The sequence below is a fragment of the Elephas maximus genome, chromosome 9 (genome assembly GCF_024166365.1).
Source record: "Elephas maximus indicus isolate mEleMax1 chromosome 9, mEleMax1 primary haplotype, whole genome shotgun sequence".
Lineage (NCBI taxonomy): Eukaryota > Metazoa > Chordata > Mammalia > Proboscidea > Elephantidae > Elephas > Elephas maximus.
Window position 1 is genome coordinate 61644066 of NC_064827.1, and position 144179 is coordinate 61788244.

The 144179-nt window shown below is 39.0% G+C and overlaps 3 protein-coding genes across 8 annotated transcripts in view; 2 read left to right on the forward strand and 1 right to left on the reverse strand.

The window, feature by feature from the left end:
• Positions 1–7753: 7753 nt before the first annotated feature.
• On the forward strand, positions 7754–76123 carry HSDL2 (hydroxysteroid dehydrogenase like 2). 3 transcript variants are annotated; one of them, XM_049895643.1, is made up of 11 exons: positions 7924–8036; positions 9815–9978; positions 11176–11274; positions 12713–12827; positions 17452–17555; positions 18682–18780; positions 36881–37075; positions 39354–39425; positions 50236–50385; positions 62752–62880; positions 75540–76120. In XM_049895643.1, exons 1-11 carry the CDS (start codon positions 8020–8022, stop codon positions 75650–75652), a joined length of 1257 nt encoding a protein of 418 aa, XP_049751600.1. In that variant the 5' UTR covers positions 7924–8019; the 3' UTR covers positions 75653–76120. The 3 variants fall into 3 exon arrangements, with proteins under 3 accessions (XP_049751599.1, XP_049751600.1, XP_049751601.1); XM_049895642.1 differs by lacking the exon at positions 9815–9978 and having other exon boundaries at positions 7754–8036; positions 75540–76123; XM_049895644.1 differs by lacking the exon at positions 7924–8036 and having other exon boundaries at positions 9819–9982; positions 75540–76122.
• A 20634-nt stretch (positions 76124–96757) lies between these two features.
• Positions 96758–144179, forward strand: part of KIAA1958 (KIAA1958 ortholog) — a 164143-nt gene continuing 116721 nt past the window's right edge. For all 4 annotated transcript variants that reach the window (XM_049895619.1, XM_049895622.1, XM_049895618.1 and 1 more), the window contains exon 1: positions 96758–96997. The gene's annotated coding sequence lies outside the window, so the exon portion shown is untranslated. The remainder of the gene's footprint in view (positions 96998–144179) is intronic.
• Positions 126644–127184, reverse strand: LOC126082754 (ubiquitin-conjugating enzyme E2 C-like). The gene has a single exon (XM_049895652.1). The coding sequence runs from the start codon at positions 127181–127183 to the stop codon at positions 126644–126646; it is 540 nt and encodes a 179-aa protein (XP_049751609.1). The 5' UTR covers position 127184.

The following is a 144179-nucleotide window of genomic DNA, read 5'->3' on the forward strand; positions in this document are numbered from 1 at the left end:
CTCAGATATCTGCTCCTACTAATCTCTAACTCATTAGACTAGTTTAGGAAGGTGAGGATATTCATAAAGGTAGATTTCCTGGTTTCAAACTTCACCTGAATATAGAGATATGAAGAGTAGAAGATGTTGTTCCAGACATGGATTCAATAACATCTTTGGACCATCCAATACCCTGTCTGTATTCCAAGGACTCAGGGGTGTGATCATTAAGGTTTTGTGTCAGCTTGGCTGCACTATGATTCTCAGTAGTTTGGCAGTTATGATGTAGTTTGGCAGTCATATGATTATGTGATCACTGTCATGATGAGATTTGATATAATATGATCGCCTCCATGATGGGATCTACTGTGAGTAGCCAATCAGTTGAAAGGGAGTTTCCCTAGGGGTATGGACTGCATCGAGTATAAGTGGACTTCCCGGCAAGGCTCGTGAACTTCTGCTGGCTCTGGATCCTGCAGCTGGCTCCTGTTCATCTGACTTCTGGTTCTTGGGACCTGAGGCGACAGCTTACCTGCGGTCTTGCTTGCCGATGTTGTGATTTGTTGGTCTTCACAGCCTGTGAGCCAGAGCCCTGCTGTATGACTTGCCAATCTTGGGTTTGCTAGCCCTTGTGGCTATATGAATCAGGAGAAGTCTTCAGCCTGACCCATGGACTTGGGATGTTCCAGCCTCTACAACCATGTGGGTCATTCCCTTGTGGTGTAGTTGTAAGTGCTACAGCTGGTAACCAAAAAGTTACCAGTTCAAATCTACCACTTCCTCCTTGGAAACTCTATGGGGCAGCTCTACTCTGTCCTATAGGGTCACTATGAGTTGGAATCCACTCAACAGTAATGGGTTTCATATATATATATATATATATATATATATATATATATATATACACGTTTTACTGGTTTTGTTCCTCTAGAGAACCCAGCCTAAGACAAGTGGCCAGAGTTAGAGGCTAGGCTTAAAATTATGCCATGACGATCTTAGTTTATTACCAGCCTAGCACTAAATCATTTATATAAAGGTAGGTGCATCTTGAAGAGCTTCCTGCATTAGCCACATTCTGTTGAAAATTAGTCTTCCTCCATGGTTTCTTAGGCCTTTGTATCAGCCCCAAGTATCAGCCTATATTCCCCTTATCTTCAACGCAATTTTAATTCAGGGGCTTGTTACTCTTTTTTGTCACTGGGCATTGGCCAGAGCCTCCCCACAGATCCTTCCAATGTCAAATCTCAGGGAGAAGGCAGTTAGACATTGATAGCTTTTCTCTCAGTTCCCTGGGTTTCTTATGCAAATAGGTACTCAACCTGTCTAGAGCTCTATATACCAAGAAGGGAAGCCTTAATCAAGCCTTATAAAAGAAAAAGTTCTATGACCCCTTTCTACCTCAAATTATGGATGCCAATTTACTTGTTCTACATTTATACAACTTAGATGACCTCTTAAATGACCTGTGGTAGTACAAATTGGAGTGGCAATGTTTCACTACTTCCCCATTATTTATATCCACCTATGCCCCGAGAGCCAAAATATGACCTTGAGTATATCCCACCTGAATTTAGAGGCCATCTCAAGAATAGAGTTGACGCATTGAACACTAGTGACCGCAGACCAGATGAGCTGTGGAATGACATCAAGGACATCATCCATGAAGAAAGCAAGAGGTCACTGAAAAGACAGGAAAGAAAGAAAATACCAAGATGGATGTCAGGGGAGGCTCTGAAACTTGCTCTTGAGCGTTGAGCAGCTAAAGCAAAACGAAGAATTGAAGTAAACAGAAGATTTCAAAGGGCCTCTCGAGAAGACAATGTATTATAATGACATGTGCAAAGAGCTGGAGATGGAAAACCAAAAGGGAAGAACATGTTCGGCGTTTCTCAAGCTGAAAGAACTGAAGAAAAAATTCAAACCTCGAGTTGCAATAGTGAAGGATTCCATGGAGAAAATACTAAACGATGCAGGAAGCATCAAAAGAAGATGGAAGGAATACACAGAGTCATTATACCAAAAAGAATTAGTCGATATTCAACCATTTCAAGAGATGGCATATGATCAGGAACCGATGGTACTGAAGGAAGAAGTCCAAGCTGCTCTGAAGGCATTGGCAAAAAACAAGGCTCCAGGAATTGATGGAATATCAATTGAGGTGTTTCAACAAACAGGTGCAGCGCTGGAGGTGCTCACTCATCTATGCCAAGAAATATGGAAGACAGCTTCCTGGCCAACTGACTGGAAGAGACCCATATTTATGCTTATTCCCAAGAAAGGTGATCCAATCGAATGTGGAAATTATAGAACAATATCATTAATATCACACACAAGCAAAATTTTGCAGAAGATCATTCAAAAAACGGCTGCAGCAGTATATCGACAGGGAATGGCCAGAAATTCAGGCTGGTTTCAGAAGAGGACATGGAACCAGGGATATCATTGCTGATGTCAGATGGATCCTGGCTGAAAGCAGAGAATACCAGAAGGATGTTTTCCTGTGTTTTATTGACTATGCAAAGGCATTCGACTGTGTGGTTCATAACAAACTATGGATAACACTGCAAAGAATGGGAATTCCCGAACACTTAATTGTGCTCATGAGGAACCTTTCCATAGATCAAGAGGCAGCTGTTCAGACAGAACAAGGGAATACTGATTGGTTTAAAGTCAGGAAAGGTGTGCATCAGTGTTGTATTCTTTCACCATACCTCTTTAATCTGTATGCTGAACAAATAATCCGAGAAGCTGGACTATATGAAGAAGAACGGGGCATCAGGATTGGAGGAAGATTCATCAACAACCTGCGTTATGCAGATGACACAATCTTGCTTGCTGAAAGTGAAGAGGACTTGGAAGTACTTACTAATGGAAATCAAAGACCACAGCCTTCAGTATGGATTGCACCTCAACATAAAACAAAAACCCTCACAACTGGACCAATGACCAACATCATGATAAACGGAGAAAAGATTGAAGTTGTCAAGTTACTTGGATCCACAATCAACAGCCATGGAAGTAGCAGCCAAGAAATCAAAAGATGCATTGCATTGGGCAAATCTGCTGCAAAGGACCTCTTCAAAGTGTTGAAGAACAAAGATGTCACCCTGAAGACTAAGGTGCGCCTGACCCAAGCCATGGTATTTTCAATTGCATCATATACATGTGAAAGCTGGAGAGTGAATAAGGAAGACCGAAGAAGAGTTGACGTCTTTCAATTGTGGTGTTGGCGAAGAATATCGAATATACCATGGACTGCCAAAAGAACGAACAAATCTGTCTTGGACGAAGTGCGGCCAGAATGCTTCGTAGAGGCAAGGGTGGCGAGACTGTGTCTTACATACTTTGGACGTGTTGTCAGGAGGGATCAGTCCCTGGAGAAGGACATCATGCTTGGCAGAGTACAGGGGCAGCGGAAAAGAGGAAGACCCTCTACAAGGTGGATTGACACAGTGGCTGCAACAATGAGCTCAAGCATAACAACGATTGTAAGGATGGCGCAGGACTGGGCAGTGTTTCGTTCTGTTGTGCATAGGGTCGCTATGAGTTGGAACCGACTCGACGGCACCTAACAACACAACAACAGCATGTCCCTGGGCATGGTTGACTAACTTGAAGATTGAAACATTTTACCAGAGTGTCTGTTATTGGTTTAATTGTGTCCCCCAAATATATGTGTTATAACTCCTAATGTAGAACGAAATTCAAACTCACAAAAAAGACCAGACTTACTGGTCTGACGGAGACTGGAGAAACCGTGAGAGTATGGGCCCTGAACACCCTTTTAACTCAGTACTGATTCATTCCTGAGGTTCATCCTTCAGCCAAAGATTAGACAGGCCTATCAATAAACTATGATACACGTAGCTCAACCACGCATAGAAGACTAAATGGGCACACCAACTCAGGGGCAAGGATGACAAGGCTGGAGGGGACAGGAAAGCTGAACAAATGGAAATGAGGAACCCAAGGTCAAGAATGGGAAAGTGTTGACACATCATGGGGCTGGCAACCAATGTCACAAAACAATGTATATTGTTTAATGAGAAACTAATTTTCTCTGTAAATTCAGCTAAAGCACAATAAAAACAAATAAATAAAAAAGTCCTAAGATCACTTTCTACCCCAAATTATGGTTGCCAATTTACTTGCTCTACATTTATACAACTTAGATGACCTCTTAAATGACCTGTGGTAGATACAATTTGAAGTGGCAATGTTTCACTACTTCCCCATCATTTATGTCCACCTATGTCCCTGGGCATTGTTGACTGACTTGAGGATTGAAACACTTCACCAGAGCATCTGTTATGGATTGAATTGTGTCCCACAAATATATGTGTTGTAAATCCTAACCCCTATACCTGTGGTTATAATCCTATTTGGGAATGGATTTGTCCTTGATATGTTAAGGAGACTATGAATGTAGGGTGCATCTTGAGTAAATCTCTTTTGAGATATAAAAGGAGCAGATTAAGGAAAGCAGAGATAGGGGAAGATAATTGCACCAGGGAACCAAGGAACAAGGACCTTCCCCCAGAGCCAAAAGAGAAAGAGAGCCTTCCTGTAGAGCTGTTGCCCTGAATTTAGACTTCTAGCCTCCTAAACTGTGAGAAAATAAATTTGTTTGTTAAAGCCAGCCATTTGTGGTATTTCTGTTATAGCAGCACTAGATAACTAAGACAGTGTCTCTCTTAGGATCTGAAACTTGAACAGATACACAGAGAAGACAGGTGGTCACTATATGACAGCACTTCAGAAAGGATGCTGCTGCTGAGATCTCTGGAACCACCCTGGTTCCCATCATTAAGTTCAGTTGTCGAACTCTTCCTTAAATTATATAAACTATCCCCAAATTCTTTCAATAGATCCCTCCTGCTCCCCCTGCCCCACTTTTTTGCTCAAATTAGGCAGATTAGGCTTCTGTTGCATATAACCAAAATTTAAGGTAGAAAAATTGGTATGAGAGAATGTGCCATGGAAATATGTGGTATTCTGAGCTGGTTACATCAAAATGAGACAGGGTGAAAGCAGTGAAACTTATCTGGCTTTCATGACACCTACCTCTTGAACTATTTCTTCTCATCTCTTCATTGGGTGCTCCTGTTCTTTTTTTTAATTTTTTACCACTTGCTTTTCAATCAGTTCCCCAGATTTTTGGCTTTGATCTTCTTCCCATTTCATACTATACAGTATACCTTGGCGTAGTAAGATGAATAATGACCCCCAAAGGTATCAGGTCCTAATCCCTGGAACCTGTAAATGTCACCTTATTTAGAAAAAAAGGTCTTTGTAGTTGTGATTAAGGATCTTGAAATGGGAAGATTATCCTGGATTATCTAGTGGGCCCTAAATGCAATCACATGTATCCTTATAAGAGGAAGGCAAAGAGAGATTTGACACACAGAGAAGGCAATGTTAAGTTGGAGCACAAAGAGAACTGACAATGCTGGCCTTACAGACTGGGGTGATGTGGCCAAAGCCAAGAAACGTTGGCAGTCACCAGAAGCTGGAAGAGGCATGAAACATTCTCCTCTAGAGCTCCCAGAGGGGGCATGGGCCTACCAACACCTTGAGTTCAGCTTAATGATGCTGATTTCAGACTTCTAGCCTCCAGAACTGTGAGAATAAATTTCTATTGTTTTAAGTGACCAAGTTTTTGGTAATTTGTTACAGCTGCCACAGAAAACTAACACATTGGGCAATCTCATCTAGATGTCTTCAAAACCCATATGCTAAAGCCTACCAAGTTATTTCCATCTTTGATATGTACTTGCTCCACAACTATCTTGTCGACATCTTCATTTGGATGTCCCATAGCAATTTTGAATACGTTGAATTTAAGATGTCTATCTTCCCCTATAATGAGCTTGTGCTAATGAAGTGATAGGCCAAGATGCTGTAAAAAGAAGCGAAAATATATAGGCCTTCAAAAAAGGCATGTTTATTTCTTTTTCATGTAACAGTGTAACAGTCTGGAGTCACATATGTGGTCCAGGGTGAAAATGAAACTCTGTCTTTTGAGATCATTCAGAGGCCCAAGTTCCTTTCATCTTGTTTCTGCATCATACCTAAAGCAGTGGTTCTCAAAGTGTGGTTTCTGGACTAGCAGCATTATCAAATTCTCAGTCCTAACCCGACCTATAAAATCAAACTCTAAGGGTAGAACTCAGGAAAGTGTGTTTTAACAAGCTCGCCGGGTAATTCTGATGTATACTAAAGTTTGAGAACTATTGTTCTAACGAATTGTCTTCATTTGCATGGTCAAGATCAACTCAAGTCCATATCCATGTTCCAACCCACAGGAAGGAGTGAAGAGAGAAAGAAAGTGAAAGCAAGCAATAGACTTCTAATTAAGTATTGCAGAAGGTGCCCAACTCACTTCTGCTGACATTTCATTGTTGTTAGCTGCCAACAAGTGGGTTCTGACACGTAGGGCCCTACAACAGAACACTGCCCGGTACCGTGCTATCCTCACAATCATTGTTATGTTTGAGCCCACTGTTGCAGCCACTGTGTCAACCCATCTTGTAGAGGATCTTCCCCTTTTTCTCCGACTCTCTACCAAGCATAATGTCCTCCTCCAGGGACTGGTCCCTCCTGATAACGTGTCCAAAGTCCATGAGATGAAGCCTTGTCCGTGTTTCTAAGAAGAATTCTGGCTATACTTCTTCCAAGACAGATTCGTTCATTCTTTTGGCAGTCCATGGAATATACAATATTCTTCGACAACATCATAATTCAAAGGTATCAATTCTTCTGTCTTCTTATTCCTTGCCCAGGTTTTACATGCATATGAGGCAACTGAAAATACCACGGCTTAGGTCAGGTGCACCTTAGTCCTCAAAGTGACATCTTTGCTTTTAAACACTTTAAAGAGGTCTTTGGCAGCAGATCTGCCCAATGCAATAAGTCCTTTGATTTCTGCTGTTTCCATGGGTGTTGACTGTGGATCCAAGCAAAATTAAATCCGTGACAACTTCAACATTTTCCCTGTTTATCATGATGTTTATTGGCCCAGTTGTGGGAATTTTTGTTTTATGTCGAGGTGTAATCCATACTGAAGGCTACTGTCTTTGATATTCATCAGGAAGTGCTTCAAGTCCTCTTCACTTTCAGCAAATAAGGTTGTGTCATCTACATATCACAGGCTGTTAATGAGCCTTCCTACGATCGTGATGCTGCGTTCTCCTTCATGGAGTCCGGCTTCATTTAGGGACTGCAATAAATTCATATAATCCAGTTATTTAGGGACTACAATAAATCGGAGAATGCATACTCCATCTCCGGACTACTTTAACTAGTCCTCCTACGACAAGCTCCTCAGCGTCCTGTTGTAATCCCTCAAAACACAAAGCAATTTCTTGATGTCTCCTTTCAAATGTGCCAGTCTTCACTGAATTAAAGTAGTTAAGGTATGCCCAAGATATACTTCCAGAAGCTATACCGAATCCCAGAATTTACCCCATTCCAGCAATGGATGTGGGAGTAAAAACTTCCTTCTCGGCTTCTGTTGCTCAGATGTCAGTAAGGAACAGAAAAAAGAGTTTATTTTGAGACTGCATTCTTCGGCGCGACTTTTGCAAAGAGCTCTGCTCCAAAAGCAGGCTCCTCACCACAGGACAGCATTTACAGACGCGGCGACGTCTGGCCGGCTTTAGTCCAGGTTCGGGGTGACAGTCCCGAAACGCGACACCGGCCGCGCTCAGCGTGTCAGACGGTGGGCGGAGACCGACCTTAACCCCCAGTGCCCTATGAGAGGGGTGGGGCCGAGTTGCTTCCAAAGCACATGCGCAGAGAGCCTGTTTCCAGGCGCCTAGCTGGGAAGGGGCGCAGCCCGCGCCGAGGCCTGGGAGACCTACTGCGTACGCAGGCGCACTCAGCGATCTTCCGCTTCTTTGAGCCCTCCGCCCCCGCAGGCCCGGGGTGGGATGTGGAGGGGAGTGGTGCGGTGTTAGGAGTGAGCGTAAATGTAGCGAGAAGGTGTGCGTCTCGCAAGCCCTTCACAGCCGTAGCCGTCGTCTCTGATCCGCAAGAGTCATGCTATCCAACACCGGGTAAGGGGATGGAGCGCCACGGGGAGACAGAGACCTGGGCAGGCGGAGCGCGTGGCTTGGTGGGTGGCGGAGCGGAGTGCCCGGGTGGGCCCGGCTCGGGAGGTGGGAGGGTAAATGAAGCCATTGCAGAGTCGTGCGGCGCTCGGGAACTCTGGTCCACGTCGGGCACAGTGTGCCTGCAGTCTGCGGTAACGGGCGAAAAGTAACCCAAAGTTGTGTACTGCATGGTAACCCCCCCACCCCGCCCAAACCCGTTGCGGTCGAGTTGATTCCGACTCATAGCGACCCTATAGGACAGGGTAGAACTGCCCCCCAAGGAGTTCCAAGGAGCGGCTGGCGGGTTCGAACTGCTGACGTTTTGGTTAGTGGCCTGAGCTTTTAACCAGTGCACTACCAGGGCTGCTACTGCAGGGAAACATGTCGTTATTTTTTTATTCCAGAGTTGTACGTGCGGAAAAAGTGGAGAATCATTAAGGTTCTTGAGCTTTTCCCCATGACATTTCACCTAGAACCTGCATGCTGTCAGCCGCGTAGTTCCCAGGCCGGAATGTTTGCGTTCAGGTGAAAGCGTGCAAGTTCTACGTGAAAGGTTGTGGGTAACGTTCAGCTTGGCATGGGATGTTTTAAAAGTGATTTTCAAATTAGTAAAATAAATTGAAGTAATCATAAAGTGAGTGTATCTTGGAGCTGAGTGACATGTCCATTCTGTCATTTGCGTGAAACATACAGGCACGCGGTCAAAAGACTTAATTTAAAAGGGAGCGGTAAAAAGTGAGTCTCCCAGACCCTCCAGTTACTTTGTTAGGTTTCCAGATATTCCACACATTTATACATTTCGTACACACCCTAAGCACACACATCACCGTGAAAAATAGTAGTAGCACATTGCCTTCCGTAATTCCAGCTGTGCTCTGTAGGTAAAAAATGTTCGTTCCCACTGAAAAAATTAATTATAGATCAAATGTTTTCAGCTGGTAGAATATATTAGGATGAAAGGTCAAAAAAAAAAAAAAAAACGGTGATGTTTCATGAAGCATAAGGCTAGTAAATGACCTTCAGGTTGTACCTTTTACCCAGCTGACATAAAGAGCACTCAGCCTTGGCTGTCAGGTTATGAAGACAAGTAGGCCTTAATTATTTAAACACTTGTAAACGTTTTTGTCCCATAATGAAATTTTTCTTCAGAGTACCCAATAACGTGTCTCATATCGATGATGAGCCCCACCAAAACCTAACACATGAACAATTGTTTGTTTTTGGATAATTTCTTTTAAGTGCTAGTATTCATTGTAGAAAATTTGAAAAATACTGAAGAGCATAAAGAATATGATAAAAATTATTCACAATGCTGCCACTCAAAAGTCAGCCTTGTTAACACTTTTTCTGTGGAAAAGTGTATGTGTAGTTTATTTTATTAATTCCTCATTTCTCTTTAAGATTTATTTTGTGTTTGAGCAGATTTTGTTTACCAAATCATGCATGGCTGGCCAACTGCAGTTGTAATAAATAATTTTTAAATCATTGTGCAATGGGAGTGTAATGGAGTTATTAGCTACCAGATGGGTGGGAGTGGGGTTCAAGTAACATTTCACCAAGGAGGAAATACATATATTGTGAAAACATGCATAATTTCCTGATAAAAAACCAAACCCATTGGTCATTGAGTCAATTCCAACTCACGTGATAAAAAAAAAACCCAGTGCCATCGAGTCGATTTCATACTGGTTAGTAAATTAAGCTTTGAGATTTCTAATAAGGTCACATTTGTTCTGTTGTAGGAAGCTAGCAGGATGTACCCTTTTCATCACAGGTGCCAGTCGTGGCATTGGTAAAGCTATTGCATTAAAAGCAGCAAAGGATGGAGCGAATATTGTCATTGCCGCGAAGACTGCCCAAGCACACCCCAAGCTTCCAGGCACAATCTATACTGCTGCTGAAGAAAGTGAGTGAGTGTGACAATGCCATTTCCTAAAATGTACTCCCACCGGTTTCAATACGTAGAGAATTTGCTAGAGAATTGTTTTAGCCATATGAAAGCTACCTTGAAAATAATTTTATGATTAAGGAGGTAAGCAGGTATTCTTTCTCACTTGAGAGCTGTGGTTTTGAACCTTTTTCTCCTTCAGCACATTTGAGTGATAACAAGAGAATTCCCTTAAAAATCCTGTCTTCGGTGGCGTAGTGGTTAAGTGCTACAGCTGCTAACCAAAGGGTCGGCAGTTTGAATCCACCAGGCGCTCCTTGGAAACTCTGTAGGGCAGTTCTGCTCTGTCCTATAGGGTCGCTATGAGTCGGAACCGACTCAACGGCACTGGGTTTTTTTGGGGGGGTTTTCTAGGGCAGTGGTTCTTGGATGGGAGTGGGGGGTGAAAATGAAGTGGAGAGGATAGAACCTGGGGGTGGATAGTGTAAACACTCTGAAAAAGCTTTTCATGTTATTTATTCTCTGAACAATTTGTAAGTCCTTATTTTAATACTTTAAGCTCCTCAACATTTATCGCATGCTTATATTCAAGGCATCGTGCTAGGCATCATGCCAGAAGAGAAGGCCCCAAGAGAATGATTTTATGGTTTAAAAATTCAACTTCAGCTAATCTTGCTAGTTTTGTTAGTTATGATAATAGCGTTGTGGTTATATTAGGGAAATGCATATGAAGTATTTATGAGTGAAACGATTCCTGGGATTTGTTTTAAAGTACACCAGAAAAAAGCAAAAAAGGGAGGGAGAGAGAAATTAAACAAGTTAAACAACTGGCAGAGTATTAGTAATCATTTAAGATAGGAGATGGCTTCATGGTCCTGTTCAATATACTATTCTTTATGGTTTTCTATATTTTTTGAAATTCATAGTAAAAAGTTTTTTTTTTTTTAATTACATTACCCTCCTTTTTTTGCTTTTTAATAGAATTTTTAAAAAAGTTAATGTATCTCTTTTTGTTTTTTTATGGAGTTGTCCTGGCCAGTCTGAAGCTGGATGAGCTAGCCAATCTGTCCTACTTTAAGGGTAGAGTCACTTGTGGTTGTAAGACAGTTGTTTCTGTGAAAGTAGGATACTTTTTTCCCCTTTAACCGTTGTATCAGAATGAAAGATGTAACATTTGAATGCTAGAATGCCTTTTTGTTTGTTTATCCTTTGTAGTTGAAGCAGCTGGAGGAAAGGCCTTGCCATGTGTTGTTGATGTGAGAGATGAACAGCAAATCGAGGACGCCGTGGAGAAAGCAGTGGAGAAATTTGGAGGTAGTGCCTTAAAACAGACATAATTATTGAATATCGGGTAAAATATAAGTGTGAGTATAACTAGGTTTTAATTAAAAAAGTGGTTTTATTTTTTCAATTTTTTCAACTTTCTGAGTCTTTAGAATACAGCCGGAGCTGAGTATTTGCTCACACAGAAGGATCATATCATACCACCTGATGACTTTTCTTTTTAACTGTTAGAAATTATTTTGAATGCTATAACAAGTCCGTCTCCCAAAATAAAGTTACCCACTTTTAGGACCTTGAAAATAACATACACCCAACCAAGTGGTTCCCTAGGTCCCGTCCGCTTAAACCAAAAAACCAAACTTACTGCTGTCGAGTCAATTTTGACTCATAGCGACCGTGTAGGACTGAGTAGAACCACCCCGTAGGTTTTCCAAAGCTCTAAGGCTTTATGGAGATAAACTGCCACATCTTTCTCAAGTGGAGCTAGTGGATTTGAACCATCAATCTTTTGGTTAGCTGCTGAGCACTTTAGCTATTGTGCCACCAGGGCTCCTTCCTATCTGCTTACCTCTTCCCAATTGAGGTAACCATCATCTGATGACTTTTTGATATCTAACGGGAAAAGGGAAACCCTGCTGGCGTAGTGGTTAAGTGCTACGGCTGCTAACCAAAAGGTCGGCAGTTTGAATCTGCCAGGTGCTCCTTGGAAACCCTCTGGGGCAGTTCTACTCTGAGTAGAACTATGAGTTGGAATTGACTCAACGGCACTGGGTTATACAAAGAATAGCTATCAAGACCATGCAGAAACACAGGGAAATGTTTGACATACTTTTGTATTTTACTATTTTTATTTAACATTATTTCGCTGAGCATATAACTATAAGCAAAGTATATCGTATATGGGTAGAGACTGAATACAATAGATAGAAATGATACTTACGGGTCACCAAAACAAACTTGATCTCCTCTGATGATTTACCAGGGATTGAAACCCTAGGTCTCTTCTCTTTTCCCAGTTCCTAAGACCAGAAAAGAGCCCCTTCCTTTAAGTGAGGGGCCTTGGTGTTCTTGGAAGGAGGGCAGGTATTAGAAAGATGCTAGAGAAAAGGGAAGACTTTAAGGAAGTTGACCTAAGGTTCTTGAAGACAGGGAGGGAAGACTAGGAGGTAAGAGTAGAGCAGATATAGAGAAGCTATAAACCTTAAGGACTAAACCTCCTTACAGTTTCACAGGGTGCTCTCGTGATTGGCTGTCTCCACTGAGACAGTGAAAATCATTTGGGTGCTGTTGTAACATAGCTACCGAGTTTTACATTGACATATTGGTCGGTCATATTATCGAAAAGTATTTGTGCATCAAGCAATTGAAGCAAATAAAATGAGGGTTCAACTATATAGAGTAAATGTTTTTGTTTCCTTTTGTGATAAAGTAAATTATAACAAAATGAAGTTGAGTATTTTGAAAACAGGAATTGATATTTTGGTGAATAATGCCAGTGCTATTACCTTGAGCAACACGTTGGATACGCCTACAAAGAAAGTGGATTTGATGATGAGCGTCAACACCAGAGGCACCTACCTTACGTGAGTTAGAAATAAGAGTTGTGGGGGGAATGTTGCAATGTTTTCTCAGAGAACTTGTTGGTAAACAGAGTTGAACCAGGTTAACAGTACAGTTTAAAACCTGATCAATCCCTATAAAGGCCTCAAAGTGCTCCAAGTCAGTAGATAGTGTTTTAAATAAGTAGTTGTATTTAGAGCGCCTTTTCTCTGTGAATATAATAAAGACTAACATGTAGCTTGAGCATTTTCAAATATTTTGCATGAATACATATATGGATGCCCTGTCTTTTATTATCTTCTGATTGCTCAAGCCAGCAAGCCTTGCCTTTTTCTGATAAGAGTTTGAGGTATGTAAATAACAGTAAGCTTATATGACTCACACTTTAATACAACTGACAAAAAGTCTAATGCCATCTTGGGCAATATCAGGGGAAATGTAGAATATAGAATTAGAGAATATAGTTCTGGTTTTTCTGGATTAGACAGTCCACTTTTTCATTTATTTGTCCATTTATTTACCCACAGTTTCTGTTATTTTTCATGTGGTTGTGAGGCCAGACAGCACCACTCCCATCTCCTGTAACTTTCTAGCTTGTGACCTTTGGCAAGTAACTTAACCTCTTGCAGACTGCTAAAAAGGGGATAATAAAGTAGTCATTGGGTTGATCATGAAGATTAAGTGTGTTATGTTTGTTCTGCAAAACTTGACACTGACAATGTTAAAAAATTTTTCGTTAGTTACTTACATTCAAATTTTATTAGTTGTCTACATTTAAAACATCAAGAGATTTATATAAAAATCCAGATTTCTGACTTTTCTTGAAATACTGGGAAATCTGGTCACATATAGACAACATTCCCATGTGGCAATAGTCAGCTCCTATAGCCTAATGGCTGAGTATCAGCTGCCTTCTTAACTGGGCCCTGAGCTCCACTGTTTTTTGGAAGCTGAGGTCAGGCCAAAAAATGACCATTTATCATTGTGCTTGCATTGTTGTTTTCCTTATAAGACAAATACTTCTCATACCCACGCCTCTATCCAAAGTGGGAAAATCAAGCATATGCCAAGAGAGCCATATGTTCAAGTAAAATGGGAGTGCTTCTTTGTAGATGTGAGGCATACTTCTACAAACTTAATATGCGAAGGATCTCTTTTGAATGGAAACCGTAGTGATTCAAACCATAGTAGGAGCTATGGCAGGCATATAGAAAAGATTGTGATGAAAAACAATACATTCAAAACATTACTTACATTCCAGTAGGTTTTTTTTTTTTTTTTTAATCTTCAAATAAAACAAGCACTCCTGCTATGTGATGCAGTTACATGTTTCATGAAAAAATTATCTGGACATCAATCTTTTACAGCTGGCAAGTTTATCAAAGAATTTTGATTGAATGTAACATTTATTTAAACAGTCTTTAAAAATATCAACCAGCAATACTATTGCTCAGCATGTTGAATTAAGGCTTCAAAGGGCACCTTGTGTAAAAAAGTAAAATTATTTGTGGCGGTTTCTATTGCAGAAGATGAAGGCACAGATATAAATATGCCATCTACTTAGTTATATTTCTGTACGATGTCAGGAGATTTTGATGTGATTAAAAAGTTTTTAGACTCAGTACCCATGACATGAACAACATCAAGATGACTTACTGTTAGGCAAGCAGAAAAGTTTTGGAAGGTGTAAAGTACCTTTGTCAAAATTGGTAATCATAACTATAGACAGTATTACTGATATGGTCAGCATTACCTTTGGACTTGTTAAAATCTAATGTGGAAATGTTTTGTAAGGGTGCAAAAATTAAGTTTGTTCCTTATATTCTTTACTTAGCAGTTGCTTCTTGCTAAAAAGTTAAACACGGACTATATTGTTAGTACTGAGCACTAAATATACTTCCATGGTTTGAACTACAGACAGTTGAGTGCTTTACTTGTACTGAATACAAACATGATCACCTGCTCTGTGACAAGGTGGGGTGGCCATAGCTTATTATTGAAGAGATTTTGTTTTATAATTTGAAATAAATCAACTCTTTTTGCCACTCAAGAGAAAATTCCTCACTCAGTTCCCAACCAGCCAAGCAAAGATTGGATCAAGAACTTGACCTTTTTAGTTGACATTTGACTTATGTAAACACAAATGTGTGATTCTCTTTGCTCATTCCTTGTGAAGTTGTGTCTTTGAAATATCTATTTGGCAAGCACAACCTGGCTCACTTTCCTATACTGAGGTCATTTTCCAGAAATGAAAGTGATGGCCTAAGCCCCATTCCTACAATTGTAGATTTGAAGGTTCAATTCAAAACAAAACAAAACATACTGATTCTAGACTATAGGAAAATGAACTAACTTGTTCAGTGAGTGCTATTAGTATGGTTGAAGAACTACAAATGGAAGTTATGAGTAGGGCACTAAAGTATTAAAAACTATGAGTATGTTGGAATAACAGATCTACAAATATTTTAGGAAGAGATATCCTTAATACTAAAAACGCTTGTGCAAAAGATTCTATTCATTTTTGAAGGTTCCTACATTTATGAACAGCTATTTTTTTTTATAAATACAACTAAATATTGCTCCCAATAAAAGTCATGTTATAGTTCCAAACGAAAGACCTAACATTGCTTTTTGGGGCCAAACAAAAAAGGTGTCAGGTTTTTGACCTTCTGTGAAAGATATAAGCTATGAAAGAAAATTTCATAATGAAATATTTCCATTGTAATTTGTTTTTTTATTTTTAATTTAATATATAATATCCAGTATTATATGTCTGTGTCATGTTACGTGCTTTTAAGAGTTCAGTAATGAAGTTTGATTGTATTTCTGAATAGTTGATTTTTCTCACACCCAGCCCACTTTATTTCTGTATTCCAATGCCCTTTAGGCCTTTAAGTTTGCAACCCATGGTTAAGCCACATAGTTCATATAAAAGTAATAAGTACAATGCCTCGTACATAGTAAGCTTTCAATAAACTTAATTATTTTATTAAGCTGAGGGTATTAGTATCTAAGCATGGTGCTAAGAAATGTTCAGTGTGATTTCTAAGACAAGGCATGTTGCTGGGAAAAATGCACCTGATGTAGGATTACTAACACTGAGGACCAGGTAGGCAGTCTGCAGGTGGAAAGGTTTTGTCTAGTAGATCAAAGGAGAAGCTCATATTTATAATGTAAATGAAATGAGCTCTTTCTTTTGAGTTTAAAATATGGTCTTACTGCCTGGAATAGATGTAGTTTGTTTCCTGTTGATGCTTTGAAATGCCATTTCTCTGTTGTAGTGAAAATCAGCTATAATATTGTTTACCCTCCCCCTGCGTCACTCCCATAAAAATGAGGCACCTTTGGAAATGAAAAACAATATGTACAAAAAACCTTCTAGTGATATTGATTGTATTTGGTTTTTAAGCTTGAAAAGATGTAACAACAGTGTTGCACATTTGGTAATAAAAAAACTGATTTGAAAAAAGAATGGACTAGTTCAAAGTCCAGGGAGTCACTGATTATAACATAAAGCTATAATATAATTGAGCTATACTATTGTTTTAGCTTAACATTTAAAATTTTGAAAGTACTGGACTTGATTCTTTTGTAAAATAAATTGCCTCCCTCTTGTTAGCAAATTAAATTTGGGAATGTCCTGGGAGTTATGTTACTAAATTCTAGCTCCATTGTAGTAGGACTACTGCACCTACTAAGATGAGAGAAATCCGCACATGTAATACTAATAATAAACCAACCAATTGCCGTTGAGTCAATGCTGACTCGTAGTGACCCTATAAGACAGAGTAGAACTGCCCCGTAGGGTTTCAAAGGAGCCTCCAGTGGATTTGAACTGTCAGCCTTTATGGTTAGCAGCCATAGCTCTTAATCACGATGCCACCAGGAATAGTAAGAATAGCCATTGTTTATTTCATGCTTAGTATATGCATTGTTAGAAGTACCTCATGTATATCATGGCATTTTAACCCTCTGGACAGTAGTCTATGGTTGCTGGTATTGCCAACATTGCAAATGAAAAAAACTGAGGATTAGATTGCTATATAATTTGCCCTTGGTCCAGCAATTAAGAGGGCAGGATCAGGATTTGAACCCAAGTCTGTGTGACTTGGACACTTACGTTCTTTACCACAATGCTGACTGACAAGTACAGTAACTGTTACCGAAAACTTTGTGTATATCTTGGGGAGGGGAGTGTTTGAGAAGGTTGTGGTTGAGGATAACCTCAGTTCGGCTTTAGGTAATATGTCATGGATTTGATTATTTTCACCAACTAGAGCATCTTGTCTGGCCAGCAAGCGGAGATTCAAGAGATGTAGATTAGTTGCATTTTCTATCTTCATTCTAGGATAGTAAAAACAAACAAACATACCCTACAGATTATAGAACAAGTTCAGTTTCCCCAAAAACCCACTGCCTTCGAGTCGATTCCCACTCATAGCGACCCTATAGAACAGATTAGAACTGCACCATAGAGTTTCCAAGGAGCGCCTGGCAGATTTGAACTGCCGACCTCTTTGGTAGCAGCCGTAGCACTTAACCACTACACCACCAGGGTTTCTGAAATAGGAGTGGTTTAAATACAGCTTTAAAAAAGTGAGATGTTAGAAAGGTATTAACTTGATTTATGTTTTCTTTTGCTTTCAGATCTAAAGCATGTATTCCTCATTTGAAAAAGAGTAAAATTGCTCATATCCTCAACCTCAGCCCTCCGCTGAACCTAAATCCATTGTGGTTCAAACAGCACTGTGGTAGGTGGTAGGGGAGGGGATGGTGTGTTTGGTTAATTTATTTTTAATTAAATCAGCATATCGATGATATAATAAAATCTGTACATAGCATTCAACATTGAATGTTCTATGCAAAATCAGTAGTATTTTGGAAAGTAATTTTTATCTATAATTTAAAAAATTGAGATATATTTTGCATTCAATACAACACATAGGTCTTAATGGTACAGTTTGATAAATGTCAAAACTTGTATAACCAACACCCAAATCAGGAGAATGGATTTCCATCACCTCAGAAAACTCCCTCATGTCCCTTTCCAGTCAATAAAATGGATGCATTTTGTTGTGTGTAATTTATGCCTCAATAAAGTTGGTTAAAAACTATTCATGCAATATCTTACCATTCAAACAAAGTAATGATTTAAGGTGAGTCATCTAAGGAGGCTTGGTTGCACAATGGTTAAGCACTTGGCTGCTAACCAAAAGGTTGGCAGTTTGAGCCTACCAGCTCCTCCTGGCAATTTGCTCCTATAAAGATTTCAGCCTAGGATACCCCATGGGGCAGTTCTGCTCTGTCCTAAAGGGTTGGTATGGGTCAGAATCAGCTTGATGGCACACAACAACAACAAGCTAAGTAACAAGATTTATGTGTAGATGCCCACTTAAAAATAGCTGTGTCAGACATGGCAGGGCATATTTCAACAAGATTTTGAAAGACACGTAGCATAGGAACCAATAAAACAGAACTAAAAAAAGGTCTGTTTTAACTGACTAGGTTCAAATTTGCAACTGTTTTACTGGTAGTAGTTTTCCTGTAAATGATCACTTTCATTCTTTAAAAAGAAAAGAAAAAGCAGGTTAAGAAACAATAATGTATCTTATCCGCATAATATTAAGAAAAGTCAAAGTTTATTACTGTCTTTTTTCTTAGAATGGAAGTATGTAAGAGTAGTTCGTTCTTATGCAGCTACTTCCATATAGATATTCTTTTAGAAAGAGTACATTTTAAAAATTATATCTTACGTATTTTACGTTATTGAAGAGAATTCTGAAAAAATACATCAGGAAGGAACTAGTAAGAAAGAATTTGTTATTTATACTCACAAATTAACGTGTTTTAAAATTGTTTCTTTGTGGTTTCATTTAGCTTATACCATTGCTAAGTATGGTATGTCTATGTGTGTACTTGGAATGGCAGAAGAATTTAAAGGCGAAATTGCAGTCAATGCATTATGGCCTAAAACAGGTATGTTCTTTAAAAATTTGTTTATTGGATTCTCCCTTATTGTTCTTGACACTCTTGAGGTGCATCTTGGGTGGCATGGGGTGGGGGTGAGTAGACTGTCAACAGTAACCTCAATCTGTGTGTCAGGAAAGAAGTCAAACTTCTTATTATCCAGCATAAGACCTTTTTGTCTTCTGTTTTAGTCTTAGTTCTATAATTAAACGTTTATGGGTAGTACTGATAGCGTAGGTTATGTGTGATTTTATATGTGTTCCTTGTTGATCTTACGGCATTGTGTGTGTGTTTTTAGAAGAATTATGTGGAGAGATTTAGATTTAGGTAGCCATGATTCTAGGTCCTGCAAGGTAAGAGGCCGGGGAAATGAAGGGCTGTCAGTGAAGATTCATGGGGCACCAAGTTAGGAGAACTTGGTTGTTGCAGCCAGGTCTTCAGTCACCATCTTTCTTTTCTTCTAAGGACTCTAGGAGTCAGTTTTCTTAAATTCTTTTCTTCTGCACTTTGACCAAGACATTTTCCTCCCTTGCCCACTGTGGGATCAGAACCGTGTTTTATGTTTTCTCTTCTGCTTCTGTAGCAGACACAATTCTTTTAAGATTTTCTGAAGATTGATATTCTTTACAAAAGGAAAGATATGCACCCAGTGGGAAAAAAAATGCATCTACAGTGTTTTTCATACTACATGTCAGGACTCATTGGTGAGGCATGAAATCAATTTAGTATAGGGAGGGATTGATATAGTGGGTAGCAGTCAGAGTTGTGTTTTTTTCTAATAGAGTAGAATAGAAAATATCAGTGCAGTGCATATAGTAAGGATCAATATTGTTTCATAAGCCCTTATACGTGTGTGTATATATGTATATATGTTCGTATGCGGCTGTACTTATACTTGTCACTTGCCATTTTTTGTTTTTCTCCAAACATTCATTGAGACTCTATATGCCAGGCACAGTTCTTTGCACTATTCATTCATTTATAAATCATTTTATTCATTTAGCAGATAATTTACGAAGTGTCTACTGTGTGCAAGGCATTAGGGCTACTAAGATGAATGTGATGTAGTCCTTTCACTCAAAGAGTTTACCATTTAGTGTGAGGTATGAAGGAGTTTCTTACAACCATTTGCCCTTATTCCTTCTCTTCTTTCCCCCACTCTCCCCTAAAGTATAGGTCTTTAAGATCCTGGGGGTAACAAAGTTAAAAAAAAAAAAAAAAAAACCTAGTCTACCTCTAAGAATTTTAGATTTTATTCATACAGTGAAGATTTATTAGCTACTATTATCTGCCCAAATTCTGTTCTAGTTATTTAAGATACATCAGGGAACTTAACAGACAAATCCCTGCCCTTTTGGAACCTATAGTCTAATTTGGAGAGATATAATAAATAATACATAATGAATAATAAAGTATATAGTATGCTAGAAGGTGATGAGTGCTATAGAAGAGATAGAACAGGATAAAGAGATGGGAGTCTCAGGTGTTAGGGAGGGTGGGTTACAATTTTTCAGTAGGGTGAAAAGACTTGGCCTTTTTGAGAAGATATCATTTGAGTATATGCTTGAAGAACATGAGGGAGTTAGCCATGCAGATATGATAGCCACGGGGTACAAGAGGGAAACACATTGAAGACAGAGAACTAGCCAGTACAAAGGTCTTATGGTGCAACCTGCCTGGCATCATCAAAGAACAGAGAGAAGTCCAGTGTGGCTGGAGCAGAGTGGAGAGGGGGAGAGTAGTAGGAAATGATGAGATGATGTCCAAGGGGAAATGGGGGTCAGATGTCATGGGGCCTTGTCAAGACTTGAGCTTTTACTCTGCATGAAATGGGGCACTATTGCAGGGTTTTGAGCAGAAGAGGGACTTGATCAAACTTAAAAGTTCAAAGGATCTCTCTGGCTGCTTGTTGAGAATAGATTTTCATGGGGCAAAGGCAGAAACGGAAACAGGTTGAAAGCTATTGCAGTAGTCTTGGCACAATATATTGGTGGCTTTCATTGGGTGATGGCAGTAAGTATGGGAGGAGTAGTTGGATTCTGATATGTTTTGAAGGTAGAACAGAATCTGCTGATGCATAGGGTGTGGGCTTGTTGGATATGGGATGTAGGAGAAAAAGAAGAGTTAAGGATGACTTCAAGGTTTTTGGCTTGAGTAACTGGAACAGTGGAGTTGCCATCCCCTGAGAGGGGGCGAGCTGCATATGGAGCAGGCTGGGGAGCACGGTTAGGCCTTCACTTTGGGGCATTGAGTTTGAGCATCCAAGTGGAGATGGTCAGTCTGGAGGTCAGGAGAGAGGTCCAGGCTAGACTTAGAAATTTTGGGGTTATCAGAAATAGATGGTATTTAAAGCCACAAGACTAGATGATATCACCTAGTGTGTGAATAAAGGAACAGAAAAAACTATTAAGAGATTGGGAAGTCAAGTAAAAAAAGTGTTTCAAGGAGGAGGGAACATGATCAATTGCACCCAATGCTGCGGTTAGTTTATATGAGATAGGGAGTGACCGTCCAGTTTAGCAGTTTTTACTTCTCCGTCACATCATTTATGACATTTGTAATTAAATAATTACTTTTATAATTATTGTTTAATGTTTATCTCCCTTGCTGGAATGAATACTTCTTGAGGATAAGGACTGTGTTTGTTCATTTTATTGTACCTATTTGATAAATAGTTGATGAATGAGTGAATGGATAAATGTGCAGTATGATTAACTTCTGACTAGTTCCAAACTAGATGTTCTGAATAAAGCTCATATAAGAAAGAGGGAGAACATTGTGTGACAGGGAACGTGGAGGACAGTGTTAGGATACCCAGGTGATATCAGCTGTCAAGATCTTTGCCTTGAGACATTCATGTGGCTAACAGATATAGGAGGAAATGCTGGTGATCAGTAGCCATTAGAGAAGTGCAAATCAAAACCACAATGAGATCCCATCTCACACCCGCCCCCCCATTACTAGCATTAATCAAAAAACCAGAAAATAACAAATGCTGGAAAGGCTGCTGGGAGATTGAAACTCTTAAACACTGCTGATGGGAATGCAAAATGGTACAACTTTTTAGAAATCAACATAGCACTTCCTTAAAAAGCTAGAAATAGAACTACCATATGATCCAGCAGTCCCACTCCTTGCAATATATCCTAGAGAAATAAGAGCCATTACATGAATAGACATATGCACACCCATGTTCACTGCAGTATTATTCACAGTAGCAAAAAGATGGAAACAACCTAAGTGCCCATCTGCAGATGAATGGATAAACGAACTATGGTACATACACACAATGGAATATTACACAGCAGAAAGAACAATGATGAATCTGCAAAGCATCTCACAACATGGATGAATCTGGAGGGCATTAAAAAACCCCTTTGCCATTGAGTTGATTCCAACTCAGCGATCCTATAGTGACTCTATAGGGCAGAGTAGAACTGCCCCATGCAGTTTCCAAGGAGTACCTGGTAGATTTGAACTGCTGACCTTTTGGTTAGCAGCCACAGCTCTTAACCGCTATGCCATGGGGGAGGGCATTATGCTGAGTGAAATAAGTCAATTATAAAAGGACAAATACTGTGTGAGACTACTACTGTTGAAACTCATGACAAGGAGGCAGGGCCAAGATGACGGAGTAGCCAGATGCGTCCGGTGATCCCTCTTACAACATAGACCCAAAAAAACAAGTGAAATGATTATATTTATGACAAGGTTATAAATCAAAGGCAAAGTTAGAAAACACACTGAGTGGCAGGGAAAGGGAGAGACAGTTCAGAAGCAGAGTTTCTGGACTTGAATCGCCGGGACACCCCAGGCACCATTCCCGGGAGCAACTGCAGCAGGCTAGTAGTAGCGTTCAGCCACAGTTTCCTCAGAAACAGCCAGCTGCACAGTCTACTCACACCTCCGGAACCAGAGAATAACGGTGCTCTGGATAAAACCTAAGTACTTATGTATATTTTACCACGCCCCATCCCCCAAAGCTGGCTTCAGTGACTGTTGATTTCCCTGGGCTTGAGATAGGTTCTGCTGAGTGCCCTGAGCCATTCTCCTGGCCTTGGAGAAGAAATAAATTCACAATTGGGGGAAAAGATAATTTGCCAGCTCCACTAACCTGGGGAGCTCAGGACAGAAGCAGCTCCTGTCCAGGCATAAATGGTCTGTGTACTTTGAATACCTTTCCCTGCTGCATGGACCTGTGTGGGCCTATTTCAGGAGAATAGGCCCTTGTTGGCAGACTGCAACTGTTTCAGCTGTGCAGTGGAGAGGTGGGTGTTTGATGTTTGACACTGCTTTCCTATTAAACAGAGTCTTCACCTACACACATCAGGGGCCTAAAGACTGGTGGCTCCGCTCAGGTCACCCAGCCACCCACGACTGGGGTCCAAGGATAATTGGTACCTCCCAGTCCTTACAGCCAAAAGAATTGGTTGCCTGTGGTCTCTCTGCAGAACCCAGCCACCTGTGCACTCTAGGGAACAGGGACGTGCTTTCCTCACAGACACTTGGGACGGTTGTCAGCCCCCTGCCTTATTCAGAGCATGACCCCGTGCTGCAACCAGGTAATGGTACCTACACCAATCACCCCTGCCCCTCTAAGACTGAAGGACAGAGCCTGTACCACACACTTGATGACCAGCTACCTGGACACCTGAGCTGAATCCATTCAAGAAAAGTGATTGGACTCCTAGGCTGATATGCCTGATAACAGCTGTAGCCATCTGGTGACAGAACATCAGAACTTGAAAGGCAAAAATAATCAAGCTAGCTCACTCAAGTGACCCATTTGGGCATATCAAAACAAAACAAAGCAAGAAGCTAGGATATAGTAAGCAAACAAAGTAAATTAATACAATAACTTATAGATGGCTCAGAGGCAACCGTCAATATCAAATCACATAAAGAAGCAGAGCATGATCACTTCAACAAGCTCTCAAAACAAAGAATTAGGGGATTTTCTGGATGAAGGTGCCTTCCTGGAATTGCCGGATGCGGAATACAAAAGATTAGCATACAGAACTCTTCAAGACGTCAGGAACGAGATTAGGAAGGAGATCAGGCAATACGCAGAACAAGCCAAGGAACGCACAGATAAAGCAGTTGAAGAAATTAAAAAGCTTATTCAAGAACTTAATGAAAAATTTAATAAGCTGCAAAAATCCATAGGGAGACAGCAATCAGAAATTCAGAAGATTAACAATAAAATTACAGAATGAGACAACTCAGTAGAGCAGCAGAATTGAGCAAGTGGAAGGGAGAATTGGTGAGATTGAAGATAAAGCACTTGGCACCAATATATTTGAAGAAAAATCAGGTAAAAGAATTAAAAAAAAAAATGAAGCCGTAAGAATCATGTGGGACTCTTATCAACAGAAATAACCTATGAGCCATTGGAGTACCAAAACAGGGAGGGATAACAAAAAATACAAAGAGAATTGTCGAAGATTTGTTGGCAGAAAATTTAACTGATATCGCAAAAGATGAGAAGGTATCTATCCGCGATGCTTATCGAACTCCACATAAGGTATATCTTAAAAGAAAGTCACCAAGACATATTAAAATCAAACTTGCCAAAACCAAAGAATTTTAACAGCAGCTAGGGATAAACAAAAAGTCACCTATAAAGAGAGCCAGTGAGAATAAGCTCGGACTACTTGGCAGAAACCATGCAGGCAAGAAGGCAATGGGATGACTTATATAAAGCATTGAAGGAAAAAAATTGCCAGCCAAGAGTCATATGTCTAGCAAAACTGTCTTTCAAATATGAAGGTCAAATTAGGACGTTTCCAGGTAAACAGAAGTTTAGAGAATTTGTAAAAACCAAACCAAAACTACAGGAAATACTAAAGGGAGTTCTTTGGTTAGAAAATCAATAATAGCAGGTATCAACCCAAGAGTAGGATACTGGATAGAGCAATCAGATGTCAGTCTAGATAGGGAAATCTGAAAATGAGTCAAGATTAAAAAAATGCTCAAAACAGGGAAACAGCGAGATTATTATGTAAAAGAAGACAACATTAAAACAATAAAGAGGGACTAAGAAATGTAGTCATAGATCATTCAGATGGAGAGGAAGACAAGGTGATATAAAGAAATAAAAGTTAGGTTTAAACTTAGAAAAATAGGAGTAAATACTAAGGTAACCACAAAGGAAACTAACAGTCCTACTCATCAAAATAAAATACAAGAAAAAAATAGAGACTCAGCAGAAACAAAATCAGTAATAACGAATAAGAGGAAAAGACTATATAACGATAACCTACTCAGCACAAAAAATTAAGTGGGAAAAAAACTGTCAACAACACACAAAAAAAGACATCAAAATGACAGCACTAAACTCATACCTATCCATAACTACGCTGAATGTAAATAGTCTAAATGCACCAATAAAGAGACAGAGACTGGCAGAATGGATAAAAAAACATGATCCATCTATATGCTACCTACAAGAGACACACCTTAGACTTAGAGACACAAACTAAAACTCAAAAGGATGGAAAAAAATATATCAAGCAAACAACAATCAAAAGAGAGCAGGAATGGCAGTATTAATCCCTGACAAAATAGACTTTAAAGTTAAATCCACAAAGAATAAAGAAGGACACAATATAATGATTAAAGGGACAATATACCAGGAGGATGTAACCATATTAAACATTTGTGCACCCAATAACAGCACTGCAAGATCCACAAAACAAACTCTAACAGCATTGAAAAGTGAGATAGCTTCACAACTATAGTAGGAGACTCCAACACACCCACTTTCGGTGAAGGACAGAACATCCAGAAGGAAGCTCAATAAAGACACGGAAGATCTAAATGCTACAGTCAACCAACTTGACCTCATAGACATATACAGAACACTCCACCCAACAGCAGCCAAGTATACTTTCTTTTCTACTGCACATGAAACATTTTCTAGAATAGACCACATATTAGGTCATAAAGCAAGCCTTAGCAGAAACCAAAACATCGAAATATTATAAAGCATCTTCTCTGACCATAAAAGTAGAAATCAATAACAGAAAAAAGCAGGGAAGAAAAATCAAACACTTCGAAATTGAACAATACCCTGCTCAAAAACGACTGGGTTATAGAAAACATGAAGGATGGGATAAAGAAATTCATAGAATCCAATTAGAATGAAAACACTTCCTATCAGAACCTTTGGGACACAGCTAAAGCAGTGCTCAGAGGTCAATTTATATCAATAATACACACATACAAAAAGGAGAAAGGGCCAAAATCAAAGAATTATTCCTATAACTTGAACAAATAGAGAGGAACAACAACAACAACAAAAAACCTTGGGCACCAGAAGAAAGCAAATAATAAAAATTAGAGCAGAATTAAACGAAATAGAAAACAGAAAAACAATTGAAAGTGTTAACAAGACCAAAAGCTGATTCTTTGAAAAACTTAACAAGATTGATAAGCCATTGGCCAAACTGACAAAAGAAAAACAGGAGAGGAAGCAAATAACCCAAATAAGAAATGAGATGGGTGATATTACTACAGACCCAACCGAAATTAAAACAATCATATCAGATTACTACAAAAAATTGTCCTCTAACAAATTTGAAAACCTAGAAGAAATGGCTGAATTCCTAGAAACACACTACCTACCTAAACTAACACAAACAGAGGTAGAACAACTAAATAGACCCATAACAAAAGAGATTGAAAAGGTAGTCAAAAACTCCTAAGAAAAAAAGCTGTGGCCTGGACTGCTTCACTGGAAAGTTCTACCAAACTTTCAGAGTAAGAGTTACCACCACTATTACTAAAGGTATTTCAGAGCATACAAAAAGATAGAATACTCCCAAACTCATTCTATGAAGCCAGCATATCCCTATACAAAAACCAGGTAAAGACACCACACAAAAAAAAATGCAGACCTATATCCCTTATGAACCTAAATGTAAAAATCCTCAGCAAGATTCTAGCCAATAGAATTCAACAACACACACAAAAAAATAATTCACCATGACCAAGTGGGATTCATACCAGGTGTACAGGAATGGTTCAATGTTAGAAAAACAAAACGTAATCCATCACATAAGTAAAACAAAAGACAAGAACCACATTATCAATTGATGTAGAAAAGCATTTGACAAAGTTCAACACCCATTCATGATAAAAGCTCTCAGCAAAATAGGAATAGAAGGAAAATTCCTCAATGTAATAAAAGGCATTTATACAAAGCCAACAGCCAACATCATCCTAAATGGACAGAGTCCAAAAGCATTCCGCTTGAGATCAGGAACCAGACAGGGATGCCCTTTATCACCACTTTTATTTAACATTGTGCTGGAGGTCTTAGCCAGAGCAATTAGGCTAGATAAAGAAATAAATGGCATTCAGATTGGTAAGGAAGAAGTCAAAGTATCTCTATTTGCGATGACAGGATCTTATACACAGAAAACCCTAAAGAATCCTCAAGAAAACTACTGAAACCGATAGAAGAGTTCAGCAGTGTATCAGGATACAAGATAAACATACGAAAATCGGATTCCTCTACACCAACAGAAAGAACATCAAAGAGGAAATCACCAAATCGATACCATTTACAGTAGCCCCCAAGAAGATAAAATACTTAGGAATAAATCTTTACCAGAGACGTAAAACACCTATACAAAGAAAACTAGAAGATGCTACTACAAGAAACCAAAAGAGACCTACATAAATGGAAAAACATACCTTGCTCATGGATGTGAAGACTTAACGTTGTAAAAATGCCTGTTCTACCAAAAACAATCTATAGATACAATTCCGACCTGAATTCCAGCAACATATTTTTTAATAAGATGGAGAAACAAATCACCAACTTCATATGGAAGGGGAAGAGGCCCCGGATAAGTAAAGCATTACTGAAAAAGAAGAACAAAGTGGGAGGCCTCACTCTACCTGATTTTAGAACCTATTATACTGCCACAGTAGTCAGAACAGCCTGGTACTGGTACAACAGATACATAGACCAATGGAACAGGATTGAGAATCCAGGCATAAACCCACCCACATATGAGCAGCTGATATTTGACAAATACCCAAAGTCAGTGAAATGGGGAAAGACAGTCTCTTTAACAAATGCTGCTGGCATAACTGGATATCCATCTGCAAAAAATGAAACAAGACCCATACCTCACACTATGCACAAAAACGATCTCAAAATGGATCAAAGACCTGAATATAAAATCTAAAATGATAAAGATCATGGAAGAAAAAATAGGGACAACACTAGGAGCCCTAATACACGGCATAAACGGTATATAAAACATTACGACAATGCAGAAGAGAAACTAGACAAGTGGGAGCTCCTACAAATCAAACATCTATGCTTATCCAAAGACTTCACCAAAAGAGTAAAAAGATTACCTACAGACTGGGAAAAAGTTTTTAGCTATGACATTTCCAGTCAGCATCTGATTTCTAAAATGTACGTGATCTTGCAAAAAGTCAACTACAGAAAGGCAAATAACCCAATTAAAAAATGGGCAAAGGATAGGAACAGACACTTCACTAAGAAGACATTTAGGTAGCTAACAGATACATGAGGAAATGCTCAGGATCATTAGTCGTGAGAGAAAAGCAAATCAAAACCGCAATGACATTCCATCTCACTCCAACAAGGCTGGCATTAATCAAAAAAACACAAAATAATAAAGAGATTTTGTGGAGAGACTGGAACTTACGCACTGCTGGTGGGAAAGTGAAATGGTACAACCACTTTGGAAATTGATTTGGTGCTTTAAAAAGAAAAAAAGAAAAAATTAGAGCTGTCATACTGTCCAGCAGTCCTACTCCTTGGAATATATCCTAGAGAAATAAAAGTCTTTACACAAACAGATATATGCACACCCATGTTCATTGCAGCACCGTTTACAACAGCAAAAAGATGGAAGCAACCAAGATGCCCATCAACAGATGAATGGATAAATAAATTATGGTATATTCACACAATGGAATACTACACATTGATAGAGAACAATGATGAATCCGTGAAACATTTCATAACATGGAGGAATCTGGAAGGCGTTATGCTGAGTGAAATAAGTCAGTTGTGAAAGGACAAATATTGTATAAGACCACTATTATAAGAACTCGAGAAATAGTTTAAACAGAGAAGAAAATATTCTTCCATGGTTACAAGAGTGGGGAGGGAGGGAGGGAGGGAGGGGGTATTCACTAATGAGATGTTAGACAACAACTATTTGAGGGGAAGGGAAAGACAACACACAATACAGGAGAGGTCAGCACAACTGGACTAAACCAAAAGCAAAGATGTCTCCTGAATAAACTGAATGCTTCGAAGACCAGCGTAGCAGGGGCGGGGGTTTGGGGACCATGGTTTCGGGGACATCTAACTCAACTGGCATAATAAAATCTGTTAAGAAAACATTGTGCATCCCACTTTGTTGAGTGGCATCTCCGGTCTTAAATACTAGCATCAGCTAAGCTAAGATGCATCAACTGGTCTCAACCCACCTGGAGCAAAGGAGAATGAAGAGCACCAAAGACACAAGGTAATTATGAGCCCAAGAGATGGAAAGAGCCACGTAAACAAGAGACTACATCGGCCTGAGACCAGAAGAACTAAATGGTGCCCGGCTATAACCGGTGACTGCCCTGACAGGGAACACAACAGAGAACCCCTGAGGGAGCAGGAGAGCAGTGGGGTGCAGACCCCAAATTCTCATAAAAACACCAGACTTAATGGTCTGACTGAGACTAGAAAACCCTGGTAGCCATGATCCCCAGACCTTATGTTAGCCCAAGACAGGAACCATTTTCAAAGCCAACTCTTTTGACAGGTATTGGACTGGACAATGGGATAGAAAATGATACTGGTGAAGAGTGAGCTTCTTTGATCACGTAGACACATGAGACTATGTGGGCAGCTCCTGTCTGGAGGAGAGACGAGAGGGCCAAGGTGGTCAGAAGCTGTCTGAATAGACACGAAAAGAGAGAGCAGAGGGAAGGAGTGTGCTGTCTCATTAAGGCGAGAGCAGCTAGGAGTATATAGCAAGGTTTATATAAATTTTTGTGTGAGAGACTGACTGGATTTGTAAACTTTCACTTAAAGCACAATAAAAATAAGTAAAAAAAAAAATCATGAAAAGGTTTGCACACAAAAATAAACAATCTTTGTTGGTTATAAGGAAGGGGAGGAGTGGGAGGGAAAAACACTAAATAGACGATAGGTAAGTGGTAACTTTGATGAAGGGTAAGACAGTATACAATACTGGGGAAGCCAGCACAGCTTGTCCTAGTCAATGTCATGGAAGCGCCGTACACATGTCCAAACTCCCTGAGGGACCAAATTCCTGGGCTGAAGGCTCTAGGGACCATGATCTGGGGAAACATCTAGCTCATTTGGCATAACATAGTTTACAAACAAAATTTTCTACATTCTACTTTGGCGAGTAGCGTCTGGGGTCTTAAAGGGCGTGAGCGGCCACCTAAGATACTCCAATGATCTCATCCTGTCTGTAGCAAGGGAGAAAGAAGACAACCAAAGACATAAGGGAAAGATTAGGCCAAAGGACTAATGGACCACAACTACCAAAACCTCCACCAGTCTGAGTCCAGCACAACAAGGTGGTGCTTGGCGACTACCACCGACAGCTCTGACAAGGATTACAATAGAGGGTCCTGGACAGAGCTGGAGAGAAATGTAGAATAAAATTCTAACTCACAAAACAAACAAACAAACTTATGGTGTGACAGAGAGTGGAGAAAACCCAAGAGTATAGACTTCTGGACGCTGTTATAGCTCAGGAATGAAGTCACTTCTGAGGTTTCACCCTTCAGCCAGAGATTAGACAGGCCCATGAAACTAAATGGGCAGGCCAGCCCAGGAGCAGGGACCAGATGGCAAGGGGGGATAGGAAAGCCGCTACCCGAGGTCTAGAATGGGAGAGTGTTGACATGTAGTCATTGACAACCAGTGTCATAAAACAGTGTATGTATTAACCATTTAATGAGAAACTTGTTTGCTGTGTAAACCTTCATCTAAAGTACGATAAAAAAAAAAAAATCTTTGCCTTAGCTTTGAGATGTTCCTTTTAAAAGGTTTAGTAGGCATCTTAGAACCAGTGGTATCAATTGGGTCCTAGACTTCATGACATAGTAAATCTGTTTACAATCTGATATTCCTTGAGACACATGGCATGCTGAATTTTGTGCAGGATACTTTTGAAACATAACAGGAGGGTTACGCAACTCAGATGAAAAGGTCAGGGAAGGAGGCTTTGTAATGAAGGTAAACAATTGAAATAAGACCTGAAGGGGATGTTGGAGTTAGCATGAAGGAGAATTGGGCAGGGTATTCCTGGCAGAGGGACTAGCATATGCAGAGTCTCTAATATGGGAAGATACACTGAGTTTGTTGGAAGTACAAGGAGTTTAGTATGATGTATGTATGATAGGGTATGGACTTGTTATTCCCACTGAATTTGAGCAAGTGCAAGTAGTTCAGGTTGACTGACTGGAATGTTGGGTGAGTGTGAGGTTGTGAGAGATGGATGCATTAAGCCCCGCATCTTGTTTGCCAAACGTAAAAGCTTGAATTTTAACCAAAATTCAGTGAAGAGCCATTGAAGAATTGTTATAGCAGGAGAGCAATAATAAGCACAGGGAATAGGAGCAGTGAAATGATAAGGTTGGAAACGAGGTTTAAGAAATTTAATCTGGCAGTTGAATACAGACTAGTTTGTAAGATTGGAGAAAGGAGGCAGGAAAGCTAGCTAGAATATTGCACTATTTGTGAGTGAGTCAGTGAAAGTGGATTTGAGGAGGATATTCAGGTGCTTGGCTATTTGAGGGGCCTTTATTTAAAAAACACCCATTCCCTCTTCCTAGACTATGTAGAATGGCTCTCTCTTTATGCCTCCTGGAACCACAGGTAATCTCCCAACATTATTGCCTTTCAAAGGATGAGAAGATTTATAGTGTAACATAATCTACAACCAAAGCAGTATGCTGGCCCACTGCTTGTCCCCTCTGGGTGCTCCTTCTCCACACTGACTGTGTTGCTCTTCCTGAGTGTAGAATGTTCACCCTGCTGAAACACAACCAGAAAAGGGATCAGAGGGCAGATGTCTAGTAGTTTCACAGCATGAGGATCTCAGCCCCCCAACCAGCTCACCCCGAGGAATGTAATTTTTTGTAAGACCAGTTTCATGGTTCCTGCCAAAATGGAGGGAAGGGAAGACGGTTGAGGGTTGCTATTCAGAATACCTGCTGCCTCTTACTTCATTGATCTGAAAGTGTGGTAGAAGCAGGAGAGTCCACTTTTGGATGGCTCTCAGGTATGCTGGGGTGAGGAGTCTGGGAATGGCAGCTGCTGATCTTGGTAATGGCAGCAGAGAGAAAGATTACAAAAGGAGAGCAGTGGGATGCAGACCTCAGATTCTTGTAAAAAAAAATCCAGACTTAATGGTCTGACTGAGACTAGGATGACTCCGGGGGTCATGGTGCCCAGACCTTCTGTTACCCTAAGATTGGAAACATTCCCAAAGCCAACTCTTCAGACAGGAATTGGAATGGACTATAAAACAGAAAATGATACTGGTGAGGAGTGAGCTTCTTGGCTCAAGTACACATGAGACTGTGGGCAGCTCTTGTCTGGAGGGGAGATGAAAAGGCAGAAGGGGACAGAAGCTGACTGAATGGACACAGGGAATACAGGGTGGATAGGAGTATGCTGTCTTATTAGGGGGAGAGCACCTAGGAGTACATAGCAAGGTGTATATTAATTTTTGTATGAAGACTGACTTGATTTGTAAACTATCACTTAAAGTACAATAAAAAAAAAAAAAAAAAAAGATCACAAAAGTACCTCAGAACAGCTACACCGCTCTGTCGGCTGGACCATGTTTCAAATAGACATGGGAACTCAGGTAGCCAGGGAGGCCAGGGAGACAAGGTGGTAGCTGGCCTCTTCCTCTCGCTGGTGCTAGTTTCCATGTTTTGCAGGGGACTTAATAACTTTTTTTTTTTTTTTTAATAACTAGATTTAAACAGCAGTTTATTCCACAGTTCATTGATTCTGAGGTACCTGTTTTTTCATATCTCTAAAAGCAGGATGTCTCTTATAATTGGCTGCTTTTTTCTTTCTTGGTACATAAAATAATGATGCACTTCATAATTGTTGATAACCTTAGATTCAATGAAGCATGGTTTGAGTATTTGTATGTCTTTGGTAGGGGCTGGCAGGTGTTAAAGACGTGAGACAGGCTCTCTCTCCAGAGAAGAAGGAGTGAAAGGTAGCTGATGTTTAAGCCTGGATGTGAACTCCACATGTTTATGTGAAAGGAAATCTTAGATTGATTTCAGGACTCTTATTTTCTGTTTTGAACAGGCTATAGTCGGGAGAAATAATGTTCTCCAATTATTTCTTCATGAGACTTAAATTTTTGGGTCACTTTTTATGATTCTTGTGATCCAAGGCATATCTGATTTCATTTCAAATCCTGCTTATTTTTTTCCCCAGAAATTATCAGTAAATTTCATTTTTCTTGACCTTTTATAACCTGTTTGGTTAGCCTGTTAGCAGTGCAAAATCTTTGTATAGAATAATGCTGTGGCTCAGTTCCTGATTTTATTTTGAGTGTCTGTTTTTGCCTTGGAAAACCCTGGTGGCATAGTGGTTAAGAGCTATGGCTGCTAACCAAAAGATCGGCATTTCAAATCCACCAGGCGCTCCTTGGAAACCTTATGGGGTCAGTTCTACTCTGTCCTATAGGGTCGCTATGAGTCGGAACTGACTTGATGGCAACAGGGTTTTTTTTTTTGCCTACTTTTTATCTTCCCTAGAAATATTTTTAAAGTAGTGACAGGATATTTGTGAGAACCATTTCTTCTTGTGTCATGTACATGACATGTTCTTATTGGATTCTAGTATAGAATTTTTAAGAATTCTCATGTGATTCATACAGTCTGTATTAAGGTTATATATGTGTATATGTATGCTCGATTCGATGGCACTGGGTCTGGGTGGGTATTTATGCACATAGTCTCAATGTAGACTATATTGAAATATTTACAGAAAAATTTTGTAGTTATGGGGGAGATATAATAACTGATTAAACTCCAGAACTTTGGCTAACAAAGTATGACCTGTTTGTTGCATGGTGGCTAAGAGTCTAGCTTTAAGTCAGGCTTCTGGTATTTGAATTCTAGCTTCTTTGCCCTTGGACAACTTTTTTTTTTTTTTTTATTGTGCTTTAAGTGAAAGTTTACAAATCAAGTCAGTCTCTCATACAAAAATTTATATAAAAAAAAATTTTATATACACCTTGCTATATACCCCTAATTGCTCTCTGCCTAATGAGACAGCACACTTCTTCCCTCCACTCTCTTTTAGTGTCCATTCGGGCCAGCTTCTAATCTCCTCTGCCTTCTCATTTCCCCTCCAGATGGGAGATGCCAACATAGCCTCATGTGTCTACTTGATCCAAGAAGCTTATTCTTCACCAGTATCATTTTCTATCCCATTGTCCAGTCCAGTCCCCGTCTGAAGAGTTGGCTTTGGGAATGGTTCCTGTCTTGGGCTAACAGACGGTCTGGAGACCATGACCTCCAGGGTCCTTCTAGTTTCAGACAGACCATTTAGTCTGGTCTTTTTATGAGAATCTGGGGTCTGCATCCCACTGCTCTCCTGCTCCCTCAGGGGTTCTCTGTTGTGTTCCCTGGCAGGGCAGTCATCGATCATAGCCGGGCACCATCTAGTTCTTCTGGTCTCAAGCTGATGTAGTCTCTGGTTTGTGTGGCCCTTTCTGTCTCTTGAGCTTATAATTACCTTGTATCTTTGGTGTTCTTCATTCTCCTTTGCTCCAGGTGGGTTGAGACCAATTGATGCATCTTAGATGGCTGCTTGCTAGCATTTAAGACCCCAGGTGCCACTCTCCAAAGTGTGATGCAGAATGATTTCTTAACAGATTTTATTATGCCAGTTGACTTAGATGTCCCCTGAAACCATGGTCCCCAAACCCCCGCCCCTGCTACGCTGGCCTTCGAAGCATTCAGTTTATTCAGGAAACTTCTTTGCTGACCTCTCCTGTATTGTGTGTTGTATTTCCCTTCAACTAAAATACTTCTTATCTAATATCTAATTAGTGAAGACCCCTCCCCTTCCCTCCCTCGCTCCCCCCTCTCATAGCCATCAAAGAATATTTTCTTCTCTGTTCAGACTATTTCTGTAGTTCTCATAATAGTGCTCATACACAATATTGGACAAATTACTTTGAACCCCTCTGTGCTTCAGTACTCCCACTGTAAAATGGCAACAATAGTAGTACCTACCTCATAGGATTCTAAAAATTAAGTCAGATAATACATGTGAAGTACTTAGCATGCCCAGCACAGAATATACTTATATAAATGTTAAAGAAAATTAGCTGCTATGTTTTCTTAATAAGATTTCTCTTTAAGAGTGAGACCCAAGCTCTTGAACTAGTGGCTAAATTAAAAAAAAAAAATTCCCAGTAAAGGAAGTATAGTTAAAAAGTAGAAAATTATCTTCTAACTCAGTTCTTTTAGGAAATTCTCTAAGTTAATTGAGCATTCTTTGAAAGAGGGATGTACACTAGATTGTAAGCACCATAAAGGTATGGCTTTTTTCTCTTTTGTTCACGCCTTTGTCCCTCATACCTGGAATAGTGCTCGACTTAGAGTACGTGCTCAATAACTACTTGTTGAATGAATCAAAAATGGTTAGTGGGTCTTCAAAGATATAAACTTTTCATTTTTAGACAGAAGTGTGTGTTATTCCAGTATGTAATTGTTTAAAATGATGGCTTAACAATAGTATGGAGAGAAAGTCTTATCTAAATTACTAGAAACTCTGAAATCTAAAGTACAGGTAAACAAACTGACTTTCATTGCTTTATATGTAAGCTGAGATATATGTAAATAAATTGAGATAGGTACTGTTCCCAGTTTTGACAATGTATAATTAATAATACACTGTTAGTAGTGGAATTTCAAGTTAACCCGTATATACAGCAAATTTAAAAATTATATATACTAATAAGTTATGTACACCTAAAACAGTAAAAAGTACTTGCATATATTAACAGTAATTATCTCTGGGTAGGGAGATTAAAAACAAAAATTATTATTATTTTTTTTTAGAGAGATTAAGATAATTAAAAAATTCTTCCTTCTGTTTTTCTTTATTTTCTACAAATTTCTTTAAAAAGTATTATTTGAATTTAAAAAGTTCGCTCCAAAAATCCAACCAATATTTATCGAATGCCTGTGGTACATTTATTACAGTTTTAGGCACTGGGAAAACAGTGATGAACAAGAAAGAATCTCTCTATAGTTTTTTAAAATTTACTGTGGTAAAATTTAGGTAACAGAAATTTCCCATTTTAACCATTTTTAAGGGTACAGCTCAGTGATATTAACCATGTTGTGCAGCCATCACTACTGTCCATTTCCAAAAGTTTTTCATCACCCCAAACAGAAACTCAGTGCCCTGTAATCAGTAACCCCCCCATTCTTTCCTTCTCCCAGCCCCTGGTAATGACTAATATACTTTAGTCTCTATGCATTTGCCTCTTCTACATATTTCATATAAGTGGGATCATACAATATTTGTCCTTTTGTATCTGACTTTTTTGACCCAACAGAATGTTGTCAAGGTTCATTTGTGTTGTAGCATGTATTAGGACTTTAATTCTCTTTATGACTGAATAATATATCACTGTATCAGAGTGTCTGTTTTCTTGGATCACATATTGTAATAGAGAGGGAAGAGAGACACTAAAGTTAGGAAAGGGAGATCCGTATTTTAAGATAGGAAACTGAGGCCCAAAGATGTTAAATTGCAAATTCTCAGTCAGAAGTCTAAATGACTTTTGCCTTGAGTCTAATGATGGAGTTCTGTCTCATGCAATGCTGTATAGAATAAGGAATGCATGTTTTCTGTACAGTTCTCTGTAGAACATTTGACAAATCACTTAAGCTCTCCGGACCTTGTTTTCGTCACCTGAGAGATGAAGAGATTAGAATTGATAATTGTGGAGGGTCATGTATACTTGTTACTTCCATAGTTCTGTTATTTGATTTGGAGTTATGTGTGTGTGTGTTTTCTTTACAGCCATACACACTGCTGCTATGGATATGCTGGGAGGATCTGGTATTGAAAGCCAGTGTAGAAAAGTTGATATCATTGCAGACGCTGCATATTCCATTTTCAAAAAGCCAAAAAATTTTACTGGCAACTTTATTATTGACGAAAATATCTTAAGAGAAGAAGGAATAAAAAATTTTGATGTCTATGCAGTTAAACCAGGTAATGCTTATATTTTTTAAAAGTAGTGATGTGTTTTTTCAAAATTTCTGCTACAAACATACATCTGTTTTGTGTGTTGTTGTTGTAGTTATGTGCCGTCAACAGGGTTTTGACTCACAGTGACCCTATAGGACAGAGTAGAACTGCCCTATAGGGTTTCCAAGGAGTGTCTGGTAGATTCAAACTGCAGACCTATTGCTTAGCAGCATAGTTCTTAACCGTTGTGCCACCAGGGCTTGGGGGTTTTGTGTGTAATGGTAATACAGTTACATTTATTTTAAAAGCTGCTCTCTCAGTGAATTGAAAAACCTGTAACACCACAGCATAAAAAAGAGGAAAAGGAAAAAACAAAACAAACAAACACAACAGAATTGAATTAAGGGCTTTTGAAGTGTTGTACAGATGCAGGTGGTCACATTAAGTACTAGCCATTTCCAAATCTCTAAACGAAAAATGAAAATTAGATTTTAAAGGTGGTCTTAGAAGTCACAGAATGAAGATTTTATTTGAAGAAATAGTAAAAATTTTATTTGAAGAAATGATTCAGTAGAGGGTTTTAAAAAAACCTTTTAAGATCATAGACTCTGTAAATGTCTCTTGAGTCTAACCTCCTAAAGTAGCTTAATGACAGATGGTGAAGGTGAGTGTGCAAGGTCTGTCTGATGTATAGCAGTGTGATTTGAGAAGTTCCTAGAAGACCCCCTTGTTCAAAAAATACCCTTTCCTGGAGAGTGTTGACATGTCGTGGGATAGCTAACCAATGTCATAAAACAATATGTGTACTAACTGTTTAATGAGAAACTAGTTTGTTCTATAAACCATCATCTGAAGTAAAGTAAAGGAAAGGAAAAAAAAAAATACCCCTTCCTCTCTGAAATTGCAGATGATGGTGATGATGATGATTTTTACTTCCTGTGTAAAATATTATATAATACACAAATAGTAGACAATATAACCATAAATGGGAGTTATGTTTATTTGTACTAATGTGTATTTAAATATTACTCATTAGAGTGATCTTCTAGGTGACAGAAACCACCTTTATATCTGCATCATCCTTGCCTCTTCAGCTCGAACTGAATTGAATTAAATAGCTTTTTGCTGTTTTACAAAGCACTTTTATATACATTATATATTTAACCTTCTAAGGTATCCTGTGAGGAAAGTAATATTATTCAGTGATTAAGAACGTGAGGTTTTGGTGAGGACAACCAAGGTTCAGATTCCAGCTCTGCTGTTCACTAGTTTTGTGGCTTTGGGCACATCACTCACTTTTTCTGAGCCTCATTTTCCTTTTTGATAAAACTAAGAGAATGATATCTTTCATACATGATGCAATAAATAAAGTGCAATAATGTGCTTGGCACAGGACCTGGCATATAGTACATTCATCATATTCAGTAGTTGGTATTTATAAGTTAAAAACAATGACAACAGTGTGCTTGGAGAGATTGAGCCTTTGCCTAAGAGCAGACAGCAGACAACCTGAACCAGACCCAGGTCTTCTGGATCCTGGTACAGTGTAATTATCACTTTAGGTTTAAAAGACACAGTATCATTGTACGTAACATTTAAATATTGATCTAAATGAAAAAATCCTACCAAATGTTGAGAACTTAATATGAACAGGCACTATGATAAGTGTTAGGATGTAACAAAGATCGATGCATTTCTGCCTTCCAAATTTTTTTAATCTTTTGAGAGAGAGATTGTTAATAACTAACTTTACTACAGTTTTGAAAGCTTTGTAACACATCTCTTGGGGATATCAGTATAACATTAACTCATTTTCTAGCCAGGACTGTTAGTCAAAAATGAGACCCAGATAGGTTAGTTTTTGTGGTGATGGAGTGAGAGGAGAAGGGAGAAAAGACAAATACACTGACGCTGAGAAACAAGTGGTCCTTCTTGATGACTGGCTCCTTCTCTCAGTGGACAAGGTAAGAAATGAGTCCTTAGCTCTTTGGAGGGATATAAGACAGAGCGTTGCAAGGAATGATGAGTCCCAAGAAAGACTCCTGGGATAGCAGTTAAGGTTGTACCACAGGTGACTTTGGATCTTGAGGTTGAAATTTGTCACCGGAGAGGGTAACTGGCTTGTAGGAAAAGTATTTTAGCTTAATGAAGATCAGTTTGACAGTTTTCATGAGAGTCTTTTCCATTGCACTCAAATTATTATTAAAATAAAAACAGATATAATGTTTTGTAAATAGGTATTAAAATCTTAATATATTGCAGGTATCACATTAATCTAATTATTTTGGGGTTAATTTTTCAGGTCATCCTTTGATACCAGATTTCTTCTTAGATGAACTCCCAGATGCAGTTACCAAGAAAATGGAATCACGTGGTAAGATTTAGACCATATTTTATACAGGAAAATAAAGATAACTAACTTATGCATTCCTTCTAAAATATAAACTTGATATTGTAACAATGACATTTCTGCTGCTTTTTAAAAATTATTTTGTCATTTAATTAGACGACCAATGTGAGTTCTTAAGTCAGCTCTGGTAAAGAAGGTTGTATTTTCGTTTCACTGTAAGAAGGTTGTCTTTATATTCTTTCTTAATATATTCTTTGAATTTGGCTAAAAAATAAAAAAGTTGCCTGAAAATTCTTTTTTTCAGGTTTTACTTATTTTCCTTGGCACTGAGTGTTTCTGCTTGATGTGTTATTTTACCTTGAGGAAGAATGTGTGAAATCAAAATACACCTAAGACCACTCTTAGAGTTTTTACTATGTGACTACTTTATAGAAGCAGTTATCTTCTAAGGAGGTTTTGTTTTTACTTAGTTTTGTTTTTGTAGCACAGAAAATATAACCTCTTTGAATTAGTGTAGAGTTTCCATTGTAGTCTGCGTTCTGGCACTGTGCCATTGGCTTACTGAAAGATGCCAGGAGAAATACTCTAATGAAGTCCCATGGGAGGAATCTCTCTCATGTCTTACTGATAATAATGGTTGTGCTTCTTCTGGGCCCTTGCCTTATTTTTATCATTTAGACACTGTGAATCCCTAAGGGATCATAGATTCTTTAGAAGGCTGCTAGAAAATTTAGGAACAATTTTCCTCTATACCTTTAGCAAATCCATAGAACCTCTCTGCAACACATTTTAGTGCCAAACCTTATTGCAGGTTTAATCTTACCTTTTCTGCCTTTATTTCTTTGTCCAAATTTTTAAAAATAGTTTAAAAAAATTACTTATGTAATAAAAAAGGCAACATTCTTTTATATTACAGAAAATGTGAAAAATATAGAAAAGGAAAAATTACTCATAGTCCTACCATCTAGAGAGAGCTCTTTTAAAAATTAGGTCTTGCCACTATTATAAGAACTCAAGAAATACTTTAAACATGGAAGAAAATATTCTTTGATTGTTATGAGGTTGGGGAGGGAGGGAGAGAGAGGGGTCTTCACTAATTATATAGTAGACAAGAACTGTTTTAAGTGAAGGGAAAGATAATGCACGATACAGGAGAGGTCAGCACAACTGGACTAAACCAAAAGCAGTTTCGAAGGCCAGCGTAGCAGGGGCGGGGGTCTGGGGACCATGGTTTCAGGGGATATCTAGGTCAATTGGCATAATAAAATCTATTAAGAAAACATTCTGCATCCCACTTTGGTGAGTGGCATCTGGGATCTTAAATGCTAGCATCAACCAAGCTAAATGCATCAACTGGTCTCAACCCACCTGGAGCAAAGGAGAATAACATCAAAGTCACAAGGTAATTATGAGCCCAAGAGACAGAAAGGGCCACATAAACCAGAGACTACATCAGCCTGAGACCAGAAGAACTAGATGGTGCCCGGCTACAACCGATGACTGCCCTGACAGGGAACACAACAGAGAATCCCTGATGGAGCAGGAAAACAGTGGGAAGCAGACTTCAAATTCTCATAAAAAGACCAGACTTAATGGTCTGACTGAGACTGGAGGGACCCTGGAGGTCATAGTCCACTGACTTTCTGTTGGCCCAAGACTGGAACCATTCCCATAGCCAACTCTTCAGACAGGGATTGGACTGTTCTGTGGGATAGAAAATGATAGTGGTGAGGAGTGAGCTTCTTGGCTCAAGTGGACACAAGAGACTATGTGGGCAGCTCCTTTCTGGAGGGTAGATGAAAAGGCAGAGGGGGAACAGAAGCTGGCTGAATGGACACGGGGAATACAGGGTAGAGAGAAGGAGTGTGCTGTTTCATTAGGGGGAGAGCAACTAGGAGTACATAGCAAGGTGTATACAAATTTTTATATGAAAGACTGACTTGATTTGTATACTTTCACTTAAAGCACAATTTAAAAAAAAATTAGGTCTTTTATTTGTTTGCCACATGGCTACAGCAGATTATTGAAACCAGAAAAGACAAGCCTGGCAATCTTTTTCCCTGAAAGCCTCTTACAGAATGTCAGAAATTACCTACAGAGTTCATCAAAGTCTGGAAGAGTCTGGTCTTCAAGTTAGGCAAGTCCCAAATGCTGATTTTTGCCAACATCCTCAGATTGGATCTATCTTTTAGAGGAAGGTGTACAGGAACTGAGCTCATTTAAATTCCACATTTAAATAATAAGAACTACCTGTTGATCACATATGCCAATTTTGTGTATTCAGCAGATATTTATTGGGCACCTACTATGTGCCAAACACTGTGTTAAGTACTTTGCATGCACTGTTTAGTTTAATCCTGATGATCCTACAAAACAGGTATTATTGTTCTCGTTTCATAGCTGACAATCACATGGCTGGCAGGTGGCAGAGTTAGGATTTTTGCTTGTATTTCTCTAATTCCAAAGACCATATCCTTAGCCAGTAAGCTTAATTTCCAATAAGAACTGCTTTCCTAACTGCTCAATACATAAAGGCTTTAAATTAGTATATTCTTTCCCCCAGTAATACAGTTTATTTCTTTATAATGAAAATTTCTCATCTTATGGACTAGACTACTTGTAGTTGTTATGATCAGCATATTTTCTCCCTTTAGGCATAATTACGTAGGAAACAGAGTCATAATCACAAGGTTGTTTGATGCCCATGGAATCAGAACAGAGGAGTTAGATAAGTAAAATGTCAGTTATGTGTTTAGTGGCATCAAGCTTTGATAGGGATGATTTTGCCTAGAGGATCAGAATATGTTAAGTCCATTGACTACAACACCTACATTCATCTCCGCATGAGGGGTGCCCTCACCCCTAGGTCAGAATACTCAAATTTGACTAAAACTTCTCTTCCCCACACCATGCTAGAGAGAGTATTTACTTCTGTAGTTTGCTTTTTTCCTGTCTTTCTTGGTTGCGTCAACAGCAATTCTATTTAACATTTTCTGTAGACATATTAATATAGTCATATAGGAATAGTCCAGTTTATTGAACTGGGACCTAACTTACCTCTTTCAGGTGACTTTTCGTGTCCATATCCAGACCCACTGTATGTTAACTTCACAGTTTACCTCTCAGAGGACAGTGTGTCTCCCTCATTTCCAGTGGGGGAGAGGTTCACCTTTCTTCGCACCCTCTATTTATAATCACCCTCAACGTTTGATTGTATTTTCTCTGGTATTTATTTTAGGTAATATATATATAATTACATAATGCATTGTAATACTCTGTACATAATTTTTAGTTAATGGATTTCCTTATTGTAAAAGCAGTATTTGTCATAATTTTTTTAATTAAAAAATAAATAAAAGAAAACCTTGAATCCCACTACTAAGAGAGATACACCATTAACTTTTTTTTTAACTCTTATTGTGAGATATTGTAGATTCACATGCAGTTATAAAAAATAATATGAGAAGATGCTCCTGTCTACCTTTCATCCAGTGGTAACACCTTGCGTTACTGTAGTACAACATCATAGCCACCATTAACATTTTGATATATTTGTTGTCTTATAGCATTTTTGGCATACTTTAAACAGTAGCTGAAATTCTAATTTATATCCTAATTTTTAACCATAGTTAACAGGAATATTTATAAGACTGATTAAAGGGTTAATGGTGTGGAGCTTGGTGAGAGAGAAGGTGTATCACGGGGAAGATTGTTAATCTTTCCCTAAAATAAAAAAAAATCTTAGGTTATTTAGTAAACTTTAAGGAGGTGATCTAAAATTAATTAGCAAAGGAAATGGCCATTATATTGCTCTAACAAACTTTTGTGGAAGCAAAATAATAATGCGTCCCAGTCTTGTAAGCCATTGTTAATCAGCATGAAGACAGAGGATCATCTGTTACTATTTTAATTATCCGGCATCTGAACTCTGGGGAGAAGGGTCTGTCTCAAGGAATATATTTCTTGGTGCTGGGAAATAAGGAGGAAAAGAACAGCTGAGGGAAACAGTACTGAGTCTAGCTTCAACCCCTAAGTTTTAGAATTGACCTTAGGAGCTGTAGATTCAGCTCCGACTCATAGAGACCCCGTGTATAACAGAATGAAGCATTTTTCGGTCCTGTGCCATCCTCACATTTGTTGCTGTATTTGAGCCCATTGTTGCAGCCACAACGTCCATCAGTCTTGTTATGCATCTCCCTCTTTTTCACTGACCCTCTGCTTTACTAAGTATGATATCCTTCTCCAGGGGCTGGCCTCTCCTGATAACATGTCCAAAGTACCTTAGACAAAAACTCATCATCCTCACTTCTAAGGAGCATTCTGACTCTACTTCATCTAAGACACATTTGTTCATTCTTCTGGCAGCCCATGGTTTATTCAATACTCTTCGCCACCACCATAATTCAAATGTGTCGATTCTTCTTCAGTGTTCCTTTTTCATGTAATTGACCTGAGGAAATATAGTCTGGGATTCCTAAGTTTGGGTCCAGACTGATTAATGGAAGATCTTATAAATTCTTTTATACCACAAATACCTATTTTCTTGGCAGTTTTAATTTTGATTCCCATCTGAGTTGGCTAGAATATGTCTTCAAGTCAACATTCAGGAAGAATATATTTGAGGGATATATATATAGAGAGAGAGAGTTGCAGATATATAGATATATTTCCTGTGAAAGGCAAGTTTGTGTGAAATTCCTAGATTATCCACCTTTCCTCATGAGAAGACTATGGACACTGTTCCATTGGGAAGTACATACCAGAAAGCATGGTTTTGATGAGAACTCTAAAACAATCTGTCTTCTTTCTTGGCAATCTTTTTTATGCCAGAATATTTGACGAACTTTTTGCCAGAATGTGTATGGCTATTATTTCTTCTTTGATTTTTTTTCCCCCCACTGAAACCCAAGGAGCCCACTCAGTCATTTTTTCCTTCAGTTTATTTTTTTTAATTTCTTTATAGTTTTGTTTCTGTTCCAGTTGTTTTGTGTTCTCTTCATAGACATTTATTTTTAGCTTGACTCCTTTTTCCCTTTACCCTGTAAGTTATCACCGTCTCTCATTATTTGCTCTTTTTGTTCTTCTGCATTTTGAGAAGAAATCTGGGACAAATCTCAGGTTCGCCCTATGTATTACTGGTTAGTTTTTCTGCATTTTAAATTCTGTTGCATATTACTTCACATTTTTACTTTAGTTTTTATATTGTGCTTTCAGCTTCTCATGATACCTATTTTTTTTTTTTTTTCATTCTATTGTCTTTTCTTCTCAGCTACTTTAATTACTTGAGACTTGTGACTTTCTGTTCCTGTTTCATGTAGCCTTTTTCTTATACTGGAGGAATTCTTGTGGTTTCCAAAGAAAACTATTTTTAGAGGTAGACTTTTGCTATTCAGAATAACTTCCATTACCCTTGTGGTACATTCATTATTTTTTATTGGCATTAGGTCCCCCCCGCTACCCCATTAATTTGTCTTCATATCAGGAGATATCTTGGGACCTAGTGTAGTTAAATGTTGAGGATGTTTAGGTTACTTTTGGTTCTACTCCCTGTACATCTAGTGGAAATCCTTTCTCAGAGCTGTAATTTCTGGGGTGGTTTTTTTTTATCAGTGCCAGGGTGTGAGACTTACATGAGGCCGCTTTAACCTGCTCTGCTTAGAAACAACTCTCCCCAGCAGGCATTGCTGTCAGGGTTCTTCCTCTCCCCATCTTTAGCAGCCATGCTTTGGGGTGTGTGCTTCCTAGGTGCACCATCACTAGGACTCCACCTACTGCCTACTCCTCTGTTATTTGGGAGCTGCAGACTTTGAAATTGGCTTTGAGAGATGGAAATGAGGAATAATATAGAGGCTTCATGAAAAGCAGCATCTGTAAAACAGAGCGACATCTCCTAGTCTTCTAGTTGATACAGTGGCTTTAAAATGTGAAAGCCCCTTTTTTTTTTAAGATGGTTAGACTTATTCTTGCTATGAGATCTTTCATGAGGCAAAGCTCAGCCATCCTGTGTTTCTTAGGTGGAACCCACGTGTCTTCCAAACCAAAACCAAACCCGTTGCCGCCTAGTCGATTCTGACTTATACCAACCGTATAAGACAGAGCAGAACCGCCCCATAGGGTTTCCAAGGAGCAGCTGGTGGATTCCAACTGCCGACATTTGGTTAGCAGCCGAGCTCTTAACCACTGCTCCACCAGGGCTCCCCATGTACGTTAGTTACTTAATATTTCTTCCTTGATTCTGACAGTAGATTGCACGTCAGTCTAGGTGATACTGTATTTGACTTTTATTTTTAGATTTATTTAGTGTGAAGTTAAGAGAAGTTATATCAAAGGCTGCTAGCCATGTGTCTTTTTTTTTTAAGTTATTGAAATTCTCTGAAAGTCTCTTTCTCATTAGCATTTACATATTAGTAGTCTCCTGACAGAGACTTTCAAATTTGTTACTGAAGTTTCATTCTCTTGTACAAAGTCATCATGCTTATGTCTGAATATTCCAGCTGATATATTATACAATTTATCTTCTGGCAGGTGTCTTTCAGGGCTAAACTAAAGTTCTCGCTGCAGTCTCCATGGCACCTGAGACGATGGAGATGCTCTATCTTGATTAATATACAAATCACCTGAAATAGTCATATACTGTAAGGGAGGAGTCCCAGCAATTATTTGGATGACAAACCTAGTTCTCTCTGGCGTGATTATTAAAACCAAATACATTTCTGTATATTTCCTGCCACCTTCAACATGAAAGAAACCTACATCCTTCCTAGCCTCACTTTAGCAGCCACTGCCTGATCTGATTCTGGTGAGTTCAGATCTCAGTGCTGTGCTCAGCCTTTATGTTGGCTATGTAAAAGTCAGATACTTAGATATGGAAGAAAATGTGGAAGAAGTATTACCCAGTGGATAAAACTATAGGCTCTGGAGTCAGACTACCTGAGTTTGAATTCCTGCTGGGCCACTTACTACCTTGTAACCTCAGTGAGTTGCTGATCATTCCAGTTGTCATTTTAAAATCTTACTTCTTTTTACTGTAACTTAATCTTGAATTGTTTTTATTTTAGTAAAGAAATTAAAATGCTTTCTGGAACAAGCAAGGTATAAATGAAAAGGGGAACTGACTTTGTATGTTTATTTTATATCCGGTCACCTTCAGGAACTTTTCTTTTTTAAACTTCTCATGGTTTTGGAGTGAGAGACAGTAGTTATTGAAAACCTAGACTGTGGAGTAAAGACAAATCTGGATTCAAGGCCTGGCTCTGCCACTTATATCTCTGAGTTTGAGCAAGTCACTTGATTTCTCTGAACCAGTTTCCTCATCTCTTATTTTTCTTGTTTGAGTATTGTGAGGATTAAATGCAATAGTACATGATACTGTATATTTGATACAGTGAATCCTGTATACATATTACACACAAACACGTTGCCATTGAGTTGATTCCAACTCATAGCGACCCTATAGGACAGAGTAGGACTGCCCCATAGGGTTTCCAAGGAGAGGCTAGTGGATTTGAACTGCTGACCTTTTGGCTAGCAGCTGAGCTCTTAACCTGTGCACCACCAGGGCTCCATATGTATATTAGTTGCTGTAATTATCATTGGGTTAATTATCTTGAATTTTCTAAGTGGACAAACTTAAACTGTCTACATTTAATAATAATTACATCTCTTTTTTCCAGGATTATTTCTGGCATACGTCTTAATACACAGATATGAGCTTCTGGAAGGTTAATGGAAAATATTTATTCTAGGCATTCCTATTTTATTATTAATTTTAATGGGAATATCTTTAGATAATTTTTAAATACCAAAGAAAATAAAATGTACAATTTTGTGGTATCTAGTATATATCCTCAGTTGTACAACCATCTGATGCATTAATTTTTATGTAACAGCCTTATTGAAATAAGATTTACTTACTACACAATTCACCCATATAAGTTATACATACAATTTGATTGATTTTAGTGTATTCATAGTCATGCAACCATCATCACTACAGTCAATTATAGAATATTTTCATCCCCTCAAAAAGAAACCCCATATCCTTTTTTATTATTCCTACCTCCATGCTCCACCCTCCCCCACAACCCTAGGCAACCACTAATCTACTTTCTGTTTCTCTATATTTGCTTATTCTGAATGTTTCATATAGATAGAATCATATAATACCATTAACAATTGGCTTCTTAGCAGGGTTTATCCATTTTGTGTCATGTATCAGTACTTCCTTTTTGTGTCTGAATAATACTCCATTGTATGGATATACTACGTTTTGTTTACCCATGCATTAGTTGATGGACATTTGGGTTGTTTTCATCCTTTGGCTATTATGAATAATGCTGCTATCAACATTCATGTACAAGTTTTTGTGTGGACATATGCTTTCATTTCTCTTGGGTATATATGTAGGAGTAGAGTTCCTGAGTCAATATGTTATTTTTTACAGTTTGTTTGAATCAGGATCCAGATAATTTCCTTTATCTGTCTCTCTCCCTGCTTCTAGTTCTCATTCTCATGCCTCTCTGTCTTTCCCTGAAGTTTATTTGTTGAAATGTGATTCTTTAATTTGCGATTTTTCCTTTATTATTTTCTTCTTAATGCTTTCTTTGAGATTGTAATTTTTTATTATTGTTCCTTTTCCTTCTTGTTGGGCTAATAGTTTATTTTTATTCTTTTTAAAATAATGAAGTAATTTCTGACTATGCGCTTACCCCTGACTACATCCAGTACCCCTTGGCTACATCCAGTAGATTGTTTTTGCTCATGAAATTGTGTTGGATTTTGTCAGATGTCTTCTGTGCATCTATTGAGATGATCATGTAGTTTTTGTACTTTATTCTGTTACTGTGGTGTATGTAGTACATTGATTTTTGTATGTTAAACTAGCCTTGCACTCCTGGAATAAATCTTACTTGGTCATGGTGTATAATCTATTTTATATGCTGCTAGATTCTGTTTGCTAGTGTTTTGTTGGGCATTTTTACGTCTATATTCCTATTGCGTTGTGATGTCTTTGTATAGTGTTGATATCAGACTAATACTGGCCTCATAGAATGAATTGAGAAATGTTCCTCTTCTACTTTTTGGAAGATGTTTAAAGGATTGGTAGGCATAAAAGATTAGACACTATATGATCGATTCCATTATATGAAAGTAAAAATGAGGCAAAACCAATCCGTGGTACTAGATGTCAGGATAAAGTTATCTTTAGGGAGAAAGGAGGGGGTAGCATTTAGGGGAGGGCGTGAAGTGGGCTTTTAAAGGTACCTGCAATGTCCTACTTCTTGACCCAGGTGGTGTTGACACAATATAGTCAGTTTCTGGTTATTTATTTACACTTAAAATCACTGTTTCCATGTGTTATACTTTAAAAAAAAAAAAAAGTGGCATACTAAGGATAAGGCTATAGGAGTGGTTTGTCCTAGGTTCAGGCAGTAAGGGGTACACTGTGTTCAGTGAATTTAAAAACAATAATAAAACTGACTAAAAGTTAAAAAAATCTCTTTTTTGCTCCTCGGATCTTAAGGATTTCATCTTTAATATCTGTTGGAATTTTAATTTATGAGAAGGATTTTAGTATTTTTTTATTTATCCCTGGAGACAGCATAATGGAAAGCAATTTATATTCAACAAATTTGGGATACTCTTGTATTGCTGGCTTTGTATTATGGGGTGTCTCTATGCTGTCAGTGAGATTTCATTGAATAACCTTTGGTGAGTTGTATTGGACTGATGGTTGGGTATAATATGCATTGGTAAATCGGGAGCTAATTTTCAGTGTAGAGTACAGGCTGATCTTGTAGTTAATCTAATTAATGGTCTCACGTGTTTCCGGAGGCTACTAAACTGCCCTCTAGTGATTAATCAGGATAAATAAAGAAGCAGAGGTTGGTATTTGCAGAGCAGCTTCATGATACAGGAACAGAACGGAACCACGTGTTGTTGATCTTCTCTCCTGGGTGATCATGTGCTGAATGGTTAAGGCCAATGGGTTAAGTGAATGCAATTAAGAAAATGTTGCACATGACCTCCATTCCCTTGGCTGCATGTTTCCAGCCAGGGGACACTAATTCAGACTAATATTTTGACCTCTGTTCTTCCAGTGGAAGGAACCAGTCTGATTAACTGGTATTGGGAGACATGAAAAACTGAGGTTTTCTAGTTCAAACCCTTCTGAGCATTTTTTCTTTCTGAGCAGGTTTCCTCAGTTTTCACATGATCTCTGTTTACAGAGGCATTTCTACTCTTTGATGGGAGAAGGCAGGTTGAATGTAGGGTTGAAGGGACTAGGTGAATAAATTTAATTTAGAGGTAAAATTATTAGGAAGTTCACTTAAGGTCGTTGTTTATATACAGTCTCCAACTTAGCTTCATTAATGGCACAGATGATATTTGATCTCCATCTTTTTGACTCCAGTGTCTTGTTTTTCATTTGGTTTTAGAACCCGGGGGGCGGGGGGGGGTGGATCGCAAAGGAATGATTAATTATCACCCCCAAAACTCCGATAGTTTTATTTATTATAGACAGTACTCAGAGGGAATGACAAAGGAGTGGTTAATATCACCCCCCAAAACTCCAATAATTTTATTACAAACAGGTAGTAGTTTGTTTTTGTTTTTTAACCCACTTTAAGTCAGCCTTTTACATGGGAGTATAAACCATTTACACTTATAGTTACAACTAATGTTTTTGACTGTTATTCTGTCAGTTCGATATATGCTTCAGATGCCATGTAACGCACTTCAGGTCATTTTGGTCAAACACAGGTGTAATTGGTAGCAAGCTTGTCCTGCTAATTAAGTCTTTAAGGACATCTACTTGAATAATATTTTACAGATGCTGCTCCAGCATTCAAAGAAGGGAAGCAGGCACCACAACCAAAAGCAGCTTCTGGATCTGTGGCAGAAACCTTTAGAATTGTCAAGGAGACTCTCAGTGATGACGTTGTTAAAGCTACTCAAGCGGTCTATCAGTTTGATCTCTCAGGTAAGGATTATGGCTGGTAATCTGGGGCTTTTATGAAACAAAACAGGATATTTCCTTTGGAAGAAAATCAGCTTCCAGTAGTAATCCCCTGGATAGCTGGCTGAATCCAGGAAATTTACCCTAGAAAGTAGACATTCAAGAATAGAAAACATTTATTTGTACTTTTTTTTTTTAATAACTTTTATTAAGCTTCAGGTGAACGTTTACAAATCCAATCAGTCTGTCACATATAAGTTTACATACATCTCACTCCCTACTCCCACTTGCTCTCCCCCTCTTGAGTCAGCCCTTTCAGTCTCTCCTTTCTTGACAATTTTGCCAGCTTCCCTCTCTCTCTATCCTCCCATCCCCCCTCCAGACAAGAGTTGCCAACACAATCTCGAGTGTCCACCTGATATCATTAGCTCACTCTTCATCAGCGTCTCTCTCCCACCCGCTAACCAGTCCCTTTCATGTCTGATGAGTTGTCTTCGGGGATGGTTCCTGTCCTGTGTCAACTGAAGGTCTGGGGAGCATGGCCACCGGGATTCCTCCAGTCTCAGTCAGACCATTAAGTTTGGTCTTTTTATGAGAATTTGGGGTCTGTATCCCACTGATCTCCTGCTCCCTCAGGGGTCCTCTGCTGTGCTCCCTGTCAGGGCAGTCATTGATTGTGGCCGGGCACCAGCTAGTTCTTCTGGTCTCAGGATGATGTAGGTCTCTGGTTCATGTGGCCCTTTCTGTCTCTTGGGCTCTTAGTTGTCGTGTGGCCTTGGTGTTCTTCCTTTTCCTTTGCTCCAGGTGGGTTGAGACCAATTGCTGCATCTTAGATGGCCGCTTGTTAGCATTTAAGACCCCAGACGCCACATTTCAAAGTGGGATGCAGAATGATTTCATAATAGAATTATTTTGCCAATTGACTTAGAAGTCCCCGCAAACCATGTTCCCCAGACCCCCGCACTTGCTCCGCTGACCTTTGAAGCATTCATTTTATCCCGGAAACTTCTTTGCTTTTGGTCCAGTCCAATTGAGCTGACCTTCCATGTATTGAGTGTTGTCTTTCCCTTCATCTAAAGCAGTTCTTATCTACTGATTAATCAATAAAAAACCCTCTCCCACCCTCCCTCCCTCCCCCCCTCGTAACCACAAAAGTATGTGTTCTTCCCAGGTTTACTATTTCTCACGATCTTATAATAGTGGTCTTATACAATATTTGTCCTTTTGCCTCTGACTCATTTCGCTCAGCATAATGCCTTCCAGGTTCCTCCATGTTATGAAATGTTTCAGAGATTCGTCACTGTTCTTTATCGATGCGTAGTATTCCATTGTGTGAATATACCACAATTTATTTACCCATTCATCTGTAGATGGACACCTTGGTTGCTTCCAACTTTTGGCTATTGTAAACAGAGCTGCCATAAACATGGGTGTGCATATATCTGTTTGTGTGAAGGCTCTTGTATCTCTAGGGTATATTCCTAGGAGTGGGATTTCTGGGTTGTATGGTAGTTCTATTTCTAACTGTTTAAGATAACGCCAGATGGATTTCCAAAGTGGTTGTACCATTTTACATTCCCACCAGCACTGTATGAGAGTTCCAATCTCTCCGCAGCCTCTCCAACATTTATTATTTTGTGTTTTTTGGATTAATGCCAGCCTTGCTGGTGTGAGCTGGAATCTCATGGTAGTTTTAATTTGCATTTCTCTAATGGCTAATGATCGAGAGCATTTTCTCATGTATCTGTTGGCTGCCTGAATATCTTCTTTAGTGAAATGTGTGTTCATATCCTTTGCCCACTTCTTGATTGGGTTGTTTGTCTTTTTGTGGTTGAGTTTTGACAGAATCATGTAGATTTTAGAGATCAGGTGCTGGTCGGAGATGTCATAGCTGAAAATTCTTTCCCAGTCTGTAGGTGGTCTTTTTACTCTTTTGGAGAAGTCTTTAGATGAGCATAGGTGTTTGATTTTTAGGAGCTCCCAGTTATCGGGTTTCTCTTCATCATTTTTGGTAATGTTTTGTATTCTGTTTATACCTTGTATTAGGGCTCCTAGGGTTGTCCCAATTTTTTCTTCCATGATCTTTATCGTTTTAGTCTTTATGTTTAGGTCTTTGATCCACTTGGAGTTAGTTTTTGTGCATGGCGTGAGGTATGGGTCCTGTTTCATTTTTTTGCAAATGGATATCCAGTTATGCCAGCACCATTTGTTAAAAAGGCTATCTTTTCCCCAGTTAATTGACACTGGTCCTTTGTCAAATATCAGCTGCTCATACGTGGATGGATCTATGTCTGGGTTCTCAATGCTGTTCCATTGGTCTATGTGTCTGTTGTACCAATACCAGGCTGTTTTGACTACTGTGGCTGTATAGTAGGTTCTGAAGTCAGGTAAGGTGAGGCCTCCCACTTTCTTCTTCTTTTTCAGTAGTGCTTTGCTTATCCGGGGCTTCTTTCCCTTCCATATGAAATTGGTGATTTGTTTCTCTATCCCCTTAAAATATGACATTGGAATTTGGATCGGAAGTGCATTAAATGTATAGATGGCTTTTGGTAGAATAGACGTTTTTACTATGTTAAGTCTTCCTATCCATGAGCAGGGTATGTTTTTCCACTTAAGTATGTCCTTTTGAATTTCTTGTAGTAGAGCTTTGTAGTTTTGTTTGTATAGGTCTTTTACATCCTTGGTAAGATTTATTCCTAAGTATCTTATCTTCTTGGGGGCTACTGTGAATGGTATTGATTTGGTTATTTCCTCTTCGGTGTTCTTTTTGTTGATGTAGAGGAATCCAAGTGATTTTTGTATGTTTATTTTATAACCTGAGACTCTTCCAAACTCTTCTATTAGTTTCAGTAGTTTTCTGGAGGATTCCTTAGGGTTTTCTGTGTATATAATCATGTCATCTGCAAATAGTGATAACTTTACTTCTTCCTTGCCAATCCGGATACCTTTTATTTCTTTGTCTAGCCTAATTGCCCTGGCTAGGACTTCTAGCACAATGTTGAATAAGAGCGGTGATAAAGGGCATCCTTGTCTGGTTCCCATTCTCAAGGGAAATGCTTTCAGGTTCTCTCCATTTAGAGTGATATTGGCTGTTGGCTTTGCATAGATGCCCTGTATTATGTTGAGGAATTTACCTTCAATTCCTATTTTGGTAAGAGTTTTTATCATGAATGGGTGTTGGACTTTGTCAAATGCCTTTTCTGCATCAATTGATAAGATCATGTGGTTTTTGTCTTTTGTTTTATTTATGTGATGGATTACATTAATGGTTTTTCTGATATTAAACCAGCCTTGCATACCTGGTATAAATCCCACTTGATCAGGGTGAATTATTTTTTTGATGTGTTGTTGGATTCTATTGGCTAGAATTTTGTTGAGGATTTTTGCATCAATGTTCATGAGGGATATAGGTCTATAATTTTCTTTTTTTGTAATGTCTTTACCTGGTTTTGGTATCAGGGAGATGGTGGCTTCATAGAATGAGTTGGGTAGTATTCCGTCATTTTCTATGCTTTGGAATACCTTTAGTAGTAGTGGTGTTAACTCTTCTCTGAAAGTTTGTTAGAACTCTGCAGTGAAGCCGTCTGGGCCAGGGCTTTTTTTTGTTGGGAGTTTTTTGATTACCGTTTCAATCTCTTTTTTTGTTATGGGTCTATTTAGTTGTTCTACTTCTGAATGTGTTAGTTTAGGTAGGTAGTGTTTTTCCAGGAATTCATCCATTTCTTCTAGGTTTGCAAATTTGTTAGAGTACAATTTTTCATAATAATCTGAAATGATTCTTTAAATTTCATTTGGTTCTGTTGTGATGTGGTCCTTCTCGTTTCTTATTCGGGTTATTTGTTTCCTTTCCTGTATTTCTTTAGTCAGTCTAGCCAATGGTTTATCAATGTTGTTAATTTTTTCGAAGAACCAGCTTTTGGCTTTGTTAATTCTTTCGATTGTTTTTCTGTTCTCTAATTCATTTAGTTCAGCTCTAATTTTTATTATTTGTTTTCTTCTGGTGCCTGATGGATTCTTTTGTTGCTCAGTTTCTATTTGTTCAAGTTGTAGGGACAGTTCTCTGATTTTGGCTCTTTCTTCTTTTTGTATGTGTGCATTTATTGATATAAATTGGCCTCTGAGCACTGCTTTTGCTGTGTCCCAGAGGTTTTGATAGGAAGTATTTTCATTCTCGTTGCTTTCTAAGAATTTCCTTATTCCCTCCTTGATGTCGTCTATAACCCAGTCTTTTTTCAGGAGGGTATTGTTCATTTTCCAAGTATTTGATTTCTTTTCCCTAGTTTTTCTGTTATTGATCTCTAGTTTTATTGCCTTGTGGTCTGAGAAGATGCTTTGTAATATTTCGATGTTTTGGACTCTGCAAAGGTTTGTTTTATGACCTAATATGTGGTCTATTCTAGAGAATGTTCCATGTGCGCTAGAAAAAAAAGTATATTTTGCAGCAGTTGGGTGGAGAGGTCTGTATAAGTCAATGAGGTCAAGTTGGTTGATTGTTGTAATTAGATCTTCCGTGTCTCTGTTGAGCTTCTTACTGGATGTCCTGTCCTTCTCCGAAAGTGGTGTGTTGAAGTCTCCTACTATAATTGTGGAGGTATCTATCTCGCTTTTCAGTTCTGTTAAAATTTGATTTATGTATCTTGCAGCCCTGTCATTGGGTGCATAAATATTTAATATGGTTATGTCTTCCTGATCAATTGTCCCTTTTATCATTATGTGGTGTCCTTCTTTATCCTTTGTGGTGGATTTAAGTCTAAAGTCTATTTTGTCAGAAATTAATATTGCTACTCCTCTTCTTTTTTGCTTGTTGTTTGCTTGATATACTTTTTTCCATCCTTTGAGTTTTAGTTTGTTTGTGTCTCTAAGTCTAAGGCGTGTCTCTTGTAGGCAGCATATAGATGGATCGTGTTTCTTTATCCAGTCTGTGACTCTCTGTCTCTTTATTGGTGCATTTAGTCCATTTACATTCAGGGTAATTATAGATAAATAAGTTTTTAGTGCTGTCATTTTGATGCCTTTTTATGTGTGTTGTTGACAATTTCATTTTTCCACATACTTTTTTTGTGCTGAGGCGTTTTTCTTAGTAAATTGTGAGATCCTCATTTTCATAGTGCTTGACTTTATGTTTGTTGAGTCGTTACGTTTTTCTTGGGTTTTATCTTGAGTTATAGAGTTGTTATACCTTTTTGTGGTTACCTTATTATTTACCCCTATTTTTCTAAGTAAAAAACCTAACTTGTATTGTTCTATATCGCCTTGTATCACTCTCCATATGGCAGTTCAATGCCTCCTGTATTTAGTCCCTCTTTTTGATTATTGTGATCTTTTACCTATTGACTTCCATGATTCCCTGTTATGTGTATTTATTTTTTTTTAAATTAATCTTAATTTGTTTGTTTTTGTGATTTCCCTATTTGAGTTGATATCAGGACGTTCTGTTCTGTGACCTTGTGTTGTGCTGATATCTGATATTATTGGTTCTCTGACCAAACAATATCCTTTAGTATTTCTTGTAGCTTTGGTTTGGTTTTTGCAAATTCTCTAAACTTGTGTGTGTCTGTAAATATCTTAATTTCGCCTTCATATTTCAGAGAGAGTTTTGCTGGATATATGATCCTTGGCTGGCAGTTTTTCTCCTTCAGTGTTCTGTATATGTCATCCCATTCCCTTCTTGCCTGCATGGTTTCTGCTGAGTAGTCAGAACATATTCTTATTGATTCTCCCTTGAAGGAAACCTTTCTTTTCTCCCTGGCTGCTTTTAAAATTTTCTGTTTATCTTTGGTTTTGGTGAGTTTGATGATAATATGTCTTGGTGTTTTTCTTTTTGGATCAATCTTAAATGGGGTTCGATGAACATCTTGGATAGATATCCTTTCGTCTTTCATGATGTCAGGGAAGTTTTCTGTCAGGAGTTCTTCAACTATTTTCTCTGTGTTTTCTGTCCCCCCTCCCTGTTCTGGGACTCCAATCACCCGCAGGTTATCCTTCTTGATGGAGTCCCACATAATTCTTAGGGTTTCTTCATTTTTTTAAATTCTTTTATCTGATTTTTTTTCAGCTATGTTGGTGTTGATTCCCTGGTCCTCCAGATGTCCCAGTCTGCATTCTAATTGCTCGAGTCTGCTCCTCTGACTTCCTAGTGCATTGTCTAATTCTGTTATTTTATTGTTAATCTTTTGGATTTCTACATGTTGTCTCTCTATGGATTCTTGCAACTTATTAATTTTTCCACTATGTTCTTGAATAATCTTTTTGAGTTCTTCAACAGTTTTATCAGTGTGTTCCTTGGCTTTTTCTGCAGTTATCCTAATTTCATTTGTGATATCATTAAGCATTCTGTAAATTAGTTTTTTATATTCTGTATCTGATAATTCCAAGATTGTATCTTCATTTGGGGAAGATTTTGATTCTTTTGTTTGGGGGGTTGGAGAAGCTGTCATGGTCTGCTTCTTTAAGTGGTTTGATATGGATTGTTGTCTCCGAGCCATCACTGGGAAACTAGTTTTTCCAGAAAATTCGCTGCGTCCAGTCCAAATCTCTGCAGGACCGTTCCCCGGCTCGGATGCTGCTCTTTCTGCTCCAAGACCAGTCACTGCCTCCTGGGGACTTCTCCTACCGGCTGCGTCCCACGCCGCCCGTGGAACTGGCTGGTCCCCCTCCTGGGGTTAGTTCAGGGGGGTGGAGCAGCTCTCTGTGCTTGTGCCGTACCTGACTGGTACGCTGGCTCCAGGCTGTGGAAGCAATCGCTGCTTCCCCGTATTAGTTCGTTCTCCGTCTCTAAATCTGTGTTTGTTGTTCAGGGTTCGTAGATTGTTATGTATGTGATCGATTCACTTGTTTTTCCGAGTCTTTGTTGTAAGAGGGATCCGAGGTAGCGTCTGCCTAGTCCGCCATCTTGGCTCTGCCTCTATTTGTACTTTTAAGTTAAAATCAGTGCATGTGGATACATGTACAATAAAATTTCATTCCATATACTTCCAGTGTTACGTAACTCCTTGGCATACGTAACTGAGAGAAAATTTAGAAGGACACATGGATCATGACAGGTAGTGTAACTGCAGTGATTTATCTTCCACCATGGGTAGTTTCCATTTTTATTCTTGAGATTCCTCCGTGCAGTCTGAATGTGGTCAGCTCTTTGAAACCTCTCTTAATAGTTTTCTTCTCAATTTAAGATTAACACATGTTAATGATAGGTTAAGAACTAACTACCTCAGTTAGTCTCATTCTATGCAGACTTAACTTACCAGGTCTTCTATCCTTCCACCCCTCTGCTTTACCTTAATCCATCAGTGACTTCTTGTTTTTCCTTTTTTTTTTTTTTTTGTTTTTCTTTAATGCTACTTAGAATCCATGGTTCGTTGCTTTAATCCTTCTCTTGCTTGTCTCCTAAACTCCCCAAATTGTTTGTGCTTATGTCATCACCTGTCAAAACCCTAGTCCTGATGAATCAAACTATCTGGCTGTGCCACAGTTGGATCAGCCTGCTAAATCCTGCTGGAAAAAAACAAACAAGAATAACACTGCCTGGTGCCTCTGTTCTGGTAGAAATTCATCATTGCTCTTCTTCAACTAAGCAGGACCTCAGAATTCTGTGTTTTTTGTGGTCAGCTTACTGCCCTGTTTTCCAAAATGAGTATTTCAGCCTTCTCAGTGTTCTTCAAATCTCCCACCTCTCCCTTCACTGTTTATCTGCCAGTGTCGGCAGATAATCCCACTTCTTCTTTAAGAGAGAATAGGAGCCTTCAGACAGAAATTGCTTCAGCTTCCTGCCAACAGATATCAAATCGGCCTTTATAGGCACCATCCTCTCCACCTCCCCTCCTGTTAGATTGGAGCTCAGCTCTAGATCAGTGCATCTCAAGCTTTGATGTTTACAGTGATTCCTTAGATTTTGCTAAAAGGCAGATTCTTATTTAGTAGGTCTGGGTGGGGCCTGAGAGTCTGCATTTCTGTCATGTGTAGCTAGTGCTGTAGTTCATAATCACATTTTGAGTAGCAAAGTTCTCACTCCCGTTTCCTCTAGCCTTCTCAGGAACTTTGTTCTCTTAATTATGTCTCCTCTTCAACCTATTCATTCTGCAGCCTTCTTTCCAACAGTATTTTAACATTTCCAGGTCTCTTCTATCTTTAAAACGAAACACAAAAAACATCTTTCATTACATTTTCGGAACCAAACTTATTTTCATCTGCAGCTCACTCTCCCCAACATACACTGCTCTGTTATTTTTCTCTATTCCATTGAATTTACTCTCATCAAGGTCCTCGGTCCCCTACGCATCTATCAGTTTGTCATACTGTGGGGGCTTGTGTGTTGCTGCGAGGCTGGGAGCTATGCCACCAGGATTCAAATACCAGCAGGGTCATCCATGGCAGACAGGTTCCAGCTGAGCTTTCAGACTAAGACTAGAAGAAGTACCTGGCGATCTACTTCTGAAAAGAATTGGCCAGTGAAAACCTTGTGAATAGCAGTGCAGTATTGTCTGATTTAGTGCCAGAAGATGAGCCCCTCAGGTTGGAAGGCGCTCAGAATACGACTGGGGAAGTTGCCTCCTCATAGTAGAGTCCACCTTAACCACGCCGATGGAGTCAAGGTTTTGAGACCTCCATTTGCTGATGTGGCACGACTCAAAATGAGAAGAAACAGCTGTAAACCTCCATTAATAACTGGAACCTGGAATGCATGAAGTGTGAATCTAGGAAAATTGGAAATCGTCAAAAATGAAATGGAACGCATGAACATCGATATCCTAGGCATTAGTGAGCTGAAATGGACTGGTATTGGTCATTTTGAATCGGACATTCATATAGTCTACTATGCTGGGAATGAGAGCTTGAAGAGGAATGGTGTTGCATTCATCGTCGAAAAGAACATTTCAAGATGTTAGTGATAGGATAATATCCATATGCCTACAAGGAAGACCAGTTAATACAACTATTATTCAAATTTATGCACCAACCACTAAGGCCAAAGATGAAGAAAGTGAAGATTTTTACTAACTCCTGCAGCCTGAAGTTGATCAAACATGCAGTCAGGATGCATTGATAATTACTGGTGATTGGAACTTGAAAGTTGGAAACGAAGAAAAAGTATCAGTAGTTGAGAAATATGGTCTTGGTGATAGAAATGATGCTGGAGATCGCATGATGGAATTTTGCAAGACCAAGACTTCTTCATTGCAAATACCTTTTTTCACCAACATAAATGGCGACTATACCTACAGACCTTGCCAGATAGAATACACAGGAATCATATCGACTACATCTGTGGAAAGAGATAATGGAAAAGCTCAATACCATCAGTCAGAACAAGGCCAGGGGCCAGCTGTGGAACAGACCATCAGTTACTCATATCCAAGTTCATATTGAAACTGAAGAAAATTAGAACAAGTTCACGAGAGCCAAAGTACAACCTTGAGTATATCCCACCTGAATTTAGAGACCATCTCAAGAATAGATTTGACGCGTTGAACACTAACAGCCAAAGACCAGACAAGGTGTGGAATGACTTCAAGGACATCATAGTTGAAGAAAGGAAGAGGTATTAAAAAGACAGGAGAGAAAGAAAAGACCAAAATGGATGTCAGAAGAGACTCTGAAACTTGCTCTTGAACATCAAGTAGCTAAAGCAAAAGGAAAAAGTGATGAAGTAAAATACCTGAACAGAAGATTTCAAAGGTCAGCTCAAGAAAAGTAAAGTATTATAATGACATGTGCAAAGACCTGGAGATGGAAAACCAAACAGGAAGAACATGCTCTGCATTTCTCAAGCTGAAAGAACTGAAGAAAAAATTCAAGCTTCGAATTGCAGTACTGAAGCATTCTGCAGGGGAAATACTAAACAACACAGGAAGCATCAAGAGAAGATGGAAGGGATACACAGAGTCTCTATACCGAAAAGAAGTGGTTGATGTTCCACCATTTCAGGAGGTAACATATGATCAGGAACCAGTGGTACTGAAGGAAGAAGTCCAGGCTGCACTGAGGCCATCAGCAAAGAACAAGGCTCCGGGAATTGATGGAATACCAGTTAAGATGTTTCAAAAAACAGATGCAGTGCTGGAAGTATTCAGTCATCTGTGCCAAGAAATTTGGAAGACAGCTACCTGGCCAACTGAATGCAAAATTATTGATCAATATCATTAATATCACGTGCAAGCAGAATTTTGCTGAAGATCATTCAAAAGCAGCTGCAGCAGTATATTGACAGGGAACTTCCAGAAATTCAGGCCGGATTTAGAAGAGGACGTGGTACCAGGGATATCATTGCTGATGTTGGATGGTCCTGGCTGAAAGCAGAGAATACCAGAAAGATATTTACCTGTGTTTTATTGACTATGCTAAGGCATTCAACTGTAGAATCGTATCAAATTATGAATAACATTTCAGAGAATGGGAATTCCAGAATACTTAATTGTGTGCATGAGGAATCTGTACATGGATTAAGAGGTAGTTGTCTGAACAGAACAAGGGGACACTGCATGGTTTAAAGTCAAGAAAAGTGTGCATCAGGGTTGTATCCTTTCACCATACCTATCCAGTCTGTATGCTGAACAAATAATCTGAGAAGCTGTAGTATATGAAGAAAAACGGGGCATCAGCATTGGAGGAATACTCATTAACAGCCTGCATTATGCAGATGACACAATCTTGCTTGCTGAAAGTGAAGAGGATGTGAAGCACATACTGATGAAGATCAAAGACTACAGCCTTCAGTATGGATTACACGTCAACATAAAACAAAAATCCTCACAACTGGATCAATAATCAACATCATGATAAATGGAGAGGCGATTGATGTTGTCAGGAATTTTATATTACTTGATCCACAATCAACACCCGTGGAAGCGTCAGTTAAAAAAAATCAAAAGACGCATTGCATTGAGCAAATCAGCTGCAAAAATCCCCTTTAAAGTGTTGAAAAGTCACCTTGAGGACTAAGGTGCACCTGACTCAAGCCATGGTGTTTTCAGTCGCCTCCTATGTATACAAAAGCTGGACAATGAATAAGGAAGATGGAAGAAGAATTGATGCCTTCAAATTGTGGTATTGGAAAAAAGATATTGACTATACCACGGACTGCCAAAAGAGCGAACAAATCTGTCTTAGAAGAAGTAAAACTAAGTGCTTCTTGGAAGCAAGAATAGCGAGACTACATCTCACATACTTTGGACATGTCAGGAGGGATCAGTCTTTGGAGAAGGACACCATTAAGTAGAGGGTCAGCAAAGGAAAGGGAGGTCCTCAAGGAGATGGATTGACACAGTAGCTGCCAACAGTGAGTTCAAGCATAGCAACAATTGTGAGGATGGCTCAGGACTCGGCAGTGTTTCGTTCTGTTGTGCATCAGGTCGCTGTGAATCAGAACCAACTTGATGGCCCCTAACGACAACAACAAGGTCCTTAGTGACTTCCATGTCACTAGTGAGCATTTGTCTTCTCTACCTTGTGACCATTTTTGCAGCATTTGATGCTGTTGACCACTCTTTGCTTCTGGAGATGCTCTTCATCAGTAGTCTCCCCCCAGTAAAAAACACACCAATGTTTACCCAGTTTCACAGGCCACACACTAGCAAATTATTCTAATGCACCCTCCCCTACCTTTTCTTTTTCTTATTCAATTAGATATCTAGTCTTGTGTTCTACTTTGAGATTATCATATATGTTTACTGTTCTCCATCCCCCCACCACGATCCTGATCCAGGCATACATCTTCAGGGTCCTGGACTACTACACCACTATCCTGGATAGCCTTCTACAGCCTCTTGATGCTCTCCAGTATATTCTCTCCACTGCAGTTAGGGTGATCTGTTTCAAACACGAACTTTACAAGGGCATTCTCCTTCTATGGCAAATCCCTTAGGACAAAGCCAGAAAACCCTTTACATGGCTTACTCTGCTCTGGGCCTTGACTACCTCACTTGCTCACCTGATGGCACCATCCACACCTGTTTTTTTATATTTCTGTCCTACTCTACCATCTTCAGTTCCTCAAACATGCTGCACCCTTGATTCTGGTTTTTTGCATATCTCATTCCCATTGCCTGAAATATTTTCCCACTTGCCTATTCGTCTAGCCAATTCTTACTTATTTTTTAAATCTCTGCTTCATTGGTGCTTTCCTGACCTTTTATTAATATGCTCCCACATCCTCCTCGTCCTCATCTTTTGTAAGCGGAAACATGTTTTTCTTCTTTATTGCGGAGTCTTCAGAGCCTAGGATAGTACCTAGCACATAATAAAAACTTAATAAATATTTGCTGAGTTTGATTGATAGAAGCCTGAGGATTTTAACTTGGGAAACAGTATTATGTAAGATTATTCCAATTATTAAGTTTAAGTAGAACACGACTTTCTTTGACATTTATTTCTGTATATTTATCTTCCATGTAGGTGAAGATGGTGGAACATGGTTTCTTGATCTTAAAAGCAAGGGTGGGAATGTTGGATATGGACAGCCCCCTGACCAGGCAGATGTGGTGATGAGTATGTCTACTGAAGATTTTATGAAAATGTTTTCTGGTGAGTTTTCAATTTTATCAGTTTACTTATTTAAAGAAAATTTAGTTCTGACCTTTAGCTTTATCCCTTTGCAAATAATCAAGGCTCATTAATGAAGCAGGAGAATCTTAGCAGTCCTTGATGTTGAAGAGCATGCAGTCTTGGGAAGGTTGTTATAACTGTTGCCTTTATTCCCTCTTCTACTTATCCAACAAACAGGGAATAGATGTCAGATTTTCCTTTTTGCATTACTGAGAAGCCAATAAGAAAATGTTGGAAACAGAGAGATAATTCAAAAGAACTCGTAGGTGGGCTTAATTTTACTAACTGGACTAAGAGATCATATTTCCAATAAGACCTTCATCAATAGAGGTACTAAACTGAGCTGCAGCTCCCTTATTGAGATTACAGTCCAGTGGCGTCACTAGGGTTGGTGTCACGCATACGGTAACTCATGCTCTCACCCCCCTACCCCACGCTAATTGCCATGGTATTGTAGATAAAAGACCAGAAAATTTGACAAAATCGGCAACCGTAGAAACACAGCAGCAATGAAAACAACAGCATGTCCTTATAGCGCTCCCAGATGAAACCATATGATTCAAAGCATCATTGTATTTGGGTAATAGTGACAGCTCTAACCAGAGCACATTAGAAAGTTAAAGAGTAAATTAGCATAGAGTTTTTGCCTTCTAGGTATATTGATACATCTAAGTTGGGCTTATGAAAATTTTTTTGATGTTATAACTAACTGTAGAGATACTTTGATAAAACAACTTCTGCTGAAATACTGCACAAAAATTTTATAGACAGTCATTTTGATGTCACCCCCCTCTGACAGTGTCAGCCGGTGTGGTCTGCACTCCCCTTGCCCCTCTAGTGTTGCCACCATTAAGGCCATTCCTCAATCTTGACAGCTGACGTAATAAGAGAGGGATAGCATCCCTCTACCCAGAGATTAGAATCAGTTCATTCTGGTTTGAACCCGTGCTGAGAATTTACATTTCTAACATGTTCCCAGGTGATGATAATATTGCTAGTTAGGGACGCTTCTGAGAGCCACTAGTAGAGCAGTGATTTTCAAAACGTATTATATATAAGAATCACCCAGGGATATTGTTAAAATGTAGATTCTGAATCAGTATATTTGAGCTGGTAATGCAGATTCTCAGCAGAGGTTTGAGCCAGAAGGAACCGGTCTGAAGCTCTGCCTCTTCCATGGCCCAAACCCACTGCCTTTGAGTCAGTTCCGACTCATAGTAACCCTATACGGTTTCCCAGGCTGCAAATCTCTATGGAAGCAGACTGCCACATCTTTCTCCCGAAAGCCACTGGTGCTTTCAAACCACCCACCTTTCAGTTAGCTTTAACCACTGTGCCACTAGGCACACTATGGCCCAGTGACCCTGATTTCTGTGGAATGCCTAAACCAGAGAATCTTTTACATGATTCTCTATTCTGCCAATGGACCTCTAGTTGTGCCAGAAAAAATTTTAAGGTATTTTCTCTTATTTTCTACTCTTAAAACACTACTCCAAATGTTAATTAATACATGTATTTATCAGAAGCAGGACTGACTACTTTAAACTAAAATACTCTAACATTTTCATATAAAGATCTTTCATGTAATGAGTTATAAATACTATTTTTTGTTTGTTTTGTTTTAATCTTTATATATTGAAGATCACACTGTATTCTCTTTCTGCCCCGTAAATCCTGCTTTCCATTTCTAATCCTGGATGCTAATGGATTACATACTGTCTGAACCAATCTGTATGTTATGTACTAATGGTCAAATTTTCTTCAACTTGCTCTTTTTTATTATATGAGAGTTAAATGTTGATTTAAAAACATTAGAAAATACACTTAGGAAAAAATAGAATTATTCTTTATCTTACCACTGAAAGGAGCCCTGGTGGTACAGTGGTTCAGTGCTCGGCTGCTAACCAAAAGGTGGGCAGTTCGAACCCACCAGCTGCTTCATGGAAGAAAGAAGTGGCAGTCAGTTTCCATAAAGATTACAACCTTGGAAACCCTATGGGGCAGTCTACTCTGTCCTACAGGGTTGCTATGAGTAGGAATTGACTAAATGGCAGCAGGATCTTACCAATGAAATGTTACCCTCAATTAGTTTTGGTTTGCAATCTTATGTACTTTTTTGGTAAATGTATATAAATACATATTTGTGCTTATAACAACAAGATCATACTATTAATATTTTTGGTAACCGTTTTCACTTAATACATTATAACATCTTTTCATGTTAATAGATACCGCTTCAATTATTTTTAATAGTTTGTTTAGTGTTTCAACAACTATTTCTCCCTAGAGCTTAAACACAGTGTTTTGGACATAGTAGATGCTCAGTAAATATTTTGTGAATTTGAATCTTATAAATGTATAGTTTTTTGAACTTAAAGACCACTTAAAATAAAAATTTACTGTCATTCAAATTTGGAAGGAAATCACTCCCAGAGATCACATTATAGCTGTACAATAGACAGGCATATAAAATGAACAGTAACACCAGTGAGGAATGTGCACCTCAGAACAATCAAGTAAATAAGACCTAAAGAGCAGCATTTACCCAAAAGCAAAATTCAGAAGGAAGGTAGGGGCAGGAAAGCTGGGCAGTTGGACACAGAGAACCCAGGAAGGAATGGGGGAGAGTGCTGACAACATTCAGGGATTTGCAACCAATGTCACCAAACAAGCTGTGTGTAAATTGTTGAATGGGAAACCAATTTACTCTGTAAACTTTCCCCTAACCAACAATAAAATGTTCAAAAAAATTTACTGTCAGCTTCTAAATTGAAATAATAATTATAGCTAATGTTTATTGTATGGTAACTGGGCTAAGCAATCTGCTCCCAATCCTTTGCAATAAAATATTTCCTCCATTTTATAGAAACGGAGACTGAGGCTTTGTTGGATTAAACAATAAACTCAAGGTCATATACCGATTGAGTAAATGTTGGAGCTAGGATTGGAATTGAAGCTAACTGTAAAGTTCATGTTCTTAATCAGTACACTGTTCTGCCCTCCAAAGATGAAAGACTCAAGTGACTTTTTAAACTTTCATTTTATTTCTGTAGCATAAACTTATAAAAGTAGGCTTCCCATTTCTGTCTTTCTGTGAATGTGCCCCTGGATTGACTGGGGGAGATCAGTCAGTTATTTCAGTAATTTTTTTAAAACATAAGTATTTTATGAGGTCTGATTGGGAGCAAGTAAGTTTGCTGCTTCTTATGTCTTTCATTCTTACTCTTTATCCTATCTTTCCTTTGATTGGGCATAATAGTTCAGGCCTTATATCCTAAGCATTCTTTTTCAAGAGCCATAACCATTTATATGGCCTGATTTGTATAGTGGATATGTTATAAACATAAAAACTTAACGGTAATTTATTAATCAAATAATCAGAATTGCTTCTTTTGGCCAGTAGAGGCCACTGCATGGTAAAGCAGTATGATAGAAATAAAATAAATTGTACAAGATTGCTTTATTGGATCAATACATGGGGCAGAGGAGTATTTGTAGAACATTGTGCTTAATAGCTGTTTTTTAAGAATAGTTAATTTTTAAACAGTATTCTTAGGTGTAATTATACCATAAAATTCACCCATTGCATGTGTACATAATTTTTAATAAATTTAAACTTGTACAACCATCACTACAATTCAATTTTAGAACAGTTCCACTACCCCAGAAATTTCCTTCACAACTCTTCATGGTCAGTCCTCATTTCCACCCCCCAGCCAGTCAGCCACTAATGTGCTTTCTGTATCTATACATTTGTCTTTTCTGGACATTTCAAATAAGTGAAATCAAACAGTAGGTAGTCTTTTGTGTCTGGCTACCTTCTCTTAGCAGAAGGCTTTTGAGATTCATCCATGTTGTGACATGTGTCAGTAGTTCAGTTCCTTTTTATTGCTAAATAATATTACATTGAATGAATATAACACACATTGTTTATCCACTGACCAGCTGATGGACATTTGGATTATTTTAAGTTTTGGTTATTATGGATAATGTTGGTATGAATATTCTCAAGCAAGTCTTTGTGTGGATGTATGTTTTCATTTCTCCTGGGTAGATTACCAGGAGTGGCATTGTTGGGTCATATGGCTTTTTTTTTTTATAATTTTTATTGTGCTTTAAGTGAAAGTTTACAAATCAAGTCAGCCTCTCACACAAAAACTTATGTACACCTTGCTACATACTCCCAATTACTCTCCCCCTAATGAGACAGTCTGCTCTCTCCCTCCACTCTCTTTTCATGTCCATTTCGCCAGCTTCTAAACCCCTCCACCGTCTCATCTCCCCTCCAGGCAGGAGATGCCAACATAGTCTCAAGTGTCCACCTGATCCAAGAAGCGCACTCCTCACCAGCATCCCTCTCCAACCCATTGTCCAGTCCAATCCATGTCTGAAGAGTTGGCTTTGGGAATGGTTCCTGTCCTGGGCCAACAGAAGGGTCTGGGGGCCATGACCACCAGGGTCCTTCTAGTCTTAGTCAGACCATGAAGTCTGGTCTTTTTATGAGAATTTGGGATCTGCATCCCACTGCTCTTCTGCCCCCTCAGGGGTTCTCTGTTGTGTTTCCTGTCAGGGCAGTCATTGGTTGTAGCTGGGCACCATCTAGTTCTTCTGGTCTCAGGATGACGTAGTCTCTGGTTCATGTGGCCCTTTCTGTCTCTTGGGCTCGTAATTGCCTTGTGTCTTAGGTGTTCATTCTCCTTTGATCCAGGTGGGTTGAGACCAATTGATGCATCTTAGATGGCTGCTTGCTAGCATTTGAGACCCCAGACGCCACTCTTCAAAGTGGGATGCAGAATGTTTTCTTAATAGATTTTATTACGCCAGTTGACTTAGATGTCCCCTGAAACCATGGTCCCCAATCCCCTGTCCCTGCTACACTGGTCATATGGCATTTTGATATGTAGCTTTTAAAGAAACTGCCAATTGTTTGCTGCTGTAGTTTCTTCATATCCTCACCAACGCTTACTGTTGTCTTTTTTATAGCCATCCTACTAGGTGTGTAGTGATACCTCATTGTGGGGTTAATTTGCATTTCCCTAATAATTAATGATGTTGAATATCTTTTCATGTGGTTAATAGCTATTTATATATCTTATTTGGTGAACTGTCTATTCAAATCCTTTGCCCAGTTTTTAAATTCAGTTTTTATTTTTACTGAGTTGTAAGAACTCTTTATATATTCATGTTTTTTATTAGATACATGTTATGCAAATATTTTCTTCTCTTTCCTCTCATCCCCTCCTCCTCTCCCTTTTCCCTTCTCCTTGTTTTTCTCCTCCTTGTCCTGTTCCTCCTCCTCTTGTTCTTCTTTACTTCCACCCCCCATTGGGATAAGGTATAAAGAAACTAAGCAGATCTTCCTATCTCTCTCCCACAACCTCTTGATACAGTTTTCTACTCTGTCCAGTGTGTCAGATAATCAGGTCACTCTTTTTCCTGGAGCCCTTTGTCATCTTGTTACAGTCTAAATGGTAGTTCAGTGAGCCCGTTACACAGGGGTTGTCCTAGGAATACCTTTAACTCTTTCCTACATTCACTCTCCTATTTTCTGGATGTCATGTCTTCTTTTTGGTTTATGTCCTCATGTTAGCAGCATACATTGTCCAGCAGCTTCCTGACAGAGGATACATGAGGTAATTTTTTTGTATGTATCTGAAATAACTTATTTTCACCCAAGCACACAGGATTGATTGATTGGTTCAGTAGAGATTTCTGGGTTGAAATTCATTTTCCCTCAAAATATTTGAAGTCATTCTTCATCTCTAAGATTACCGTGGAGAATTTGATATTATCTTTATTCTTAATCTTTCACATCCACCCTTCCCCTTTCTGAAAGCTTTTGGAATCTGAATCATCCCTTTCACTGTAGTGTTCTGAAATTTCACAATAATACAAGCTGGTGTGCTCTCTTTTTCTTTTCATTTCTCCGGGTATTTGGTGGACCCCTTGGAAATATATCATTTCTTTGATACTTCTCTCTCTCTCTCTCAATTTTCTCCATTCTCACCTTCTAGGGGGAAAAATTGATCCTTTGATATAATCATTTTTTTCTTTGACTTTCTAGGAGATTTCTTCACCTTCTTGCTACCATTCTATTACATTTTCATATTACCTATCAAAATTTTAATTTCCAAGAGCTCACTGTTGTTTTCTGATTCTTTGTTCTTCTTCTCCTCCTACTCCCCACTTTCACCTCCTTCAGCTGCGTCTCTTTCTCCTTCCCTTCTCCCTGCTCCCCCTACCCTTTTTCTCTATACTCCTCCTCTTACGCCTCACACCAGCATCCTGTTTTTGATCCATGGCTGCAAGATCTACTCTCATCTCTGAGGACATGAGTTATGGGATTTTTTAAATTGGTTCTTAATTCACTTCTACTTATGCATTCTGTTTTTTTCTCAAAGTTCCTTTTATCTGTTTGTTTTTGCCACCATTTGACCTCAATTCATCTTTATGGGCATAGTACTATAAAGCTGATTGGAAGCTGCGTATGTGTTGGGCTTCCCTATAGAGTGTGTCTTAGTTATCTAGTACTGCTATAACAGAAATACCACAAGTGAATGGCTTTAACAAAGAGAAATTTATTCTCTCACAGTCTAGGAGGCCGGAAGTCCAAATTCAGAGAGCCAGCTCCAGTGGAAAGCTTTTTCTCTCTGTCAGCTCTGGGAGAAGATCCTTATTGTAAGTCTTCCCCAGTCGAGGAGCTTCTCAGCACAGGGACTTCGGGTCCAAAGGACACGCTGTTCTCCTGGCTCTTACTTCTGTGGTATGAGGTCCCCTTTTCTCTCTGCTCCCTTCTGTCTTTTATATTCCAACAGAGAGTGACTTAAGATATAATCTAATCTTAAAGATTTGAGTCCTGCCTCATTAACATAACTGTTGCTAATCACACCTCCGATAGGAACATCACATCAGATGACAAAATGGTGGACAGTAACACAATACTGGGAATCATGGCCTAGCCAAGTTGACAGATATTTTGGGGGGACAGAATTGAATCCATGACAGAGTGACAGAGCATAGAACCAGTTTTTTAGCTTAAGGACACCCAAATGTCAGTGTTAGTAAGTCTTTTGAGGGACTGTTCTGTTCCTTCAAAGAATAAAGACTTTCCAGCATCTTCTTTGTAAATTAGAGTTATCCTTTAACCTGTGATTTATAAGTTTAGGTGTTTTAACATCCTATTTTCTTGAAGTAGTATATAGTTCAATTTATTCATTAAAATGAAAAACTTGGACTTGATCTGTAGCCAACCTATACCACTTTGCTACAACTTCTATTTTGAATAATATAAAAGTGTTTAGTATTTCAATAGATTATGTATATATAAGTGCGTGTGTATAAATATGTGTATATATACATTTATATATATCTATAAATACATATAGTGTACTTTATTTATACAATGAAACCTGAGAGCTGGAACTTGATGGGACTGCCTTGTTTTTCTAGGTTTCGCATGTTTTCCTCCTTTGACAGGGTGCAGTCTTACCACTTTTCCATCGCTCATTTTAGTGGAAAATATTTGCGTTTTCCTTCTCTGACAGGTTTCCACCTTACACAGGTGGTTCTGCCTTTCACAGGTTTTACTGTATAATATATAAAAGAAATTAGCCCACACATTCTTTCTACAAAGAGCACAGTGAAGGTTTACTAGTGCACCAAGCATATATTCTTCCTTCTAAGAGATGTGACCTGTATATAAATTGTCATAATAAAAAAACCCAAAGCAAACTCATTGCCATTGAGTCTATTCTGACTCAAAACGAACCTGTAGGACAAAGTAGAACTGCCCCATAGGGTTCCAAGGAGTGGCTGGTGGATTTGAACTGCCAACCTATTGGTTAGCAGCCATAGCTCTTACCCACTGTGCTACCAGGGCTCCAAATTGTCATAATATAAGGCAGAAATCATAAATGAGAGTCAGACAGGCCTGGCTTTGAATTACAGGGCTGCTGTATACAAGTTGTGTGACTGTGGGCAAGTCTCAAAATCCTCACTGAGCCTCCACTTCTTCATTCATTCCACTGCGTGACAGACATTGTACAAGCACCGGAAATGAGAGTAGCAAATAACAAAGTCCTCTACCTCTGTGGAGCCTACATTAATTATATACTATATTGTTATTAGTGATGGTTCTATTTTAGTGCTAACATTTTATATCTTGGCATTTCTGTAGTCAAAATAATGCTAACACATACTTTTGTGCCTGTACACTATGCTAAGATCATTTTTTTTGAGTGTTGTATACATTTGAACTGTTTGATTTTTTTTTAATTTAAACTTGAAGTATTAAAAGCTTAATGAACTATAATAGATTGGAAAATTAACTAAAATAGTATTTGTTTATCACAATTCATTTGAGGACTATATATCCTTTAGTGTACTGTGACTAAATATATAAATGTTGCATCTTCAGCTTATTGCTATAGGAATTGAGATTCCCAAGATACTGATATGCAATGGGGTAATAGAAATTTCTGTGCTTCCAAGGTTTATAGAACTCAAGGAAATTATTTTTTTATTTGCTTTAGGTGAAACTTTGCAACTCAAGTTAGTTTCTCATACAAAAATTCATACACATTGTTATTTGACCCTGGTTGCTCTCCCTATGATGAGATTGCACATTCCTCCTTTCCACCCCAGATTTCTCGTGTCCATTCATCCAGCTCCTTTCCCCTTCTGCCTTCTCATCTAGCCTCTGGACAGGAGCTGCCCATTTAGTCTCGTGTATTTACTTGAATTAAGAGGCACACTCCTTACAAGTATCATTTTATGTCTTATGGTCCAGTCTATTCTTTGTCTGATGAGTTGGCTTCAGGAATGGTTTTAGTTCTGAGTTAACAGAGTCCGGGGCCATGTCTTCTGGGGTTCCTCCAGTCTCAGTCAGACCATTAAGTCTGGTCCTTTTATTAGAATTTGAGTTCTGCACCCCATTTTTTTCCTGCTCGGTCAGAGACTCTTTGTTGTGTTCCTTGTCAGAGCGGTCATTAGTGGTAGCCAGATATCATCTGGTTCTCCTGATCTCAGGCTGATGGAGTCTCTGGTTTATGTGGCCCTTTTCGTCTCTTGGGCTAATATTTTCCTTGTGTCTTTGGTGTTCTTCATTCTTCTTTGCTCCAGGTGGGTTAGGACCAATTGATGCATCTTAGATGGCCACTGGCTAGCTCTTAAGACCCCAGACGCCATTCACCAAAGTGGGATGCAGAATATTTTCTTAATACACTTTGTTATGCCAGTTGACCTAGATGTCTCCTGAAACCATGGTCCCCAGACCTCTACCCCTGCTACACTGTTCCTCAAGTGTTTGGTTATGTTCAGGAAACTTCTTAGATTTTGGTTTAGTCCATTGGTGCAGACTTCCACTGTATTGTGTGTTGTTCTTCACCTAAGATAATTCTTGTGTACTATGGGGTTTTATCTAGTTAGTGAATTCCCCTTTTCCTCCCTTCCCACCCTTGTAACCATCAAAGAATGTTTTCTTCTGTGTTTAAACCTTTTCTTGAGTTCTTTTAATAGTGGTATTATACAATATTTATCCTTTTACAACTGACTAATCTCACTCAACATAATACCTTCCAGATTCATCCGTGTTAGATGTTTTGCAGATTCGTTGTTCTTTATCACTGAGTAGTATTCCATTGTTTGAATATACCATAATTTCTTTATTCTTCTGTTGATGGGTACCTTGGTTGCTTCCATCTTTTTGCTATTGTGAACAGTGCTGCAATGAACATGGGTGTGCATATATCTATTCATGTGATGGCTCTTATATCTCTAGGATATATTGCACGGAGTGGGATTGCTGGATTATATGGTACTTGTATTCCTAGCTTTTAAAGGAAGCACCAAATCCATTTCCAAAGTGGCTGTACCATTTTACATTCCCACCAGCAGTGTATAAGTGTTCGAGTCTCTCCATAATCTCACCAACATTTATTATTTTGTGTTTTTTGGATTAAAGCTAGACTTGTGGTGAGATGGTATCTCATTATAGTTTTGATCTGCATTTCTCTAATGGCTAATGATCATGAGCATTTCCTCGTGTATCCATTAGCCACCTGAATGTCTTCTTTGGTGACGTGCCTGTTCATATCCTTTGCCCGTTTTTTAATTGAGTTATTTGTCTTTTTGTGGTTGAAGTTTTGCAGTATCTTACAGATTTTAGAGGTTAGACGCTGATCGGATTTGTCATAGCCCAAATTTTTTTCCCAGTCTGTAGGTTGTCTTTTTACTCTTTTGGTGAAGACTTTGAATGAGCTTAAGTGTTTGACTTTTAGGAGCTCCTGGTAACCTAGTTTCTCTTCTGGTGTTTGTGCATTGTTAGTTATGGTTTGTTTTCTGTTTATGCCATGTATTAGGGCTCCTAGCATTGTCAATATTTTCTCTTCCATGATCTTTATCATTTTAGATTTTATATTTAGGTCTTTGATCCATCTTGAGCTCGTTTTTGTGCATGGTGTGAGGTATGCGTCTTGTTTTTTTGCAGGAGGATATTATCCAGGTATGCCAGGACCATATGTTAAAGAAACTGTCTTTTCCCCAGTTAATGGACTTTGGGTCTTTGTGAAATAACAGCCGCTCATAGGTGGATGAATTTACGTCTGGATTCTCAATTCTGTTCCATCGGTCTATGTATCAGTTGTTGTACCAGTACCAGGCTGTTTTGACTACCGTGGCAGTATAATAGACTCTGAAATCAGGTAGTGTGAGGCCTCACACTTTGTTCTTCTTTAGTAATGCTTTACTTATCTGAGGCCTCTTCCCTTTCCGTGTGAAGTCGGTTATTTGTTTCTCCATCTCATTAAAAAATGTTGTTGGAATTTAGATCAGGATTGCATTGTATCTGTAGATTGCTTTGGGTAGAATTGACGTTTTCACAATGTTGAGTCTTCCTATCCATGAGCAAGATATGTTTTTCCACTTATGTAGGTCTCTTTTGGTTTCTTGAAGTAGCATCTTGTATTTTTCTTTGTATAGGTCCTTTTACATCTCTGGCTAGATTTATTCCTAAGTGTTTTATCTTCTTGGGGGCTATTGTAAATGGTTTGATTTGGTGATTTCCTCTTTGAAGTTCTTTTTGTTGGTGTAGAGGAATCCAACTGATTTTTGTATGTTTTTCTTGTATCCTGATACTCTGCTGAACTCTTCTAATAGTTTCAGTAGTTTTCTTGTGGGTTCTTTGAGGTTTTCTGTGTATAAATAAGATCATATCATCTGCAAATAGGGATACTTTTACTTCTTCCTTACTGATTTGGATGCCCTTTATTTCTTTATCTAGCCTAAAGGCTCTGGCTAGGACCTCCAGCACAATATTGAATAAGAGTGGTGATAAAGGGCACCCTTGTCTGGTTCCCGATCTCAAGGGGAATGTTTTCAGACTCTCTGCATTTAATGTGATGCTGGCTGTTGGCTTTGTTTAAATGCCCTTTATTTTGTTGAGGAATTTCCCTTCTATTCCTATTTTGCTGAGTTTTTATCATGAATGGGTGTTGGACTTTGTCAAATGCCTTTTCTGCATCAATTGATAAGATCATGTGGCTCTTGTCTTTTGTTTTATTTATGTGATGCATTATATTGATTGTTTTTCTAATGTTGAACCATCCCTACATACCTTGTATGAATCTCACTTAGTCATGGTAAATTATTTTTTTGATATGTTATTGAATTCTATTGGCTAGAATTTTGTTGAGGATTTTTGCATCTATGTTTATGAGGTATATTAGTCTGTATTTTTGTGTGTGTGTGTGTGATGTCTTCACCTCGTTTTTGTGTGAGGATTATGCTGGCTTCATAGAATGAGTTTGGGAGTATTCCATCCTTTTCTATGCTGTGAAATACCTTTAGTAGTAGTAGTGTTATCTCTTTTCTGAAAGTTTGTTAGAATTCTCCAGTGAAGCCATCAGGGCCAGAGCGTTTTTTAATTACCTTTTCAATCTCTTCTTTTGTTATAGGTTTATTTAGTTGTTTTACCTCTGTTTGTGTTAGTTCCGGTGGATAGTGTGTTTCTAGAAATTTGTCCATTTCCTCTAGGTTTTCAAATTTGTTGGAGTGCAGTTTTTCATAGTATTCTATTCTGATTCTTTTGAGTCTGTTGTGATATTGCCCATCTCATTTCTTATTTGAGTTCTTTGCTTCCTCTCATGTTTTTCTTTTGTCAGTTTGGCCAATGGTTTATTGATTTTGTTGATCTTTTCAAAGAACCAGCTTTTGGTCTTGTTAACTCTGTCAGTTGTTTTTCTATTCTCCATTTCATTTAATTCTGCTCTAATTTTTATTATTTCCTTTCTTCTGGTGCCCGAGGGCTTCTTTTGCTCCTCTCTTTCTACTTTTTCAATTTTGGCCCTTTCTTCTTTTTGGATGTGTGCATTTATTGCCATAAATTGACCTTTGAGCACTGCTTTTCCTGCGTCCCAAAGGTTCTGGTAAAATGTGTTTTCATTTTCATTTGATTCTGTGCATTTCTTTATTCCATTCTTAATTTTTTTCTGTAACCCAGTAGTTTTTTAGCAAGGTGTTGTTCAGTTTCCATGAATTTGATTTTCAAGGAAATTATTTTTATGATGTATGTTCTCGAAGCAGTCAGTACATCCGTAAGGGCACTAATCAATGCTTTTCTCTCTCTTGTTTTCTCATTTTAGGGAAACTAAAACCAACAATGGCATTCATGTCAGGAAAATTGAAGATTAAAGGTAACATGGCCCTAGCAATCAAATTGGAGAAGTTAATGAATCAGATCAGTTCACGACTGTGAAGGAAAGAAAAAAAAAAAAAAAAATGTCCACCACTAAGCTCAACAAGTAAAAAGCTCAACTTCTTAAAATCTAATCGCTTGTTTTCTTCCCTGTTGTATAATAAGGATATATGCATGTTTGTCTTGGAAAAAATGGAATTTATCTGTAAGGATTGAAATTGCAATTAAAACAGCTAGCTAATCAAATATAAGCTTCATTAGATGGAATTCTAAGACATTCAGATTTTTGCATCTGTGGGTTTTGTTCTCAGAGCCTTATATCTCGTTCACAATTTTCTTCTACGAAAAGTATAATAAGCAATCAATCCAGGTCAAGCAGTAAAATTATCTCTTTTCGTAGGTTCTTCCCATGTAGTTAGTCTGTTTAAAATTTTTAGTTTTGGATTGTATACTAGTGAGAATCTTAATGGTGTTTTCAACCTTTATATGCTTATTTTAACAAATATCTACAATGTATTTTTACAGAAATCACATAATAAACTACTTAATAAATACTACTTTTGAGTATTAAATGAAACAAAAACACTGAGTTTTTCATTTTGTTAACTAGCTTTCCAGGTGTATGATATATACAGGAAAATATTAATGTAATTCAACTAATCTCAGTATGCATTCTATTTAAAAGTATAACAAATGACCTAAAATAATTTTCTCTTCAGAAGCATGCACTTGGTCACAATGTTTTGAAATGAGAACATTAGAATAGATGATTTAAAAAAAAATGCTAAACTTAAACTCCACCTATAATCAGTTAAAAACACTTACTTTGTGTAATTCTTTTACTCCTCATTTTTCATTCCTCAAGATTATTATGCTATTAAGTGATTTAGCTCATTCTGACATTCCTGAGAATTACAATGTTAGGAACATTTAATCTGTATTTTACAAATAAGGAAACGAAGGTCAGGAATGGGAAAGGACGAGCCCAGGACCAAAATTAACAAGTCCTAGCTAACAAAAGGAGCCCTAATGGTGCAATGGTTAAGCACTCAATTGCTAACAAAAACGTTGGTGGCTCAAACCCCCTCAGCAGCAATACAGGAGAAAGACCTAGTGATCTGTTCCTATAAAGATTATAGCCTACTCTGTCACATAGGATTGCTATGAGTCAAAATCAGCTCAATGGCACCTAACAAGAACAACAATAGCCATCAAGAGTCCCTGGGTGGCACAAAGAGTTAAGTGCTCAACTACTAGCTGAAAGGTTGGTAGTTCGAACGTACCCAGAGGAACCTCAGAAGGTAGGCCTGCCTATCTGCATCTGAGTGGTCACAGGCTTGAAAACTCTATGGCTCAGTACTTCAAACCAGTTGGTTCCTGTTGGAGCCCTGCTGAGAATTTGCCTTTCCTCCCCAGGCATACTGAATCAGAATCTACAGTTCAACAAGATCCCCAGGTGATTCTCATGTCTAATAAATTTTGAAAACCACAGCCCTAATTGGTCCCTAACCAGCAGATTAGCATCACCTGTGAACTTGTTAGAAATGCAGATTCTCAGCAGGGGTTCCAACCTGTTTGAAGCCCTTCTGTGGAGCAGTTCTGCACAGATGGGGCCGCCATAAGCTGGAATCAACTCAATGGCAAACAACAGCGAACAGAAATCTCCCAATACATTGACCTTGGTTGGAATTTAAAGACCTTATATCTTACCTACAGTCTCCATAAAACCTAGCTGGATTGAGTTTGGGGGTGGCAGCCTCTAAACTCCCTTGACAGCTCAAGGTCATTTCTTACCACATAAAGCTCCTGATCAGAAATTGCCAGCACTCTTTCTGTTGCAGTTTTCTAAAGACTTCTTTCCCTGCATTCTTCAAATTGTCTCAAAGCTTTAGGAAAATTAAAATATTGTGAGGCCCTGGATCAAAGGAGAACGAAGAACACCAAGGTCACACGATAACTGTGAGCTCAAAAGACAGAAAGGGCCACGTGAACTAGAGACTTACATCATCCTGAGACCAGAAGAACTAGATGGTACCCGGCCACAAGCGATGACTGCCCTGACAGGGAGCACAACAGAGAACCCCTGAGGGAGCAGGAGATCAGTGGGATGCAGACCCCAAATTCTCATAAAAAGACCGGACTTAATGGTCTGACTGAGACTAGAAGAATCCCGGCGGTCATGGTCCCCAAACTTCTGTTGGCCCAGGACAGGAACCATTCCCGAAGACAACTCATCAGACATGGAAGGGACTGGACAAGGGGTTGGAGAGAGATGCTGATGAAGAGTGAGCTACTTTATCAGGTGGACACTTAAGACTGTGTTGGCATCTCCTGTCTGGAGGGGAGATGGGAGGGTAGAGAGGGTTAGAAACTGGCAAAACGGTCATGAAAGGAGAGACTGGAAGGAGGGAGTGGGCTGACTCATTAGAGGGAGGGTAAATGGGAGTATGCAGTAAGGTGCATATTAGCTTATATGTGACAGACTAACTTGATTTGTAAACTTTCACTTAAAACACAATAAAAATTATTAAAAAATATATATATATTGTGAGGCAGGAATTCCAGGTTCCAGTCACTAAAATGTGAAGTTGCTACCTAAAAGGCTTTCAAATATTGGAAAAAACATTTCTACAGGACCCTAGTTTTCACATCAGTGACTGAAGGATTTGGGTGAGGCTATCTTCAGCCCCTTCATGCGTATTATCACTAAGAAATACTGAGCAAAGTGTCCTCATCTATCAGAAATGCAGCACATACCTGATGGAGCAGTGAAGTTAATAGAGGGTGGGCACAACCTGTATTACTAAAGCCTTCTCTCTTGCCGCATCCCCCAGCTAGCTTAATGAATTCACCTGTGTTCATTTCCTTTTTGGATCTTGTCTGTCAATTACATTGAAGTTGTAGATCCTCTCAGCGGTTTTGAATGGCCATTTTTTGTGTTAGTAGCTGATTGTGTCTTGTTCTGAAATGGAGTGGTATGGAAGGAAATCATGAGATTGGGCTTTTTAATTATTGACTAAGGTTAATTAGAAATACTTTTTAACATGTTTCATCACTAGTAATCTTATACATCAAGAAATGCCCTTAAATAGTGCTTTGATTTGTCTGTGGCCACTCTTTTTTTTTTTTTGATGGTAAAATATAAGAAACCTAAAATTTGCCATGTCAACCATTTTTAAGTGTACAGTTTAGTGGCATTAATTACATTCACAGTGTTTTGTGTGGCTACCCTCTTAACTTCACTGTTCCAACAAATATATGCTTTGTCTTAGTTTTCTAGTGCTGCTATGACAGAAATACCACAAATGGATGGCTTTAACAAACAAAAATTTATTCTCTCACAGATCTAAAGGCCACAGTCAACCAACTTGACCTCATAGATGTATATAGAACACTCCACCCAATAGCAGCAAAGTACACATTCTTTTCCAATGCACATGGAACTTACTCCAGAAAAGACCACATCTTAGGTCACAAAGCAACCCTCAAAACTGTAAGAGAATACAAATTATCTTCTCTGATCACAATGCCATCAAAGAAAAAAACACAGGAAGAGCAAGAAAAAAAGAAATCAAATACATGGATATTGAATAACACACTGCTTAAAAACCACTGGATAAGAGAAGAAATCAAAGCTGGAATCAAAAAACTAAAATGAGAATAAAAACACATCATACCAAAACCTTTGGAACATAGCAAAGGCAGTTCTCAGAGCTCAATTTATAGCAATAGATGCTCACATCAAAAAAGAAAGGGACAAAACCAAAGTATTAGCAGCACAACTCGAACAAATAGAGAATAGCAAAAGAAGCCCAGCCACCAGAAGAAAGAAAATAATAAAAATCAGAGCTGAAATAAATGAAATAGAGAATAGAAAAACAATAGAAAGAATCAACAAAACCGCAAGTTGGTTCTTAGGAAGGATCAACAAAATTGACAAACCATTGGCCAAACTGACAGAAGAAAAACAGGAAAGGATGCAAATAACACAAATATGAAATGAAATGGGGGATATTACAACAGGCCCAACAGAAATAAAATGGATCATAACAGAATACTATGAAAAACTATACTCCAACAAATATGAAAACCTAAAGGAAATGGACAAATTTCTAGAAACACACTACCTACCCAAACTTACACTGAAGTTGAAAATCTAAACAGACCCATAACGAGAGAAGAGATTGAAAAGGTAATAAAAAAAACTCCCAACAAAAAAAAGAAGCCCTGGCCCAGAAGGCTTCATTGGAGAATTCTATCAAACATTTAGAGAAGAGCTTACGCCAGTACTACTCAAACTATTTGAGAACATAGAAAAGGAAGCGATACTTCCAAATTCATTCTATGAAGCCAGAAAAACCCTGATACCAAAACCAGGCAAACATAACACAAAAAAGAAAATTACAGACCAACCTCTCTCATGAATATAGATGCAAACATTCCCAACCAAATTCTAGCCAGTAGAATTAAGTTTCATATCAAAAAAAAAAAAAAATCACACACCACGACTGAGTGGGATTCATACCAGGTATGCAAGGATGGTTCAATATTAGAAAATCAATGTAATCCACCATATAAATAAAAAAATCACATGATCATCTCAACTGAAGCAGAAAAGACATTCCACAAAGTCTAACACCCATTCCTGATAAAAACTCTCAATGAAATAGAAGGGAAATTCCTCCACATAATAAAAGGCATCTATATAAAACCAATATTTTCCCCATGGAATCCTTCACTATTGCAACTTGAGGCTTGAATTTTATCTTCAGTTCTTTCAGCTTGAGAAACGCCGAGCATGTTCTTCCCTTTTGGTTTTCCATCTTCAGCTCTTTGCACATGTCATTATACTACTTTACTTTGTCTTCTTGAGAGGCCCTTTGAAATCTTCAGTTCTTTTACTTCATGAATTCTTCCTTTTGCTTTAGCTGCTCGACACTCAAGAGCAAGTTTCAGAGTCTCCCCTGACATCCATCTTGGTCTTTTCTTTCTTTCCTGTCTTTTCAGTGACCTCTTCCTTTCTTCATAGATGATGTCCTTGATCTCATTCCACAACTCGTCTGGTCTTCGGTCACTAGTGTTCAATGCGTCAAATCTATTCTTGAGATGGTCTCTAAATTCAGGTGGGATACATCATTCAAGGTCATATTTTGGCTCTCCTGGACTTGCTCTGATTTTCTTCAGTTTCAGCTTGAACTTGCATATGAGTAATTGATGGTCTGTTCCACAGTCAGCTTCTGGCCTTGTTCTGACTGATGATATTGAGCTTTTCCATTGTCTCCTTCCACACATACAGTCAATTTGATTTCTGTGTGTTCTATCTGGCAAGGTCTGTGTGTATAGTCGCCATTTATGTAGGTGAAAGAAGGTATTTGCAATGAAGAAGTCATTGGTCTTGCAAAATTCTATCATTTGATCTCCGGCATTGTTTCTATCACCAAGGCCATATTTTCCAACTACTGATCCTTCTTCTTTGTTTCCAACTTTTGCATTCCAATCGCCAGTAATTATCAATGCATCTTGATTGCATGTTTGATCAATTTCAGACTGCAACAGCTGATAAAACTCTTCTATTTCTTCATCTTTGGCCCTAGTGGTTGGTATGGAAATTTGAACAACAGTCGTATTAACTGGTCTTCCTTGTAGGCGTATGGATATTATCCTATCACTGACAGCGTTGTACTTCAGGATAGATCTTGAAACGTTCTTTTTGACGATGAATGCAACACCATTCCTCTTCAAGTTGTCATTCCCAGAATAGTAGACTATACGATTGTCTGATTTAAAATGGCTGATACCAGTCCATTTCACTTCACTAATGCCTAGGATATCGATGTTTATGCGTTCCATTTCCTTTTTGACTATGCAGGAAGCATCAAAAGAAGATGGAAGGAATACACAGAGTCATTATACCAAAAAGAATTAGTCGATATTCAACCATTTCAAGAGGTGGCATATGATCAGGAACCGATGGTACTGAAGGGAGAAGTCCAAGCTGCCCTGAAGGCATTGGTGAAAAACAAGGCTCCAGAAATTGATGGAATATCAATTGAGGTGTTTCAACAAACAGATGCAGCGCTGGAGGTGCTCACTCATCTGTGCCAAGAAATATGGAAGACAGCTTCCTGGCCAACTCACTGGAAGAGATCCATATTTATGCCTATTCCCAAGAAAGGTGATCCAACCGAGTGTGGAAATTATAGAACAATATCATTAATATCACACGCAAGCAAAATTTTCCTGAAGATCATTCAAAAACGGCTGCAGGAGTATATCGACAGGAAACTGCCAGAAATTCAGGCTGGTTTCAGAAGAGGATGTGGAACCAGGGATATCATTGCTGATGTCAGATGGATCCTGGCTGAAAGCAGAGAATACCAGAAGGATGTTTACCTGTGTTTTATTGACTATGCAAAGGCATTCGACTGTGTGGATCATAACAAACTATGGATAACACTGTGAAGAATGGGAATTCCAGAACACTTAATTGTGCTCATGAGGAACCTTTCCATAGATCAAGAGGCAGTTGTTTGGACAGAACAAGGGGATACTGACTGGTTTAAAGTCAAGAAAGGTGTGTGTCAGGGTTATATTCTTTCACCATACCTCTTTAATCTGTATGCTGAACAAATAATACGAGAAGCTGGACTATTTGAGGAAGAACGGGGCATCAGGATTGGAGGAAGACTCATTAACAACCTGTGTTATGCAGATGACACAACCTTGCTTGCTGAAAGTGAAGGGGACTTGAAGCAATTACTAATGAAGATCAAAGACCACAGCCTTCAGTAGGGACTGCATCTCAGCATAAAGAAAACAAAAATAATCACAACTGGACCAATGAGCAACATTATGATAAACGGAGAAAAGACTGAAATTTTCAAGGATTTCATTTTGCTTGGATCCACAATCAACAGCCATGGAAGTAGCAGTCAAGAAATCAAAAGACACATTGCATTGGGCAAATCTGCTGCAGAGGACCTCTTCAAAGTGTTGAAGAGCAAAGATGTCACCCTGAAGACTAAGGTGCGCCTGACCCAAGCCATGGTATTTTCAATTGCATCATATGCATGTGAAAGCTGGACAATGAATAAGGAAGACCGAAGAAGAGTTGACGTCTTTGAATTGTGGTGTTGGTGAAGAATATTGAATATAGCATGGACTGCCAAAAGAATGAACAAATCTGTCTTGGAAGAAGCGTGGCCAGAATGCTCCTTAGAGGCAAGGATGGCAAGACTGTGTCTTACATACTTTGGATGTGTTGTCAGGAGGGATCAGTCCCTGGAGAAGGACATCATGCTTGGCAGAGTACAGGGTCAGTGGAAAAGAGGAAGAACCTCAACGAGGTGGATTGACACAGTGGCTGCAACAATGAGCTCAAGCATAACAATGAGTGTAAGGATGGTGCAGGACCAGGCAGTGTTTCATTCTGTTGTGCATATGGTCACTATGAGTAAGAGCCAACTCGACGGCACCTAACAACAACAGTATAAAACCAATAGCTAACATCATTCTTAATGGAGAGAGGCTGAAAGCATTCCCCTTGAGAACAGGAACAAGACAAGGATGCCCTTTTTCACCACTCCTATTTAATATTGTGCTGGAAGTTCTAGCTAGGATAATAAGGCAAGAAAAAGAAATAAAGGGCATCCAAATTGGTAATGAAGAAGTAAAACTGTCCCTATTTGCAAATGATATGATACTATACATAGAAAATCTAAAACACTCCATGAGAAAACTACTGGAACTAATAGATTCAGTAGAGTTGCAGGATACAAGATAAACACAAAAAATCAGTTGGATTCCTATACACCAGCAAAGAGAATGACAAAAAGAAAATCAAGGAAACAATACCGTTTATAATAGCCCCTAAAAAAATAAAATGCTTATGAATAAATCTAACCAGGGATGTAAAAGACTGATACAAAGAAAACTACAAAACACTACTGCAAGAAACCAAAAGACACCTACGTAAATGGAAAAACATACCATGCTCATGAATAGGCAGACTCAATACTGTGAGAATGTCAAATCTACCCAAAGCAATCTACGAATACAATGCAATCCCAATCCAAATACCAACAGCATTCCTTAAAGAAATGGAAAAACTAATCGTTAACTTCCTATGGAAAGGGAAGAGGACCCTAGATAAGTAAAGCACTATTGTAGGAGAAGAATAAAGTAGGAGGACTTACACTACCTGACCTCAGAACCTACTATACAGCTATGGTAGTCAAAACAGCATGGTACTGGTACAGACACATTGACCAATGGAACAGAATTGAGAACCCAGATGTAAATTCATCCACCTATGGGCATCTGATTTTTGAAAAAGGCCCAAAGTCCATCAAGTGGGGAAAAGATAGTCTTTTTAACAAATGGTGCTTGCAAAACTGGATGTCCATTTGCAAAAAAATGAAACAGGACCCATACCTCACACCATGCACAAAAGCTAACTCCAAATGGATCAAAGACCTAAACATAAGATCTAAAATGATAAAGATCATGGAAAGAAAAAATAGGGACAACGTTAGGAGCTCTAATACATGGCATAAACAGAATACAAAACATTACTAAAAATGCCAAAGAGAAACCAGGTAACTGGGAGCTCCTAAAAATCAAATGCCTATGCTCATCTAAAGACTTCACCAAAAGAGTAAAAAGACCACCCATGGACTGGGAAAAAATTTTCAGCTATGACATCTCCGACCAGCACCTGATCTCTAAAATCTATATGACTCTGCTAAAACTCAACCACAAAAAGACAAACTACCCAATTAAAAAATGGGCAAAGGATATGAACAGGCACTTCACTAAAGAAGACATTTGGGTAGCTAACAGATACATGAGGAAATGCTCTCGATCATTAGCCATTAGAGAAATTCAAATCAAAACTACAGTGAGATTCCATCTCACTCCAACAAGGCTGGCACTAATCCAAAAAACACAAAATAATAAATGTTGGAGAGGCTGTGGAGAGATTGGAACACTTCTACACTGCTGGTGGGAATGTAAAATGGTACAACCACTTTGGAAATCGATTTGGTGCTTCCTTAGGAAGCTAGAAATAGAACTACCATATGACCCAGCAATCCCACTCTTCGGGATATATCCTAGAGAAATAAGAGCCTTTACACGAACAGATATATGCACACCCATGTTTACTGCAGCACTGTTTACAACAGCAAAAAGATGGAACCAACCAAGGTGCCCATCAATGGATGAATGGATAAATTATGGTATATCCACACAATGGAATACTATGCATCGATAAAGAACAGTGATGAATCGGTGAAACATAACATGGAGAAACCTGGAAGGCATTATGCTGAGTGAAATTAGCCAGTTGCAAAAGGACATATATTGTATAAGACCACTATTATAAGATCTTCAGAAATAGTTTAAACTGAGAAGAACATACTCTTTTGTGGTTATGAGAGGGGGGAGGGAGGGAGGGTGGGAGAGGGGTACTTACTAAACAGATAGTAGACAAGAACTACTTTGGGTGAAGGGAAGGACAACACTCAACATGGTGGAGGTCAGCACAACTGGACTGAACAAAAGCAGTTTCCTGAATAAACTGAATGCTTTGAAGGTCAGCGAAGCAGGGGCAGGGATTTGGGGACCATGGTTTCAGGGGACATCTAAGTCAACTGGCATAATAAAATCTATTAGGAAAACATTCTGCATCCCACTTTGAAGGGTGGCATCTGGGGTCTTAAATACTAGCAAGCAGCCATCTAAGATGTATCAATGAGTCTCAACCCACCTGGATCAAAGGAGAATGAAGAACACCAAGGACACAAGATAATAATGACCCCAAGAGACAGAAAGGGCTACATGAACCAGAGACTACATCATCCTGAGACCAGAAGAACTATATGGTGCCTGGCCACAACTGATGACTGCCCTGACAGGGAACAGAAAGAACCCCTAAGGGAGCAGGAGAGCAGTGGGATGCAGATCCCAAATTCTCATAAAAAGACCAGACTTAATGGTCTGACAGACTGGAAGGACCCTGGTGATCATGGCCCCCAGACCTTCTGTTGGCCCACTACAGGAACCATCCCCAAAGCCAGCTCATCAGACATTGATTGGACTGGACAATGGGTTGGAGACGGATGGTGGTGAGGCGTGAGCTACTTGGTTCAGGTGGACTCTTGAGACAATGTTGGCATCTCCTGCCTGGAGGAGAGATGCGAGGGTAGAGGGGCTTATATGCTAGCAAAATGGTCATGAAAAGAGAGAGTGGAAGGAGAGGGCGGGCTGTCTGATGAGGGGGGAAGTATTTGGGAGTATGTAGCAAGTTGTGTAAGGGTTTTTGTGTGAGAGACTGACTTGATTTGTAAACTTTCCCTTAAAGCACAATAAAAACTACTTAAAAAAAAAAATGGAACAGGACCCATACCTCATACCATACACAAAAACTAACTGAAAATGGATCAAAGACCTAAATATAAAACCAAAAACTCTAAAGGTCATTGAAGAAAAAATAAGGTCAATGCTAGAGGCCCTAATACACAGCATTAACAGGATACAAACCGTAACAATACACAAACACCAGAAGATAAGCTAGATAACTGGAATCTTCTATAAATTAAACACTTACACTCATCAGAAGATTTCACCAAAAGAGTAAAATGAGAGCATACAGATTGGGAAAAAAATTTTGGCTGTGAAAAATCTGACAAAGACTTAACCTCTAAAATTTACAGGAAAATTCATCACCTCTACTACAAAAAGACAAATAATCCAATTAAAAAATGGGCAAGGGATATGAACAGACGCTTGACCAAAGAAGATATCCCACTGGCTAACAGACACATGAGGTAATGCTCACGATCTCTAGTCATTAGAGAAATGCAAATCAAAACCACAATGAAATACTCTCACCACAACATTACTGGTACGAATTAAAAAAAAAAAAATGTTGGAGAGACTGCAGGGAAATTGGAACTCTTATGCACTGCTGGTGGGAATGCAAAATGGTACAACCATTTTGGAAAACGATATGGCGCTTCCTTAAAAAGCTAGAAATAGAAATACCATATGATCCAAGAATCTCACTCCAAGGAATATATCCTAGACAAATAAGACCCATCATATGAATAGACATATGCACACCCATGTTCACTGCAGCATTGTTCACAATAGCAAAAAGATGGAAACAACCTAGGTGCCCATCAACAGATGAATGGATAAACAAACTATGGTACATACACACAATGGAATACTAGCCAACAATAAAGAACAATCATGCATCTGCAAAGCATCTCACAACATGGATGAATCTGGAGGGCATTATGCTGAGTGAAATAAGTCCATCACAAAAGGACATATATTTTGTGAGACCAGTACAATAAAAACTCATGAAAAAGTTTACACAGAGAAATAATCTTTGATGGTTATGAAGGAGGGGAGGAGTGGGAGGGAAAAACTCTAAATAAACAATATTTTTTTTTTCTTTTTTGTGAAGGATAGCCAGTAGAAAAGAGGAAAAGAAATATTTGTTCTCTCACAATCTAGGAGGCTAGAAGTCCGAATTCAGGGCACTAGCTCCAGGGAAGGCTTTCTCTCTTCCTTGGTTCAGGGGGAAAGTCCATATCATCAAACTTCTCTTGGTCTAGTTGCTTCTCAGAGCAGGGACCCCAGGTCCCAAAGATAAGCTCTGTTCCCAGCACTTCTTTCTTGGTAGTATGAGGTCCCTCTCTGCTAGATTCTCTCTTATATCTCAAAAGAGATTGACTCGAGATACAACCTAATCCCGTAGACTGAATCCTGCCTTATTAACATAACTGCTTCTAATCCTGCCTCATTAACATCATAGAGGTTAAGATTTACAACACATCCGATCAAAAATTGGTGGACAACCACACAATGCTGAGAATCACAGCTCAGCCAAATTGGCACATATTTTGGGGGACACAATTCAATCCATGACATTCCACACTTGACCCCCCCAAATTCATGTCCTTGCTACATGTAAAGCACTTTCACCCCATCATATCATACCAAAAGTCTTAACTCCAAGTCCAAATTCCACCTGGGGCAAAATTCCTCTTCATACAAGTTACTTGCTTCTAAAGTACAATTGTGGAACAGGTGCGAGGTAGGCATTTTCATTATAAATGGGAGAAACTGGAGGGAAAGAAGGGATGACAGGCACCATGCAAGTAAGCAGAACACACTATATTAGCTCTCTAGGCTTGAAAATAATCCTCTGTTCTCTGAGACCATTTAGGCAATGGCTCTTCCCTCCAGACTCTGGTTGTAGGCCATGCATTCTGAATTTTGGGTGGAGGCCCCTCGGCCCTGGACTTCAGCTCTGCCTTCCAGGCCTGTTGGAAAGGTAATTCTGATCCCTCAACTTTGGGCAGCCCCATTAACCTAGTCCATCTGAGTGATGACTCCACCCACTAGGCCCCAGCAGGCCTATTTCTTCTGCCCCTTGGGCATGGCTGCTACCTCCCCTCAGCTTTGGGCAACAGATCCGGCCCCATCCCTCTGGTACTCGTGAAAGACAGCCCCACTATTCGCAACTAATTGGTAAAGATCTGAGTCTGAAACCTAGGAGGACATGGACCCACCCTTTAGGACCCAGAGGGCATAATTCCACCCTTTGAGTTCCCATAGGTCGTGGCCCTACCCTTTGAGACCAAGGCAGATTTGCTTCCTGCGCTCCTTGTCAGCTTCTGCTTTCTGCTTCCTTGGCCCCTTGGCTCCTTGGGCCCTTGGCCCATTAGACCTATTTGGCAGACCTGGTGTCTGCTCTGTTTTGGCAAGTGTTCCAAAGCTCTTTAGCTCTACCACTAAGTGCCCAGAGGCACCGCAACAGTAAACCTCGGCCAGAAAACACTCAGCTCTCCTGCTCTGTGTGTCGGCAAGCCTAGCTACACTGATAAGTGCCTGGAGGCACACCACTCCTGGCACCAAATTCTGTCTTAATTGTTTAGTGCTGCTATAACAGAACTACCACAAGTGGATGGCTTTAACAAACAGAAATTTATTCTCTCACAGTCTAGGAGGCTAGAAGACTGAATTTGGGTGCCATCTCCAGGGAAAGGCTTTCTCTCTCTGTCAATTCTGGGGGAAAGCCCTTTTCATCAATCTTCCCTTGGTCTAGGAGCTTCTCAGCACAAGAACCCAGGGTCCAAAGGACAGGCTTCTTTCTTTGTGGTATGAGGGCCCTATCCTCTTTGCTCCATTCTCTCTTTTATATCTCAAAACAGATTGACTCAACATACAATCTAATCCTGTAGATTGAGTCCTGCCTCATTAACATAACTGCCTCCAATCCTGCTTCATTAATGTCATACAGGTAGGATTTACAACACACAGGAAAATCACATCAGATCAGAAAATGGTAGACAACCACACAATACTGGGAATTATGGCCTTGCCAAGTTGACACACATTTTTGGAGGACACAATTCAATCCATAACATTCCACACTTTGGCCCCCCAAAATTCATGTTCTTGCCACATGTAAAACACATTCACCCCATCATATCATCCCAAAAGTCTTAAATCAACCTCTAAGTCCAAAATCTCATCTTCCGCAAAATTCCTCTTCATCTGGGAAATCTAGAATATAAGTTATCTGCTTCCAAAGTACAATGGTGGAATGGACACAAGGTAGACATTTTCATTACAAATGGGAGAAATTGGAGGGAAAGAAGAGATGACAGGAAACAAGCAAGTGAGCAGAACACACTACATTAGTTCTCAAGGCTGGAAAATAATCCTCTGTTCTCCGAGACCATTTAGGCAATGGTCCTGCCCTCCAGACCGTAGGTGTACACTGGGTACAACAGAACGAAACACTGCCTGTTCCTGTGCCATCCTCACAATCGTTGTTATGTTTGAGCCCACTGTTGCAGCCACTATGTCAATCCATCTCGTTGAGGGTCTTCCTCTTTTTTGCCGACCCTACACTTCCCCAAGCATGATGTCTTTCTCCAGGAACTAGTCCCTCCTGATAACATGTCCAAAGTGCATGGGACAAAGTCTTGTCATCTTTGCTTCCAGAGAGCACTCTGGCTGTATCTCTTCCAAGACGGACTTGTTCCTTCTTCTGACAGTTCACGGTATATTCAGTATTCTTCACCAACACCATAATTCAAAGAAATCAATTCTTCAATCTTCCGCATCCATTGTCCAGATCTTGCATGCATATGAGGTGACTTAAAATAGCATGCCTTAGGTCAGGCACACCTTAGTCCTCAAAGTGACATCTTTGCTTTCTAACACTTTAAAGAGGTCTTTTGCAGGAGGTTTGCCCAATGCAATGTTGTTGTTGTTAGGTGCCATCGAGTCAGTTCCGACACATAGCAACCCTATGCACAACAGAACGAAACACTGCCTGGTCCTGCGCCATCCTTACAATCGTTGTTATGCTTGAGCTCACTGTTGCAGCCACTGTGTCAATCCACCTCGTTGAGGTTCTTCCTCTTTTCCACTGACCCTGTACTCTGCCAAGCATGATGTCCTTCTCCAGGGACTGATTCCTCCTGACAACACATCCAAAGTATGTAAGACACAGTCTTGCCATCCTTGCCTCTAAGGAGCATTCTGGCCACGCTTCTTCCAAGACAGATTTGTTCATTCTTTTGGCAGTCCATGCTATAGTCAATATTCTTCACCAACACCACAATTCAAAGACGTCAACTCTTCTTCGGTCTTCCTTATTCATCGTCCAGCTTTCACATGCATATGATGCAATTGAAAATACCATGGCTTGGGTCAGGCGCACCTTAGTCTTCAGGGTGACATCTTTGCTCTTCAACACTTTGAAGAGGTCCTCTGCAGCAGATTTGCCCAATGCAATGTGTCTTTTGATTTCTTGACTGCTACTTCCATGGCTGTTGATTGTGGATCCAAGCAAAATGAAATCCTTGAAAATTTCAGTCTTTTCTCCGTTTATCATAATGTTGCTCATTGGTCCAGTTGTGATTATTTTTGTTTTCTTTATGCTGAGATGCAGTCCCTACTGAAGGCTGTGGTCTTTGATCTTCATTAGTAATTGCTTCAAGTCCCCTTCACTTTCAGCAAGCAAGGTTGTGTCATCTGCATAACACAGGTTGTTAATGAGTCTTCCTCCAATCCTGATGCCCCGTTCTTCCTCAAATAGTCCAGCTTCTCGTATTATTTGTTCAGCATACAGATTAAAGAGGTATGGTGAAAGAATATAACCCTGACACACACCTTTCTTGACTTTAAACCAGTCAGTATCCCCTTGTTCTGTCCAAACAACTGCCTCTTGATCTATGGAAAGGTTCCTCATGAGCACAATTAAGTGTTCTGGAATTCCCATTCTTCACAGTGTTATCCATAGTTTGTTATGATCCACACAGTCGAATGCCTTTGCATAGTCAATAAAACACAGGTAAACATCCTTCTGGTATTCTCTGCTTTCAGCCAGGATCCATCTGACATCAGCAATGATATCCCTGGTTCCACATCCTCTTCTGAAACCAGCCTGAATTTCTGGCAGTTTCCTGTCGATATACTCCTGCAGCCGTTTTTGAATGATCTTCAGGAAAATTTTGCTTGCGTGTGATATTAATGATATTGTTCTATAATTTCCACACTCGGTTGGATCACCTTTCTTGGGAATAGGCATAAATATGGATCTCTTCCAGTGAGTTGGCCAGGGAGCTGTCTTCCATATTTCTTAGCATAGACGAGTGAGCACCTCCACCGCTGCATCTATTTCTTGAAACATCGCAATTGATATTCCATCAATTTCTGGAGCCTTGTTTTTCACCAATGCCTTCAGAGCAGCTTGGACTTCTTCCTTCAGTACCATCGGTTCCTGATCATACGCCACCTCTTGAAATGGTTGAGTATCGACTAATTCTTTTTGGTGTAATGACTCTGTGTATTCTTTCCATCTTCTTTTGATGCTTCCTGCGTCGTTTAATATTTTCCCCATAGAATCCTTCACTATTGCAACTTGAGGCTTGAATTTTTTCTTCAGTTCTTTCAGCTTGAGAAACGCCAAACGTTTTCTTCCCTTTTGGTTTTCCATCTCCAGCTCTTTGCACATGTCAGTATAATACTTTGTCTTCTCGAGACGCCCTTTGAAATCTTTTGTTCAGTTCTTTTTCTTCAACAATTCTTCCTTTTGCTTTAGCTGCTCGACGTTTGAGAGCAAGTTTCAGAGTCTGCTCTGACATCCATCTTGATCTTTTCTTTCTTTCCTGTCTTTTGAATGACCGCTTGTGTTCTTCAGGTATGATGTCCTTGATAGCATTCTACAAGTTGTCTGGTCTTCAGTCACTAGTGTTCAATGCGTCAGATCTACTCTTGAGATAGTCTCTAAGTTCAGATGGGATGTACTCAAGGTCATACTTTGGCTCTCACGGACTTACTCTGTTTTTTTTCAGTTTCAGCTTGAACTTGCATATGAGTAATTGATGGTCTGTTCCACAGTTGGCCCCTGGCCTTGTTCTGACTGATGATATTGAGGTTTTCTATCGTCTCTTTCCACAGATGTGGTCAATTTGATTTCCGTGTGTTCCATCTGGCGAGGTTCATGTGTATAGTTGCTGTTTATGTAGGTGAAAGAAGGTATTTGCAATGAAGAAATCGTTGGTCCTGCAAAATTCTATCATTCAATCTCCAGCATTTTTTCTATCACCAAGGCCATATTTTCCAACTACTGATCCTTCTTCTTTGTTTCCAACTTTTGCATTCCAATCGCCAGTAATTATCAATGCATCTTGATTGCATGTTTGATCAATTTCAGACTGCAACAGCTGATAAAAATCTTCTATTTCTTCATCTTTGGCCCTAGTGGTTGGTGTGAATATTTGAATAATAGTCTTATTAACTGGTCTTCCTTGTAAGCATATGGATGTTATCCTATCACTGACAGCGTTGTACTTCAGGATAGATCTTGAAACATTCTTTTTGACGATGAATGCAACACCGTTCCTCTTCAAGTTGTCATTCCCAGCATAGTAGACTATATGATTGTCCAATTCAAAATGGCCAAATACCAGTCCATTTCAGCTCACTAATGCGTTCCATTTCCTTTTTGACAATTTCCAATTTTCCTAGATTCATACCTTGTACATTACAGGTTCTGATTATCAATGGATGTTTGCAGCTGTTTCTTCTTATTTTGAGTTGCACCACATCAGCAGATAAAGGTCTCAAAAGCTTTACTCCATGCACGTCATTAAGGTCGACTCTACTTTGAGGTGGCAGCTCTTCCCCAGCCATCTTTTGAGTGCCTTCCAACCTGGGGGGCTCATCTTCCAGCACTATATCAGACAGTTTCCCACTGCTATTCATAAGGTTTTCACTGGGGAATGTTTTTCAGAAGTAGACTGCTGGGTCCTTCTTCCTAGTCTGTCTTATTCTGGGAGCTCAGCTGAAACCTGTCCTCCATGGGTGACCCTGCTGGTATCTGAATACCGGTGGCGTAGCTTCCAGCATCACAGAACGTGCAAGCCCCCACAGTACGACAAACTGACAGACACGTGGGGGAGCCACGGCAATGCCCTCTCAAAAATGTCTGCATCTCAGCTGCGGGGAGGAATTCCTCTTCCTGGGGGCTCTCCCTCAGCCCATCAGGGCATTCTCTATATCTGCTATTATACTTTCTTTAGGATTCTCTTTACTTCCTACAGGTACTTCCTCATTACTGCAATTCCCTGTTACAGTTAGTAAGTCTTTATATTAAACATTCCCAGCTCAAACTAATGTGTAGTTTCTCTCTTCTGATTGATCCCAAAGGGATACAATCATCTTACTTCTTTTCCATTTATTCTGTATATCTTTGTTCATTTTTTCTGGCCTTCATCCATTTCATTCTGCCTTCCATTTTATCTCCACTATTGACTTTTTGGAAACCCTGGTGGCGTAATTGTTAAGAGCTATGGCTGCTAACCAAAAGGTTGGAAGTTTGAATCCACCAGGTGCTCCTTGGAAACCCTATGGGCAGCTCTAGTCTGTCATATAGGTTTGCTATGAGTTGAAATCGACTCGATGGCAACAGCTTTGTTTGGTTTTTATTGACATTTTAGCTATTTGTTTTTGTTGTATTTTCTAGAGGTCATTCTAGAGCTTACAATATGTAACTTGTCTTATTGTACTTCAAATAATATCACCCCATTTTCAAGGCTCATCCATATCATGTCATGCTTCAGAGGTTTGTTCTTTTTTGTGTCCAAATAATATTGCCGTGATATTTACAGACCACATTTTGTTTTTCCATTCATCTGTTGACCGACATTTGGTTGTTTCCACTTCTTGGCTATTATGACTAATGCTGCTATGAACATTCACATACAAGTTTTTGTGTGGACATATGTTTTCATTTCTCTTGTGTATACACCTAGGAGAAAAGTTGCGGAGTCAGACGGTAACTCTATGTTTAACCTTCTGAGTGACTGCCAGTCTCTTTTCCAAAGTGGCCGCACCATTTTACAATGCTATTAACAGTGTATGAAGGTTTCAATTTCTCCACATCCTCACCAACACTTATCTGTCTTTTTGATTATAGCTATTCCAATGGGTGTGTAGTAATATCTCATTGTGGTTCTGATCTGCATTTTCCTGATGACTCTATTTGATTCTTTTTTTAACGTTCAATTTCCCTAGTGGCAGTCTCTATCCAATTATCTATTATTTTGAACACATTAACCATAGCTATTCTAAAGGTTAATATCTATAATATCTGGATCATGTGTCTATTATCTTTTTTTCCTCTTGGCTTTTGTTAAGAGTGTTCTTATTCTTGGCATATTTGGTAACTGTTGATGGAATGCTAGACTTTGTATACAAAAAATTTTAAAGGCTCTTCCACCAACGGGGATTTTTTTTTTTTTTTCCAGGCAGGCAGAACATGGGAAGATCACCTTGATCCAACCAGGGACTGAGATAGTTCAAAGCTGTGTTTTAGGCATTGTGAGGGCTATTTCCACTTTGCTTTTGCTCCCAGGATATAGTTCTTCAAGGCTCTCAACTGAAAGCCCAGGGGAGATGGGTTTACCAGGGACCATCCTTCCCATTTAATTCTTTCCAGCGTCATGAGACTGTCAACAATTTTTGGTTAGTTTTTTTTTCTTTTTCTCAACAGCTGCTTTCTACTTGTTTTCTTGACTTCTTGCATGCACAGGTTAGGAATCAGGAAATGCTTTGAGGGAAAATGACATATAGAGTGACTGGCTCCTTCAATTGCCTATTCTCTGGGATCTTGGTCCCCCAATTCCAAGCTGCATTGATAGACTTAGTGTCCTTTGTTTTTGTTTTTTAAAGAAATCTCCAGCCCGATGAGACTGCCACAGCTCCAGGATGCCACTTTCTGCTTGGTTTCTATACTCATTAACACCAATCAACAACGTCCCAAGAAGGAAAAGTAGTTGAGAATATAGAACTCACTTCAATATGTTCTCCTTCTTCCTGTACTCTTGGACTGTCAAAATTTGGCCAACTTTGCTCTCCAATAGCTTTAAAGTTTTTTTTTTCCCCTTAAAAAAAAAAATCCAGCTTTTATAGTTCTCAGTGGGAGAGTTAGTTTGTTCAACAAGCTCCACTCCATCATAGCTGGCATAATTAAAAAAATTCATCCTGATGGAAATTTCATTTAAACAAACGGGATTTCAACTTTGAAATATGCAGTAATTAACTGCATTTTTGTTTGTTTTTTGCACAGACATTATTTTGTCAAAAATGTTTACACAGATTACTTTATTCAGCCTAGATCAGGCAGAGTTTTGACAGAACAAGGTGCTGAGAATATTGACCTAAGAATATTTGCTCTGGAGATTGAGAAGAATTGGTGTAGAATGCCATATAGGAGAGTTTGCCTGAGGTGACAAAATAAGTTATTCACCTGGGTTTTGGATGACCATGGATTCTTTTTCCTCTCTCTTTCATTGTCTCTGTGTTTCTCTTTTCTTCCTTCGCCTACCCCAAGCATAGGAGTGGCTTTCCTGTCACAAGCGGGGTAAGGCCAACATCTTGAGGTTCTTAGAACCCAGGAAGAAGGGAAACATATTGACATCAGTTCTATATTCTCAGTCATTTTTCTTCCTGGGGCATTGTTGATTTGTGTCTAGAGGTATAGAAGACAAACAGAAAGTGGCATATGAATAATCAGATATGTTCTAAATGTTATTTATTAGTATCATTATTATTTTGGAGATGCTTTGTGCTGTTAAGAAGAAAGGAAGTTAAGAGCATGGGATGTGGAGCAAGACTGCCTGGGATTCAATGTGGGCTCTGCCACTAGCTATGTGATCTTGAGCAAACTTAATTTCTCTGTGCCTCAGTCTCCCCATCTGTAAAATGGGGATACTAACAGCAACTAACAGTTGCTGGGATTAAATGAATTAATATTTGCTAAGCATTTTTTTTTTTAAGCACTTAGTGCAAAGTCCGAGTACACAGTAAGTACTATTAAAGTGTTAAATAAGGTGGAGGATACCCAGTAGCATGTAGCACGTCCAGCCTCACCTCTGTTGTAGGTGGTGTCATTGCATGGTTCCATGGAGTGTGGGAGGACCTAGTTCTAAGTTTGTTTTAGGACTCATTAACCACCCCCGGCTCCTGTGGGATGGGGGAGTGTGACGGGTGTGTGTGTTGTAGTTGGATGTTAGAAACCTCCACGAGGTGGTTGACTGTGGTTGTTTGTATATCGGTCAGACGTGCTCTTATTCGTCCCTGGCTATAGAGGTGTCTGCTCAGTGCACTTTAACAGGTGTCACATACCGAGGAACAGATCAGATTTTGTTTGTTGCGTCTTAGTTGGAGGTGTATGGACCTCCGAGGGGTATCGAGGTCCTTGGACTGGGGCTTGCGGTAGGAGCGCACGCTGCACACTTCCGGAACATAATGGAGATCACAGGCTCCACACCTGTCCGGGCAGCGGGGACTGAGCTCCAGAGCGTGAAAAAGGGTTGTTACAAACCTCCCCAGCCAGCGCGCGCGTGTGCGTGTAAGGAGGGTGGTGCACACCTCCTCCAGGCAGCGACGACTGTAGGCTCGGTGCGTGTCGTAGGAGGTGTCGTTACACACTTCCTGTGGGTCTCGCCGACCACGGCGCGTTTCCGGTGGCGGCTGGAGCCGGGGGTCCGAGCCCCCGCCCCGCTCGTCGGCCCCGCCCCGCCCGTGCCCCGCCCCCCTTTCGTGCCCGCCCGCCCGCCGCGCTCCGAGCAGGGCGCTCGGAGCCCGGGGCGCACGGAGCGGCGCGCGCCGGTTGGCCGAGCCAGACTGGCGCCCCCACCCGCCGCCCGCCGGGCGCGTTCCACGCTCCACTTGTTTTCGGTCCGGGTCCCCTTGGTCGCTCTCCCTCCCTCTCCTCTGTCCCGCCCCGTCCAGCCTAGGCTGCCCGGCTCCCGCAGGCCCCCCCATCGCCCGCGTTCCTATGGACAGACGCACAGACACCTGCAGGTGGGTGAGAGCCCGTGCGCTGGGCGGGGACGAGCACGCTGAGACTGCGACCTGGGCTGGGGAACCCCTTTGTGTGGGGGGTGGCCCCGCTGGGGTCTGCTCTGCCTTCCCCTCCGCTGCCGCGCAGTGACCCGGCTGAACCTTCCTTTTGTCTCCTCTGTGGGGGGAGAGGTCCAGAGGGAGGGCAGGGACCGGGCGGCTGGACGTTGGCGGCAACAAGCTGGGGGGGGGGCGGTCTCAGAGGTGAAGACCCCAGGCGGCCGAGTGGGCTCCGGGAGCGAGCGCAGGCTGTGGCGGCCGCAGCTGTGATCTCGGCTCCTCCGGGGCCGGACGGCCGGCCGCCTAGCATCTCCTGTGGCCGCGGCGGCCGCGGGCGCACTGCATGGGTCTGGCTCGCCTGCTCCTGCTCTTGGATTTGTTTGAGGTGGAAAAGAGGGCGGGAAGGAGAAAGAAGAGATCTGCCACTCTAGTTTCCAAGTCTTGGGATGGCTATGGAGAGAGAGGGAGAGAGGTGGTTCAGGGCTTTGCCGGACTTGTTTCCCTCATCCGGAGGCACACTGAGGTGCGTTTGGGGCGTGTGTGTAGGAACGTACGATCGCTTCGGTCTCTTATTTATTGTTTCTAACCGAGGAGGGCTTTCTCTGAAAGCCTCCCCCCATCTGAGGCTGCGCACAGTGATTTGTGTTTGTTATCAAATATATCAAGAAACGTATCCCCCTGGGTGAAAGGAGCGTGGGCTGACCGAAATCGGACCAAGATCAAAGACCTGTTTTTGTTTTCCTGGCGACTTTTTTTTTTTTTAAAGATTAGATACAGACAAGCAAAAACAAAACATGGCTGTTATTTTTACAATTACATATTAAGTTTTGTTTCTTTAAAGTTTTAGGGTAAAGTTCTGTTATCTCCCAGACTCTTTAGCATTAACATGATAGAAAATTCGACCCATTAAAATAACAACAGGCGAGTCAGGTGGTGACAGCCTCCAGTGTGGAGGTTAAATTGGAAATAAGCGTTTATCTAGCTTATCACTTATCATTCTGGCTAAAACCTTCATTTTGCCGGTTTAAGATATGAGACATTTGACACATATGGGAGAACATGAATGTTAAAACGGATTTTTCCTCCCTGCGATAGTGCCTTCTTTATTTTATTATATATAGTTATATATTCTGTTGGGTTGTATATGGTGAATTTAGTGTTTTGAAAAGTACTGTAGGGTGATATTTCCGATTTATATTATTTAATTAGCTGGCTTTTTTTTTTTAACAGTTGGTATGTATTTGTAGATCTTCAAATAAATGAATAAGCACCCAAACAATTCTCTTCACAGATTCAGACTTTTAATACAGGTAGTTTTATTCTTTGTATTAATGTCAATCTGTTGCTTACTTTTGAAGACAAATATGTATATTTTTCCCTAGTATATGAGAATATATGTTGACAAGCTTAAGTCTGACAGTTACCAAAGAGATGTTTAAAAAATCGGATTTGAGGGTACTCAATTATATGCAGTCACATGTAGAAAATGGAGGCTTTCTTAAAAAAAAAATCCAAACTCAAATGAAAAACATGAAGGTGGAAAGTATTTAAGTTTTCGTAAAGTATGGTGTAGAAATTCATCAGAAAATAATAATACTATTTTAGTGCCTTTGTAATTAAGCAAGCTAATTTTTGTCACTGTAAAGAAAAAATAATTTAGTATGCTTAAAATAGTGGTCTTTTTCTATGGAGAAAAATGTATCCCAGATTATTTCCCCAGTTACATTAACAGAGTAATATTATTTATTGTATGACTGCTTTTATAAATGCCTGGAGTGTATAGCGTATACTTATGAACACTTTTCTTAAAACCTAGAAGAGGTTACATTTCACAGTGATCACTCCAGATCATATTTTATTAGTTCTTGCTTTAGATTTCCGGTGTAGATGAGATGAATGAATTGAAACTGCATAAAGGCACAGAACTCTGATAGGCTCTGTCCCTGGGACTGGAAGGCCCTTGACAAATGTTGCTTTTCCTTTCCCATTAAAGATGGCCCAAAGAGGATGGGTATTGAAATTTGTTCAGTCTTTATCATGAATCTGGAATGAAGTTCTAAACCATTCCCAGAGTTTCAGCTCTTAGATACATGTAATTTCATCAACCCTTTGAAGTATTAAGAAAGATAAGCTTAAAAATTGAATTGTTTATGTGTTTACAAGGTTGTCAGTGGACATGAGAAAGTTTAACAGAATACCACAGTGTAAACTAAATATTAATATTTTTGTGTGGCCTGTGCTGAGAATAGCTTTGGCAGAGTTGGAGTTGTGCCTAATAGAGCTCTCAGACTGGCAGTGTAGTGTCTTTGTGTGGGCCGGCTAAAGGATAATACCTTTTTTTATTTTTTAACTCTGCTGTGCAGATATTAATTTTTTGTTTTGTTTTTATAATTAACAGTAATATTTTAGCATAATCAGAAGCCTTCCAGAGAACCTTTAATATTTTCAATTGATCTCCCTTTTGGTAAGTTGGTGTTTAGGAAGGCATATAAATTTGCCACTTTTCACGGTTGAAATATTTTTTCCTGCTTTATTTTGTTACGACAAACAGATGCTGCTTTCAGAAATTTTGAATTTGTGTAAAATTGGAATTTTAACTATATCTGAGCAATATAACCTGACAGCAATTTGTTTTTGTTTTAAAACAACACTAAGCTGTCCACAGCTTACTGGACTTTTCTAGCATTTTCCTATCTGCTACTTATCAATGTATTCTCATTAAAGGAAACTTAAAATGGCCACTTTAACTGGAACCCTCAAATGACTAGCAGTATGATTAATAGTAACCAAAAGTGAAGCTGGAAAGTAAGAGTTTGATTCTTTATAATAGGTCTGTGACTTTCAAGTCCTTTTTCATGTTGTTTTTTGAAGTCTGGTGGGGATGCAGGTCTGATTCTAAGAGATACCGGCAATGACCTCCCATTCCAGACCTTATCCTGCATTGCTTAAGAACAGTGGAAGCCAATGCTGATCGCCTAAAAATGCAGAATTCATTCTTGGATTAATATTCTGCTACCAGATGTATGAGGCTGGCTCTAAAGATGCTTTTTCTCTTAAATACTGTCAAAAATAGAGAAGCTGAAGATTGGAGAGAAGCCATTTATTTTGAACAGTTTATTTTCTGACAGTTTGTGTTTATGAAGAAATCTGCTCAAAATATTTACTTCAAAGATCTACATTCTTGCCCAAAGAGACCCCATAGGTTTCTCTTTTTCATTAAAAAAAAAGTTTCCATGGAGCTTAACTCTTACGTGATACTTCTTGACCTTGCTTCTGATTAGTTGATTTATGGACTTTATTTACCAGCATGATTGGAGAATTCTTTTGCTGGACTGAAATTGCACTCTGCCTGCGCTCTGGTCTGTTTCCTAGGTAACAAATGCACTGTACAGATTCCATAATGAGGACCGTGGTTGGCTAGTTACAGTGTAAATTCTGCTGTTTGGTAAAGCTTAGTCTCAAATTCAAATAAAGGTCAAGAAACCAAAAGTACTGAAAATGCAAATTTTTGAATTTTATTTTGTATCCAGTGCCAACAAAATTTAATAGCATTTTAGAGAAAAAGGCAAATTACACAGCAGTATTCAAGTTTATTTTGCAAATTCTTACACTTAGAACAGTTGGAGAGCTTTTTCACTATTTTCATATCGGTAATGCCAGTGCGTCTAGTAACAAAGAGAATGCATTTCAGAAACACTTTATCATAAAAATAATATAGAAGGCAAAGGGATGTGGTCTAGGACATCAGTAACTTTTTTTTTTTACTTTTTTTTTATTGAACTTTAGATGAAGTTTTACAGAACGAACTAGTTTGTCATCAAACAGTACACACATTGTTGTATGACACTGGTTAACAACCCCATGACATGTCAACACTCTCCCTTCTCAACCCTGGGTTCCCTATTACCAACTTTCCTGTTACCTCCTGCCTTCCAGTCCCTCCACCAGGGCTGGTGTGCCCCTTTAGCCTTGTTTTGTTCCATGGGACTGTTCAATCTTTGGCTGAAGGGTGAACCTCAGGAGTGACCTCATTACTGAGCTGAAAGGGTGTCTGGGGACCATATTCTCAGGGTTTCTCCAGTGTGTCAGGCCAGCAAGTCTGGTCTTTCTTTTGAGTTCGAATTTTGTTCTGCATTTTTCTCCAGCTCTATCTGGGACCCTCCATGGTGGGTCAGTGCAATCAGTGGTAGTAGCCAGGTACCACTGACATCAGTAACATTTTTGTATCAAAAAGAAATTAAACTTACATGTGTCTCTGAAGGTAAACTGTGCAAGTTCATGTGAAATATAACTTTAAAAACTTTAAGAAACTTCTAGAAGCATAAAATACCGTAAAAGAACACATTTCCATTCTACCTTTTTTCTCTCTGATCTGCTGGCACTAGGAAGCAAGTCTCTCCTTGGTAGCTCCAAGCTAGAGAACAGCTTTCCCTTCTACCTTGCTGTTCTCTTGAAATCTGTGTCCTATGGAAACCCCGGTGGTGTAGTGGTTAAGAGCTACATCTGCTAACCAAAAGGTCGGCAGTTCAAATCCACTAGGTGCTCCTTGGAAACTCTGTGGAGCAGTTGTACTCTGTCCTGTAGGGTCGCTATGAGTCAAAATCGACTTGACGGCAATGGGTTTGTGTTTGTAGCCCTAGATGCAGGGCAAAAAATAATATGTGGAGCATTGCTAATAATTATTACCTGTTTGTTTTAAAAAAGAAACTTGCAAAGAACATGAATTATGTTAAAATCTACTGCTAATATCTTTTCAATTAATGCCTGAAAATGTTTTTGTTTGCTAATCTCCAAGGATTCTGTTAGCTGACACATTTTTTTAAGACACTTTTTGATTCTAGAGAATTATCTACAGTTGCCTCTGTTGCTTTCCTTTGCTTGGCTGGATTGTTTTTGGATTTTTTTTTTTTTTGGTTCATTTTTATTTCAGGCACAAGATATATCTTAGCTGGATTCTCTGTTCTTGGTTTTCATCAAAAATTGATAGTACTATAACCTTTTGTTTCTTTTTCTAATTGCAGATTTTTTGTGTCCCTTTAGTGAAAGTTTGTTTTCCCTTGTAAACATTTATTGATACTATTTTTTAATTAATTTTACCTCTGAGTTATCTAACGGATAATCACCAGATTTTAAGATCTCAACTTTTCTGTTATGGGACTTCATCTGGGAGAGAGTTAACAACATTGTGATCTCTTACCCAGCTAGGATTCCTTCTTCCTCCCAGCGTTGCCTTTCCAAGTGGCCTTTTATACACACATGAATCGACTTGACGACACTGGGTTTGGTTTGGTTTTGGTTTTATACACACATATTTTACTCCATATGTATGATTTTTATAGTGATCTTTTATGATCTTTTTCACTATCACTTAGTGCCAGGTGCAGCCCAGAACAATATGATCAGCTCTATATGTCATTAAAAATAGCTAAAGTGGGTAAAGGCTTATTTTTTTAATTCACTCTTTATATTCATTATTTTTAAATGCTTTATTTTGAATGATGTAAAGTAGAAAATTCTTAATAATTGGTTTAGAATACTGGGTAATATCTGTGTGGCCCAGTGTGGCCCAGTGGAATTGCTGATGCTCGTATGCTTTTGGTGAGTTCTGAGGTCATGTTTCTTTTGGTGTTGTTTTTCAAATATTGACCTTGCTTCTTGCATGATTAAGTTATGTACTGTCCTAGTCACTTCCCCCATTCCTTGGCTGATGACCCCCAAATCTTATATCTAGTCAGGGCCTGTCTTCTGAAATCCAAATCCTTATATCCAGCAACTGACTAGACATAGCCACTTGGATGTTCCACAAACATTTCACATTCAGTATGCCCAAAACTTAGTTATCTTTCTATTCAAACCTGTGTCTTCTCTTGTATTCCCTAGTTTAGTGAATGGTACCACCTTCCACTCATTTCCCAGTCCAGAAACATAAAATGTATCTGTGACTGCTTCTTTATTCTCAGTCCTGTATTGGTATATAATCAAGCCCCTCGACCATTCGATTCCAGCTCCCTAAGATTTATCGGGTCTATGTTTGTCCCATGAAAATGAATTACATACAGCTCTGTTATTCCTTGCCCCTTATTTTGTCCTAGTTCTGCATTAAATGTATTCAGTGTTCAACACAGATCTTTATGCTAAAACTTCTGTAATCATCATTTGGTAGTTTGAAGCTCATTGAATCCTCATAAATAGATCATGTGAATGATATCCTCTACCTTTCATATTTAAGGTTGTTTATCTGTGGCTTTTATTCTTGAAGGTCAGTTCAGCTGAATAAAAATAGTTGACTTACGTTTTTCTTTCCTCAAGTATTTCAAACATGTTACTCTGTTGTAGAGGTCAGCAAACTTTTTCTGTCAAGGACCAGATAGTAAATATTTTAGGATCTGTGGGCAATACAGTCTCTGTCACAGCTATTCAGCTGTGCCATTGTAATGTAAAAGCAGCCATAGAGAGTACATAAGTGAATGAGCATGGCTGTGTTCCAATAAAACTTAATTTACAAACTAGGCAGTGGGCCAGGTTTGACCCATGAGCCATAGTTTGCCCAGTCCTACTTTATTGTATTCTGGTCTAAAGTGTTGTTGTCAGAGTCTAATACTGGTATGATTTTCTTTTCATTATAGGTGACCATATTGCTTGTATGCCCAAAGGAATGTTTTCTTCATCTTTAAAGACCAGTAATTTTAGTAGAATTTTTTTTTTTTTTTATGTTTAAGTGTTGACTGTTCTCTGTTGAGTTTTCCCAGATACACAGAGTGTTTTTTAAATTTTATTGGCCCAAGTATTTTTTCTCGTACATGTTTTCATCAATTACAGATTTTAGTATTTATTCTGTTCGGTCGTTTTTATTTTTTTCTTTGGAATCATCTGTTAAATGTATGTTGGATCTTCTTTGCTTACCTTTTCTAGCTATACCTTTATTTAACATTTTTTTCTTTTAAAAAATATTTGCTTTATTTTTGTATTTTTCCTTTCTTCTAGTTCCTTTCATGTACTTTCCTTGGTGTCTGTCTGTTCATCCTAACATTCCTTCTAGTTTTGTCTTCCTTATTGAAATTTTTTCTTTTCCATTCTATCCTAAACTCTATCAATTTCTCTTTGTGCATCCTTGTTATCTAGCCATTTTCATTTCTTAGTTTTTCTGTTTCTGATGCATGCTGTTTTTTCATAGCTTCTGTCAGTTTCTTTATTTCTTTTACTTCATTTTGAAATATTAGGTTACAGTTGTCATCTACTTTATGCCCACATTTTTGTGCTATGCCTTCATTGGCCATTGTTACATTATTTGGTTAATTCTCATCTTTTTCTCACAGTACTATTTCATAGGGTTAGGTTGCATCCTTTTTCTGTTGTTTATGTTTAAATTAAATGGATCTACCTGTACTTCAGGAGATGGTTCTTGTGATGGGGGCGGGAGTGGGCCAAAGTAGTTTTCCCATCTTCATGGTTTGAAAGTATTCTCCTCTTATGTGAAGTATTTGCAAATATTACTTCTCAAAACCAAAATGAGTTAGCACTGCATACCCACCAGAATGACTACATGAAAAAATGGAAAATACCAAGTTTTGGTGAAGATGTAGAGTAACTGGAATTCTTAGACACTGCTATCAGAAGTGTAAATTGGTATGGAAGTGTGAATTGGTACAAGCATATTGGAAAGCTCTTTGACAGCATCTCCTAAAGCTGAACATACGTATATTCCAGGACTCAATAATTTCACTCTAGACATAAACACATCACTATAAATGTACTAGAATGTTCATAGCACTATTGATAATGGCCCCAAACTGAAATCTTCCTAGATGCCCATCAGTGTAGTAAGTGATAGAGTGTTATGTTGATGACCCCAAATAAATCACTTCTGGTAGCTACACACTTGTGTAGTTTTTTCCCACTGTGACTCTGATTTTGGCCATGTAATTGCTTATCCCATGAGACATTAGCTCATGTGGTACAACAGAGGCTTAATAAATGCTTGCAAGTTGGGGAAATAGTGCCCTGGGACTATCACATAAGGAAGTACTAGAGCAGGAGAGGTCACTTGGAGGATAATTGAGGCACCCAGCCAGTGACCTGCACTTACTACCAGACATGTGAGTGAGGCCATCTTGGACCTTCCAGCCTGCCTGACCCTGCAGCTAAAAGTATCCGCATGAACAAATTCAGGTAAAGCTAGGAGAGAAACTGCCTAACGATCCACAGAATTGTGAGAAATAATAAATTGTTGTTTTAAGCTACTCAATTTTGGGGTGGTTTGTTACTCAATAGCAGTAAACTGAAACAGAATGGATAAATAAATTGTGGTATATTCACCCAGTGGAATATTAGGGAGCAATGAGAATGAACAGCCTACAACTACATGCAGTAGTATGTATGACTCTCGCAGAAAGAACCTAGACACAAAAGAGTTCATACTGTATAATCCCATTTACATAAAGTACAAACCCAGGCAAAACCAATTTATTCTGTGAGAAATCAGAGTAGTAGCTACTCTCGGGGAATAGTGACTAGAAAGGAGAAAGAGGGGATTTCTCAGGTGCTGGTAATGTTCCATTTCTTCATCTGGATGCTGATTACATGAGTGTGTTCGGTGTGTGAAATATCAGCAAGCTCTTCGCTTATGATTTCTGCTCTTTTCTCATTGTATATTGTATTTCAACATAAAGGAAAAAATACGACCTCTCAATAAGCCACCTCTGTGATACTCTCTGAGATCTCCCTCCTTTTACTCTAGTGATACCTCTTTGATTTAGATTTTAGTCCCAGCAGTTTTCTTTCTCAAGCCTGTAGCAGGTTCCCATAGTCTTTTGCAGTATCCTCCAAGAAGCCTAAGAAACCTTATTGGTTGTTCTCAGATCCACTTCCACTCAGAAGAGGCCCTCTCTTTTTGAGGGTGGGTGTTGGTAATTTCTTGTTTCCCAGCTCTTACAGTCATCAGAACTCTCCCTTTTCTCTCCCCACCTGCCCAGTTGCCTATCTTGTATGATCCTATTATTGTGGCTGTTGTAGTCCTGCTCACTCATATGGGCTTCATGGGGCTCCCTTATCACCTAATTTTGTACACCTAAATACTGTATCTGTGGATTTTTTTCTTTTGTTACCCTAGTTTCTTTCTCTCTCTCTTTTTCATGGAGATAATTGTAGATTCACATGCAATTGTAAGAAATAATACAGAGAGATCCCTTGTATATATTGCCCAGTTTCCCCCAATGGTAACATTTTGCAAAACTGTAGCATAGTATCACAACCAGGATATTGACACTGATACAATCTACCAATCTCACTCAGATTTTCCCGTTTTTACTAGTATTCATTTATGTGTGTGTATTTTTTTATTAAGTTCAATATAATTTTATCATCTGTGTAGGTACCTGTTTCTACCAGTCCCTCCATCTCTCCCCCAACTACTCCATCCCTAACCCTTGGCAATCATTAATTTGCCCTACATTTATGGAATCTTATCATTTCAAAAATGTTATGTAAATAGAATCATACAGTATGTAACCTTTTGAGAGTGGCTTTTTTTTTTTTTTTTGCTTAGCATAATTCTCTGGAGATTCATCCAAGTTGTTGCATGCATCCGTAGTTCCTTTTTGTTGCTGAGTATTATGCCATGGATGTTCCACAGTTTGTCCAAACGTTCACCTCTTGAAGGGCATCTGGGCTGATTCTAGTTTTTGACTATTACAAATAAAGCTGTTATGAACATTTATATACAGGTTTGGGGTTGGACATAAGTTTTGATTTCTCTGGGATATATACCTAGAGGTGTAATTGCCAGACTTTTCAAGAGTGTCTGTATTATTTTATATTAACTGTTTATATTTACTAGCAATGTATGTGTGATCCAGTTTCTCTACCTCCTTGCCATCATTTTGGAAACCCTGGTGGCGTAGTGGTTAAATGCTACGGCTGCTAACCAAAGGGTCGGCAGTTTGAATCCGCCAGGTGCTCCTTGGAAACTCTATGGGGCAGTTCTACTCTGTCCTATAGGGTCGCTATGAGTCGGAATCGACTAGACGGCACTGGGTTTGCCATCATTTGGTATTGTCGCTATTTTTTTATTTTAGCCGTTCTGATGGGTATGGTAGTGATGTCTCATGTGGTTTTAGTTTGCGTCTCCCTAAGGGCTAATAGGGAGCCCTGGTGGCTTAGTGGTTAAGAGTTTGACCGCTAACCAAGAGGTCGGCAGTTTGAATCCACCAGCTGCTCCTTGGAAACCCTATGGGGGATTTCTACTCTGTCCTGTAGGGTCACTGTGAGTTGGAAATGTCTCAACAGCAGCGGGTTTGGTTTTTGGAGCCCTGGTGGTGCAGCGATTAAGAGTTCGACTGCTAACCAAAAGGTTGGCAGTTTGAATCCACAAGAAACCCTACGGGGCAGTTCTACTCTGTCCTGTAGAGTCCCTATGAGTTGGAATCGACTTGATGGCAGTGGGTTTAGTGGCTAATGATACTGAACATCTTTTAATGTGCTTATTTGCCATCTGAATATCTTCTTCATGTTTCTTGCTTGTTTTCTAATCGGGGTTTTTAAGAACTGTTGTTTGCGAGTTCTTTATGTATTCCAGATACTAGTCCTTTTTTAGATACGTGGTTTGCAGATGTTTTCTCCAGATCAGTAATTTGTCTTTTCATCCTCTTCACATGGACTTTCACAGAGCAAACACTTCTGATTTTACCATTTTTTTTTTCTTTTATGGGTAGTGCTTTTGGTATCAAGTATGAGAACTCTGTCTAGCCCTAAGCCCCAAAGATTTTCTTCTATGCTGTTTTCTGAAATTTTTAGTTTTACATTTTACATTTAAGTCTCTGATGCATATTGTGTTAAGTTTTGTATAAAGTGTGAGGTTTAGGTAGGGTAGATGTTCATTTTTTGCCTACGGATGGATGTCCAGTTGCTCCAGCAGCTTTTGTTCAAAAAGGTTATTTATCCTCCATTGAATTGCTTTTGTGAACCTTTGTCAAAAATCAGTTTAACATGTTTGCATGAGTCTATATCTTGGTCTGCTCCATTTATTTTTATAAGTAAATTTGGGGAGAATCCAAAATTAAGCCACTGCTAACCATCTTGTTTGCTTAGTAGTTCTTGGTTCATTCTTAAGCATTTTGTTGTTGTTATTTTGGACAACTATTTTTTCTTTTGATCAAGGGGGACAAAGCTTTGAGTAGCTACCTGTAAGTGGTAAGATATGCAAGAATCTGATTGTAGACAGCTTTTCTAGTTCATCCGCTTTATAACATAGGAATAAGCTGATACATATTTGTTGCAGGGACTTTCTTTTCTAAATTACTCAGGTTGTTTACATTTCCATGACTCTTTGATCCAGTAATTTACCTCGTTTACCTGGCATATTCAGAAAACAAGTAGCTCTATATTAGTGACTTTCCTATATAACTAAAGTTTATCTCCCTGGAACAAAACTTAAAATTTAATTGTTTTTAATGAAAATGTTCCCCAAATGTAGTCTGCTCAATTTAAGTAAAGGTAGCAATTTGCATTTGTAAATCTGCCAAAGGAATTCTTTTCTGGCATCAGGATGAACCCAAGCAGATATAGGTTTATTTTCAAGATTTTTTTTCCCTCCCTGGAAAATTGTCTGAAACTCTGGCCTCGAAATTTTGCACCTTTAGGCCAGTTTCCCATAATCAGTGCAAGAAACACCCAATCCATCCAATTGACAAATCCATCAAATTCACTGATTTATCAAAATATCGTTTAAACAGGCTTTTAATATTTCTGTTAAATTTTAGCTAAAGGTATTCCCATTTTATCTTCAGAGCAACATTTTCTTTTTTCATGTACTTCAGATGAAGATTTATAGAACAAACCAGGGTCTCATTAAACAGTACACATATTGTTTTATAACATTGATTAACAACCCCACGACAAGTCAGCATTCTCCCTTCTCGACCTTGGGTTCCCTTTCTACCAGCTTTCCTGTTCCCTCCTGCCTTTTAGTCCTTGTCCATGGGCTGGTGTGCCCTTTTAGTCTTTTTTTATGGGCCTGTCTAATCTTTGGCTGAAGGGTGAACCTCAGGAGTGACTTCATTACAGAGCTAAAACGGTGTCTGGGGTCTATACTCTTGGGGTTTCTCCAGTCTCTGTCAGACCAGTAGGTCTGGTCTTTTTTTGTGAGTTAGAATTTTGTTCTGCATTTTTCTCCGGCTCTGACTGGGACCCTCTGTTGTGATCCATGTCAGAGCAGTCGGTGGTGGTAGCCGGGCACCATCTAGTTGTACTGGACTCAGTCTGGTGGAGGCTGTGGTAGATGTGATCTATTAGTCCTTTTGGACTAATCTTTCCCTTGTATCTTTAGTTTTCTTCATTCTCCCTTGCTCTTGAAGGGGTGAGACCAGTGTTGTATCTTAGATGGCTGCTCACAGGCTTTTAAGACCGCAAACGATTAGAGCAACATTTTCGAAAGGAATGTTCTCCTTTTGAAAGCTAAGATTGTTTGATGGTTTAGTCTTCTTACAAATATTTTTAAAAATATATTCAATGGATGTGAGTATATTGAATGAAATTAAGTATATTCTTGTAAATATATTCTGCCTATCAGTCTGTTTTGCTTATGATTGTATTTGATGAATGTGTGTATTCTTGATGTGTATATACCCATTGCTGTTGAGGTGTTTCCAACACAGTGACCCTATAGGACAGAATAGAACTGCCCCGTATGGTTTCCAGTGAGCAGCTAGTGGATCGAACTGCTGACTTTTTGGTTAGCAGTTGAGCCCTTAACTACTGTGCCACCAGGGCATTTAAATTAATTTTTGGCCAACTGGCTGTCTTCTTTATGTCAGGCAAAAGTCTTACCACAAAGTAGAGTTCCTGAATATTTACATTTCTCTAATGATGTGTTTACATCCAGAGTATACTCCACTGATAAGGTATAAAATCTGCACTTTCCATTAATGAAATAATTGCCTCAAGAGTTTAAAGCTTTTCCTATTAAAAATTATTTCGTGTCAAGATTTATCCTATAGACTTGACTTAATACCTTTTTAGTTGATGCCTTCCAGTTAATCTCCAAATAAATATTTTGTTTTTCTAAAAGCATACTACCTGTCTGAGAATTAAGCATGTCCTTACACATTACATAAAAGAAACAATATTTTTGTTGAAAATGAAAGAATGTTATTCTGTATAATGGTTTTGGAGAGAAAGATACACTGATAAAAAGATCAGTCTTTTTGGCTGTATAAAAGCTTAAAGCTTAAACTTCTTTAATAAAAGTGAAATTAAAAAATAAGCCAATAGTCTGGAGAAAATATTTGCAATCATATGATAGGCAAAGACCTGATGTCTTAATGATATTTTATCATGGTTAGTTTTCATAATTTATTTAAAAAAATGAAACTCCAATGAATAATAGATAAAATAAGGACAATTTATAAAAAAGGAATGTTAAGCCTCACTAGTAATTAAACACAAATTAACATGACAGTGAGATACTTTTTTAATCCTGTCAAATTAACAAAGATGTACAATAAGATAGTACCTACTGCTAGTGAGGGGAATGGAGGGAAGGAAGTTATTCTCACATATATCGCTGTTGATAATATTGGTGGTATTCTTTTTTTCCTTTTAAAACGTTTAAGTATAATATATGTACAAAAAAGTACACATATTGTATTGTACAGTTAATGAATTTTTATAAATTGCATATGTGTGAGTAATACTCAGCTTAGTAAACAGGACATTATTAACACCCCAGAAGCAACCCCTTATGCCCTTTCCAGTAATGAACATTCCTCTTCTCCCCAGAAGGAAAATAAATATTCTGACTTCCAACAACAGATTAGTTTTGCTCATTTTTATAGTTTCTGTAAATAGAATCAGAAAATATATACTTATTTGTGTCTGGCTTCTTTCGTTCAATATTATGTTTTTGAGATTCATCTTTATTCTTGCATATAATTATGGATCATTCATTCTTGTTGCTTTTTGGTATTCCATTGTGTGACTATACCACAATTATCCATTCTACTGTTGATGGGCATTTAGGTGGTTTTCACTTTTTGATGATTAGGAATAGACCTGTCTGCAAGCAGTATTGTAATACATGTCTTTTGTGATTGTATGGATACATCTCTCTTGGATCTTTTCCTAGGAGTAGAATTGCAGAGTCCTAGAGTATATATATTCGGGTTTAGTCGATACTGCCAGTTTTTGAAGTGTACCAATTCATATTCCTGCCAACCATGTGTTAGTGTTCCAGTGTTCCACTTCCTCATGATTATCTTTTGCAGAAGTAATTAGAATGTATGAAGAGCTGTAAATATATTCATACCCATTCGTGTAGTAATTTTACTCATTGAAAAGATGGAAAAAGATACATGCACAGAAATGTTCAATAAAGCAGCGGTTTGGGACCATAGGCTAAATCCAGCCTGCTGTGGCCCAGATTCAGCCACAAGCATTTGTTGTCTTTGACTGCTGTTGCGCTACAATGGCAGAGTGGTTGCAACAGAGACCTTGTAAAGCAGAAAATATTTTCCATGTGGCCCTTTCCAGAAAAGGCTTGGTGACTCCTGCATGAGAGCATTATTTAGAAGAGTAAAAGACTGACAATAACCAGTATGTCTGTCAGTAGGGGAGTTACTAGATAAATCCTGGTATAAACACTTGGTGTTATAGTATTTAGCCTTTTTTATTGTGGTAAAAATATATATAACAAAACATTTGCCAATTCAACACTTTTTGGATGTACAATTCAGTGATATTGATTATGTTCGTTATGTTGTACAACCATCACCACTGTCTGTTTCCAGAGTATTCCATCGCCATTAACAGAAATTCTGTGCCCCCTAAGCAGTAACCCTCCCTTTCACCCCTGGTAATTGCGAATACGCTTTGATCTGTATACATTTGTCTGTTCTAAATATTTCATGTAAGTGGGGTCATACAATATTTATCCTTTTGTGACTGGCTTATTTTACTTAATGTTTTCAAGGTTCGTGTATGTTGTAGCATGTATCAGGACTTCTTTATGGCCGAGTTATATCCTGTTATATGGGTATACCACATTTTGTTTTTCCATTCATCTGTCGATGGACGTTCAGATTTTCTACCTTTTGCTATTATGAATAATGCTTCAGTGAATATTGGTATACAAGTTTCTGTATGTATTCTTGCTTTCAGTTCTTTTGGGTGTATACCTGGGAGTGGAATTGCTGGGTCATGGGGTAGTTCTGTTTAACTTTTTTTTTTTTTTAATTGTGCTTTAAGTGAAAGTTTACAAATCAAGTCTGTCTCTCATACAAAATCTTATACACACCTTGCTATGTACTCCTAGTTGCTCTGTCCCCTAATGAGACAGCATACTCCTTCTCTCCACCCTGTATTTCCGTGTCCATTCAGCCAGCTTCTGTCCCCCTCTGCCTTCTCATCTCCCCTCCAGCAGGAGCTGCCCACATAGTCTCATGTGTCTACTTGAGCCAAGAAGCTCGCTCCTCACCAGTATCATTTTCTATCTTACAGTCCAATCCAATCCCTGTCTGAAGAGTTGGCTTTCAGAATGGTTCCTGTCTTGGGCTAATAGAACGTCTGGGGACCATGATCTTTGGGGTCTTTCTAGTCTCAGTCAGACCATTAAGTCTGGTCTTTTTACGAGAATTTGAGGTCTGCATCCCACTGTCTATGTTTAACTTTTTGAGGAACTGCCAAACTGTTTCCCACAGTGGCTGTACCGTTTTACATTCCCACTAGCAACGGATGAGGGTCCCAAGTGTATAGCAATTTAAAAGTGATGATTATAGGGATTATTCCCGTAGCAAACGTTCATTGGGCATTTGCTACGTGGTAGATACTTTTCTAGGTGCTGGGAAATCAGTAAGGACAAAAATTCCTACCCTCTCAGAAGTTTAGTTTTAATAGGAGAGGTAGAGAGTAAACAATAAAATAAAACAACATGTAAGTGATAAATGCTTAGGAAAAAAAAAGGCAAGGAAGAGTGATATGAGATGTCGCAGAGTTGATGCTTGTTGTTTTCAGCAGGGTTGCCAAGGAAGCCTTCACTGAGAAAGCGACTTTTGAGTGAGGACTTCAACAAGTGAGATTGCTAGACAGGCAGGTGTTTGGGGGGGGGGGAACTGGAGGAGCAAGGAGCATCCAGTGCAAAGGGCCAAAGTTGGAAATATGCCTTCTGTGTTCTAAGAAAGAAGAAAGTGAAGAGCTGCTGGAAAGGGCAGGAAGGGAAGAGTAGCAAGAGATGAGGTTGGAGAGGTAATGGGAGGAGGTGCGGTCATGTAGAACCTTGTGGCAACATGAAGTAAAACCAAACTGCTGTCGAGTCAGTTCTGACTCATAGCGACCCTGTCGGACGGAATAGAAGTGCCCCAGAGGGTTCCCAAGGCTGTAAGTCTTTACAGATAAGCGGACTGCCACATCTGTCTCCCGTGGAGCGGATGGTGCCTTCGATTCGGACCCTTTGATTAGTAGCTGGGCTCTTTGACCGCTGCACCATCAGGACTTGCGGCAAAAGGAAAAGTACCTGTTATAAATTGTTAAAGTAGGAAACAAAAAAGAATGCACTTTCGCTTTCCTTTCTTTCCTCTGCTTAATAATGATAGTCATGTGGAGGTCTGCATAAGGAAAAGACTGGAAGAAAATATTCTGAAATGCTGGCAGTGTTAATGTGCTGGGGTTATGAGTGATTTTTTTTTTTCCTTTTTGCCACATTTCCTGTAATTTGGCTATATTTTATAATAAAAAGTGTATTTAAAAACCCAAATGATTTTGCGTATTTATGTCTTTGAATGCCTTAAAAATCAGGTACTTAAGATCTTCCCTCATTTGATTGTAACATGACCTATTGCTGGTGGGCAGCAGTGTCTTAAATCATTTAAGGAATAGTTGGTTTCAATGATTAATCTTCCAGTGTTCAAACTGGAAGGAACTGTAGAGATTATCTACCTTAATCCCCTGATTTCATGGCTGCAGAAATGATGTGGAGAAGTGAAGGATCTTGGACTTCCAGTTCTTTTTTATGGGTGTTTGTCTGTTCCATCACCTTTGAATCCAGCACTTCGGTGATTAATAATTCACCTAATATTTAACTTAAAAAGAAAATCCTTGTGAATAATGAAACCTAAATCTGTTTTATCAAAATCTTGTCAGAGCCAAAACCACTGTAGCAAGTATGGTGCCAATAATGAATTCTTTTGATTGGTGTCCAGGTTAAGAGCATGGACTTTGGACTCAGGCTTCCTGGGTTAAAATCTTGTCTCTGTCTCTATTAAATCTTGTTTCTGGCCCTTATTAGTATGTAGCCTGTCTGTGCTTTAATTTCTTCATTTATAAAATGGGTATAATACTAAGTACCACATAGGATTGTTATGAGTATTTAGTGAATTAATATGGGTACATTTTCAGGGAGATAGGAGCAATTATTACTGAGGTTTAAATATCTAGAAGGGAGAGTATTTGAACACTAGATATCAGAGAAAATTCAGTTCAACAAATCCTTGAATTGTGTATAGTAATTTAAAGTTTATATATGCCTCTCTAGTTCGACTTCATAGGTAACACTCAGTAAGAACACTTGAGGCTAATCATCTTAATTAAATAGCACAGCGGTTTCAGATCATGTGCTGTTGTAGCACTTCTGCCAAAAACCTTTCACAGGTGGCTGTCATATTTTGGAGAGAATGTAGTTTGTTTCAGCAGGGGAAACACTGTGATAGTTTGTTAGGGCAGTGGCCTGCTGAGTTTGCCTTGCGATGAAACATGGGACAGGATAAATGTTAGATTTATTTTTCTTTATGGTATTTCTTTTTGTTAAGGATGATTTTATATGTGTCCCTAATGTGTTTTGTGGTGTGAATAGTTGGGCATTGCACAAGATTCTATTTTTACTGGGAAAAGTCTGAAATCTTTTTGTAATGTTGACTTCGTTGTTTTAAGTACGAAGCCTTCAAAAGTTTTATTTGCTCAAGTTGTTGCTGCTGCTGCTTTTTATTTATTTCTTTTAAAACATAGGTGCCACACCAGCTTTATAAGAAAGTTTTTGCCTTTCTTGAAGAATCATGAGTTGTAACTTAGGGTTTTTATGGGCACATTAATTTTGAATAGAACCTGGGTTTAACTAGAAATGCGGTGGTTTTGTTCGTGATGTCTTCACAGGACTCAGATACTTACATATTTATTAGTACATTGCTGTTGTAGCAATTGTGGTATTTAATTGAACCTGAAGGCCACTTGGAATTTTCCTAATTCATTAGATTAAAGTGAGTGGAAAGACCCCTGAGAAAGTTTTTTTAAAATGCAATTCAATATTTATAATTCAGTTAATAGTTAAGCTAAGGAATTTAGAAGCGCTTTGGGGGAAAGGAAGCCATACGCTTACGGAGGTCTTCATGAAGCATGAAATTGTAACACTGAACTAGCCTCACTGCTGGTATGTAAGGCTCTGGTCCAACGAGTGGCATATGACTTGGATTTCCCTTATAACAGCCTTGCCAGCTACTCTTTTCAGGATTTAGGTTGTTACATCATGTGCATATAATTAATCTTGAGTGCTCAGGAAGGATGTGTGGAATCTCTCTTTAGGTTTTAAGTAGTGACTCTGATAGCATATTTTAGTTTGACTCTTTTGCGTAGGAATCTTTGCTCAGTGTGATAAATGTGCATCAATACCACCAAGAGAACTAAATATCTGTTTAATTGGATATCAGTCAGACTTTCTGTACTTGGAAGATCAAAGTATGATCCTGAGGTATTGTATCTTTTAGCTTTACTTGTCAACTCTTAATCTTTCTGTGGGTTTTTGACCTCTTTGAGAATCAGATAAAAGCTTTGGACTCTCAGAAAATGTATATCTCCACATGCAGTGCACAGTTTTGTATAAAATGTCAGGGAACATATGGACCCCCTAATGCCTGATAGGCTTCTAGGGAAAACTTATTTTTTTGAGGAAGGAGGGAATGATATGATTTTTTTTTTCTTAAATCCATTTAATTTATTGTTTCTGATAAATGTACTAGTTGTGTGCATCTGGTTAAATCATTCTTCTGCACAGTAGGTTATGGAAAAATAGAGTTTCACTACTGGTGCATTCACAAAGGCAGTCTGGCTAGGAAAAATTAAAAAGTTGAAATTCTCATTCTCATTTCTAAGGGAATGAAGAGGGAGAATTCATTGTGTCAAGCATTACAAATAAGCATGTACTGAAGCTGCTGCTGTGATGATCACATATTGTTGGAACACCCCAAGAAAGATAATTTGCATGAAAGATGATTATTCAATAGGGCTTTAATTTACAAGGACCATTCCACCATTTAATTGAGCCCTTTAATACAACACTGCTTCTGCTTCGATAGATTGCATTTGCTTCCTGCGTATGTTCAGTGCCATAAGGGTGGTAAAAATCTGATTCAGTTTAGCTCGAAGGTGAAACAGCTGAAAACCATGCCATAAAAATATATGTTATTAAACATCTGCGGATTGGTTTTGAAATCAGTTTTCTGTTGGCTAGTTTATACCATAAAGCTGATTGCCTAATTATTTTTTTCCTGATAAGATTTTTAGATTGTTTTGACCTCCTGGTCACTAGTTAAACTATATGGTTCCACTTTTAAAATTTTCACTTTTATAGGCTATTCACTTCAATCGTCCTTATGCAAAATAAGCAAACATAGCCTGCGTTTAAAGCCATTACAGGAAAAATATTATTTGGTGATAAAGAAGATGCATTTCAACAAGTATCTGCATTGTGATTAAAGTCCCTACAAAGAATATATGGTTTAAAAGAAAAAAAAAAAAAAGCATGAGGGTGTTAATGTAGATGTTTTTGTCTTAATCCTCTGTCAGTGTCAGCTGAATAGTGTATTAATAAGCTTTATCATAGAGAAGAAGACGAGCCTGGAACTGACTCCTTGAGGATGCTCCATTCGTGTTGTTAGGTGTCTTTGAGTCATTTCTGACTCAATAGCGACCCTGTGTATAACAGAATGAAAGACTGCCTTGTCCTGTGCCATCCTCACAATTGTTGTTATTGCTTGAGCCCATTGTTGGAACCACTGTGTCAATCCATTCATTTCAGGGTCTTCCCCTTTTTCGCTGACCCTGTACTTTACCAAGTATGATGTTCTTCTCTAGTGACTGATCCCTGCTGATAACATGTCCAAAGTACGTGAGACATAGAATCACCATTCTGAGCATTCTGGTTGTACTTCTCCCAAGACAGATTTATTCATTCTTCTGGCATTCCATGATATAGTCAATATTCTTCACCAGCACCACAATTCAAAGACATCAGTTCTTCTTTGGTCTTCCTTATTCATTGTCTAGCTTTCACATGCATATGAGGCACTTGAAAACACCATGGCTTTTTTGGGTCAGGCACACTTTAGTCCTTAAAGTGACATCATTGCTTTTTAACACTTTAGAGAGGTCTTTCACAGCAGATTTGCCCACTGCAATATGTTGTTTGATCTTGACTGCTGCTTCCATAGGTGTTGACTGTGGATCCAAGTAAAATGAAATCCGTGACAACTTCAGTCTTTTCTCTGTTTATCATGGTGTTGCTTATTGGTCCAATTGTGAGGATTTTTGTTTTCTTTAATTTGAGGCGTAATCCATACTGAAGGCTGTGGTCCTTGATCTTCATGAGTAAGTGCTTCGAGTCTTCTTCACTTTCAGCAAGCAAGGTTGTGTCATCTGTATATCTCAGGTTGTTAATGAGTCTTCCTCCAATCCTGATGGTGTATTCTTCATATAGTACAGTTTCTTGGATTATTTCCTTAACATACAGATTGAATAAGTATGGTGAAAGGATGCAACCCTGACTCATACTTTTCACTTTAAACCACTCAGCATCCCCTTGTTCAGAAGGGGATATGGAACAAGGGATATCATTGCCGATATCAGATGGATCGCGGCTGAAAGCAGAAAATACCGAAAAGATGTTTACCTGCATTTTATTGACTATGCAAAGGCATTTGACTGTGTGGATCATAACAAATTACGGATAACATTGCGAAAAATGGGAATTCCAGAACACTTAATTGCGCTCATGAGGAACCTGTACATTGATCAAGAGGCAGTCGTTCTAACAGAACAAGGGGATACTGAGTTCCAACCTTGGAGACATGTAAAATAAGCATTGTTTTCAGAAGCCAATAGCCAGTCACTTTCTTAATGGAGAAACACTGAAGGTGTGTCCAAATGAGGAATGCTGAAGCCCTGTAGGTTAAATCAGGAACAAGATAAGGGCGTCTGTTATCACCATTATTTTGGAGGTCCTAGGGTTGCTATGAGTCGGAATCGACTCGACAGCACTGAGTTTGTTTTTTTTTTTGGTGTTTAGTCAGTGAGTAAGATAATGCAAGAAAAAGGAATACAAATGTTGGAAAGGAAGCCCTACAGATATCGCCATTTGTGGGAATAGTGATGGGTTAGAGGAAAAGAATATTCCTAAGAGTAAGAAAGTTTGAAGTAGAGAGGAGGTAGAAACATTTTCTATTGGGTTTCCTTCATGTTTTTTGTGAATGAGGTCTTTAACTGAAACTGCAGGGACTAAGGTTGAAATTGGGCAGTTAAGAAGAATGAGAAGAATTTGGAGCAGCTGTTGTGGTGAAAAATTATTTGAAATAGCTCTGAGAGCTCAATAAGGGTGAACTGGTGTGAAGGTATGTGCAGTCCATTAACACAGGGTTGGTTTTTATAAGTCAGAGTGGCTTCTGGCTTTTCTGAGCTTAAGTTATTGATGACCTGTGTGGGCAGAGCTTTATAACCTCCTTTATAACCTCAGCCCCATCCTCAAAATTTGCTCCTGAGATCTGATTTTTGACTATATGAGGTCCTGAAGTTGGAGAGCCCTGTAGGGTTAGAAGGTTAAGGGAGAAAGGAGGGTCAAAACTGCTTGGGAGGAGAAACTTGTATGGTATTTTTATAGTGGGTAAATGTGTCAGTAGGCTGTCTCTGGATCTGCAGAAAAAGGCCTAGATGGTAATTCTACTTACTAGAGTTGTCGAAAGGAGTACTGGGTGGTACAGAATGTTAAACACTGGGCTACTAACTTAACGGTTGGTAATTCACATCCACCCAGAGGGGCTTCAGAGAAACCCCTTGTGATCTGCTTCCGAAAGATCACAACCATGAAAACCCTGTGGAGTGTAGTTCTGCTCTGACACACATGAGGTTCACCGTGAGTTGGAATTGATTCCATGGCAATTGTTTTTTTTTTTTGAGGGGATTAACTCAATTAAATGTGGTAATAGGTGTGGACAGTTTCCCACAGTGCTCTGTATATAGTAAGCTCTTAGTAGATGTTCCCTTTAAAAAAAGTAAAAATCCAGTGTCCATTAACCCTGTTCGTTCCAGATATTTTAAGCAACCTTGTTTCCTACGTATCTGTTCAATATCCAGCGTGTTTAAACTTTGTCTTTGCACTGGCCCTGGCCTTGTGTACCTTCTCCCTGCCTTAGCGTACTGAGGAAGCCTTTGCTTTGAGCCTGCTGCTTCTTGTTCCTACTTCTCTCCTTTCTTTCACAGCCAGATCTCTCAGATAAATGGATGGCATGTGTGGTCTGTGCTCTCATCACTAACTCTTTAATCCTAGAGAATCTGGCTGCCTCTACCTTCCTTCTACTCAGAGTCTCCACATGGCTAAACACAGACAATAAACACATGAACAACGATGCAAATTATGCATGTGCTATGGAGAAAAGCAATTCAAGGTAGAGGGGCGAGGGAGTGCCAGGCATATGTGGGGAGGTTTGCTGAATTTTATAGGGTGGTCTCAGAAGTCCTTTGTACTGAGGGGACACATAAGTAGATCTAAAGGAAGTGAAGGAGCAAATCGTACAAATATCTGGGGGAAAAGTATTCCAGGCAGCCAAGTGCAAAATCCCTGAAGTAGGGGCAATGTTGGTATGTTTGAGGAAGAGCAAGGAGGATGTTGTAGATGAACAGAGTGACCAAGTAGAGGATGAGGTCAGAGAGGTAAGTTAGTAGATGTTGTATTGGGAACATATAGAAATTATCTTCTGATTGTTTCTGTTTCCTTAGTGCGAGTGAGGATGAGGCAGAAGGTACTGGAAATTTAAAGAGATGCTCACTTAAGAAAGTGGGAAAATGAATGGGTTTGGGTGGTGATTTTCAAAATGCAATCCCTGGACCAACAGCACCAGTCCACCTAGGAATATGTTAGAAATGCAAATTCTTGGGCCCCTTCCCAGACCTACTGAATCAGAAACTCTGGTGAGGGCCAGGCATCTGTGTTTTAACAAGCCCTCTGGGTTATTCTGATGCACACAAAAGTTTGAGAACCGCTGGACTAGAGATAAGTACAATTACCAGGCTGGACTGAGGACCTTGAGTTTAGCAGTCTTAAATTTAAAGTGAAAAACCGTCATTAGACTATGTTTCTCTCCAGCCACATTTAGCTGCAGACATAGGCACAGAGTAAGCAGAGCTGGTTTTAACCAGACTTGGGGTTTGGCCAGATGACTTTGTTGAAGCAAGAAAAGGATGAGGGAATTGAGTGTGTACAGTGGATTGTTTTAAATGATGGGCCGTGAAATCTAAGCTGCATGAGGAATAAAATGAGTACATGACAGGGCATGTGGGACAGTGAAAAGGTGGTAGGTCAGTGAGATAAGTTCTGAGATAGCTCTGATTGATTCCAGAGCATGGCATTTTTCCTTCGTTAAGTGCCTCAAAGTACCAGTGTTTCTGGGCTTTAGAATTGTCTACCACAGCAAGGAATTTAGCATTAAAAGTTTTGAGTTTAAGTCCTCCTCAGTTGTTCTCTAGTCTTGGGTTAAGTCACTTAACCTCTGTGAACCATTCTCAATATCTGTGCAGTGTAACTTAAAGTCTCTAACACCTTAGTCTTACAGTTGACCAGAACGTGAAATGAGAGGTAAATGTATGAAAGTGTTTTGTAAAATACGGAGTCCCATCTCCTAGTCCATAACCTCAACTGTTGTCTGTACTTCCTTCCTTTCCTTCTATACCTATATTTACTCATGTAGTGCTCAAGAACCTTGCCTCATGGCTATGACAAAAGTATGAATCTTGTAGAAGAGTAAGGAAAAAAATATACATGACTGTTGTAATTACTTGCCTTGTAGTAAAATATTGTCTTAAAAATGCATTAGACTTACGCTTCTGGCCAAGATGGAGTAAGAGACACCAGGTGAACCATCCTGGCTGAAACAATTTAAAAAACAGACAAATATATACTAAGCAGTGGTTTTGAAGACATTGAGCATGAGGCAGTGAAGAACAGTGATCACTGAGAGACAAGAAACAAACAAGGTGAACTCTGTGATTGCCCCAGTTTACTACCTGGAGAGGATTTCCAGGCTGTGGTGCAGGGAAGGGGAACTCAGGTAGAGTCTGGCAGTCTCCTTGAGTTGACAAGCTAGTGTTGAGAGCCTAGGAGGCCAAGGTGACTATAGAGTTCTCTGGTAGAGTGTCAAAGAGGAGAGAGCTGTGCAAAGAGAGAATTCTGGAGCTCCACAGTGTCCCCTCAAGTGTTTAGCTCAGTACTGATCTGCACATGTGTATGAGGAAACTATTTGAGGCTGGGGAGAAAATCACCAGACAGGAGAAGCAGAAGGAGTGAACCTTCAGACCCACACAGGGCTGAAAATTGTTTGTGTTCCCAGCAGTCGGAATGGAAAAAGCTTGTAGTACGTGGGGTGCAGAGTACTCAGGAGGGTACTCAGTGGTAGGAAAAAATTAGCCCTCGTTAAACACTACTCTAGTCCTGCCTATCCAAGCTTAAAGAACCCAAAGGAATAAACTGTTTTCAAGTAATTTAACCATTGCTGAAGAATGTCTGTTGTGTGCTATGGAGTCGATTCTGACTCGTAGCGACCCTATAGGACAGAGTAGAACTGCCCCATAGGGTTTCCAAGGAGTGGCTGGTGGATTTGAACTGCTGACCTTTTGGTTGGCAGCCAGACGCTTAACTACTGCACCACCAGGGCTCTGTACTAAGCATATAAGAACTAAAAACCAAACCTACTGCCGTGGAGTTGATTCTGACTCATAGCTACCCTAAAGGACAAAGTAGAATTGCCCGGTAGGGTTTCTAAGAAGTACCTGGTGGATTCGAACTGCCAGCCTTTTTGTTAGCAGCTGTAGCTCTTAACCACTACACCATCAGGGTTTCCACTAAGCACACAGTAGGAACTAAATAAATACTTGGTGAACTGGGAGGGGAGGGAAACCCTTAAATCAGCATTGATTGACTTTTTGAACAAACTTGATACTTTGCTGTTATTAATTCATGGTTTTCTTGTTGATTGCTTTATAAAACATCACAGTTTTTTTCTCCCATCATGTAGTTTTTATTAATCCATGCAGTTATCATGCTAACATGAAATTTAATACAGATTAGATGTTTATGGTGTCTGAAGTCATGCTCATAGCTTCCCAGACCGTTTTGAGGATCCACTTGGAAGTTTTATGATCTTATTTTACATGTTGGTTATCACCAGGACATTGTATGCACCAGTATTTAATAATAATTTCACGAAATAGGAGCCTTATCGAAGAAAATATAAATGACTTTATGGCTCTTAGGAATTTGTGGCTTTGAATAATCCTTATGACTCTTCTGAACATTACTAAAGCTTGCCTTGCGCAGTACCTGGTACATAGAAGCTTGGTGAGTATTTGTTGAATACATAAATAATTGTGTAAGAGAGGCAAAATAGACATGGCGATTGTGACGATAAATTCCAGATCCTTCAGTTCTTTGGAAACCCTGGTGGCATAATGGTTAACAGCTCAGCTACTAACCAAAAGGTTGACAGTTTGAATCCAACAGGTGCTGCTTAGAAACTCCTTGCGGCAGTTCTACTCTGTCCTATAGGGTCGCTATGAGTCGGAATCGACTCGATAGCAGTGGATTTGGTTTGTTTTTTTCAGTTCTTTGGGTTGTTTCCAGCACATACATATTATTGTTCCACGTCATAACGGTGAGAAAAGCTGGTGTACCCTTTGGAGTTCAAAGATATGTTTGTACTAACTTATTTCTGATAAAACAAACAACACTATGGTAATAATCTGACCCCATTGTGTTTCATGTAATTATGTTGCATCCATGTAATTGGTTGGACTGTTACAGCATTTAATTAGTATTTCAGTAAATGCTGATATAAATACATCGCCTTGTCTCTTGTTCCTACTTAGAGAATATTGCAGGAAGTGAACCAGTATAATAGAAGAAAGGTGGTTTAGTCCCCTTGGTGATATGTCATCTTAGTTATGATCAAGGAATTTTTAAGTTTTGTGTGTTTGGGAAAACGGCGAAGTTGAAAACAGCACTTTTACTTTCTACTCTTGGCTTGATTGATTAGATTCATTAGTAGAAAGAAAGCAGCAAATTAAATTGCTTTTACATTTTCAAAATACTTAAGATGGAAAATCGAAAACACAGAGGTAGATAAAGATGCTGTGTGCATATCATTACCAAGGAAATTTAATTCAGTGTTTAGCAATAGCTTTGAGCAGAAGTACCTTCACTTGGAGATAAGATAATGGATGTGGTATAATCTCAAGTAATTAGAGACAGAATGAAATTGATATTTTGTATTAGTTGTGCATTATTTATCATGTCTGATAAAGCAGTAGCATATGCCTGATGCTTTTGCTACCACCTAGTTGGTACTCTATACTCCAAGTCAGTGGGTAGATTGTTCCTGGGCTAACTTTTATACAGTGTCATGGATTGAATTGTGTCCCCCCAAAATATCTGTCAACTTGGCTAGGCCATGATTCCCAGTATTGTGTGATTGTCCACCATTTTGTCATCTGATGTGATTTTCCTATGTGTTGTAAGTCCTACCTCTATGATGTTAATAAGGCAGGATTAGAGACAGTTATGTAAATGAGGCAGGTCTCATTCTACAAGATTGGGTTGTGTTTTAAGTCAATCTCTTTTGAGACAGAAAAGAAAGAAGCAAGGAGGGGCTGCTCATACCACCAAGAAAGCAGCACTGAAAACAGAGCTTGTCCTTTGGACACAGGATCCCTGCGCTGAGAAGCTCCTAGTTCAGGGGAAGAATGACAAGGACCTCCTTCCAGAGATGATTGAGAGAAAGACTTCACGTGGAGCTGACACCCTGAATGTCTTCTCCAGGAGCTGATGCCCTGAATTTAGACTTGTAGCCTACTACATTGTGAGAGAATAAACTTCGGTTTGTTGAAGCCATCCACTTGTGGTATTTCTGTTATAATAGCACTAAATAAGAAACACAGTAAGAGTTGTGGGCATCTTTTGTAAATTAACATCCACAAACTTATACTATAAATAAGAGAATGACAGAGGACACAGAAGCACTAATGGGAAAGACAAAGGAAGGAACAGAAAAATGAAGAGGGTGTTGAGACTAATTTATGATACTGTAGAAAAGCAAGAAACCTTCCTTCTTAGGGCTATAGAGCAGTGCTATCCAGTAGAACTTCCTGTTGTGATGGAAATGCTGTCTTTCTTCACTGCCCAACATGATAGCTACTAGCCAGTGTGGCTGTTGACCATTTTGAAGCGTGTCTAGTAAGGGACTGAATTTTTAATTATATTTAATTTTAATTATTTTACATTTAAATTTAAATAGCCACAGTGGCTAGAGGTTGCCTTATTAGACAGCTCAGAAGAGGGTCAGCAAGTCTGTAATGACCCTGGTAATGCCCTGGAACCTTAGGGTTCATTTAGCAGCGGGCTAAATGAGATTTTTATGGGTGGCCCAAGGACCACATCAGTTTATTCATAACATTGTCTTAATGATAAAATCCTCATTTATATCCTAAACAAATCTTACCATCTTTGGCCGTCAATCTCCTTGAGGGCAGTTGCCATGTGCTTTTATCTCCCCAGAATTCCCTCCACAGGGGATTAAAGCACATTGTGTATAAGGCTCAATACGTGTTAGCTCTTTAACTGGTGTGCGTCAGGGACGGTCTCATCAGTGAATGTATTTGTGAAGGTGTCCCGTATACTGAATAATCCGAGAAAGTTTTTACTCTGCTGGCTATGAGTTGACATTTTAGCACATTTCGTTTTTTCCTTTGCTCTCATTTCTCATCAGTTACCCATTGGCCATCCTCCCAGATCTATAAATCATAGAAACAACAACATCTTCTGGAATCCGCAGCAGTTGACCTTCCTATAAACATACAAATCTTGAGAAAATGAGCATTTCCTGTGGTTTTCATTTATTCATAATGGTATGTTCCCAGTAATGGTGAAGTAGAGTGATTCTGTGGACCACCAGTGGTCTTTTCATTGCCTGAGTTATTTTGCTGTTCCTAATGATGCCATTACTCCTGCTTTATTGGTGTTTATTACTGCAATTATTCATATGTAAAAGTAATTTTGTCTAGTCCCCATTATATGAAGTAGAATTTATTACATATTTCTTTTTTATGTAATTTTCTAATCCTCATAAGATCCCACAATTTTATTTCCTCTGAATGAGGGAAGCCTCATCATGTCCTTAATTATTATAGCCATTTTGTAAACGTATTACAGTGTATAACCAAAATACAACAGACCCTCAACTTACTGGGTCTGGGTGAACACAGAAGAGAAAGAATAGGACAGAGGAATTCAGGGACTGTTATTAGGGTGCTTGGGGGTGGGAGAAGTGGAAGTTGCCTTTTGTGTTCTTTATTCTGATGTATCCCTGTCAATAAATTCTCCCAGTGCCATCCTGATCATTAACTTTATCCAAGTGGTTTCACGGGTTTTAAGAAAGGAATCCCCCTTTGTACATCTCTGGGAGGTGCTAAACAAGTTAAAGCTATTTCTTCAAGCCTGGGAGGTGTTTGCACTGAACTCATTCGGGCACTAACACGTTTAGGTACTGGCCTTTCTCATCTCAGCCTTTAAATAGCACTGTCTACCCATTAAGACACTTTCCTACCTCAGCACCTTTACACTTACTGTTCTCTTTCCCTGGAATTTGCTCCCCACTCCTTTTCACATGACTGATTCCTTTGCATTTCTCAGATCTCACCTTAAGAATCACTTTTTCAGAAAGCCCTTCCCTGACCATCCTAATTGTTGTTAGTTGCAGTCAAGTTGATTCCAACTCATGGCGACCCCACGTGTGCAGAGTAGAGCTGCTCCAGAGGGTTTTCAAGGCTGTGACCTTTCAGAAGCAGATTGCCTGGTCTTGCTTCTGAGGTGCCTCTGGGTGAGTTTGAACAGCCAGCCTTTCAGTTAGTAGTCCAACAGTTAACCATTTGCACCACCCAGAGACTCCTGGCCATCCTGATTAGGCCTCCCCTGTAATTCTCTATCATAGCACCTTATTTGAGTTTCTTTCTAACAGTTACCACATCTGTGATTATTTAGGGTATCTTTATTATATTTTAAGCTTCTCTCCAATTGACCTTCAGACTTTTGCATATTCACCTCCTATTGAGTATTTATTTATTTATTTAACCCAAAATGTATTTATTCAATATATTCATAAAGGGCTCAAATGGAGACATAATTTAAAAAACAAACAAAACAAAAATGACGTCACAGCTTAAGATAGAGACCTATACAGAAATCAAGGAGAGGACAGACCAGCTAAGGAAAAAAAATAAAGAAATAAAGATAACACAAGGAGAGAGGCTAGACAGACTGAGTCAGGGCTCTTGGTTGGAGACTTGCTTTGAGTAGGTTTCCTGCAGGTACTTCTTAAAGGCTGTGGGGTTTTTCCAGAGCTCGGCAGCATGTGTGTTTAAGGGGCTATCGATGTTGGGTTCTCCCAGCAGGCTCTGGATAGAGAGGAGAATGGTCCTGACATCGTACAGGGCAGACCACTTGTCCTTCAGGATGTCTAGGCAGATGTTACCCTGAGTGTCCATGTTGGGGTGGTAGCAGGGCGTGAGGAACTTCACCGTGGGCGCATTGTAAGTGTAGCCACTGGGGAACTCGAGAGAGAGCTTATACCTCAGGTCTTCATATACTGTGCCAGCTGCTCCATGGATGGTCCCCACCCACTTGAAAAGGTTGTCTGATTCAGGGAAGGCAGAAATTCCTTTGTCACCAGACATCATGAGGGTCATCAACTCCTGCTGTAGCCTCTTGCCCACGGAGCCCCGGGCGGCGCCTCCGCTGGGCTCAGTCCCTTTCCGGGCGGCGACAACGCTGGCTGCGGCTGGGTCGTGGCTCTGGGAAGCCATCCGGGCGGCGCTGGCAGGGCGACAGAAACTCGGCAGAGACGACGGCAACTGCCTCATTTATTTATTTTCAAATATTTATTGAACAGCTACTGTGCGCAAGATGGTAAGAAGACAAGCCTCTGCCTTGTCCTTGTGAGTTTACAGATCATAGAGCACACAGTGGTAGTCAGGTACAAATTACATGCAAACAAGCAAACAGGGTGCTGTGAGGGAGAGTAACTGGTGGTGGTTGGAGAGAGGTCACCTTTTTAGTTTGGGTCTCTCGGGAGGTAACATTTGAATTGAGATCCATGCAACACATAGGAGGAAGAGCATTTCAGGCAGAAGGAATGGCCCGGAAACAGGAAGGAGCTTGGCATGTTTAAACAATTGAAAGAAAAACATGACTAGAGGACAGTGGCACAGAATGAAGAAGTAAGTAGAAGAGAGCAGGAACTCCATTATCCCTCCTGGCCTTTGGAGACCACAGTAAGGAGTTCAGTTTTGAAATGTGTAGTGGAAAACCATCGAAAGGTTTTAAGCTGGGAGACAGTTGATCTGTTTTATGTTTTAAAAAGATAATTCTGTCTGCTATAGGGTGGATGGTTTGAAGAGGGCAAGGGGTGAAATAGAAAAGTGAGTTAATAAAAGGCTTGGCCTTTTAACTAGATATCTGTCTTAGTTATCCAGTGCTGCTATAACAGAAATACTACAAGTGGATGGCTTTAACAGAAATTTATTTTCTCACAGTTTAAAAAAGAGTCACAACAAACCCATTGCCTTTGAGTCAGTTCTGCCTTATTTGTGACCCTGTAGGACAGAGTAGAACTGCCCAATAAGGTTTCCGAGGCTGTAATCTTTATGGAAGCAGATTGCCGCATCTTTTTCCTGCAGAACGGCTGGTGGGTTTGAACTGCTGACCTTTTGGTTAGCAGCTGAACACTTCAACCACTGTGCCATCAGGGCTCCTTTCTCACAGTTTAGGAGGCTAGAAGTCTGAATTCAGAGTGTTGGCTCTAGGGGAGGACTTTCTCTGTTGACTCTGGAGGAAGGTCCTTGTCTCTTCAGCTGTGCTTCCTGGTTCTTTGGGGATCTCTCCATGTGTCTTGGCATCTGTTTTACCCCTTCTCTGCTTCTTAGTTTGCTTGTTTAGTTGTTTAGCTTGTTTATATCGTAAATGAGATTGACTCAAATATACCCTATACCAATCCTGCCTCGTTATCACAACAAAGACAACTCATTCCCAAGTGGATTTATAACCACAGGAATAGAGGTTAGGATTTACAACACATGTTTTTGGGGGGAACAGTTCAATCCATAGTACCATCCATATTTAGTAATTTCCAAATTTGCCTTTATTACCTCCTGAATAGTTCTCAAGTCTATGCATTGCTCACTGTTACAGTTCATTGTCGTTGCCTGATGTGCTGCCATACTTCATACTAATCACTGTGCCTAAACCCTGCTCTACTGTGCTTCCAAAGATACGTGATCGATTGAAATTGCCCGTTGTATCAGGGTTCTCCAGAGAAACTGAAGCAATAGAGCGTGTGTGTGTGTGTGTGTGTGTGTGTGTGTGTGTGTAAAGAGAGAGAAAGAGATTGAGATTGATTAAAGAATTGGCTTACCTGATTGTGGGGGCTGGCAAGTCAGATTCTTGGGATAGCTGGCAGGCTGGGCTCTTGGGAAAGAGTTGGTTTTCTATGTTACAGTCTTGAGGCAGAATTCTTTCTTCTCCAGGAAGCTTTTAGTTTTTGCTCCTAAAGACTTCAACCGATTGGATGAGGTCCATCCACATTATCAAGGGTGATCTCCTTTATTTAAAGTCAGTTGATTACAAATGTAAATCACATCTACAGAATGCCTTCTTAGCAACATCTATACTAGTGTTTGACCAAAGAACTGGGCACCATAGCCTAGCCAAGTTGACACATAAAGTTAATCATCACATCCAGCTTACCACACTACCACCCACCCTCCTTAAAACACTCAGTGACTCCCCACACCTCCCCATGGTCTGGCGCTGCCATCACTATGCTTTGCCTTGCACTTAGTGGCCCACAAGACAGTTTTTTGTAGCTTTTACACATTGGTTGTTTTGGGTCTACTTGCGTTTCTTTGCTCATGAATCCTTTGGTTGGACTGCCACATACATCCCATGCAGGGTTAGGTGCCCCTGGTGTGCACTTATTTGGTACCCAAAGCAAGTTCTGAGCTCACATTTAAGTTACATTGAATTATTATCATCTATGTATCATTCAGATCCTCAGCTTCCTCCCTCACAATTAGACTCTGAATTTCATGTGTTTTATTTATCTTTGAAGCCCCAGCATCCAGCATAGTTTCTGGATTATGGTAGGAATGTAATGTTTGTTGAATGGATCCATGAATGAATGAATGTTAATTTCTTGGCCAGCATTAGATGATGGTTTTTTTTTTTTTTTTTCTGTTTACCATATTCTTTTTGTGGATAGAATTATTGAAATAAAACCCCTGCTCTAAAACATATATATTCATTTATTCATTCCAAAAACATGTATTGAGAATCAGGAGGTGTTACAGCAATAAGATGTAGGATAGTGAGCAAAACAAAGTCCCTGCTGTCTTGGAACTTACATGTGTGTGGGTATGATATCTGTCTGTCTGTCCAACTAGGCAAGTATCTATTTCTTTTTCTAAATAGACTTTTAGTTTTACGCTATTTTTAGATTTACGTAAAAGTTGTGAAGAGAATAGAGTTCTCATATTCACCATACATTTGTTACAATTAATGAACCAATATTGACACAATATTATTAGCTAAAGTCACTACTTTATTCACATTTCCTTAGTTTTTACCCATCAAAAGTACTGCATTACATTTAGTCATCGTGTCCCCTTGGGCTCTTCTGAGCTATGACAGTTTCTCAGACTTTGCTTTTGATTAGCTTGACAGATTTTTATAGAATATCCCTCAATTTGAGTTCATCTCATATTCTTTTCATGATTAAATGGGGGGTTATGGGTCTTTGAATGGGAGCCCTGGTGATGCAATGTTAAAGCACTCGGCTGCTGTGTAGTGCTGCTATAACAGAAATACCACAAGTGGATGGCTTTAACAAAGAGAATTTTATTCTCTCATAGTCCAATAGGCTAGAAGTCTGAATTTAGGGCACCGGTCCAAGGGAAGGCTTTCTGTCTCTGTGTGCTGTGGAGGAAGGTCCTTGTTATCAGCCTTCCCTTGGTCTGGAGCATCTCAGCACAGGAACCTCAGGTCCAAACGACACACTCTGCTCCTGGTGCTGCTTTCTTGGTGGCATGAGGTCCCCATGTCTCTCTGCTCGCTTCTCTCTTTTATATCTCAAAAGAGATTGGTTTAAGACGCTATCTAATCTTGTGGATCTCATCAATATAACTGCCACTAATCCATCTTGTTGCGTCATAGTGATAGCCTTTACAACACTTAGGGAAATCACATCAGACGATAAAATGGTAGACAATCGTACAATACTGGGAATCATGACCTAGCTAAGATGACAGATATTTTTTGGGGACACAGTTCAATCCATGACAACTGCTAACTGAAATGTCGGCGGTTTGAACCCACCAGCTGCTCTGCAGGAGAAAGATGTGGCAGTCTGCTTCTGTAAAGATTTACAAACTTGGAAACTGTACAGGGCAGTTCTACTGTGTCCTGTAGGGTCTCTATGAGCTGGAATTGAATCGACAGCAGTGATCTTGGATTTTTTTTCCATGGGTCTTCGAGGAGACTTAGTGACACAGTGGCTAAGCGCTTAGCCAAAAGGTCAGCAGTTCAAACCCATCAGCCACTCTGCCGGAGAAAAATGTGGCAGTTTGCTTTTGTAAAGATTTATAGCCCAGGAGACCCTATGGGGCAGTTCTGCTCTGTCCTGCAGGGTCTCTATGAGTCAGTGGCAGCGGGTTTGGTTTTTTGGCTAATGGATCTTCGAAGGAAGACCACAGAGATAAAGTGCCATTCTTATCACATCACATCAAGGGTACATGCTGTCAGTGTGACTTGTTGCTGTTGATGCCTTGACCACCTGACTGGGGTAGTATTTGCCAGGTTTCTCCACTGTTAAGTTACTTTCCCTCCTCCCTTTCGTTTTATATTCTTTGGAAGGAAGTCACTATGCGCAGCCCACACTTAGTGGGTGGGAATTATGCTCCACTTCCTTGAGGAGACAGTATTTACATACATTATTTGAAATTTCTGTAAAGGAGATATGTTTGTTCCCCTCCATTAACTTATTTAGTTAATCATTTATATCAGTATGGACTCAATGGCAATTTTATACTTTGGGTTATAATCCAGTACCACTTTATTTATCTTGTTGCTTAAATAGTTCCAGCTTTGGCCATTGGGAGCTCTATGAGTTGGCTCCTGTTTCCCTTTGGCATACCCCCATTGGTTTGTTTTTTGAACACTTCCTTACTTTCTGGTGCTACAATATATCCTAAGTATATGTTTTTGAAAATTTAAATAATTTACCCCAATGATTTCATATAGAATTTGAAAATAATTTGATGTGCTTATATGAACTTGGAATTTAAGTAGATTAAGTTTTTTCAATATTGGATCAGTTTTATTTTTTGTAATAATTTATATAGCTACTTCTCACAGGTAAAAATATATGATTATGAATTTTCTTAGAATGAATACTATATTTATGACCACAATTTTATTCTTTCAGATTGTTCAGATAAAACTTTGACTTTGCCATTCATATTAGAACGTTTTTCTCTGTCTCTGGTTTCAGGGACTTTTTATGGTTTCCCGTAGCTGAACAGATATCATTATGCTAGAAGTGTTTCAGTGAATATATATACTGAGTGGTAAGATTGCTTACTCTAAAAAAAGAATTCCACAATATTTGACTTTTGGTTGTAATTACCAGTTGTGGCTGCCAGAAATTAAGTTTAGTTTTCAGAAGCCTGGAATTCTTAATATGTTTATCTCTAACTAAGTATTCCAGAGACTGTTATGAAACTGTCAGTAATTCCATTATATCGTATATGTTCAACTCAGTCTGAGTTATAGCTAATGGAATACCAGATAGCAAGCGATTGTGCAACAGCACGGAGATGCTTAAGATAACAGGATGTAAGTGGTAATATTTAGTTTGATTATAGCTCTGTTTAAAAGTAAATTAACTGACCTCCATGTACAAATAAAAGATTAGAAGGAAAAATACCAACATGTTAATGATGTATTTCTATTAGGTAGTATGACACTGCTTTTCTGTTATTTTACCATTAAAAACATTGTTATTGTTTAATGAGGAAAAAGGGAGCATATTTTTAAATTTAGGCAAAAGAAGCATATTCTGCAGAGAAATCTGTTTGGTGCTAATTTGTTTGTTCCATTCTAGATGTTGACAGTTAAAAGGCTTTTTTAAAAAATTCTGTAATTCCAGGTGGTTTTCTCTACATTGGGTGAACTAGTACTTATTTGTGTAATTGTTGTTGTTTTGTGCCATTGAGTCAATTCCAACTCATAGCTACCCTATAGGACAGAGTAGAACTGCATTTCCTAGGCTATAATCTTTACAAGAGCAGACCATCAGCTCCTTTTTCCCATGGAGCCACCAACCTTTTGGCTAAAATGATAGCCCTTAAAAGCTTACAACTTTTTTTTTTTTATTAACTTTTATTGAGCTTTAAGTGAACGTTTACAAATCAAGTCAGACTGTCACATATAAGTTTATATACACCTTACTCCATACTCCCACTTGCTCTCCCCCTAATGAGTCAGCCCTTCCAGTCTCTCCTTTCGTGACAATTTTGCCAGCTTCCAACTCTCTCTATCCTCCCATCCCCCCTCCAGACAGGAGATGCCAACACAGTCTCAAGTGACCACTTGATATAATTAGCTCACTCTTCATCAGCATCTTTCACCTACCCACTGTCCAGTCCCTTTCATGTCTGATGACTTGTCTTCGTGGATGGTTCCTGTCCTGTGCCAACAGAAGGTTTGGGGACCATGACCGCCGGGATTCATCTAGTCTCAGTCAGACCATTAAGTATGGTCTTTTTATGCGAATTTGGGGTCTGCATCCCACTGATCTCCTGCTCCCTCAGGGGTTCTCTGTTGTGCTCCCTGTCAGGGCAGTCATCAGTTGTGGCCGGGCACCAACTAGTTCTTCTGGTCTCAGGATGATGTAGGTCTCTGGTTCATGTGGCCCTTTCTGTCTCTTGGGCTGTTAGTTGTCGTGTGACCTTGGTGTTCTTCATTCTCCTTTGCTCCAGGTGGGTTGAGACCAATTGATGCATCTTAGATGGCCGCTTGTTAGCATTTAAGACCCCAGATGCCACATTTCAAAGTGGGATGCAGAATGTTTTCTTAATAGAATTATTTTGCCAATTGACTTAGAAGTCCCCTTAAACCATGGTCCCCAAACCCCCGCCCTTGCTCTGCTGACCTTTGAAGCATTCATTTTATCCCGGAAACTTCTTTGCTTTTGGTCCAGTCCAATTGAGCTGGCCTTCCATGTATTGAGTATTGTCCTTCCCTTACCTAAAGCAGTTCTTATCTACTAATTAATCAGTAAAAAACCCTCTCCCACCCTCCCTTCCTCCCCCCTCCCCGTAACCACAAAAGTATGTGTTCTTCTCAGTTTATACTATTTCTCAAGATCTTATAATAGTGGTCTTATACAATATTTGTCCTTTTGCCTCGGACTAATTTCGCTCAGCATAATGCCTTCCAGGTTCCTCCATTTTATGAAATGTTTCAGAGATTCGTCACAGTTCTTTATCGATGTGTAGTATTCCATTGTGTGAATATACCACAATTTATTTAACCATTCATCCATTGATGGACACCTTGGTTGCTTCCAGCTTTTTGCTATAGCTTACAACTTTTAAAAAATGTCTTATTTCATTTTAAAAAAGATCTCTGTCAGATGGATTTTGCTCCATTTATACACCTAAAGGAATCAAGATACTCAGGATTGATATTAAAACCATGACTTTTCTAATGTCTGCTTAGTGTGAATCCGGTGAGCTTACTGGGTGGTGATGGCCATATGCCCAGGCTCTGGTAACTGCTGGTCTCTAGCATCTCCCATCTGCAGTGTTGCAGGGCTTAGGTTCTGGGCCACAGCTAGAGCAGAGTTTGATCCCCGGGACCCTCATGCCCACAGACCAGAGCCTGGCTTCTGCTGCTGTCGCTGTGACCCTGCGGCTAACAGACCATATCTTGAGAGACAGCCTCACATTCCTCTCATAGGAGACTGATGGCCTCATTTGATACCTTGGGGAACCTGTTTGGAGTAAAAATACCTTGATTATCTAGCAGCTTTCAATTTTTTTAGCTTCTAGTAAGGTGAATTGAGTTCATGACTCCGGCTTGGAAGTTGCAGAGTAGCTGTCACAGACTGATGTCTCAGAGTGTCCTCAGGATGGGTCATAGGCAGAAAATTAATAGCGTACAGAAGATTTGTCTCTCCCTCAACAATTATCCAGAAGCAAAGATGAGAAGGCATGGAGGAGGGGAAGGGAAGCTATATCAATGGAAACAAAACAAACAATGGAAATAATGAGAATGCTGACATGTTATAAAAATTGTAACCAATGGCAAGGAACAATTTGTATGAAAATTGTTTAAGGGGAACCTAATTTGCTGTGTAAACTTTCACCTAATACGTAGTAAAATTTTAAAAGAAAAAAAAATATGTTTCAGTCTTCAAATAATTTGCAAGATACCGCAATTAAAGGCAGATGCATCTTAAATCTTTATTTTTGTAAAGCCGTTGTTTTAGTAAACCACACTTTCTTTTAATCTAACTTTTAGATATGCATTCGTAGGTACAATTTTTGACCCTAAGACAAAGGAAAATTCTTTTTTTCTAATATGACCCTTGTCCCTAATGGCCAGTGCCCTACCTGTTGTCCTTTTTGTCACTGAGAAATGTCTACTGTATGCAGGACAATTTAAGAACTGGAGTGATCATTTTCCTGACTGCCTCCTGGGGGAGCTGTTTTAATAGAGGGTCCTGATGTGTATATAAAACAGTGGTGGGTTACGACTTCATTTGGTAGCCCAGCTCTGGAGTTAGGATTGTAACATCAAAAACTGGGTCTGTATTCAAGTAGTCTCATTCCAGGGCATTAGTTGGGATTAGTTCCTGCAGTTGGGTAGTGGGCAACTATGTCTGATACAAGCTTACCCTGTGCCTTAATAATGTGGCAGTCTGTTTCTGTAAAGATTTACAGCCTTGGAAACCCTATGGGGCAGTTCTGCTCTGTTCTGTAGTGTCACTATGAGTTGGAATCAACTCCATGGCAGTGGGTTTGGCAGTGGATTGGGTGCCATGATAAGCTAGTGTACCTTTCAGCTGAATGCCTGTGAATTCTTCATGATGGGGTTTACCAGTACATTAAAATGATAATCTAGAAAATGGTGTACCAAGGAACAAAACTGAAAATCCTCTTTTCTTTTTACTGCTTGATGGACAGTTACAGCCTTCAAAGTAGCCCTTAAAAACAATTGAAACAAAACTTGACTGTCTTTTCACAAAACTTTTTCAAAATTTGAGAAATAAGGCATATATCACATAATAAAACATTATACTATAGCTTTTAAGTAGATTTTTTCTAATACAAAACCATTGAAACAAAACTTGCCTGTCTTTTCATAAAACTTTTTCAAAATTGAGAAATAACTATGTATCACATAATAACATTATAACTTTTAAATAGATTTTTCCCCTAATACCTGATCTTTCTAAAATATTCAGATAATACAGCAAATATGAAAGCTCTTCAATAATTTTACTTTTCCCTCTCCCCCAAATTTAAGTATACTCTTTCAGATTTATGAAATATACGTATTGTAGTAGAACACGCATTTTCCATTGAAGACTATGTTGAGTTTCTGTTACCATGTCAATGTATAAAGGTTGTAATTTTAAAGAGCACATCATATTCCATCAAATTCTATAGTGTATATATTTTAGTTTCTACTTTTTACCATTTTAAACAATGTGTCAGTGAATATCCTTATATAAAGTTCCTAATGTTTCCTTGAACCAACTGGATGGCACCTAACAACAACAATGTTTTCTTAGGTTGACTTCCTGAAAAAAGAACTGCTGGGTCAATGAGTACACATACTGAAAAATATGTACAGGAGAGGCGGAATATAGAGGCTAAGTGCAGGGGCTCTGGAACCATTTGTCTAGGTTTGAATCTTGGCTTCACTATTTACTAGCTTTGTAACTTTAAGCAAGTTAATTAACCTCTCTGTGCCTCAGTTTTCTTATCTGTAAAATAGAGATAATAATATCACCTATATCATAATATGGAGTCCCTGGGTGGTGCAAATAGGCACACACTTGGCTACTAAAGGTTGGTGGTTTGGATCCATCCAGAGGCACCTCGGAAGAAAGGGCTGGCGATCTATTTCCAAAAGGTCACAGCCTTGAAAACTCTGTGGAGCTCAGTTCTACTCTGCAACACATGGGGTCGCCATGAGTTTGAACCGACTCACAGTAAGATATTGTTACACGTATCTCAAGATTACTGTTCAAAAAGCTGCATGTCCATGTATTTATCTTCTCACCAAGGTGGCCTAGCATCTAGTGAGAGGCATGTTTGGCAAAAGGAACAACAGTAAACTGCACAGCCTTGCACCCCCCAGCTTCTTCCTTAATACTGAATATTTTCCCACACTCTAATATTACTCTAGTGAGTAGGCAAAAAACAATGTCTGAGTACAGTGTGGCTGTTGTGTCAATCCATACCATTAAGGGTTTCCCTCATTTTTGCTGACCCTCTACTTTGCCATGTATGATATCCTTTTCTAATGATTTGTCTTTCTTGATGATGTGTCCAAAGTAAGTGAGCTGAAGTCTTGCCAGCCTTGCTTCTAAGGAGCATTCTGGTTGTATTTCTTCTAAAACTGAGTTTTTCATTCTTTTGGCAGAAATAGGTATATTTTATGGTATGTGAATTATGTTTCAATAAAGTTGTTATTAAAAACAAAAAGGTACTAATTACACTTAAACCAGTTGGCTTAACAAAGTTATGTTTGAGTAAGGAAATCAAAATGCAGAAAAACGTGCATATGATTTCACTTTTGTAAAACAACAAAAGCACATATATGAATATATGTTTATACTTATGTGTGCATGTAGTTATATGAGCAAAGAATAAATATGGAAGGATACATACTTGGTTGCCAATAGAGGTTACCTAGATAGAAGTTCTGAGGTGGGGAGAGTGGAAGGAAGTAGCAATGTAGTATAGGAAAAGAAGATAAACTGTACTTAAAAAGAAACCCATGTGTCATGTCTGCAACTTGCTTTTTAATAGTTTAGCAAGAAAGTGTGCTTATGTGTATACATACATAATACACATATATACACAACGTATAGCACGCTGATTTGGGATGTGTCCAGACTGACACTTTTTACCTGAATGTAAAAATTTCTGTAGTCCCATGAGCTGATTATTACTTTCTACCTTCAAGTATCATTTCTGTGCTAGTTCTTCCCTTACCTACCCAATTGTAGGTGGGTAGATAAAGCAAACGTCACTGAATGTTAACAAGTGTTGACTTGATATGGGAGTTACATGGGCAACCATTCTGCTAGTCTACCAACTTTTTAATATATGTTTGATGTTAATAAGAGGTTTTGGGAGTGGAACCTCTGTCAGAATGTTTTCTGTGGTCACATTAATGTAATACTTACATATTTTAAATTTTTATACATTCGTAAATAAAAATGCTTTAAACATCTCAAAGGTATGAAGTTACTTTTCTAGTCTTTTTGTTTTTTCAGCTAAATTTCTAAACCATTTATAATTTTATATTTTATTTTATTTTTGCAGTGCTCCTGCTTTTCTGTAGGTGGACAATTATATTATCTACAGATAATGCTGGTTTTGTGATTGTTTTCCAGAATTTCCATCTCTCCTCTTCTTGCCGTATTGCATAGGCTAGAACAAACAATTTAATAGTCTTTATTTTTTAGGGCAGTTTTAGGTTTACAGAAAAATTGTACAGAAAATACTGAGAGTTCCCATATACCTCTTTTCCCCCTGCACACAGTTTTCTCCAATTAAGAACCTCTTGCATTCCTGCCATCTACAACAATTTTGAATCATATTGGTGAGGATAAGTACCTTTATTTCATTAATTTTTAATGGAAATCTCTTGTCACAATTTTAAGGTTTTATGTTTTTCGATAAATACTATTTATGGGTAAAGGAAAAGTAACATTAAAATAGTTAAGTGAAACAGAACATTCAAATCAGGGAATTAAAGGGAAGTAAAAATTGGATGAAAAATGATCTTAAAAATTAGAGTAGTTGTGATACTTGAAGGTACAGGGTGGTGTTCAGCTGATGGGACTGCTAGAAGTTCTTACATTTAGGCAAAAAGAGTCAGTCTTGGATACATTCCAAATCAATGTGCCAGATAGAGGAAAACAAGAAAATATAGAGACATGTCACTGAGCCTGTGAAATCTGAGAATTACTGGGATACCACTGGGCCCTGTCTCAGTGTGTTCCACTGGATAAATCTCTGGAGCTGATGTGTGTTTGGAGGTAAAGCCTTTCTACTAGGAAGCATGCCAAGTCACCAAAAATCAATAAATATATTCTTCTTAGCAGGGCTTTAAGGAATGTTCATTTTTGTCAAATGTTAAGATCATGGTTATGGGTTAGTTGCCTTGTGAATATATGCTTCTTGAATATATATAATGAACATTCATTATATATATTCAAGAGTGCATTCTTATGAATATATTCTTAATTAATGTATTGATATTCATTAAATTTTAACCTGAGTTAAAAAATTCCCCAATATGTTCAAGAGTACAGTCTATGAATATGAATACATGTTGATGAAAATATGAATATATTTTTAAGGAATACATTGATATTCATTAAATTTTAAACCAGGTTCTAAAGTGTCCCAATATGGTCAAGAACATAGCTCATGAATATGAATATAAACTTTGGAAAATGTTCATGAATATATTCATACTCATTAATTTTTAAATTACATTAAAAATTTTCTCAATAGGGCAAAGAAAAATATATTCATGAATGTATTCATAAGGAGGATATATTCACGAATATAATCATAAGGATATGTTTATATTCGTTGAATATATTCAAGACAGTTATATTCATAAGAAGACAACTACAACTCTTTGCTTTTGACAAATTAGTTCTTAGCATTCTATGAAGCAAAGAGAGAACTGGTTTACTAAAACTTCACTGAAATTTTCAGAAGCTGAAAAAAATTTTGAGAAACTGTTAAATTTGGTATATTTATTGAATTCATCCATTGACTAATTGGCTCCCAGTGAATAGCTTTTGAGAAGTTGATTTAGAGCCTTCTCTGTGAGCATGAGATGAACCGTTGTTTATTACAGCACGTACTCTGAGAGAGCCAGTGCAAGAAGGAAGGTGTATTGAAAACAGCTTGGCTACCAGAGTGCTTGAAAAAGACTGATTAATGACACTGAAAAAATGATGGTACCCATTAGAAGGGGGTATGGCAAGCCCCTGCATGACACCAATGAGTGAAGTGTGCAGATTAGCGATGAACACTTACATCGTCTCACAAAGGTTTTTTGTGCTCCTTCCTAGTCAGTACTCACCCTCTAGAGGTAGCCACTCCTCTGACTCCTAGAGATTGTTTTGCCTCTCCTTGAAATTAATATACATGAAGAACACAGTATAGTCTTGTGCCTGGCTGGCTTCTTTCACTAAGCACAATATTTCTGAAGTTTGTTCGTTGTAATTGTGTGTATCAGTAGTATGTTCTTTTTTATTGCTGTCCATTGTATGAATATACAACTAATTTTTAATGCATTCTGCTTTGGGGTTGTTTCCAGCTTTGGTGATAGTAAAGCTACTATTCACATTCTTATGTATTTTTGTGGACACATATACTCATTTATCAGTCTTTTTTGATGAAAGGATTATCAGTTATTGTATATTAAATGTCTGCTACGTATTAAGTAGCACATCTGCTATGCTTTGAGACAAATATACTGGTAAAAAAAGGTTTAGCAGCAAAGTAGAAAATAATTAAATATGAATATAACTACAAAGGCTGTCATCTAATATTAATAGATTAAGTGTAGATATGGAATGAAGAAGTTGGAATGGGGTCAGTTTAGGTCTTGTAAGCCTTTTTGGGATCTGGATCTTATCTTCTGATTAAAGTGCTAGATATTATATTAGGTGTTACCATACTTTCTCATTTAACATTCTCAGTAACATTGAGAGGTGGGTGCCACTTAACAACAGATTGCAAACACATATAGGGTGTACCTAGGAGGTACCTCTGTTACTTTTTAAATAGTATATTTTCAAATTTGAAGCCAATGATACTCTGAAGTTTTCATTTTTTGTTGTTGACTTGGTATTACTTTGGGGTTGAGGGGTTTCGTCTTTTTACCATCTGCAAATGATAGAACTTGAGTTTACTCAAAATGGAGGAAAACTGGGAAGTTAATGTGAGTTTCTCATTTCATCTTGGTTCAGAAAGAAATTCTGAGGCTTCAGACAGTTTGCTACCCAGAGACTTCATAAATCAAGGATTCTTCACAGCCTCTGTCACCTTGAGCAGATTGAAGCTCTGGGTAGTTTGAATGCTCTTCACCCAGCGGCATCCTGCCAACAACAACCCAGATCCTCCCAATCGTTTTATGAAAAAGACATTTTGGACACATCTTATAGATATGAAAACAGGTCCAAATAAAATCTTTTAACATTCTGTGAGTACTCAGAAGTAACCATCTACTTCTTAAACATATCTGATCCCAAAAATTAACCCTGATTGTTAATAGATGCCAAGTGGGCCAGATCTAGCAAACACCTTGGTTATATGGTGTTTTACATGTGACATTAATTTCCTGATGTTTGTGTGAAGAATTTTGTTGAATGCCTAACTCCTTCATTAACTTTCCCGCTAAACTGAGAACTTAGTAAGGTCAGTACCCATGTACAATTTTTAATTGCTTTGCTATAACATCTAGTACAATTTATTGTACATAGAAGATGCTTATTTTGTATTTTTTTACTTAAATAAATATGAAACATCTTTAATAGAAATACTTTTTTATGAGTGATTATCACGATATTAACTGAAATGCGAAGTTATTGGAAAATAGGTATTCCTACAATATTTACATTTCCCTGGTGGCACACTGGTTAGGGGCTCGACTGCTAACCGAAAGATTGGCACTTTGAATCCACCAGCCACACCTTGGAAACCCTTTGGGGCAGTTCTGTTCTGTTCTGTAGGGTCGCTATGAGTCAGAAGTGACTCAGCAGCGTTTAGCAACAACATAACATGATGTTTCTATTGCTATTTTGCCCGTTAACTAGTTAAGGAAGTGCGTGTTCGGCCTTATCTGTGTCTCCATTGCCTTAATAAAGATGTTGTCTTTTTCCTTTGTGTATTAAAATCCTTCCTCCCACACTTACACAGTATATTAAGTTCATTTCTTAGGCCTTTTCTTATCTGTAGCTTTCTTTCCTGAAAAACAGAGGAATAATGTTCAGTGACTTCAAAAGCTTTTGAAAGTTTCTGTACTGTTAGACTTAAGTGAATGTCAGATCTAAGAGGGCCTTGAGATACCACTAGTCAACCTTTTCATTTTACTGATGAGGAACCTGAAGTTCTCGTTACTTCCTCACCGTAACTCACACTCTGTTTTTTGTTTGTTTAATTATAGGTATTTCTAGCTGGACTTTAAAACCCAATGGGGTTAGTAACCACATCTATCTTACTTAATGCTGTACCTCAGGCACTGAGCACAGTGCATGGAATATAATACATGCCCAGTTATTGGTGCTGAATAAATAAATCAGTCAAAATTTGTGAAGAGACTTGCTGAAAGTCACCTGATTTGGTGGGCAGCCCACAACTACTGAACCCCAGTGTAGCATACTAGAAGTTGGAACTTTGCGATCTACTCCACCAGTCTTGAGAGTCCAGGTCTGTGAAAGTGATTAAATTTCCTGAAGTGCATGCCAAACTCTACAACTTACACGTTTCTCTGTTTTGGCTTTCCCCATGCAAAGGATTGCCATACAGGAAAGCTGTGACCAAGGAAGCACCAGAGGGTGCATTACCCTCGTTTTTGCCAGGAGTCCCTCTCAAAAGAAACCTTTTCACTTTTAAAAACAGTGAAATTTCATGTCTTTGGAAAAAAAATTTTTTTTCCAATTGCAGTTGTAATTTTTAACCTTATTTTTAATTATTTCATATGTATGAGCTTAGGTATTTGCTGTGAAATCAGAATTCAAATAATATTAAGAGAGAATGGGAAAAAGAATGAAAAGACTGGAAAGAGATGAATTCCTGCCAAGGCAGGATATGAATTTTCTTGTTATATGCTGTTTTATTAAAATTTGTATTTTTTTATATACTGTCATTTTTTTTTTTACTTGACATTTGTCATATATTTTGACAGAAGAAAATACATGTACATGGAAGTGTTCTCATTCCTTTGAAACACGGCACTTTAACACTTACAATTTGTGCTGTTATTTGCCAAGGGTAAGTGTTTCTACTTACGGGATGTTACAGGGATGAACAGAAGGATAGAAATCCACTTGGGCAACTCTTTAAAAAAAAATTTTTTTTTTTATTGTGCTAAAGTAATATGTAACAAAAATTTAAGTTTAACCATATTAAGTATACAACTTAGTGGTATTAATTACATTCACAGTGTTGTGCAACCTTCACCTCTACTTGCAAAACGTTTTCATCACTCCAAACAGAAACTCTGTAACCATTAAGCAATAACTACCCATTCCTCACTCCCCCTAGTCTCTGGTAACCTCTAATCTACTTTCTGTGTGTATAAATTTGCTTATTTTAGATATTTCATATAAGTAGGATCATACAGTATTTGTCATTTTGTGTCTGGCTTATTTCACTTACCATAATGTTTCTAAGGTTCATTCATGTTGTAGCATGTATCAGAACTCCATTCCTTTTTATGGCTGAATAATCTTCCATTGAATGCATAGGTGGGCAGTCCCTGAGTTACATACAAACATCCAATTTATGGACAACTCATACTTGCCCTGTAATGTTGTATAAATTTGCCCTCACTTTGAAATGATTGAACCAACTCCTTCTTGCAACAAATTCTTCATCACGATCACCTTCACTTGCTGCATGTGCAGGTTTTAAATCATTGAGAAGGCTTTGAGCCTTTTCTTGCACTAAATAAGAACCGTGTGCACCTGTTCTGACTTACTTACAAATTCGACTTAAAGACACAGTTAGGAATGGATCTCCTTGTAAACCAGGGACTGCCTGTATCACATTTTGTTGTATTTGTTCATCTGTTGAAGGACAGTTGAGTTAGTCCCACCTTCTGGCTATTGTGAATAATGCTACAAAGAACATTGTTAAGTATCTGTTTGAGTCCCTGTTTTCATGAGTAACAATTTTTTTTTTTTAATTGTGCTTAGGTTTAAAGGGCAAATTAGTTTCCCATGCAATAATTTATATACAAAGTGTTCTGTGACATTAGCCGTAGTCCCTGCAATGTGTCAGCACTCTCCCCGTTTTCACCCTGAGTTCCATTCATCTGGTTTTCCTGCTCCTTCCTGCTTTCTCATCTTTGCTTTTGAGCAGATGTTGCCCTTTTGGTCTCCTATAGCTGATTGTTCTAAGGAACACTTTCTTCACAGGTGTTACTGTTTGTTTTATAGGCCTGTCTATCATTTGGCTGAAAGGTGATCTATGGGAGTGGCTTCAGATCCAAGTTAGAAGGGTGACTAAAAGCCATAGCCTTGGGGGTTCCTCTAGTCTCTATCAGACCAGTAAGTCTGGTCTTTGTTATGAATTTGATTTTTGTTCTACATTTTTCTCCTGCTCCGTCTGCGACCCTCTATAGTGATGCTGGTTAGAACAGTCAGTAATGGTAGCCGGGCACCATCTAGCTCTTCTGGTCTCAGGCCATTGGAGGCTATGGCTCGTGTGGGCCATTAGTCCTTTGGACTAATTGCTTCCTTGAGTCTTTGAT

Excerpts from the sequence above, each read along its gene's own strand:
- HSDL2 (XM_049895642.1), top strand. The coding sequence starts at position 7,769 with ATGCGCAGAGAGCCTGTTTCCAGGCGCCTAGCTGGGAAGGGGCGCAGC. Across the intron at positions 12,828-17,451 it reads ACCAGAGGCACCTACCTTAC|ATCTAAAGCATGTATTCCTC; the intron begins GTGAGTTAGAAA and ends TTTTGCTTTCAG. Across the intron at positions 62,881-75,539 it reads TTTTATGAAAATGTTTTCTG|GGAAACTAAAACCAACAATG; the intron begins GTGAGTTTTCAA and ends TTCTCATTTTAG.
- LOC126082754 (XM_049895652.1), bottom strand. The coding sequence starts at position 127,183 with ATGGCTTCCCAGAGCCACGACCCAGCCGCAGCCAGCGTTGTCGCCGCC.